This window comes from Pezoporus occidentalis, unplaced genomic scaffold, assembly GCF_034315485.1.
Source record: "Pezoporus occidentalis ecotype Australia unplaced genomic scaffold, CSIRO_AGI_Poc_V1 ctg117, whole genome shotgun sequence".
NCBI lineage: Eukaryota > Metazoa > Chordata > Aves > Psittaciformes > Psittacidae > Pezoporus > Pezoporus occidentalis.
Window position 1 is genome coordinate 5036906 of NW_026912961.1, and position 144179 is coordinate 5181084.

Below are 144179 nucleotides of genomic sequence, written 5' to 3' on the forward strand. Positions count from 1 at the left end.
CTATTGAGGAAAATGGTCTGTCCTCTTCTACACACTTCTGAGAAGACCCTGGCCCGGATTTTGACTCATTTTGATCGTCTGTCACAATTTGTCTTACCTGGGCTTTCAGAAATTCTGTATCATCCTTCCCCAGTTCCTTTAAATTAATTTGCAAATCTGAATTATGTTTCAAAATGCATCTGCCCTAATCATTGGTCTCATTAAGTATTTTCTCAAATCTCTTCACAAACTCTGCATCTACAGCATTTCCCTGTACCTCCAAATATTAACTCCTACTTACATTTCTGCACAACTTTTTTCCCTTTAGAACATCTCATTCTCACACATCTCTGCTACTACATGTCTTCTGTTACTTCCCTGGGTCCTGAGAGCTTACAGCAACCTGGAGTAGCCAATTTATAGCCAGTTTAACACATGGAGCTCTAATCATTGATGGCTGAGGAGCTGCTCCATGTGCAGCTAAGCCATCCCTGCTAAGAGCTGCAACACCTTGAAAACCGCTAAGGGAAACACCAAAGTATTAGCCACTTCAGCTCTTCTTAGCAAGAGTTCATATTGGTAAGTCACCAATATTAGCTTGCTATTCGGGTCACCAGCTCTTCAAAAGTGTTGTAGACTATGTAATGCACTACTCAATTCCATATGTATACATTGTGAAAAAATGGACATTTTTTAAAGCTGCAGGAGACGTTTAGCTAATCAGCTGCCTTAGTATTGAAATTAATTCATGTAAGGTGTGTACATCTGGCTTCAGAAAGTTTGGCTAAAAGACCTGCCAAGAGTTTGTTTCTCTTTGAAACAGGAATAAATCCATTTATTCTAAAAGATTAAGTAGAGATACTAGTCAGCTAGCTGTCAAAAGTACTTCACAGCAGATATGCCCTGAAATAAGATCATTCACCTCTCTGAGGATTTTAGCTATGACAGCCTGGACCAGGGGAGAAAACTAAATCATAAGTGTGTATGGCTTTGACTAGATAAATCATAGGTAAAGTCTTCTTTGGCTATAGCAATAGAATGCTGTTAAAATGAAAATATGTATTTTAAACATTACTGTATGTCACAAGTCAGATCTGGCAAGTACGCTGTGTCTGCAGCCTGGATAAACAGCTAATGCAGAATTTCAGTATTTGCACTGTAACAAATGAAGTGATCCTGATTTCTTTGTTATTTCTTACTGTTTGTGTTACCATAGCAATTAGCAACCACAGTACCTCTATTAAACTGGACCCAGTACAAAAACATAAATAAAACTAATCCTTGACTCTCCCAAAAAATTTCTCCCTATGAAAAGGGGCAGAGGATAAAAAGACCCAGCCAGTAAATGCAGGGAAACAACCCTGCATGACTTATGTTTGACACAGCATACTCTGTTGTCAATCATCTTTTACAGGTCTTACAGGAAAAACAAACAAACAAACAGAACCCCACAAAACCTTTTAAGGAGGAACCTGAACTAGAACAAGAAATCATGTGGATGATTATGGAGAGGATCAAAGGGGGTACAAGTTCATGCCAGTGCTGAGGAAGAGCCAGCGAAAGAGGTGGAAGTTCATGAAAGGCTTTGAAAGTGAAAGCAAGCAGCTTGGGTTTAACATGGTGGGAGAGGAGAACTAATGGAGGGATGGCAAGAGAGGTGTCTGATGATCAGATCTAGGGAACTGATCTTCTCCGTATCAATTGAAGTAGTTATCGCTGTGAGATGCATTAAGTCTTAACTGACCAATCAAAGGAAACTTGAGGCAACAGTACTGGAACAATGGAAGAAGAAATTAAAATAGTTTTAGGAGAAAGCAAAGTGTTTCCTTTTGGTTGTCCTACTTCAAATCTGCAGTTATTGTATATATCATTCAAAGATTTACTTTTAATCTGTCACTGCATTAGAACAAAACGTAATGGCATGGAGTGTGTCAGATTTTGTTTATTTCTTCAACAGTAGTCTGCTTCCATCATCTCAAGAGAAACACGATTATTACGCAACTGGCAGCCGTAACAGAGAGTAAATACCTAAAAAGACTAAAACAAAATGGTACTTCCATCAAAAAGGGGAAAACATCTTTAGCTGATTCTTTTTTTTCTGTGCCATATTTCTGAGCAAGCAACCATTTTACTGTATTCCAACAGATTTGATTGCAAAGCAGATTCTGATGAGAACCCACCTAGTTTTGCTAGCCAGCTGGAAAAGGTCATAATGTACTTCCTTTTATTTTTCTTTCCTCTTCTTTCTTTTCTTTTTCTTTTTCTAATCTAAAACTTCCTTGACTTTAAGTTTGTGTATTTGTGTGGTCTTTGTTCACACTGCAACAGAAATGGGAAGGCAGGGCAGACAGAGGCACAGCTGCAAAATTAAGGTGAAGATGCTACATAGGCACCGTTTCAACTTTTTTGGAGGTAACTTACTGCAAAAGCTGGCAGCTTCAGGCCTTTCTATATCTGGGCTCCTTTTTAGACAAAGAATCTAATTCACAGAAGGCTGAAGGCATGCGACCATAAGGAGATTTTGCATTCTACCAGGATCTTTCATCTAGAATATCAGGAATAAATTAAATTAAGAAGTGGAGATGGGACCAGGTAGGAGCCATAGGGAAGGCAGTCACTCACTGAAAACATAGACAAGTGTTAACTGTGCACACATGAGAAACAGGACCCTGCAAAAAAAAAGGGAAGCTCACCTTATTTCTGAAGAAACTGGTTCTGAATCAATTAATGTCTGTAAACAAGCTGTGATTTTGCATACCATAAAAGAATGAATTATGGGAATCCTATGTTTCTAAACACAGAATGTAAAGTAAGTTAAAAACCTGTGGCTAAAGGGTCAGTTTTGCATTTTGGGCTTAGTCAAATCCATGAGAATAGCTCAGCTAGTAACTGGAGTCTGATGCAGAACACTCTACAGGAAACTACTCAAGGAGTCTGTGATATATAAGAGTATACACTGCGTTAAAAATGAGCCAAGTCCTGGATCTCATCAGGGCAGCACATTCCTTGGAGGAGAGGGAAAGGGGCATCCACGCAGTAGGGGAAGATTTTGAGAGCTTTGTCAAAGTGATAATGCATCTTCCGACAGAGTTCAGAGCAGAGCTGAGGGAGCCCTCTCTTCTTGGGTGCTGATACTCCTCTACTTTCTTCGGAGCAGAAACTCAAAGAGGGGCTGGCAGGCTCCTTGTTCTGGAAACCACAGGTCAAACTGAAGAAAACAAAAAACAAAATGAGACTGCTTGTGCTGGGCAAGACCACCAGTTTCATTAAAGACCCATATAAACTGAATGAGTTTTTAGGGGGTGAAGTTTTGCCACTAGCTGAGAAGAAACATTCTGGCAGGAGGCAGTGACAGATATTTTTGCCACTTAATTTCTTTGTCTGACATATCCAGAGAGGCATGGCTTTTGTCCTTTGGGAAGGCAGAGGGTATGTTTGTTGACATTCAGAAACTGTTTCTGGATGCACCAGTTCCACAGGCTGCATGTGGGAAGTGATTCAGTGGAAAATATAACAGTTTCCTGATTTTATTGCGGGTGCTAAGGTTTGCTTACACGCTGTTTTCATCCAGCTGGAATGCCAGAGGAGTATAACCAAAGGTTTAGAAAGCATTCGACGTTATCCTGCAAGTCATCCTTGTTTCTAAATTGCAGAGGCATGAGTTTGATGGATGGACCATTCGGTGGATAAGGAATTGGCTGGAAGGTCACACTCACAGGGTTGCAGTCAATAGCTCAATGTCCAACTGAAGATCAGTGATAAGTGGTGTTCCTCAGGCATCAGTACTGGGACTGGCACTGTTCAAAATCTTTGTCAGTGACTTGGACAGTGGGATTGAGTGCGCCCTCAGCAAGTTTGCCGATGACACCAAGCTCTGTGGTTCGGTTGGTACACTGTAGGGAAGGAATGCCATCCAGAGGGACCTTGACACACTTGTGAGGTGGGCTGATGCCAGCCTCATGAAGTTTAACCATGATAAGTGCAAGGTCCTACACCTGGTTCAGGGCAAGAGCAAGCACAGCTATAGGCTGGGCAGAGAAGAGATTCAGAGCAGCCCTGAGGAGAAGGACTTGGGGGTGTTGGTCGATGAGAAACTGACCATGGCCCAGCAGTGTGCACTCGCAGCCCAGAAACCAAGCGTATCCTGGGCTGCATCAAAAGGAGTGTGACCAGCAGGTTGAAGGAGGTGATCCTGCCCCTCTACTCTGCTCTCATGAGACCCCACCTGCAGTACTGTGTTAAGCTCTGGGGCCCCCAACACAAGAGGGTCAGGGACCTCCTCAAGCAAATCCAGAGGAGGCCGTGAAGATGCTCAGAGGGTTGGAGTACCTCTGTTATGGAGACAGGCTGAGAGAGCTGGGCTTGCTCAGCCTGGAGAAAAGAAGACTCAGGGGATACCTTAGAGCAGCTTCCAGTACCTAAAAGGGGCCTACAAGGAATCTGGGGTGAGGCATTTTACAAGGGCATGTAGTGACAGGACAAAGAGGAATGGATTTAAGCAGACAGGGGAGACTGATATCAGATATTAAGAAGAAGTTTTCACTATGAGGGTGCTGAGTCACTGGAGCAGATTGCTCTGAGAAGTTGTGGCTGCCCCATCCTTGGCAGCATTCAAGGCCAGGTTGGACAGGACTTTGAGCAACCTGGTCTAGTAGAAGGTGTCCCTGCCCATGGCGGGGGGGTTGGAACTGGATGATCTTTAAGGTGCCTTCCAACTCAAACTGTCCTATGGTTCTATGATTTTGGCTCTGAAACAAAAGCTAAACAAACAGTTGTAAATTTTGTAAAGAGTGCAGGCAAATGACAGAGCAGAGTTCAGGGCACCGCCAGTATAGTAGCCCCTGTGGAAAAGGGGACAAGGAATTTTTGGAAGGTGAACTGTGCAGACAATATTGTGTAAACTACTCTCAGAGCAAGAAACCTGAGACTGTTGCTCTGGAAACCCATGAATGAGGAATCTCAATATTAGTATGTCTGGGGGAAAACTGAAGGAATTGCAAAGCAAACCTTAAATTGCCGGTGGGCTTCTCTAAGGTAAGTGCTACTCTAACCATCCTAGAATGGATTGGCTGAAAGTAAGGATCTGCTGTTTATGCACAAGGAACTCTTTGGTAGGAGAAGGGTGGAGAGAGGGGAAACGTAGTTAAAAACTTTATGCAGGTTACAAGACTTTCCATAAACCTTTCACTGTTGTTTCCCAAAGCTAGTAAGCATGTCTTCCCCATAAGAATACAGAGTCTGTTCTTCTAGGTACAAAACTAATGTCTTCTGAACCAAACACATTTGGGAATCATGTATTAAAGAGGCAGATTATGTACATGGATTATCTTCCCTCCAAAACATAACAAAGACTGTTGGCCAAAAATCTTTATGGGCAAAACCTGAACTAGGCAAGGGCTGGAGTGATCATGCAAGGTATTACCAGGGCCATTAGCAGAGCTGACTAGAAGCAGTATCTAAGTCCATTTAAGGGGAAAAGCCCTAGGGGATTCAGAAAGGGTAATGTGTGTGAAGTAGTTACATCAAAGTTACTCAGGATTTTAAAAACTCTGTGAGTGCAAAGTGAAGCCACTTGTCTTCTGCAGGTGGGCACGAGTGGGCCCCTTACTGAGGTGTGTGCAAACACCTGGCAGTGGATTACATCAGAAGGCACCAGGCTTTCTTAGTGGTGCCCAGCGGTGGCAGCCAGGCCGTGGGCACAAGCTGGAACACAGGAAAGCCTACTGACACCTAAGACAGCAAGTTGCTGTGTGGGGTGATGCACTGCAAGCAGGTTGCCCGGGGAGGCGGCGGTCCCCTATCCTCGATGGCGCTCCAGCTCCAGCCGACCCGACCCTGCTCCGCGCCGGGGGTGGGAGGAGCGGCCCACCCGGGGTGCCCGCGGGTCCTCCCCGCCTCTGCCCTCCCCTCCCGCGGCAGCGGCTCGGCTCCCTGCGCCCCTACGGGGTGCCGAGGGGCCGCGCTCATACCCGCTATCGCTGCCGCCGCCTGCCCCGGTTAGGCGCGGCCGCGCCCCGCGCTCGCGGCCGCCGTGCCCGCCCGCCACACCGCGCCAGCCCCGGCTCCCCCAGCGCGGAAGATGCTGCGGCTCTTCCTCCTCGCCGCGCACGGTAAACGGCGGCTTGGGGCACGGGGTGGGCGCTGCTCCGGGCTCGGCGAGGGCTCCCGACCCGCGGCCCCTAGGGCGGCAGGGCTGTGACCGGGACTCGCTTTGTCGTTGCAGCTCTGAAGCTCGCCGGGGCGGCGTTGCTCTCTCCCGGGTCGTGCAGCTTCGAGGACAGTGCCTGCGGCTACGAGTGGGACTACGCGCATCTGCCCTGGGCGCTGCATGGGGAAGGTAAGAGCGCTGCCGATCCCCGGGCGCACATCCCCGCTGGGGCGTACAGACCACCTCACTCGCGCAGCTCCCCCACGGGCGCTAGTGTCGCCCCCCGGTCGGTGCCGTCTCCCCGGTTTGCACTGCTGGAGCACGGTGCCGCGCTGCTCAGCTATCCCAGGCAAACTGAGGCCGTCTGATCCGTCCCGTCTGCAGTTTCCTTTGTCTGGGTGACAGTGCCCTGACAACTGATCTGCCGTTGCTGCGGGTAGGCGACTGTCCGTATCTGCATCCGTCTGTCCATGGCCCAGAACAAGTCTCTACTCAGGCTTCTGCAGAATGCCTCCAAAACCTCCTTCCTATTTCTTTAATGCTGGGAAAAGGTGTCTCATCAAATGGGCTGTAGGTAACTTACACTCTTCCTGTCAAATTCCTATGAAGCTGCATTATTGTTTTTCTAAACATACTTTGAGTTCTACAGAGCAAGCGGCTGCATTCTCAGAGCAGGAGACAATCTTTGTGAAGAGTATCTTTACAACATGTTCAGTTAAGACTTTTTGTCTATTTTATGGTAGCTATAGTTCAATAGGAAAAAGATAAGCATTAGTGTCTCAGTAATTTTTCTTAGACTTTACAAAGACTGTTGGAAGAGAGAACAAAACCCAGTCACTGTACAGAGCTTCCATGCAACTGTAACTCTCACTTGGTAAGCTCTTCATGTAGGCTCTTGGTTTGACAGAATCAATGGGAGCAAACCAAAGACTGAACAAAAATAAATACAACATGATTATAACTTGGCTAAAAAAAAACACCAAATAGTCTTGCTTACAGTGTGTTGGTGACAATGTCATTCATACAAAGAAAGCTGTGCTCACACAGTAAAAGGAACTATGTGTTTTCAAAGTTTTTAAACTCTAGAGCAGGTGGCAAGAATAATGAAGAGGTGAGTACAGATACAAAGAGATGGACTCCCCTTATTCCCCCTCATTGGTTCCCTGTTCAAAACTGACTGGTCCAGTTTTGTCATTCCACTTGTTACTCAATTGGTAATGAAGCTTTTTAAAATTCTTTTGTTTCTAATTTGTATCCAGATTTGTACCAAAGTAATTCACCTTAATTGTTTATTCTTAGGTTAATCATTAGGGTTTGCGAATGACTCAGAACACTGAATTAGAAGAGGCTGTGAGGATGTAATGAGTAAAATAATCGCTTTTTCTCTTCGTTTTTGTTATTTAAGTACACATAGATTTTCCTGTATTTTTTGAAGGTGTACTCTTGTAAATCTAGTAAAATTTAGTAGATTTAGAAATCTCAGCTTTCATAGATGGGCCTGTTAACATCATGCCCTCTTAAGCCACCTATCTGGGAAACCATGCGTCCTCCTTGTGATTAACAGGGAGCCGGGTGGTAGTAGTATTGATTCAGCTCCAAGGGACTGTGAGATGCTGAGAGGAGTACCTGCAGAAATGGATGTGCCTCATGTTGTGCATATCCATGCTGCTGTGTTTCAAGAATCAGGGAAATTTGACCAGAGATTTGGATCAGCACTAGCTGGTCTACTTTTATGTGGCTCACAGAGCCCTATTTCAGTTGTTGTTTGACTTTTCTATGTGAGCATAAGCATACCAGTGGCTAGATAGCTTCTGTCATCTTGTTTTTCAGAGATATACAACTGAACTGTTATACTCTGGGAGCATATGTGGTATACCAGCTCTCTTAATAGGCATAGTTCTGTCTGCATTTCCATTATGAACCTTTTTTCTTCAGTCTAATTTAATGATAGTAAGTTGTTCTGTGCAAACATTTGGCACACAAGGGATTAGCCTCTTCAAAAATATATTCATGGAATCATCACAAAATCTAGTTGAAAATAGTTAATCCAAGTCTATGTAGCAGCTGTGCAAAACTAGTCTTCCTTCGATGCTCTTTTACTCTTTTATCTTGTAAAACAGTCCTCCATTTGGCAGCACTGAGCCCTGGTATTTGCAAGTCAGTGTATGTACATGTGGTAATGTACTGTGGCAACAGAGGAAGTTGAGGATGGGAGTGGCAGCTTAGCTATGAATTGTTGCACTTCTCCTTGTGTGGCTTCAGAATTGTTTTATAGTTTTAAGATACTACTTGTAATATAGAGTTATATACAGCAAATCTCTTATAGGGATTATCTGACTTGCAGTGCAAGTTCTTTCCTCTTTCAAATCGCTCCATAGTGTGGTCTTGTGCCAAACTATCATGATGATGTAAATATAACTAAAATCCTGCCCAGAAATTTCCACTCCATACTTGAAAGTTTTTTGCCCAGTTGCCAAAGAAGCCAGTATCTTCTGAAGGGACAGAAACAGAAAGGAAGTGTGAAGTTAAATTCTGCTTTTGTTTACAGCTATGCATTCACACTTAAATGAGTAGGTTTCTAAGGTTCAACTGTTTTTTTAAATGTCTCTGGCTTCTCTTAGTTATGCTGGTATTTCTGGGATAAGAGGGGTTTCTGGCATTTACTTTTGGAATTATTGGTTTATTTGATTTATTTTTTATTTTTTTTTTAGCTGAAGTTTTTATACCTATAGTTGGCTGGCATTTTAAGGCCCATTTGAATCAAGTGCAAAAGGAAAATAAAATCAAAATAGTCAGTGCTAAAATGGATAGCTATTTCACTCTTTACTGCTTCATTCAAGACTGGCAGATCAGGCCCTAATGAAGTGGGTGTTTGTAGGATAATAGCTACACAAGAAATAACTCAGGCCTTTTACTGTGATACCTACCTAGTGGACCTGTGCTGCCATAAAATTCTGCTTCGCTCAAGCCCTCTGTAAGCCTCAAGCTCTTACATGGCTCTGAATTCAGGAATAGGACCTTCAAGTGTTAACATCAAGGTGCTCTTTTAACTGTCAGATTTTTGAGTCAGTCATTTGCTAACTCGGTGCTTGTATTTTAGAATTATAAAGATTTTTAGCAGACAATCACTGTGCAAAGAAAAATATAAAATATAGAAACAGCTGAGGATATATATTACTTGCAAGCTTACCTATGGCTGAGAAGCACACCCAGCTGAGGTCACTGCCCAGGTTGGGTAAATATAACATCATACTGGAGGCAGCATGTTTCCTAATGTGCCAGTTCTCTTTTGGTGTAATTTGGGAAATCCCATGCAAACATGATGTGCTTCATGAAGTGGGTGATTGTAGGATACCAGCTACACAAGAAACACAGTAATGTTGTTGCTCAGGAAAAGGGCATCATCACGTAATCCTGGTTCTGAAATCTGATGAGCAACAGATAAATTTGTGTGTGATCAGTGAACCAGTGATACAATCTGCAAGCTTGAAGTGATTTGCTTGTACACATAAACCAAGGTGTCAGTGGTCCATTTTAACTTCAGAGGTGTAGCCATGCTCCCATAAATATTCTGCTTCCATTACACCTCTGAACAGATGATTTATTTTTACAAATCCAGATACAGAATGTAAGACAAAGATCAGACTGCTTGGACCCAACTAATAGATGAGAAATTCAGAAACCAGTTCTATATCCATCATTACTGTGTTATTTAGAGATAGCTGAGAAGCTCGAATACCATGCTGCTTACCACTAACACCTACAGGTATATTTCACATGAGTTCATGTCCAGTTGCATTGGAGCATAAAGCTTTGCAGGTGCATAGCAGGTGGTTTCCACAGGAATTTACTTCTGTGTAAGCAGTGTATGTATTGCAAGGGGAAGACCTGCTTCATTCTAACACTTACTGTCAAACTTTGTATGATAGTATTTCATCAAATACTCTTGAGACTTTGTTTAAGCAAATCGTGCATTTATTTCAGAGAACACATGTGCTTTGTAAGTGTAAAACAAATGAAGATGCTGTACCTAATAGGAAGAAATCCTGAGTAGAGTAAAAAGTGAAGCCATGTAGACTCACTTGAAGCGTCAATAGGAAACACAGCCTTATACCTGCTGCAGCCATTCTGCAGGGTTGGATTTTGGCATTTTTTGCTTTCCTCCCAGCCCCCTCCAGCACAGACCCAGCTCCTAGCATTATACAGACAAGTTTCATTAGACACAATAACTATGCCATGTCTTTTCTGTGACTCTGGACAATGTTTTTTGCCAAGAATATCTGTACAGCATTTGGTGTTCCTGTATCTATGGGCATGTTTTGTTCTCAATTTTCCCTCATTTTAACAAAACCAGTTTTACAGAACTACAAATAATGTGCATTTGGGCTTTCAGCTTGAACTTGCATTAATAGATTTTGCTGTGCTGCATCTGCTTGCCTGGATTTAAACATAAGGTGATAAATTTGTCTACAACCACTACAAGCCATGAGGAAGGTAGTTTTTTCATACTAGCAATGTGCTTCAAAACACAAGTGATCATAGTTAAATGTTCCCATGCATTGCTGGTTGCCCTGGACTTGGGGCTATTTTAGTAGTAGGAGCAACAGATTTTGTACGGTTGTCTCCTTATCATCTTGACTCTTCTGTGGGGTGTTCTTGAGTGACTTTTGATATTGACATTCTATAATGAGCTAGGTGGCACTCAACTGCTAAAGCTGTAACTGGTAGTGGATACTGCCGTGTGCATCTGGTTCTCATATGATCATAGAGAGCTCTAAATGTATAGTTTTGTGTCTGTTCCTTTCCTTCTAAAATTTTGGGAGTGTGTATTACTTCAAATGGATATATTTTAATTGAGTGCATTTCAGAGTTGTTTAATAATGTTTTCTCTTTCTGCAGTATTCCAAAGGAGAATACCCTTTAAAAAGAGATAGGTTTCATTCAGAAGAGTGATGTAGTAAATTGTGATATATATATATAAAAATAGCCTTATTTTCTTTTCCCTTAAACATGTCTACTTTTTGCTGCATTAGTCCAAGTCTGTTTCTGTGATACACTCAAAATGGGCATCCACCAGGGAACAGTTTATGGTAAGTGAGTAAGCAAGCAACATCACTAACAACAGCGTCAGGAAACCAAACTTGTCCTTCGGGACATACTTATCATATACCTACACTTCAACTACACTTTAAGATGGAAAATAATGTCAAGAGGCAAGGACAGCCATCCCAGGGCATCAGATAAGTCAGGCATGAGAGCAGCAGCATAAGGAATCTCAAATCTAAACACTCCCTGCATAGCATTTAAATAGCTTGTATTTACAGCTGTGCTATATGACTTAAAACTGACCTCCTTTGACTTAATCGCTCTTGTTTGGAATGCAACATCATTCAGTTGTAATATGCAAAGTTAATGAAACAGGTAACCACTGGTGACGCTAGCTTTTGTTGCACAGCAAGCACGATTTATATCTGATGTGTTCTGCATTGTGCTCAATTACAAACAGGTAGACTGGGACGTCTGTAGTCTCATGTTTTTTTCCAGCTCGCTGCAGTACTTTCCTGTACATAGGCAAGGAAGCAATTTGAAAATATTAAAAAGGTGTAACACTGCTGGCTTTGTACAACCCTAAGGTTAGACGAGTGGTCTCACATGTTCACATGTGATAACTGTAATAGGGAGCAAAGTAGAGGGTAATTGAGGGAGACTTGCACCAGCTTGTACCTAGCTGGAACCGAACCAAGCTGGCATTCCACAATGCTTGCTTGCTGGCAAGGTTTTCAGCTAATAAATCCACCCTGCTACGGGAATTTATTGGTTTGGGTCTTCCAGACTTGTAACCTGGGTATCTCTGCTCTAAATGCCATGTGATAGAGTGGAGAAGCTGTTAGAACTGGAACACAGTCTGTTTTGCTTTGAGTTATACTTAAAATGTTTGTCTTCCTGGCCAAAATAATTGCAGTTAGAGTGACAACTCTTCTTCCTAGTCACTCCCAAGGAGGAAAAAAAGAGCTGACTCTCACATACTTCTGGTACACTTAGACCCTTGTGCTTTTATTTCTCCTTCACCTCTTTAGTGACATTTCTCCTGTACACTCCTCTTTGACTACTCAGCCACTACTCTTGTTTTAGCAACTCATTTCTTCTTGCTATTTTCTTGTTCAGCTTGTCACCAGCAGCTTAACAGGCCTTGCCACAGCCTATCCATTGTCTTGCTGACACCAGCAGGAAACCAGACATTTTGCTTGCCCAGGTATTATCTTCTATTGTAGGCCTCTGGACAACAGTGTTTTTGTGGAACTATGCCCGAATTACAGGTATTAGCATACTTTCTGATCATTGTCAGAGGCGTGTCTTGTGCAAAAAAAGATGGCTGAGAGCTCTTTATGTTCATGGAGGGCTTCAGCAGCACCTGCCTGTGCGTGACACTTTCAATATTTCAATATGGCTTTCCATTTGCAGTAGGAGAGCAAACTAAACCTAAATTGTTATCAGTGAGTCACTGCATGAGAGATGAGTTTCAAAGCATTCCTCTCTTCCACAGCATAGTAATGTTTTCTGAAGTGTATTTTCACATACAGATGTTAATGATTCAGTGCTTAGAGAGTCAACAAGCCATTTTAGTGCATTTTATGCTGAGCTGTGGTGGCTGGCCATGAGGAAGGATAAACATAAAATTAGCGATTACTGAATATACCTGCAACTCCCAACAACAGTCTGGGCTTTGTTTTGCATGAAAACAACTGAAAATAAGTAATTTACCGTTAGAATCTGGGGAAAAAGAAACCAACCTGTAGGATAGCAAAACAGTTTTTGGAAGTTGTGATGGAGGCCAAATAACCTCAGTCAAACAAACCATTTGTATGTAACCCCAGGTAAAAACTGATTCCCTCCACATAACAGGTTTCTAACTCATGAGTAGGGTGGAGCAACTTGTACAATTCTCTGCCACTGACACAGCACTGTAAACCACACTTACTAAAAACTGACCTGCAGCTTCATGTTTCAAAATGCTGCATGTTTACAGGAAAAACATCTGTGCACCTGTGTAGCAGCTACTCAGTATGAACCTTCAGCTCATTTAGACACAACCTGGGCTAGCTTTAATTCGTAATGCAACAGCGCATACTGGTAGCACAGCCTACCCAGATAGACTGCAGTCACACCACTGCAGCTTGCACACGTGTGCAAGGTGGCTATACCCTCAGTTTCCTTGAAAGGCTGTAGGTATGTGAGCACGTCTCAGACAGATGCTGGAGGGTGAGATACAGCTTCCTGGCTGAGATCACAGCTGTTACAGCTGGCTCTGATGGAGATGGATAGGGCCCAGGATTAGGAAATCAGTCTAGATTTGTATGGTTATCTTCTCCATTAATAGGAAGTTGAATAGTGTGTTTTCAGCTTCTGTTATAAACAGGATGGATACTGACCTTGCAAATATTGTTGAAATTTGATGAAAACAAGTACAAACATGCAAAATCACTTGCTGAAAACAGCTAGAAATGTTTTCAATTTTCTTAAAAAAATAAAAATTTCAATGAATTGACCTAAAGTTTCTTTTTAGGAATTTCAGGGTGCCTGCATGGAGTAAGTTTTTATATCAGTAAAACTGGTAACGGGCAGTTCTTTGTGATCACTGTGGGGGTCATGTGTTACACTACATAGTTATTTTCAGCACTGTCAATTTTCAGTATAAATTTTGGTCAATTTCTAATGTGGGTCAGGATCTGTAGTGAGGAAAGGTAAGCTTGTACTTGTGCTGAAGGGTGACCACAAACATTTAAGAAACATTTCTACTAATAAAAAAGACCTTGTATATGGTACAGACTGTTCAGAGTTGTAATACTATCAGCCTGAAAATACACTAATAGTCTGATTATATAGGGTGCTATCAAGTGGAAATCTTTGAAAGCTTATTGAAAAAAAATAGCTAAAACCAGTTGGAACTAGTTGTGTGTGTTCCCTCTTGTTCTGTAGTTTTCCCATTATATTAGCTTCTGAGATTTTTTTATCTGCTGCCACCGTGTGCAATAGTGTTAGTCAATGCTATGGTTTGTTGACTGACTAAACTCATCAAAGGAAGTAATTCTCCAGATTTCAGTAGAAATGCTGAAAAGCATACTTCAAAAATGTTTTCAAAGGGAAAAAAAATAATTTGTCTCTTTGTTGTATAAAGGCACCTTAGCCAAGATCAGTTTAGAAATAGGAAGCCTATGCTTTCCTTCCTAGAGAAGTAACTGGAAACAGCTGCTGAGGCTGTAGCGTTGTAAGCAATGAGAAGAAGCTGAAGAAGAAGGGAAGAGGGCTTCCAGTCCTAACTTGAAACTTTTTCAATACTTTTTGCGCCTATATACATTTCACATACCTGGAAGTACTGGTTTGTTTTTTTTTTTGTTTGACTTTTTATATGTTTAAGAACCTCATAGAGAAGCTGATGAAGACTGAAAACTGGTTGAATGTTTGGGCCCAGCCCAAAGGGTGGTGATTACTGGATAGATGCCTGATTGGAGGCCAGTCACTACTGGTTTATTCCAGGGGTCAATACTGGGTTCTATCCTGTTCAACATCCTTATTAATGGTCTGGATGATAGGGTAGAGTATACCATTGGGAAATGTGATGATGACACAAAACTGAGAGGAGTGATTGGTGAATGGAGGGACATGCTTTCTTCCAGTGGTACCTCAACAGGCTGGAGGAATGGGCTGTCGGAAACCTCATGAAGTTCAACAAGGAGAAGTGCACCTGGGGAGGAGCAACCCTGTGACAGAACATATGCTGGGGGCTGCCTAGTCAGAAAGCAGCTTGGCAGAAAAGGACCTGCAGGTCCTGGTGGATACAAAGTTGAATGTGGGCCAGAAATGTGCCTTTGCGGCAAAGGCAACTAATGACGTCCTGGGCTTCATTAGGAGGAGTGTTGCCAGGAGGTCAAGTGAGGTGATCCTTCCCAGCTGTTCAGGACTGCAGAAATCCTGTCTGGAATATTGTTTCCAGTTCTGGCCTCCACAGGATTAGAAAGGTACAGACGTACTGGAGAGAGCTCAATGAAGGGTCATGAAGGTGGTGAAGAAACTGGAGCATCTCTCCTATGAGGAAAGTCATAGAGCTGGGACTGTTCAGCTCGGAGAAAAGAAGGCTCAAGGGTGATTTTGTATAAATAAATATAAATACCTGAAGGTTCTTGAAGATTCTTTGAAGGTTCAAAGAGGACACAGCCAGGCTCTTTTCAGTGGTACCCCATAACAAAACTGGAGGCAACAGGCATGGACTGAAATATAGAAGGCTCCCTCTGAACATCAGGAAACACTTTCACTGTGAGGGTGGCTGGAAGATAGTGCAATTTCCATCCTTGGAGATACTCAAAAGCCATTTGGACATGGTCCTGGGCAACTGGCTCTAGGTGTCTCTGCTCTAGGTGGCTCTTGAACCAGACAACCTCCAGAGTTCCCTTTCAACCTCAACCAGTCTGTGATTCTGTGGTAACTTCATAATTTTTTGACTGAAAGCTAACAAAAGCCCCACTGCAGTGGCCTTTCAGACAGACCTCCACCCACAATGGAGAACATAAGAATTTCTGGTACTTTGTACCGTAAGAATTAAAGAGAATATTGACATGTATGTGTATATCTGAATCCATTTATGTGTATGTATATATTGAAATCGCTGCATACTCATTTAAGAGAAGACATGATAGTTTGTTGTAGGTCCTGTTAGGTGAAGGATCTCTGAATTGTTGTTAATGGGATATGAAGAGCTTGTTCCTTACTGGTATTTTTGGGGCTTCATTATCATATAGCTAAAATTTTCTAATGCTCATGGCTGCAAGGTTTCATAGGAAACGGGTAAGTTAAGGTGCAGCGCACTCTAATGCATTTTGCAAAGGGGTCTGCTCATCATTTCCTACTTTTTTTTAGTAATTCACGTTTGAAGACTTACTGTCTTTGGTGTGTGCTGTTTTACACATAGTTGTTATCCTGAAGAGGCTTTAGCAAGGCAGTTCTGCTCCATCTAATCACTCTTGGCAGACCATTCTGCAAATGAACATCCTTGACTGAAAGTACCATCTCACTTTGGCTGTTTAGCCAAAGTGACTTGAGTTCATTTAAGGCCATACGACAGAGTTGACAGTAATTGGCATTACTGTTTAGTGGAGTCAGCAGGGAGGCAGAGTGTAGACTCTTGAGTTGCTCTCAGCTCATCAGAATAAGTTCAGGCAAGTGATGAAACAGACGTAGATGTCTACACTGTCTGCTTTGCATCTGTTTGGGAAATAAAGGCCTTAATTCTCCCAAGCCATATGTCCCCAAGATGACCTACAGTTCATTATCAGTATTTATTACGGTTGTCAGCTTTTTGCAGATCCCTTCTTCTCTCCTTCCCCATGTGCCAGGTGCCAGAGAAGTGTATTCTTTACTTTAAAGGTGTAAACTCTTGTGGCAAGCAGTCACAAAAATTTATAAGCTCTAAGTAGGGGCTAGAACTGCAAGACAAGGTACTTGAAGACACATTTCTGTGTATCATGCTATGCTTCACAATATTACTGAGACCTTTTTTATCCCATGAAAATCATATCTGAGTACCCAAGTGTAAGGTGATAGCCAATTTTGTCATGTATGGTTATGACAGAGCAACAGTAAGAATCTGTAGCAGAGCTGGGATAATGCCATTGTTTTTATATCTTGCCTATACAGTGAGTAATTTTACATTACAGAGCCCTACAGTTTGGTGCCTTCCTTAAGTGTTCAGTAGAAAATTGACTCAATACAGGCAGCAAAAAAATGAGCTTTTAGTACTGCTCATGCTTTGAGCCGTTACTTAAGCAGTATACTCCTATGGCTGCAAACAAATTTGGAGCCTTCCCAGTAATCAGGAGATAAATGGTTATGGTTTTCATGAATGTAAACTAATTTGTGCTAGTTTAAATTCCTAAGTTCTTGTAAAATGAAGTAGAGGCTACCTTAAGTGCTAGAAATGTAATGAAAACTGTAAATACAAGCATCCTGGTACCCAGATTTTTAAAGTGTGCCCAATATGGCAAAAACAAATATGTTTAAGAAAACCGGATTTATCTGACTTATTTTTTTGTCCCTTGGATATATGCCTTGGAGATATGATAAGGTCCAGGGACAAATAATGATAAAATCTGTCAGTATCCAGGACAAAGTCTGTGTCAGTATACTGGTTTGCTTAGCATCTACATCTGCAGTTACAGATTCAGCTTCAAAGTACTGACAGCAAACCAGTAGTAAACAGCTTCATGTATATCCTAGAAAACTTACATGTAGCTTTATGAATGCTTAATTTTAAGCTGTTGCTTACAGCATTTCAAGCAGTGTGAGCTGCAGAATTTCAAATATGTATACATACAGTTAGGCAATGCTAATCTAAGATGTTGCTTTGTATAAGATTAGTTGAAGTTTAGTTATTACAAGCAGGAGGAGTTCAAACACATGATTTTTTACTAGTTCCTATATAGCCGTTGCTTTGCAGTTTAATTCTTGCAAGGCCTTTTGCAGAGGGATTTCTTTCCTGGCCAAGAATATTCTTGTGTGCTTAAGTGGAAACATGAGAAGATTTATACCAACACCAGATTGCTCTCTAAATATAGCCTCTTCCAGTATCTATTTTAAACTGAAAGTGTCAAACTGGAGAGTTATTAGGGCACTAACTGTAGTTTGTTTGAAAAAAATGAGAGAACTTTGTACAGTGAAGTTGTCACATATGGAAATAAGATGAGTGGTATGTGTAGTTTGATTACCACATGTAGGTAGAAACCAAAGAGCTGTAATCTGTATTTGTTCTTATGTAAAAAAGCACTCATGAATTTGGAGAAGACTTTACAGCTGGTGGGTGTTCTGGCCAAAAACAGAGTTACATGATCAGTCATGCCTTACTAGCAGAAGACTCCAATCTTTTCCTGTGCTGGGTCATCTAGATCTTTTTCTGTTAGCTACCCTTTCCATTGTCACTTAGCTTTTGTGCTGTTTCTTTTTGATATGCCGTTCTGTGGTTTTTGTTAATTCTGCACTTAGAAAGGGACTTCACTGCTATGCCTTTACTCAACCTGCAAGTTAGTCCACTATTTTTAAAAGAAATGACCTAGCTACTTACTGCAAGATTGCATGTGGCACCCACTTGTCAGTTGAGGTATCTCTGTTTGCTACTGAAGAGAGAAAGTGAGAAGAAAGGAAGAGCTCTAGGCGAAACCCTGAGCAGTAGAAGTTTCAGAATAAGTCCATGGTTTGAAAATGTTCAAATGATTCTGTAGAAGGAGAGGAAAAAAAAAACCAACAAACTTCATTTTGAAACTTGCTGGAAAATTAAATTGTTGCCTGCTGGACATCTGCACTGGCTGAACCTCCCTCTTTGAGGCCTTTTTCAGTTTGGTTTCTAATTTCTAGTTTCTTCAGTGTGTATGACAGGTATCATACTGCAGTAAACTCCCTGAGAGGAAGGGTGACAGTCTGAAGGGTCTTCATAGTAACGCATTGCTCTGACCCGTTAGAAGAAGGCAACCTCTAAGATCTTTTGGAGGGAGATGTTTGCACTGTACCTGCACAGTGGGTCTGTACATTTCGATGGTTACTCTTCTGACATGTTGCTGAGGAGGCTGCAGGATGTGCACAGGAAATCTGCTGCAGGGTTTCCATTATTACTCCTATTACCCATTGAGCTACAGAGCTGCATGGGCATGGGTGAGTCTAGAGTGACAGAGATTGTCTCAAGTCATGAAGGCATTAGATCACAGTGAATCTCTTGAGAGAGGGGTGCTGAAGGAGTCCAGGTCAAGAAGGAATTGATATGCACCATGGAATTTTTATACTTAACCTGAAGTTATGGCTCTGCTTTTTAACCACCTTAGCTTTTCCAGCATTTTATGAAGATGAATTGTCAAACAACAAATCTTAAAATTTTCCCAGAAAGCCACAAGAATTATAAAAATTATTAAATCCTGAGGCCTCTATCCCAGCTGTTTCTGCTGCCCATCACCTGTAGCTGATAGTAACAGCCTTGTGTCAGCAACATGTCTGCAAGCACCCATAACCAAAGAGCAATAACCTGTGAGGGAGGATGAATCCTTTTATGTATTGAAAAGCTGCAGTAACGTTGCTCTGGGACCTTCTCTTCTTCAGGCTGAACAAGCCCAACTCTCTCAGTCTGTCTTCGTAGGAGAGGTGCTCCAGCCCTCTGATCATCTTTGGGGCGCTCCTCTGGATCCACTCCAACAGGTCTACGTCTTCCATGTTCTGGGAACTTCAGCTTTCTGGGCTTTCTGGGGTGTGAGCGCACACTGTGGGCTCATGTGTGACTTTTCCTCCACCAGTACCTTCCCAAGTCCTTCTTTGCAGGGCTGCTCTTGATCCAATCATCCAGCAACCCCCCATTCTGCATTGATACTGGGGATTGCCCCAGCTTGGGTGCAGGACCTCACACTTGGCCTTGTTGAACTTAATGAGGTTCACACGGGAGCAGTCCCTGAGTGTGCTAAGGTCTGTCTAGATGGCTTCCTTTCCCTCAAGCAAATTAATGCCACACCACTCAGCTTGGTGTCATCCGCAGACTTGCTGAAGGTGCACTCAGTCCCTCTGTCTATGTCACTCATGAAGATATTAACCAGTATTGATCCCGGTATGGACCCTTGAGGGACGCCACTCTACTGGTTTCCATTAGGACATTGAGCTTTCAATTATAAGTCTTTGGATGTGGCCATCCAGCCATTTTTTTATCCATCAAGTAGTCCACCTATTGAATCCATATTTCTCTGCATCAAAGATTGTTCCCAGTATCTGAGAATTTCCTGAGGTTAACAAATGACTGCTATTTTTTAATGTAATAATTAATACCTGACTCATCTTGTGCAGGCCTTGAAATTTATTGAACCTCATTTTTATGTTCAGCTATGCTACCAAGTTTCTTTCATAGTGGCACAGAAATTACTGCAACAGGTCTATTTGATGAGTACAGACCTGTCGTAGTATATTTGTAGTATATGTAATTTGGTTGCAGTGGAATTTTCTGTTTGTTTACACACTACATTATTATGATTACGTCTGTTCGCATGATCTGTTGCCCGGTTTTCCGTATGTTGTGATTCTATGGCAACATTGTACTAATACACAGTATGACCATGTAGGCAAACTAAAAGTAAAGTTTCAGCTCTCCTGGAGTAGAAAGTATGCTTCTCCTTTACAGTTAATGTTTATTAAAAGGTCTCCCTGAGGCTAAATTCTAGCACTTAAGTCTGAGCTGTTGTGGAAGGGCATTCAAAAAGGTGAGGTGTGATTTTATTTGAAAATTCATGCTGTGATGCTACAATGGGAATCTCCATCATTGCTGCTGCTGCAGAAGTAAATGATGTTAACCAGCCACTCTCAAAGTATGACTAGTTTGGTTTAACTCGTTTGTTTTGATACAACCAGGAAGTCCCACAAGAAGGGCAAGTATCTTTAAAAAGTGGCCCACAGTCGCTTTTCAATGAGAAAGACTTGCTAAACAATTTCATTGTCCTGTCAAATGTCTATGTACACTTTTTCCCTGAAAGGAAAGGATATAAAATGTTCCCAGGAGGAAATGTTGATGTTAGGGATTTTGGATGTCCTGGAGATTTAGCAGAGGGGTAAAGAACGCAATGAGCCTGACAGAAGACACTGTATTTATGCATTGTGCTGGTCACACCAGCTATAGCAAGACTGCACACTGTGTTCTGTAGGTGAGTGCTTGGTGGGGAATGTCTTCATCAGTTTTAACCATGAAAATTACTCAGTAGGGAATGGCAATGTCTGCCTCACATCCTGCAACAGAGGACTCCTTTCCTGTCTAAATGAAGTTACTTGATGCTTCTTGTGACACATTTCCTCCATGCCAAAGAGCAACTGTTAAATGCCAAGAGGTCTACACAAAGGTGCAGCGGGTTTTGGCAGCTGCCAGCCGTCTGCCTGTCACTGATTTGCCTGTCTGCAGGCTTCTTTGCTGTATAGTTATTTTGCATTATCTGGTGGCAGCCACAGGGCTTGCTTAATATAAAAGGTAGCTTGTGCTTTGAGTTTCTTTCCAGTGATCCACTGGCAATTCCTCGGGCCATGATTAAACAAAGTTTTCAGTTGGTACCGTTTGTTTTCCACTTCTGCAGCTGATGCAGAAGTTAAGTCTTTGCATAATACTAAATTACTTATGGAAGGAGACACAAAAGTAACTACAGGTTTATTCTCCCATTAAGTAGCTAACCAGAGGTTGAGCCACTCAGTTAGATCAGTTTTCGGTAAGGCTCTGCGGGTTTAATTTTCTCCTGACTGGTCTTCATGTGGCACAGAGATGTAGAGGAAGAAAGCAGGTGTGACATTTGTTGTATGCTTCCCCTCCTGGACTCAGTGTATATTCTCCTGAAACAGCTTGGCTCATGAGTCTGAGAACAGCAGGGAAGCAGAGCCACGTTCCTCCCCGGAGGGTTGCAAGAACAACCACGGGCATTTCTTGAGGCCAGTTTCCTGACTTTAATACTCTATACTTTGCCTCAAGAGTCAGAAGCATAACAAAGAAACAATTCCTTTATGTGTAAATATAAAAGATATAGCAGACTTTGATTTTTCTTTTAAAAAGGATTTCTAAAAAGCCGGGGGGGGGGGGGGGGGGGATAAATTCCTGTAGAAAAGGAAATAGAGCACTTTTAAAAGAAAGGAAACAACCATGCATATGAATATCTCATTGGTTGCTTTCCTTGTGTTACATGCTTGTATCCCTTGCTCAAAAACACATTGATTTTTTTTTGATTCTTAAAAATTTGCAGAAAATGTAGTTACCTGTTTGCATGGTGTACTATATTGACACACACCCATCATTATAATTTTCCTTTTTAAAAGTGAAAAAAACCCAAACCAAATAGCGAAGTTTTGGTTGCAGAGATCTTGTGAATTTACTTTTTTGCTAAATTATGAATGTGAATATTTTTATCCTTAGATGATTACTGTATACTACATCAGCTTGAATCAGCTTCTTGGTAGTGTCAGAGACCAGACTTTTGACGGCTGGTGTGTGAGACCTTGTGTTTTCCTCCCTCAGAGCACCTGCGGTTACAGGAATACTGGCTCAGTACTTTGGGTTATTTCAGTATCACACATTGAAAAGTTGTCTTTTTTTTTCCCCAACGGTCATAAATATTTCCCTTGTTTTCCAAGATGAAACTTGGCAAGCATCTATTCTTCTGGCCTAGTTTAATGTCAGCTTTTGAGGTGGGGAGGAGGAACAGCAGCTCTGGGATTTTCAACCTCTCTGTGCTGTGGAAATGGGTCTTTCTCCTGCTCCACATTAAGGGGAGAGGCTGAGGACCATGTCAGAATGCTGCGCTGATAACACATTCCATGGCAAATGTGTCTTGTGTATGACTTCCAGTGCAGCTGTCAATGTTGTTTGGTTTATAGCTTGGAGAGAGGCTGCAAAAGACAATCCTATACTTTCACTTCTAAGAGAATGGCAGCATATGTGTGATATTTGAACCTACAATAAAGGTTATGGAGCCAGCCTAATCACTTGTTAACATGTAATAAGGAGTTAATTGCCTCTGTAATCCCAGAGATGTTCATTGATACATCTTGGGGAGTACAACTGCAAGTTTATTCTGTAAACAGTGAGCTTTCTCTGTGGGCAGGCAGCACAAGTTCCTGTCTCTGCAGGGTAACAGGCAAAACTGGTGGGATCAGCTGCTAGGACAAGTTTCTTGACACCAGAAAAGCAGTGAGTCACTGCCAGTGACTAGCCAGGCACGCAAAGGTTTCAGCCAGCACTGTCAAGTGCAGAGAGCAGTGTATGGGAGCACTTGCATGCACACAGAGTGAGCTCCTGATGCCAATTCCCCCCTATAGGCTGCGTGTTTGCAGAAAATACTCCAGCAGAGAATTCAGTGTTCCTGGGGAAACTGTAAACATGCAGAAAATGTACTGGGACCAGTACTGAATGTGTTCATTGACTCTGTTTAAACCTTGGTTGCACCTTCAAGTGTTCCAGCATTTGCTTTGTCTCAAATAACTTCTGAACTACACTTTATGGCACACACAGCACTAAAAGGCTTTCTCAGAAAAACTGGACTGTTTTTAGAAAGACCACACAAAGCTTAGTAGATGGTAGAGCAAATTTGTTTCTGCAGGGTTTATTTTTGGCGTGGTTGCTTTTTATTCAGGATAAATACATGCTGCTCATCTGCTGTTACAGCCAATACGAAAACCACCTCAGGCAGTCCTGCACACTGAAAAATGGCAGCAGGGGCTGGGAGGGCATGGGGCGAGTGTCTTCATGTGCTCATTTTGCACTTAATTCTTCCCTGCTCATCCATCTGGGATCACTGTTGGGTACTAATAGCCAGCTGGGAGGATGTTGGGATGGATCTGCTAGGCCTTTTGGGGTTCTTTGATTACATTGTGAACAATAAATCAGGGTGCACATTTGCAAGGGAACTGTGCCATGTGGGTAGTTTTAAGTGCCCAGTGAGATTTGGCAGCCCAAGTGCGCAAAGGTAAATTACTCTAAATGGTCTCTTATGGATCTGTCTAAAGTTCATTAACATCTGGGTGATAACCTTAAACTATTTAGGATGTAAAGTAACTAGAAAGAGGCCTAATAGACAATAATCCAGTAGGGAAAACCAAATAATAATAATAAAAAAAATAATAAGGGCCTGTAAACTCTAATACTTTGGAAAGCAAGTAAGCTTTTACTTACTTTGGCAGCAAAACTGGAGTCAGTGGGGATATCCTGTAGGAAACAGTGTCATGAACTGGCAGGGTCAGATTGATAATGACCAGTTTATATCTCAAGTGCTATTTCTATCTTGATAAATTTGTCTTATATAGATCAAATATAATCTTATAAATACCCTTGCAAGTGAATGCCTGAGGTTATTACTAAATATTCACTGGAATGACATTACAGTAAGTGCTGAAATATGCCAAAACTTTCACTTCTGAAGTCATCTTGGAAAAAAAAGCAAACAAACAGAAATATCTGGGGCCTGTCTGATCATCTGCGATGACAAGTGCCCCTGGCAGCTGGAGAGCGTGTGAAGTGGCTGCCTGGAGGAATTTATTTATTGACCATTGCCTAGTGAGGGGAAACAGAGAGGCCACCACAACGTGACAAACATGTGAACAGTGGACTGAGCCAGACAGATGGCAGAGCCCTGTGCATATTCAGGGTGACATCCAATGGCCTGAGAAGAATTCAGATGTGTAAGGTGGTTCACTGACTTGGACTCACTCTCAAAGAAGAATTTGACTGGCTGTTTTAATTAAAAAAAAAGCCCAGCAAAGCTAAAATTATAAGAACTCTGTTGATTAGAGTCAGCAGTTAGATACCTTGTGGAAAGCAAAATACTGGTTTCTAAATCTCCTAAATGCCTAAACATTCACAACATTCATTGGCATCTGTTTCATACTGTCCCCTTAGACTGGAGTTTGCACAAGGAGGTGTTTTTTGCTTTTGATACAAAGTCATCCTTACAAACATAATTCTGGGTAGTCCAAATGTCTTTCTTGGAGCAAAAGCTCCACAACTGAATCTCCTTTCAGTACTAGAGACTGCAGCTATTGAGGCAGAGGGGAGGGAGTCATAGGGCTCCTCCCCACGGCATTCTGTAGAATGCTTTGTGAGCTTTTGAGTTTTGAGACCGACTCTGAATGTATCAATGCCCAGTTTTCTGCAATCCTTGTAGAAACTATAAGGTCCTTATGGGATCAATGAATACAAGCAAGGTTTTTTTTGGGGGGAAAAAAAACCCAAACCAAAACAAACAACAAAAAACCCAAACAACCCAGAGCAAACTTTCATTCCTGCCTTTTGATTTGTATCATTCCATATTTTTAAGATTATCCACTCAGCAAAGAGTGATAGAGAGTAATAATTGAAGAATTAAAAACAAAATCTCAGAATAGCCTCGATAGGTTGAATTCTAGGCTTCCTGGGCCGCAAAATTAGCTTCTTACTTAATTTTGCCAGTTTAAAGAGTTTCTGTGTAAGGGTACGCAGCCAAATGTTATCATTCATGTTTTTTGACTGAAGCGCCTTTCAAGGAGTAGGGTTATGACTACAGCCCCATGCTCAGCTATCAATGGATGTACTCTACTACTGAGTAAGAATATGTATCATTCAAAGCGTACTTTCTGCTTGAAGGGAAGAGGCAGGAAGATGGGTCTGTTATACTTGAATGAAAAATCCTTTGGCAGACACCTCTGGACACAAGGGATTTGATACCTAGGGAATGTGGTGGTACAACAGGTTATACTTAAAGCACAAATGGCAAATGTAGATTTCAAGATTTAGGAGAATGGAAAGTACAACTACTTTCCATTCTCCTAAAATGTGCATGAGATGTTTTAGAGATTACAGTTATCTAATGTGGGGCTGTTTCGATAAACCCTTGAAAAACCCCATTCTCCAGTTCTGTGGATTTTGGCACGCTCTGCATTATACACACTCACACATGTCTTCAGTTGCTACCACCTGCCTGCCAGGCAGGAACGATGTGCAGGACTGCAAGCCTAGAAGCATCCCTGGTAAACTGAAGCTGGCAATGTTGATCTCTGAAGTGGTAACTGATGGGTGCAGTTTTGCAGAGCTCCAGGAAATACTAGCCGTGGTCCTGGTGGTTGCGATGTTCAACATCAGCAGATGTATTCCTTGGCTGCAGGTTTAGTGGTTGCAGATGCTGAATCTTCACCATTCCGTGTTTGTGGTCCAGGATGAAGCTTGCTAGGCAGAAGATGAGTCACTGAGGCTGCTTTCTTGCTTACAGTGGATTACTTGAGAGTGGCCATTGAGTAAACACAGCAGCAGCTAAGGGGCTGCCACAGCAGCAGTGGTGATAAACTAGTTACAAGACAGAAACCTCCAGCAGGTTTTGGAAACTGATGGTGTGGCTAGGCTGGTTCCCTCAGGTGACCTTCTACCAGGTTGCTGCTAGCACCCATCAGGGTCTGATTAGCTCACCTGCAAGCACACTGTAGCCAGCTATTTCAGGACATGGATATAAATATGTACCTCATCTGTTAGCAGCTCTGTATTTTGTGACATGAGATCCCCGAAGAGCCCACAATGATCCTAACGATTCTGGTATAAAAAAAAGGAGTATAAACCAAAAATGGTTTATGGAAAGCAGGAAACTGAACTCAGGACTTTTGAAGCCAGTGAAACCAGGTAACTATTTCAATTATTCTTTCAGTCTGTGTAGGACTTAGCGCTCAGGTGAGTATGAGAGCAAATATAATTTATATCGGAAATCACATTTGCAACTTTCCTTGGAGGAATAAGACTTGTGTGGAAAGGCTACATTTTATTACTTAATCTGGTGTAGCTGAGAAAGATAGACAAGCATTTAGGTAGATGAGCTGTTCTTTAGGGTAGTGCGGTAGGCCAAATGATTTGACAGACACAGAGCGAGCAGATCCATACAGTAGAAAGTTTTGCTTTTATAGTGTTTCACTGAGTGAGTCCCTGTGGTTGCAGACGCACACCAGAAGTTTACTGGTTGAGGGGGTTTCATTCTCCATGGGCAGTGTTGCAGCCTGGCTCAGGACCCCCCCTGCATGCTGAGATCTCATGCATGCTCTCTCATGCACCTAAGCCAAGTCATGCTGGGCAGATTTCTGTTCCTGCTCACCCTAGCTCCAAGGCTGTCTTGTCCTCTCCCTCCTGGGCCACTGCTTGCTGTGACAAGAGTGTTTCTGCTTCCCTGGCTGAGGGCAGGTTTGCTTCAGGGTTTTGCTTAGATGTGAGCACCATGGGCTTTTAGTTTAACCCTTTTGGAACATACCAAGGAAGTTTATCAACCATGAATTCTTTGCTTTTGAAGCAGAAAAGCATGATCTTCCAGATTAGTGTAAATTCTGACAACAACCAAATCAGGGTTGCTGGGGTTGGAGTATGTCTTCCTTACCTCTCTCAAACTCTTACTGCCATGACTGTGCTTATCAGTCTGGTCTGAGGAGAAGAATAGCCCCAGAAACCCCCCTTCTTAAAACAAAAGGAGATGTCCCTTGTCTCATGGTCTGACTCTCCAGCTTCCTCCTGTTGGTTCCCATATGTGATGTGGGCCAGCATTTGGTCTGGTTGCAAATCTGACAGGTTTTTCTTCAGAAAAGTGCCATTGTTGTGTGAACTATGGGTGTGTAGGTTTGCCTTCTGCAGGCTGAGACATGTTCAGCACATAATACACAGCAGAGCTCATACTACATACTCGTACTCATACTAAATGACAGCATAAAGTAAGGGAATACTATAGGAGTGAAACTACATACTCTTTGCTGAAGGCTGGCAGCCCAGTGATGCACTCTGCCAGGACAAGCAGCTGTGCTGGAAGAGCCATCACAGTTCTTTCTCCTGTGTGCTTGATCCTGGTGGAAACATGATTTAGCAAAGGAATGGAGCTAGTAATAAAAGAGATGAGTACTGTGAAAATATAGATGCATGACAATTTCAACTTTATCTTGGTTTTATCTTTAATATTCCTTGTTCACTGGGAACAACAGAAACTGATTTAGGAGGCCAAAGAATAAAGAAAAAGCTTTTCTGAGTTACTTCCAATTCAGAAATTCACAGCAGAGTCTTGTGCCTCCAAATCTCACCTACATCCTGCTCAAGTGTACTAGCTAAAAGAAATCATGGAGAAGGCTTTTTGAAAAATTTGATGCAAGGGAAACTGGAGATAGCAGAGAAGTACCTGGTAGCCTTTGTGTCAGCAGATAGAAAGTTGTCAAAATTATGTAATGAACAGCATGAAAAGGAGAATCAAGTGATGTGAGCAGTAGCTGATGTGTCAGTTGGAACACGCAGAAAGAAAACTTGAAAAGGATATAAAAATCCATGAGGTCATTGTGAAAGAAAACAAACCCACATGGCTATGTTCAGAACAAACAGAAGACCTGATAAAATGTGTGCATGATGTCTCAAGAGGGAGGGCAAGAAGAGGACCCAGCTGTTGCCAGCAAGCTCTCACAAGTTCAAGCATCCCCTGCAGTGAAGCAACCCTCTAAATCAGCAACAGAAAGAGGCAATAGAAGCTGGACTTGTGCCAGATGTTCATAGTCATCCTGACAGATGGAGGCTGGAATGTTTTGCCAGTATGGTGGTAGCTGTGATCAGATGCCACAGTCACAGAGTGTTTCAGGGCTGATTGTATTGCTTTTATGGTTTCTAACAGGCTTGCTAACAGCTGTATTTCTGAACTTTCTGGTGAGCAAAGGACAGGGCAGGAGCTGGAGCTGGTAGTTAAGCCCTCCTCTGGGAAGGAATAGGATCCTTTGAAGATTCATTCCTCTTGGCTGGGAAACACGACCTCTCTTGCCTGGTCGGGTGGCAGTGGCAAGCAAAGTGTCAAATGATAAATCTCCGTGGGAAGTAAAGTAAAGTAAGGTGAGCTGGAGAGAAAGCTGCTGGGGAGCTCCAGTTGCCAGGGCTGTCAATCCTGCAGGAGGAAGGTGTGTGAGTGCTGCAGTGTTCATCACTGGAGGCTGTGCTTTTGTACAGAATGCCTTTGTTTTACATAAATACTTCTCAGCTCTGTGGAAGTTGTGTGGAATCACTGTTCTTGGCCCTGAAGAAGCTGAGCAGTGCAGGGGCAGATTTAGTGGGATTCGCAGGTGCCCTCCCTGGCTGGGAGAGATAGGGGTTCAGGCAGCTGGCAGCAGCCTGGCAGGATCATGAGCTTTTGCTGCAGAAGGGTGACAGCTTTAGGCTTGGGGTGCCCCTGTAGACACAGAAGAGAGGGAAGAGCTTCACAGTAGCAGTGTATATCAGCCGCTGCGGACAACAAACACAGAGCACCTCCTGCTTCTCCATGCCTCAGCTATTTTCACGGAGCTGCTTTTAAGAAACTGCAGAAGAGACAAGGAGGTTTCCTGTGATGACAACAGTAATTGGTCCCAGCATATACCATGCAGTTCTTCTGGTGTGAATCTGTGGCTTGAAGGGAATGAAAATTCCAGTTATGCCCTACAGAGTCAAGTAGCTTTAACCATGGCACCACCCTGGACTGAGCCTCTACGTTCACGAGCCAGGCTTTGCTGCACTGTGCCCCATATGCATCTGTCTGTCCCAGGGAGAAACTGCTGCCACAAGTCTCCTGAGGGCCAGGGAGAACTGGTTAAACACCGACTCCCACAGGAGTGGACCACTGCTGCAGCACTTCCCCGTCTGCCAGATCCGGCTGGGGAGATGCTACTGGGAGACCCTCTGGGGGCCGGGGGGTGGACAGACCTCCTAGGGTCCAGCACCACTGGTGAGAGGTGATGCTTTGTCCAGTTGCCTGGGATGCACTGCTGGTACCGTGACAAGAGGTCTTGGTGGGTTTTGATGCACCAGGTTTGGTGACACGGTGGCCAAGGCTGCCCAGGGGGGATGTACCCCCCAGAACAACATTGTAGGCCCTGGTTAGCTGTTTGTGCAGGCTTTTGTCCATTTGATCGGTTTCAGGATTTCTTTTACTTTACTGTAATTGTAGCACAAATCCTTTCCTTCCAACTGAAAAGTCACTTGTTAATGCAATTATTTGCTTCCCAAAGCACTGCCTAAAAAATATTGAAAAAAAAATTGCACCTCACCCCCCAACTGTCCCTCTTCACTCCAAAAAGCCTTAACAAAATGCATGGTGACTGTTCCTGATTAGAGAGAGGATTTTCTTCAGAAAATCTCAGCTTTTCATAGATGGACAAATTTAACATTGACCCACACAGTACTGTTTTCCAGGACAAATTATCAGCAAAAAATGTCCACTTTAGTTGAAAAGTTTGCTTTCTACTGGAAAGAAATTGAATGAAAAGCAGAGTGTTGATTCTGAAGCTTTCCTATTCAGTGCCACCAGCCTTCTCCTAAGTTCACCCAAAATCTCATGAGAAGTAGCTGGTAAAATTTCTGTGCTCTTACTCAAACTCTGAAGCTCCATCTAAACCTCATATGTACCCAAGGATAGTCTCCATGTGCAAACACTTGCAAAATTACGTGTGCCTATCTGTATCAGTAATAGTTTTAACTAACTTTTCCTGGAGATTTAAGGTTTAATAGGTCCTAAAAAATTTACTGTTTTTTTTAGCCTGTACAAAATAAAGCCATGGCCCAAAAAATCCAGGCACTGAGATTCCAGAGAAGTGGTTTAGATTAATTTTTGTCTTAAGAAACTCTGATAATATTCTTTCCTGTTTCTGCATGGGAAGTACAGAGAAAACCCAAACATGACTGGCAACTTTAAGTCACTTCCTGAAACTTTTCTGTATAAATGAGTGCCTAACCAAATGTAAATTCCCAGACTTTTCCTGCTTCATATTTCCTTAATACTGTTTCTCTTGTAGCTCACTGCTTATATGCAGTTTTTCTTACAAAGCTGCACTGTTGCTGAACTAAGAAAACAGCTGTGTCAGATATAAACCCCATGAAGGGCCTAACACATCTGTGGTTACCCTCCCAAATTTTTAGAGGAAATATATCATTTAAAAGCTAACTGGTAATTTTAGTTATCCCAGCTGGGTTTTTTTCATTTGTCAGTGGAATTGGGTTTAGTTTATTAGCCACTGTCTGGCATTTTGTGTTTGTGTTATTTACAAAGAAAGCAATCAGTGTAGTTTCTGCACTGTTCTGAGGAAGAAGTAGTGTTGCTGGTCTCAACCCCTCTTGACCTCCTAAGCCATTGGTGCAATCACTGTTGACTGATGTATTGATGCTTATTTAGTAAGTAAATTTAAATATATATATATGGAAAACCTGGGTGGATGACTCATGATATATCATCAGCAGTAACTGAGGGAGACTCTCTATGGAACTGCTTATTAGAGCAGTTAGATGAGAGACATGCATACAGACGGATTTTAAAGGTTTCGTTTTGTGAGTCTTACCGCTGCAGTGCATAGTTCTATTGCGGAGGGGTAGGTTGGAAACACTGGGTCCTAATCCCCCCTGGGCTATATATTTTGCTAGGACATGGAGGAATGTAAATTGAACACATGCTTGGTCCTGTGTAGCTTGATTCAACTGTCAAGTAGAAGAGAATGAAGTTACACTGTAAGTAAAAAGTCATTGCAGAATGTTGGTAAAAAGTGCATTACACACCAAGCCTGAGTAGTGAGTGGTAAGGGAAATACATCCAAGAGTTCCCTTTCTCTTCTGGTTGTGTTTGCATTCACCAAGGAGCTGCTGCCTGTTAACAAAAGGTCCCTAGCTTTTCTCATCTGTGAAGGAGCTTGTATGGTATCTTCACCATAATGGCAAGGTCCCCATGCCATTCCCTAAAAATGGAAACAAAGTGCAGCTTTCCTGTACTTGCACAGCCCCTTATACTGCTTCAGGCTGCATCTACCCACTAAGAAAGTAATTGTGAGAAACTGTATGCTTGTGTTTCTGTGTGTTTCATCAGGCTTTTTCTAGCATTTTGTGACTACCCCCTTTTGCTTTCCTGTGATTTTGAAGAGAAGCCCTCTTTTGCTATCTCCTGAATGATGGCTATATATTAAGTGCTATGGGCATTTGGAGGAGGAAGATTTTGAGGAAAAAATGATGATGTGGCATACTGCAAAATGAATCATAGAATCATAGAATGGTTTGGGTTGGAAAGGGCCTTAAGATCATCTAGTTCCAACTCCCCTGCCATAGGCAGGGACACCTTACACTACACCAGGTTGCTCCAATCTTGGCCTTGAATACTCTCAGGGGTGGGGCATCCACAGCTTCTCTGGGCAACCTGTGTCAGTGCCTCACCACCCTCAAAGGGCAGAGCTTCTTCCTAAGGTCTAATCTAAATCTCTCCTGCTTAAGTTTGAACCCGTTACCCTTTGTCCTGTCACTACAGACCCTGATGAAGAGTCCCTCTCCGGTACCCTTGTAGGCCCCCTTCAGATACAGAAAGGCTGCTGGAAATGAAGCTGCACGTTACATTTTTAATGAGAGATTTCAGGCGATAGCACTGTGCATTCATCAGTTTCTCCACAGACTGCTAAATATCCTTCTGTTACTCCCACAAACACATGTGGAAAGTTAACTGCTTCTTTACTCCAAGGATCCCTCTCTTTGCATTGATTTGCTCTCACAATTGCTCTGTGTCAGCCCTTGACGTCTGCATTGTGAGGCCTTCCTTTCTGCAGCAATGGCACATGTCATTACTATTAATGAAATACAGTTTAATATAAAGGTCATTCAGTCAATGCCAGCATTCATTTGGAAGAAGTTTAGCCTTAGTATTTTCTATGCTTGATACTGTGGAGTGCCAGGCTTCCTGATCCTGATTAGCAAAGCATTTAAACTTGCACATGAAGATCCCTATCTGTGCTCCCTTTGATTTCAGTAGAGCCAATCACACATTTAAACTTCCAGAAGATGCTAAAATTATTAGCAGGTCAGGAATGAGACCACTTCATTTCTGGGCTTAATGAATGGGTCAAATTAATCTTTGTTAAAAAAGCAGCCCTCACCCCCCTGATTAAAAAGAGAATTCACAATCTTTGCTCACATATCAGTGGGGAATCAGACCAAGTGAAAGCAAGTGTACAGCAGACAGAAAACATAGAGGCGATCATCCCAACTGGAAACTCATAAAAGGTTTTCTTTTTCTTTTAAATCACTGTTTTTGTAGAAGAACCTTAGTCTACTTATAATCAAGTCTTAAAGCCAGGCAGCCATTTAAGCCTTATAGCTGGTAATTTGAGGTCTTCATGTGAATGTGTTTTCCTGTGTCAACACTAACTTATTTCTGGGGGAAAAAAAAAAGATGAGTATTATAAGAAGGCTGTTTCCTATGGGTTTTCTCATGAAGTGCAGACAAAAATAGGGCTGAAATCTAAACTGAAATTGCCAGGCATGGATTTCGAATTGTAGGTTTCTTTGTAAGCAAAATTATCCAAATTCAGACTAGCCTGAAAACATAGATTCTTTATCTGTACTAGATATTGCCACTTATATCAATTAAAAACAAATGTGTGAGAAGAATTTGACTTCTGATATAGCCTTGGTGATTTCCCTTCAACCTCTGTGCATGAGAAAAAAACATGCGTATCTTCGGAGTAGCACATGCCAGCAAATAAATGCTCTGCGTACCAACTCTTGTGAACTAACTGAATGTCTGTATGCAAGTGGATATTTTATGCACTCACATTTTGTGTAGTGGCAGATTAAGTATTTGGCAGGCACATTAGGTGCCTATTTTAAAATATTTATTCCTGTGTTTATTTTTCTTTCATATGCTCCTGCAGTAACAAGTTACTTGTACTTAACCAGTGATTTGTGTATTTCTCCAAGAGACTGAAACCAGACACGTTAGATGCAAAGAGAAGGCAAAGAGGCAAAAAAGATTCCATTCCCTAAATAGGGAAAGAAAATGCAGCTTTTCTGTATTTACACAACCCCTTATACTGCTTAGGGCTCCATCTGCCCCCTAAGTAAGTAGCAATCATTTATCTTACATCTGTTAAACAAAAATGTACTGTACAAATAGGTTGCTCTGCAGTGAGAAAGGGAGTGGATGCAGGGGGATGCAGTAACATGCATTACCCAAGGAATCAGACGTTGTTGATTCAGGAATCAGATCTGGTACCTGCTTCTGGCATCTTCCTGGAGGTGCATGAGAGAGGACTTTAGGATCCTCGTAGACCAGATGTACCTGCTCTTTGCCGTGGAAAGGTGGGGGGGGGGTGGGGGTGTGACTGTCCACGCAGATGATTTTTTTCACATTGGAGAGAATACTTTTGTAAAGGCAATAGGGGAGCTCTAGGAAGCAGCCCTGGGGTGGCTTGGTAGAGTTGGAGGGTTCAGACAGGATTTGGGATGGGAGGGTGTGCCTCAAGGGCAAGCAATATATATTTAACATCAGTCAGGCTGCTGATGTGTCCAAGTTACGCAAGTGTTTACATATGTATGGAAACAGACAAGCTCTGAGGTCAAGTGAAATGAGATTAAAGAAGAAATATGTGGTCTGAGGGAGACCAGCGAAGATAAGTGTGATGTTCTTCTGCATGAAGGACTGACTCAACACAGTCCCTGACAGCTCTTAGGACTCTTACTTGAGCCTGGCTGCTGAGAATTAATATCAGGAATGGGATTTGTCTGATATGCATTGCATTCCAGGTTTCTGTGACTCCTGCATTGTGTTTTACCCTCCTGGTCTTGGTTTTGGTGTGTTAGTAAAGTCACCAGGGCCAGGCTTATATTTCACTGAGATTTATTTACTTTTGCCTCCTTTTCCTGCATGTTGTTTCTTTGGCATTTTTTTGGCTGCCTTGTGCATTTTTAGCTTGTCATCACATCCTTTTTTCTTGTTTGTTCTTATGAGGAAGGCTATGTTTTATGCCCTGCTCCTAAAATATCCCCACAGAGAGTAATTTTAGAATAATCCCATTGAGACTCTGATATGTTTAAATGGAATTTTACATTTAGCATTTTACAAATCAGCAGACATATTAATTTTAGTACTTGAGAGTATCCTTCTAGTTTTCTTCTTTGAAAACAGAAAAGGTTAGGGGGTTTTGGCTGCAATGTATTTTTTATGTGTTGGTTTAACATATAAATTATAAAAATGGAATTTAAAAGTTTTGATGTGTAAAACAACTAAATATTCCCGCAGTATATTTCTGCTTGTGTAAATTATCTTGTCAATCAAATCGCCTGTCTAAAGATACCAGGTCTGGAGAGCAGTGTTTACTTAATAATCTACTTTACACTGATATCTTTCTGTGAAGATTTCCAGTAATTTTTGGATTGCAATTAAAAATGCTTCATGCACATGAAGTGATGTTTATGAGAGTACAGTGGGATATCAAGAGGTTAAATGACTTGCTTAACAAATGAGTAGTAGTCTCAATCTCCTGACATAGCCCCAGAACAATTCCTTTATAAGTAAGTACTTCTGTCCAGGGATGCAAAAGCAAAACTTCTGACATTTATTATTCTGATGTGTGTCTGTTCCAAGGACATTACATTTCTGTGGATACATCTTACGAGGGTGAGAAAGCAGTGCTGTCCAGCCCTGAGCTGTACTCTGAGGAGTGGAGCTGTGTCAGACTGATTTATCAGATAGCAATGACTTCAGAGGCATCACCTGATCCCGCCAGGCTCAACCTGTACCTGCGGCAGGAAGGAGAGAGCTTTGATCGCTTGCTGTGGTCAGCCAATGAGCCTTCAGATAGCTGGCTCATAGCTAGCTTGGATTTAATGAACAGCACAAAGAAGTACAAGGTAAGCCTGGTTTTAGAAAGTACCACAGGCTTTCTGGTACACGCGTTGGGGTGTATAAACTGCTTCTTGAACATTTCCACCCTGGGCCCTGTTCTGGGCTTTCACTTCTACTGTTGGCAGCATGTGAGCCAGTTGACCCCTCTGTCCCTAAAATCAGTGAGCAGAGCTGGCAAGAGCCAGGCAGTGGATGCCATTCCAGTGAGTGTGTGGCATGTCTCATGGGAATTCACAGCCAGCTGAGCCATGGGGTGAGGATGCCTCACCTCACGGCACCCCTGCGAACCTCCTGGCATCCTGTAGCACATAAAGAATCTCCCACATCTTGGTCTGCAGCTGCACTTACTCCTGTCCTCTGTGCACATGTGGGAGGATTCAGAAGCTGAGAGGACAGTATTTCTACCCCAAACCCATCAAATCATATCTCTCACAATAACATCCTGTATAGCCACACCTGAGGAATCTGGAGTCCTATACTCGTATATGAAGTGTGGGACATTTTGGCCTTGTCTCCTTGTCCTTCACTAGGCCCTCTGTCCTCAAGGAAGGGCACTGACTCCATCTTTCTTGGCAGCTTTCTGCCAAGCTCTTCCAGGAAAGGCACCTTTTCTGACTTCAGAGATGGTGAACCTCCCACTACATTTAATTTGTTCTCCTGTTTATCCCATTTAAATGCTCAGGGTGGTAAAGGAAATACCGAATCCCTAAATTTACGGTTTGGTTTGTATTGTGCAGATTGTACTGGAAGGTGAAATGGGACAAGACAAATCTGCCAGCATAGCAGTTTTTGAAATTAAAATAACTCCTGGATATTGTATTGGTAAGTACTGGCTGTTCAGCTCCCACAGTATTTGCATAGAAAAAGAAAAAAAAAAAAAAAGCCTTGTTGGCAGTTTTAAATCTGAATTAAAGGCCTAAGTTTAGGAAAAAGGCAATGGCTTTTTCCTTACTGAAAAGCAAGCTGCCATATATATAGACATTTTTTAAGCTAAGGTTGAACACACTAATACGGGGTTTTCTTCACCCATCTTTGTGATATATATAGACCTTTCACATACAAGAATTCATTCTAAAGCTATTTATTGCTCAAGCAGGAACAAGTGGTACATTTTCACAAAACTAGACTGCTGCAAATATCAGGCGTAACAGCTGTGACATTAATTTTTGCTGTCTGCCTGCTTGTGCTTCCTTACAGTGGCATCCTGCAGGCTGCAGAGTGAAAACTCTGTTGATACTTACTGCTATTTCCTTATGACATCTGCCAAAACCACTAAAGAAGTTCAGTATCTAGGAGGCTGGGAGACCTTTGCATTTCTGAGGAGCTCTGGTGGACTCCAACCAAATTGTCACAATTCTTCCAGTCTGTGAAGGAAACAAAGCAATCTCATTACTGCTATTAGTCCTGCTTTGTTTCTAGCCATCCCTGATTTACAAGGGGAAGTTCTGCCCACACCATTTAATACTATGAGTGGTGTATTTGGTTCTAAAGTACAGCAGTCCCGTATTGCCAGATAATGAAAAGTTAGATCAGACTGAACAGGATGGAAATGAGAATTTTGCCTATTACTGGTCAAAATCTATTGGCAAAGTTTTCTTCCTTTTTCATAAGCTGTTCATTGCTGTGTCTAGTTTTATAAATATAGGTGTCATTTGCCCTGCCATATGTAAAGTGAGGCCAGTGATTAGCAATAGTCTCTCTTCCAATTTCTGTAATGAAAATGTGTGCACTTAGCTGGTGATGTCTGTAATTGCAGAATGTGACTTTGAAGAAAATCATCTCTGTGGCTTTGTGAATCGCTGGAACCCCAATGTCAACTGGTTTGTTGGTGGAGGGAACATTCGTAATTCTCAGTCCATCCTGCCCAAAGACCACACACTTAACAGTGAACTGGGTAAGCAACAAATGTAGAACAGAGTATAGTGGAAAATTTGAGTCTGAGATCCATGTCTGACTCTTCAAATTATTATATGAAGTCTTCCTTTTCTCTTGGCATGGGGGGTGGAGGGTAAGAATGACTTATGTGAAAAAGGGGATTAGAACAAGATGGGGGGAATTTGCAGAAGTTTACACAAACTTTCTTGTAAGCTTTATAATAAGGTTGCTATGCCCTTTGCTAGGCTTCAGAATTACTTAAATAAGGATAAAATTTTGGGTGGAGTGGGGGGAAATTCTGTGGATTCTAAAAGTACAGGCCACGGTAAATTTTAAGATCTTGTACCACTGATCTGTACATAGAATCATAGAATAGTTAGGGTTGGAAAGGACCTTAAGATCATCTAGTTCCAACCCCCCTGCTATTGGCAGGAACACCTCACACTAAACCATCTCACCCAAGGCTTCATCCAACCTGGCCTTGAACACTGCCAGAGATGGAGCATTCACAACCTCCCTGGGCAACCCATTCCAGTGCCTCACCACCCTAACAGTTTAAACTTCCCCTGTTTAAGTTTTAACCCGTTACCCCTTGTCCTATCACTACAGTCCCTAATGAAGAGTCCCTCCCCAGCATCCCTACAGGCCCCCTTCAGATACTGGAAGGCTGCTATGAGGTCTCCACGCAGCCTTCTCTTCTCCACGTTGAACAGCCCCACCTTTCTCAGCCTGTCTTCACACAGGAGGTGCTCCAGTCCCCTGATCATCCTCGTGGCCCTCCTCTGGACTTGTTCCATCAGTTCAATGTCCTTTTTATGTTGCTCCCACCCAGGTGTAGGACCTTGCACTTGGCATAGTTAAACTTCATGAGGTTGGCATCAGCCCACCTCACAAGTGTGTCAAGGTCTCTCTGGATGGCATTCCTTCCCTCCAGCATATCAACCAAACCACACAGCTTGGTGTCATCAGCAAACTTGCTTAGGGCGCACTCAATCCCACTGTCCATGTCAGCAACAAAGATGTTGAACAAAATCTGGAAGGGCTTTTCTTTCCAGTGATTTTGGGAAAGTTGACCAGGAAAGCTAAGGTATTGAAACATGTTTGAAGAATCTAGGGTTAAATTGCGTGGTTCATGGGTTTTGTTTCTTTCATTTAAATGTGGTGCTGTTAATACAGCTCATTGGAGGCAGAATTTTGTGAAGACTTAAAGGATTTTCGCCGCTTGCCCTGTATGAAGTACTTGTCCCAGGCACCTCTTTGAGAGGAAAACATTTTACATAGTCACAGAGAAGGGCTGGGGGTTTTCTTAGCCTTTGACGTAGTGCATGAAGAACCACAGCAGGTAACAGTCAGAAGATCTGGCTGCTGCAGGACACTGTGCATCCTGTAACAATGTGACATCCTTGTTCAAGGAATCACATCATGTAGAGCAGGGCTGATCCTCTTTCCTTAACTCATGCCGCTGTGCCTTTTCTTATTTATTTCACAATTGTGTGAGTTGAGTACAGAGTGTCAACCCAGCCCAGTATCACCCTGCAGCAGCTACATGCTGGTAAAATTTTCATGGAAGCTTAATTCACTGCAACTTCAGCAGCAGACAGTGGCTCTACCTATTAAATAAAGTACTTCATGTGATAGGAAACACTGCCAAATTGGAATGATCTGTTTTCTTGTAGCCACAGTGTTTGTTTTTCACACCAAACCCCCACTGCTGACTATGGACTGAGAAAAGCCCAAGAAGCCAATAGTCACAGAAGAGCCTTGTTTTTGCAAGGCTTGTACTATGAAGGTACATCAGTGATGGAGATCATAATTAAGCTACAAAATGTGGTAAAACTGCAGAGCAAAAGTGAAGCGCAGAACTTCTCAGGCAAGTCCCACTGAAGTGTCACCAGTCCCGTGGCAGTGGGCAGGGTGGTGGAGCCAAGCAAGACCTTTTCCTTCCTTCCACTGGAATGAAGCAAGAAGTGACATCTCCAGGTTTGAGAACACTATTAGCTGATTAACATAGAGGTGTAGATACAAACCTAATGGCACAGCTTGCAGTGTCCATGCTGAAGTACCCTGTCAGTTTGACATTTGTGAAGAACCATTTTTCCATTCATCAATTGGTACTGTTTGATGCTGTGCTTCTGGGGGTGTAGAAGAAGATAAACTACAGAAGCACGTTACATCCATCCACATGTATGTGTCTTATTTGAATTGAGATAGTTCTCCTGAAATCAACGTCTGAGAAGCTGTACCCTTCGAAAATCCTGCAAGTCATATTGGCGGTTGAGGGGGAAGCAGTCTACTAACCCATAAAGATTTTTTCTGTTTATTAACATGTCCCAAAAGATAAAACAATTAGAAACCAAATCTTAGATAGACCAAGCAGAATTATACAAGCAGTGAATTGTATAGAATAAAGGTTATTTGTCAAATTCTTTGATATATATTAAATGAACTGCTGAGTAAAACATGTGAAGAAACACATGGCTTGTGGTCTTGTTCATTCACCTGGGTTGCCTCAGTAAAAACTGCACTTGGAAAAACACTAAATACTATAATGAGCTGTTGGGAGACAGAGAATTTACTCAGTTGTTTTTTTTTTTCCCTTTATGAACAGTTCTCAAAATTCAGAGACTTTATTACTTTCTTTAATATAAATGTCATTTTTCCCTTTATGAATTAATTTTTCCACTTGTGAACTCAATTTTTCCTTTACAAATGGCTCCCAAAATTCAGAGAGTTTATTACTTTCTTTAATATAAATGTCTCAAATAAAGACTTAAGAAAGAGCTGAGACTGACTTTTGTCAGTGGTATCTTGCCAAACAACTTTGGGCTGTACATAGGAGGAAAGTAAAAAAAAAAAATCTCTTGAGAACTACTAAAATTTCCTAGGAACCACCCATTGCTGTCCAGGTTGTAGAAATACATGTCTAGTTCCTGCTTATCTCCTGATACTTCTTGTTAGTGTTATCCTCTAAAAAGTGTCCTCATAGCAAGTTTCTTTTGTACTTCTAGGTCACTACATGTATGTGGACTCTGTTTACGTGAAACTTTTTCAGGAAGTGGCACAGCTAATCTCACCAAAGACCGTGGCCCCAATGTCTGGCTGCTTATCTTTCTATTATCAACTTAAGCAGGAGAGTAGCATTGTTTTTACTGTTTACTTGAGAGACACAACTGGCTTTTATGAAGAGATCTGGAAAACAGACAGTGCACCAAGTGTGGACTGGGCACTAGCGGAAGTTGACTTCAATGCGCCATACCCCATGGAGGTAAAGCAGTCATTCCTGTACAGTCCAGCTACAACTTCCAGGTTGCATCAGACAACAGTGCTGACTCAGGCCAAATCATGGACATGGCGGTGGTTGCTGAGAGATGGTTATAAAGATGTTGGTGATCTGTTGTTTTCTTTGTCCACTGCATAAGGGCCAAGGATGAATCGATTTCCACATGGGTGCTTGATTTTCAGTGTAGATGAAGTCAAGTGGTAAAGTGCTTAAAAAGAATTGCTCGATAGGTTGTAGAGTCCTACTAATATGAGGTCTTTCAGTTCCTACTACATAATGTCACATAAACAGGACCCTAATAGTAGAGTAGTCGTTAGATGTGAAAGTCAGCTCTCTGAGGTTATTTTAATTAATTTCAAGAATATCAGAAAGAAACTGCATTTTTTCTTCCCTCTGTTTACTAAAAACATCCAAACCTCAGGAGACTGGAATAAACATTCACATATATATGTATAAATATATATATACACATACACGTATATATCATAAAAATCTATGGGTACTATATATAGAGTCACATATATAGACTGTATCTTTATATATGTAAAATATAAATTCTTCTAACACACATGTAAATACCTTAGAAGACTGCAATAACAGTGTATATGTGTTATCTATACACATATATATTTACACATTTATAAACATATATACAATATACATATATGTAATTTATATGTCTATACTCTCTCCCAGTAAGTATACTTCTAAATCTAGGATTACAGCTAAATTGGCTTACATTATAGTTGCTTTAACTCTACATAAGTTATTTGTTATTTGATGGTAAGCCTGCAGATTTTCAGAAATCATTAGTGGTAAAGTTAATTTTTGCTAGATGTTAAATAGTCCTTTTATACTCTGCAAAGTCAGTGACTCCATATGATATGGGAAAGAGATTAGATCCAATAAGGTCTCATAATAGTGAATGGTACGTAAATTGTGAATTCAGTAAACATAAAGTAACATGCAAGGAGAAAAACAGTCCTAGCACTATAGATGGAAATTAATTAATGATTGCTTAGACCTTGACATTACGGTGGTTAGCTCTGTGAAAATATCTTCTCCGTTCTTAGTCGCATTCATAAAACCATCTGGAATGTTGGAAACTATCTATATGGAAATAAAGAGCAACAGAGGATGTCATACCACGGGCTGAATGCAGAGAGTTCAGCAGAGATGCAGCCCCAACCTTCTCAATTAAAAAAGAGTACCCTAGAACTACAAGAGGAATATAGAGATAATCAAAAGTATGGAGAAGTTACATTAATAAAATAACAGTTTTCAGGCTGTAAAAATTACTTTAGTAGAATATGGTTAGAGGTTCATAAAAATAACAACACAGAAAAGATTAACTGTTCCCTTTTTCTCATAATTTATGCTGCTGTTCCAAATTCTTAATCACCAGGTAACAGTTTTAAAAGAAACCAAAGTGAGGATTTTTTCCTACATTGTATAACTGTAGAACTCATTTTCATAGCATACTATGGATACAATTAATCTGATCCATTTGAATACTGATTAGACAAATTAATGGGAAAGAAAGAGTCCATGCGGAATGCAATGTGAGGGAAGAACTGAAAACTTGCCATTGTCTTCAGTTCTTTATGTATGTGACCTCTGCTGGAAACAAGACTAGATGGGCCTTTATTCTGCTCAAGGAATTTTTATGTAATCCAACACAGTCAATATTTTAGAGGTCACTTTAGAAGTAAGATTATAGAAGTAAGATTAGACCTTGTATATCATTTCTTCAGTTGCTTCAAAAAGGTCTTCCTCTTTGTTTCATGAGGCTAAAGGATATCATCGAGGATTCTTTCACAGCTATATTTGTTTGGCTCCCATCCCTAGACAAGACATCACAAGCATTTTTACTGGACAGGATCTCACTCTGGAAGCATTTATTATTATATCACTGTTTGGTCTCTGGAGTTGCCGTAAGATTCAGGCCTTTTCTACATGCTTTTCCATAGCTCAGAAATTTTAAGACAAGAATTATGGATTGTCTTCCACTTACTTGAGGAAATGATGTCGCTTGGCAACAGCTAAGTACAAACATTGTTTGACTTGGTAGCAGTGATATGTTTTCTAGCTTTTCTGGTTCTTAATAAGTTTTTTAAAGCAACTCTTCTCTGCCAGCTTATGCCAGGACATGGGTTTCAGTGTGTGATGATGTTTAGGGAAAACAATAAAACTTGATATTGTAACAGCAGAATAATCCACACAGTCTCATTTTAGCTCATGATCCAAATAGATTCTAGATATAGTAATAATTGGGCAGCTTTGGAGTACTAGTTGTTACAGACTGGATGACCCTGAATACTAGCTTTGTATGGTATCATGACAGTAGCCTTACTGCACATTTAAAACTATTGCTTCATAAAACAGCAGAAGAGCTATGTTGCCCTTGATCTTTCCTTGACCTTGAGTGCATAAAGATCTGGTGCCAGGATCAGGCTCTGATTTATATCCCTAATAAGTGATATGATTTTATTTGTGCCAATACCTCAGTGCTGTTTGAGATACCCTGAAATCTGTCTGCGACTTCTGATAAGAATTCTGTAATACAAAGATGTGTACCAAAATTATTGTTGTGTATATGGTAGATGAATAACAAAAGATTGTCATTTCCAGCTAATATTTGAAGTTGCTTTCAATAGCGCCAAGGGAGGTTACGTTGCCCTTGATGACATTTCTTTCTCTCCGGTTTACTGCAGCAATCACACAGGTATGACTTCTTATTGCTATTTACCTTCTTTGTTTTCCCCTTTTGCTTTGCCCTTCTGAACTGCCTGTAAGTACTTGCAGTATTTGGTAGTCATATGCAGATAACACCTTCTCAACTGACCAGCACCACTGGGCTACTCTTCCTCCTGGTGACAAAACAGCAGATAAACACTGATACCATTCATTTGATGCAGAAACCAGACCTTGCTTCAAGCATCTGCAATTGAAGTGCAGGACTGAATGCTGTATTTGCATACCCCCAGCTTTTGAACAAATTACCTCTTGTAGGCATGTCACAGAAAGAGAGGGGTATTTTCCTAGGTGTGATGGTATCAGGAAGAAAATGTCCTATGCTTTTCATTATTGCCAATGTAGGGAATATTTTCTTCAATGCCGTGTGCCCTGAGGTGTTTTTCAGAGCCAAAACAGGAGCCTTGCCTTCCTGTCTTCACTTTTCCAGGAGGTATTATTTATCTCAGACAGTGGTGTGTCTGTCAGATTTTCATTAAGCTTTCACAGCAGCAGAAGTCAGCTGAATCCATGTGATCTCTGCTGTAGAGACACTTGGGATGAAGGACTTTGTCATTTCTGAATACAGCCTCTTAAGTAGCTGTGTACTGGTTCTTTGCATCTTACTGTAGCACTGAGCAGTAGTCAAAAGTAGATTAGTAGTTTCCCACTAAGCACATCCATTCTTTTGGTAACAAGCTTGAATTTTGGGTTAATGTTTTGAAGTGATCAAGGAGAAAAAGATTTGTTACCTGTCTTTAACTTCTTGAAGTCTCTGCTGCACTGTTGAAGTATCAATAGCAGGTAGATTCCAGTTACGTTATTAATCCACAACTCTTGGCTGAGTAAATCTAGTTGTTTCATTAACTCCTCAATGCCTATTCTGTTTTTGCTTTGGTTTGCAACAAAAATAATGGTTTATATTTTTAGTATGCCAAGGATTGGAGCTGTTTGCTCATGGTGTTTTCCATTTTAATTTTCAGATGGCTTATATGTTCTGAAGTATATGATAAATTTTGTAGTAATTTCTGCCCCAATCTTAATTTAATCACACTATCACAGCTCAAGTTCAGATCTTCTCTAACTGGGAAACTTGATAGGGTCAGTTAGAGCTTTCCCTACTAACTCTGATTTTGATGTTTTGTGGTGGTTTTTGTTTTTTTGGTTGTTTTTGGTTTTGTTTTGTTTTGTTTTTTTCTATTTGAGAAATGAATGTCAATCATTTGTTTTATATTTTGTTGGAATACGACAAAGCTGGTTAATCTTGCAGACTCATCTCCTATTTCCATCTTCAACTGTTTTAATTAGAGATGTTAAAAAGCAAGAGATCTTTATTCTTCTTATCATAGCAGTTTGTATAAAAGCATCAAGTTTTTTCTGTACTCTTCTGGAAGTTTTGGTCAACAAAGGTCTCAGTGTTAAATAAATGGGAAAAAAAAGGTACCAGAGTATTAAGCTTGCTCACCAAAGGATGAATCAAAAGATGGGTTTAAAATGCTGCATGGACCTGTCAGGGCTCCAACTGTGTTTTCTTTATCTAGGAAAGCCATGGGGAAAGGCCAGGCTGCCTCCTTTTTCTCTGTAGTCAGAGAAAGACACATGGGCAGTGCTTAAATTTGTCTTATTCGAGGCTGAAAAGACCACAGGCATCTCTCCAAAGCCAAAATCTCGCTTCTCCTGAAGCCGATCGATCACCTATGTCTCTGCCAGTGCCAGGAAGTCCCTCTTGGCCTCCATGCAGAAGGGTGGTATGTGTGCTGCCATAGGCTGATGCTCACAGGGTCCTGACTCCTGATATAGCCAAACCCATGACTGCTTTGGGTTGCACCCCTGCTTCTCCAAGCATCTGATGCAAGTGACTGATGAGGCTTTCAAAGAAGTACAAATGTTATATTTAAAAGCATCCATTCACCAAGGGGATTTCTTCAGGCTAAAGCACATCCTGACCCATGAATTCCACACTGCAGATCAAGGTGGAGCCATAGGCAGGGCTGGGGGGCTTCACTTAGCTGCAGTGCTAAAACATGCGAGGCATAGTTCCAGATGTCAGTAGTTATGAGATGAAGCAAATACATGAAGCAAAATATTACATACTTACGGCATGCATATGCACACACATTATGCATTACTACAAAAGTTTTTTTAAAAGTGCTCTTTAAAAGACTATTGAATGTTTATGTAAGAAAGTGATCCCCTTGAAAACTGAAATATGCGTCACCCATGAACAGACATTAGCACAGTCATGCTTATTTTGTCCAAACATCTTTTGGATGAAGGAGCAGGATAGAGACAAATGGTCTGAATGCCTTTGTGCCTTATGTCCTGAAGGAAGAATCTTCTCTTAATATCTGTATTTTTTTTATATTTTATAAAGTCTGTGAAGGAGGTTACACCCCATCTCCAGCATAAAATATAAGAAAATAACACCCCCTTGCAATACAAATTTGGTTGTCTGATATCACTGTGACTGTGCACTCATTTTCCATAATACAAAAAAAGATGAAACAGTATACTTTGGCATCCTTGTGCTTCAAATACCTATGCTTATAATAATGTGCTCTTCCTAACAGGACATACGTGTCTTATCTTTTAGGAACTCCTTTCAATCCTGCTGCAGCAGGCTGCAATTTTGAGGAAGGTCTATGTAATTTTTACCAGGATCACAAAGATGGCCCAGGATGGAGCAGAGTGAAAGTGAAGCGTAATGTGTATAGAGCAGGAGATCACACTACAGGGTTTGGTAAATCAAAACTCGTTTCCACTAGAAAGTCAAACTGGATTTAAAGGTTAACCTGTTGTATCACTGTTCCCTCTCTTAAACCATGTCATCTGGTTAGATTGCCTCACTGCAACTCCCTGCCATTAAAAATCTGTGTACACCCCTCTGTCCCAGCTGGGCCTCTGGCTGTGTTTCCCCACATGTATCACCCATTGAAGAGTCCCACAGGGCCATAAATCAGAGTATCTTCACTGTACTAATCTCTAGTCACTGAAGGGATGATTCCACAAACATATGCAAACAAATATAATACTAGCTTAATGCATTGCTTTTGATATAGAGGAATGGTGGGTTCTTAGTTCTTCCAGGCTTAGGACTGTTGGCATTTTTAAGGGAAAACTGTGAAATGTTGTGTAGGGAAGCCATGTAGTGAAAGGCCTGATAGCAAGTTCTGAAACTCACACATCTTTTTGTGTAGAGTATTCATGTTTCTTAATCAAATGTGCTGAAGCCTCACCTCTTTATACTTGCTGGAGGGAATACAAGGCCTCGTGCCCTATCCTTCATTCTTTGGTCTCAGAGTGGTACCCTTGAAACAGACAGGTTTCCAGAATGGCCAGAGAATTTTTCATTGTAAATTTGAGAAGTGCTTATTTCGGGTAACTTAGCCATGTGCCAGTTTAGCTTGAAGCATCTGGGATGCTTTTAGAGAAATACTTCCTTTCAAACAGAATGTGATAATCTGTTTCCTGCCAGTAGAAACTGTTTTTATAACCAAAGTCTGATGCAATAATGGAAGCTGCTTTAATACCAAATCAGCTCTGCTAATTGTGTATTAGAAATACTCAATAACTGAACTGTCTTGCAGGCTATTACTTGTTGGCGAACACAAAGTTTACATCACAGCCTGGGTACATTGGACGTCTGTATGGGCCAATCCTGCCAGGAAATTTACAGTTTTGTCTGCGTTTTTATTATGCCTTATATGGGTTTTTCAAAATGAGTGGCACTCTTGCTGTTTATATCTTTGAGGAGAATCATGTGGTTCAAGAGAAAATCTGGTCTGTCTTGGACTCTCCAAAGGGAGTTTGGACTCAAGCTGAAATCTCCTTCAAAAAGCCTATGCCTTGCAAGGTAAGAGTCAGCTCTTCAAATCTGCCAAATTCTGGATGGAGATTTTCCTTGCCTTCTCATCTGAGGGCCATTTGTTATCTAGGGATTAATCCTAAGTGAGCTATACCTGCAAAGTGAAATACTGTTCCTAGGCAGTACAGCAGGACTTAAGAGTATTTCTTTGCAGCCTGACTCCCATGGGAACCCTGATACAGGATATCCTGACACCAGGAATGGAGCAGTGCTGCCCTGCTGTCCTCAGCTGTAATCACAGTATTTGTGGAGATTTTACCAGAGGAGCTCTAATGAAAGCTAGTTGTGTCTTGGTTTCTCTATAGGCTCCAGGTTCACTCATTTTTGTTTGTTTGTTTCCTATGTGACTCGGATCAAAGTACTTGATTACAGATTTTAGTCCATCTAAAAAGTCAGTACTGACGAGTTCTGGTCAAAATGGGGAACTGATCCTACTATTCCAAGCTCAACCACTGGGTTAAAATATGGAATCAGAAGTCCGTGTAATTTAGAGCAATGGACTTGAAGGATTGAACATCTGGTTGGAGAGGTCACTTTGTTATCTCAGCAACTTGATAAAAATAACATAGTATTTCATATCACCTCCTGAATAAGTCCTCAAGCTGCTGTTATTCCTCATCTGCACTTTGTTAGTCAATCAAAAAAGATTGACTTTTACACAAATTTGTGTAAGTGCTACTTGTGATTTCTGTAATAGGTTTTCACTATCTGTGAGTCATCTAAGGAGGACCAGATGGATAACTACATGGTAACACTGAGATAAATCCAGCTTTTTTTCCATTGTGATAGTACTGTGAATATATGACTGAAAGCCTGTCTTACAACTTAAGTATTTCTAAAATACAGTCAACCATCCTAGGCATCTTCCCCACTATAAAACTAATTTTTGAAGTGGCAGGCAGTAGTTACTGAGTTTAACTTTTCTTGGGAAAAAAAAAAGAAGAAAAAAAGAGTGTTTTTCTTTGAAGTAAACACACTATAAAAGAAAAAGTTCACAAAAAAAGGTGTGTAACTGTATTGAAAGGGAAGTTTAAGCTGGAAATTCAAGTCCTAATTGCTGATTAGTGTTTTCTGTCAGGCATTTGATATCTTAAAAATTTGATGGGATTTTATGTACGTTTTTAATGTATAAAATTTAATAGAATTTCTAATTTGCTTCTATTGATATAGGAAAAAAAAAATCTGCCAAGCAAATGCATGATAGAAAAGTTTCTCATAGTACCACCCCAAAATATTAACTGAAAAGTATTTTTCTCTATTTTTAAAATCATGAAAAGGTATTGGTTAAAAAGGCAAGCTTATAGCCTGCTTTTGCCACCTCCTGTTTATGTATTTCTTTATTATTTCTAAGAAGGTTTGGTAGCTTGTGTAATGCAGTACATTGTGTGAGTACTGATGACAGCTGAGCATGACTTAAAAATGGTTTATAGCCTTGGAGGTGGCAGTGTTTTTACCATCTGACATTTACATGGAAAGACTTTTCCAATATGAATTTATGAAGAACTATTTTTATGTTTTCCTAGAAATTGGTATATCTAAAACACTTGTGAAGAAGTTTGCCTAGGATGGAAAGCTTTTCATGAATTGCAGCTTTCAGGACTGTAGTTACCAGTCTGCCTGTAGGCAGTAACAGATAGGGAGCATCACAGAGGATAATAAGGAAGTCAGGCAAATACCCTCGCTGCTTCTGAGCCCCAGGGATGAAAAACTGGTGTAGTTACAGGTTGTCTGATTGAAATATTCACAAACAGGCTTGAGTGAAGTTGCACAATGGGCCAGATTCTGGATTTTCCTTGCAGTATCATGCCCAGATCGTCAACCTTAATACTTATTTTGTTTGTTTCTTCTTTTCCAAGCCAACAGAAAGAAATGAAGGAGCACTGTATGGCATTGTATAAATACGTAGCTTAGCTCTCTGTAAAGCTGTGTCTGCCTAGCACCTAGTAAAATAGCTGTTAAGAAACAGTCATTTCAATGGGCATTTTCAATACAGACCAAAGTGGAGGTGGATCAGAGCAGTTTTGCTCGACAGCAGGGAGAGGTGGGAACCAGCAAGTCAAGGTTCAGGTTCTGGAGGGAGAAACAGTATACAGAAACATGAGAGAAACTAGCTCACCAAAGCTTGACTTCTCTTGTTCTCTTTCCTCCAACCTGTCCTTGTGTCTCTTGCCTTCTCACTGATGCACATTTGTCTTGTCTAGCCTGCCCCACAAGCAGCAACACTCCCCTGCTTCCATTCCCCATCTTACTCCTGGCACCTCAGCTTCAGGTAGTCCAAGTTTTTGTCTCTAATCCTTCCCATGTTACAGTCTGTTTGCCCTGCTTAGCCCAGTTCTTACAAATTTTAGTTTTTAAAAAACTAATGACTTGGCAGAAAGCACAGTTCTGGCACAAAAAACAAATCCTGACACATTTCATGCTCCTACTCCAAAACCTAGGAGTGCTCAAGCTTTTCAGAGAATTTTTAAATAGGGGTAAAATAAAACCTTTTCCATTTCCGAGACTTGTTCTCGGAAATCATGGAACTGTTTTGGACTAAATCTTCCAAAACAAGCCTGAAGGAAGGACCCAGCATGGAAAATCTGAGCTGAAATCATTGTGCCTTGGCAATGTTATAAACAAGTTTAAAACATTCTTTTAATGGAGTGAGGGTGGTCTCAAAATAAGATAGAGATACTACCTTTCCTCTAATGCAGATGTGATGGCCTTCCATCCCTGGTGGTGTTCAAGGCCAGGTTGGACAGAGCCTTGAGTGACATGGCTTAGTGTGAGGTGTCCCTTCCCATGGCAGGGTTGGAACTGTATGATCTTAAGGTCCTTTCCAGCCCTAACTATTCTATGATTCTACGGCTGATGTGCCTGTTGCATTGTTTTCTGAGATGCATCATGACTAGACTTGGATGATAAGATGTTGTAGGCATGCACAGTAGTTTGGCTGATCAATTTGTTGGTTACTGGGTGTGACTTGTAGGTTGGGTCAGTGCCTGTGGAAACAGTAAACAGTCTCCTGTCAGTTCCTTAGCAGACAGTAAAGTCAGTGAGGCAGCTGTTACGCTGCTTTGCCAGGGAGTCCGGAAGGTCGTTGAAGATTTAGCAGCCAATTGATCTAAAATACCTGGTTACCTATGTCCTTTATCTTTCTTCCACTGCAAATACTGCTCCCAAGGCATTGAAAACAATATAATATCCGTTTGATGTGTTTTAATTTTGTTAATAAATTTGTTTGCATCTGGACAATAAGAAAGCTCAGATTTTCATCTCTTGGTTCCTGTCATGGTTTTTGAAAGTTCTTTTTGAATTAGCTAACTGCAGTCTGGCACAGATTGCTGGCTTGAGTTGTGTGAACAGGAAATGTGAAGCTGACCAACAGGCTTTAATGCAACACTTTGAAAATATCATGTTGAAAAAGGTTAGGTGGGTATGAGCCAGCTAAGCAAGTCATAAATGTTTATATACACTCATATATATATATGTATATATATGTATATGTGTACATACTGCAAATATGTAAACTATGTAATAGTAAGAAGGCAGGAAATTTTAAATCCTGATTTCTCAATTTGTACTTGAGCAACTCTCTTTTTTAGTCAGTGTAAGTTCCTATGACCCTATACACATACAGTATTGTTTTCATACTCTGCCGTGCTCAGGGAATAAATGTGAGAAGGAAGAATTAAAAAAAAAAAAAAAAAAAGAAAAGAAAATAATTTCCTAACCTCTTTTTTAAACAAATGGAGCCCTTCATTCGTTGTTGTATAAGCCTCTTAAAGGGCAGTGTAAAAATCTAAGTCTGAAATATGTAGATTCTTTTGATCTGATTGAACATACTGAAACTGATCTAATACATGTCAGGAGAATGTCAGAGCCAATTGAAAGAAAAATTCACGTACGGTATATGTAACCTGGAGATGCTCACATGCACTGTGGAACAAAAATCTGTATTTTAATATTGTGTCTGTGTATTTGTGTGTATATGTCACCATGAAAAGATAATTATTTTATGCAACTTCACATCAAAGTCTAAATGCCTAGATTAAAATGACTCGGTTTGAGTGCAGCTGGGTCTGCTTTTATCAGTTCTGTTCATTTCTGCTAGATTTGGCTCAGCATTCTGAAGCTCAGGTTTTCAAAAGCAAACATCTCATGTCGTTTATCCATCCATGCAAGTTACATAGCACTGTAGTGATTGAATACCTTCCACAGAGTTTAAAAACATACCCTCACAAAGACAGCTGGCATTTTAACAGTCCACCCTACATCATCAGAGTGGTTGTGGCAGCATTTCCTGGGTTTTCATTCTTTTATTCTGCTTTTTCTTCCTCTTTTTTTTTTTTTCCCTGCTCACTCTCCTTGAGTTCCTCTGTTTGTTTTCACTTGTCTTCTGTAGCTAATTTTAGTTGAAGTTTTGAGAAAGCAAAGTCAAGTGACTGAAAGTTGCACTTCAATATTTACATGTTTTAAAACAAGCAAAAGGGAGGACTTTCTCAGAAATGGCTAAGCACTGAAACCCTTTGCTGTGCGATGCTGTGGAGGCCAATAGCATTTATGCATTTAAAAAGGGATTAGGTAAATTCATGGAAAATGGACCTCACAGTGACTGCAAACATAGTGGTAATGAATGACCCCCAGTTCAAGTTCTTCAGCTCTCTGGGGGGTTGAACACAATATAACTCTGTACTCTTTTCCCTAAATATGTTACCACACTCCACCTTCCGAGGGCTTGATATGAGGGTTTTCAGACCTTTGTTCTCATATCATAACTGTGATGATGCTCAATATTAAATCCTACAATTTTCCAAGCATTTCTCTTTTTCTGCTGAGAAATTTGTGTCTCCTGCTTGTCCACCAAAGCCATAAGTAAGTAACTAAAGCAAACTTGAACACAGGATGAAGTCCTAGGTCCCTGTAATCAAGTCACTAGTATAAAGGACACAGTTATCCAGTCTGGCACCAAGTAGAGAAGAGCTGACATCCTAGTCTTCATCTCCTCCTCCTCTGGAAAACCCCCACTTGTGTCAAATAAAGGAGCATTTTGGTACTGTTCTGATGCAGCCCTTGATCAGTCATTCCACAATAAGGTATGCAACCTAAAGAGGCTGAAATGACCTGCAGTTTTATAGTATGGCTCTTCTGCCCTTCCTTCTCTCACCTCTAAACCAAGAAACTTGTTAAAGAACAGTCACCAGAAATGCCTGTTTAAAATAAGAACATTGGGGTCTTTAACAGTAGGATTAGTGCTTGCAAAATGTGAATCCCACTGTCTGTGGTGTTTGACTTGGTTGTGGAAACGACATACTAAAAACTGTAAAAATTATTCAGGCTAGAAAGTGCTGTCTAAGTGGCTTGCATTTCACAGTAGCTAAGCAAGGAGATATCTTGCATGAAATATTTATTACATACCTCCTTTTGGTATCTGTGATATGTAACTGACATTTCCTTTTTTTTGCTCCATTCTGGGTACTTAATATTGTGATATTACCATGCCACATCATCTGACAAGACTCCTCAGTTTAAAGGCAAGAATCTTCCCCTCTTATAAAAAGAGCCAAAGAAAACTGTTTCACTGAAAAGAGGATAGAGCCCATAATAACAGATATCTGGAAATCCAGGAGAGGCCTGTCAGGCAGCTGAGGACACCATTTCTGTGCAGGCAGTATTCTCTACTAGATAGTGCAATCCAGTGAACATAGATGTAGCATTAAAAGCCTCTTGTCCTAGGTAGTTCTGTTAATGTTTTTCTTTCATTGTTTGTTTCTGCAACTCATTTATTTGCCCTTGGACAGGAAAGATTTTTTAAAATATTTGTTTCAACGTCACAAGCTTATTACCAGTATTATCCAATTATTTACGTAGAAGCTTTCACAATCCGTTGTTTTCCTGCAGAAGCTTATTGTATTTACTTGGCAAGAAATTGAACTTGCATGGTGAATGCCATTTTAAATCAATACATTTTTAAATGACAGATGCTTGCAGACATTCTAATTTTAGCATAATAGCTTACTTGCATTCTTGATAAATGAGATTCTGACTGTTTAAGACAAAGAAAAACAAGCCATTTATAATCTGTTTTAATTAAGCTTGCTAAAAGTAATTTGGATTACACTGATAATGCTTATATTGAACAGCCCTGGGACAATCAGAATGGTTCTTCCATTCTCCTGTGCTGGCTTACACCCTTGTACAGCTGTGCACTAGTGTGACTGACTGGAAAGTCAGGCTCACTCTTTTGTGAAAATATCTTGACTGCTTCTTTGTGTCATGTCACACTTTTGTTTCTGGTGCTTGAATTATTTTTGGATTTCATAATACTGAGCTTTTCGTTGCTGTATGGAAGTTACAATAGTTGATTCTCACAAAAACCCACCTCAGACTCCACTGTAACTGCCTTTCTCCCTTAAGAAATTGACCATAGATATGTGTATAAGCAACAGAGTTTTGGGTCTACACTAGTATAAAGTATGTAGCTTAGTAATATTCACTAGGCAGAACCAGGTAAATTACTTTGCTGAAGAGGAAGAGCTTGCTCTTAAGTCACCACATTTGGCTGCTGTCACAGTTTTTCTTCCATTTGGCTGCTCTGGCTCTCTAATTGAGCAAGAGCTACACTCCCTGGGATAAACAAGTAGGAAAGAAAATACACAGAACCCATAGGGGTCTAGGGGCATCTTCTTTTATCCTGTTCTCAATCCAGCTCCTTTTACAAGCTTCCCCATTAGTCCTTCCTTATACTGGAGTTACCATACTGCATGTCCTACTCTTTCTTCTCCTCCAAAAGAAGGTAAAAGTTACATGCATATGTTTTAACTTGCACCTTCTTGTAGAGATGCAGAGTGCTCAGGATGAGAAGTCCCTTCTACCTCACTCAGTACCTGCAGCACAACTCAGCAACATGCCATGGGAAAAGTGAAAATCTGCTTGCTCTACCAGCTGTTCTCATCGAGCATTGCTCATTTCTGATATAATACAGAACAAGAAGAACTGGTTATCGATACTTTGAGGCTACATGGCAAGGGAACATTAATTGAGTACTGGAAAATAAACAAACCAGCTTCCAAGAGCAAGGGCAATGATTTGGAAGGAAACTAATGCCCTGGCTGTGTCCTGTTACTGGAACAAAAAGAGGCATGAGAAGAAAGTGTGTTTTATTTTCCAGTAACATAGGCAACAACTGAACTTTGATAATGTTTTTAATTTAGCCTCCAAGATAGCATGCAAGTCCAGGAGTTACCTAGTTTGAAACAATTAGTATGTTGTTCATCTGTTATGGTTTATGAACAAAGTGTGAGCTGAGCACAAAGATCCCCCTATTCTCTTCTCCAAGGCATGAGATAACTTCTTAAAAATTTACTTTGGAAGAACTGACCTAGGAAATATTTTAATTCAGACCAAGAACAAATGTAAAGCTTCATGAGATTAGTCCTATCAAGACTGTAGAAAGGATTCAGAGATCTGATGCAGGGTGAAATTGAGCAGCTGAGTAAATCCAAATCGACACAATTTTGGTAGGTAAAGTTCAAATAGTCAAAAATGTTTCTTTATGAAAAAAGAAAAAGAGTGACCTGTAAATAAAAATATCTTCTACCTCATTACTTAAAACTAAATCAAGAATATAACAATAGTAAGCCAAGGGGACAATGAACAATTCCAGTCCATTTGCTGTAGCTAATACTGGAAACCACATTCCCAAGCAAAATTCCCCCATCCCTTTGCAATTATAAAGTCTGCCCATGGCAGCATGTCACTCAACACCACAAAAAGCAAGTGGAGAATTGGTAACACCAAAGCTACAGATGACAAAGCTGTACAAGTTTACAAGTGTCACTGAAACGGATCAACACTTTGATTGTACAAAAGCTACTGGGTTAATGGCCTTTGAGAGACCAACAGTTACTGTTGCAGTGCTTTTGAAATAGAGGGCTTTCTGCAGATCCAATGGGTAATTATGTACCTTGTATGGAACAAATTATTGCAATTTAAGAATAAAGAGCTTGATCCTGCTCCCAGTGATGTCAATAGGAAAACATCACTTAAAACATGATTCCACAGTGTGGAAATGTTTCACAAACAAGGACTGACTGATCTCACCCTTTCATGTGTGGTTTTCTGAAGATTCTTGGGTTTAGGACTATAATATGTCTTTAGTTTATTACAAATGTTCACCAGAATGCTTTCATTAAAAGCCTGGTGAATGACGTCTACCCAATGTCTGTATTTATTGTATGCTTAATACCAAGAGATGCCACCATTTTTAATAGATCGTTCCTGTTTCTTGAGAATGAACATTGAAGGTAGGAAAGTTTTTGTCCTGTTAAACTTAAAGTTTAAGACAGCAAAAAAAGAAGGCAGGATTTAGGCTACTATACACTCAGCAGTTCTGCATGCTGTGCAGGAGCACTCCTCAAAGTCCCGTAACACTTTACAAGACAGATAATCACTATTACTGGGATTGGTAGCATTGAATGGAAAATGGTTTTAAAAATTGCTCCATCCTGGGCAGCATAATCCATACATGCCTCAAAGGTTTAAGTGTAGTTATGTCCCAGGCTGTTTCCTAAGCAGATAGGTAAATAAATACTACAGAGCAAAGCAGTCTTGCAAAATCAGGAATAATGACCACATTGAAGATGTTACCAAGCCTGCTAAAAAAGGACATATTATAAATATACTTGACTTTATAATGACATGAATGACTTTATAACCTTTTTGTGTCCACATGAAACTGTGTATTTCTCATCCAACAGCATTTAACCGCAAATATGTAACTGAGGTGTTTATGGTTATTCCAGAATACTAAAATGTTAGAAGTCTAACAGTCTCCAGTCACTAGCTCAGACCTCATCACAAAGGAATTGTTTTGGAAAGCTCCTCCCAGATTATGGTCATAACTTTAAGGGTCAGACAGATGGTTTGCAGTGGTTAGGCAAAGAAAACTGCCAGCAGTGTTTTCACAAAACAAACCTTATTGTGTCTTCTGCAATTTGAACAGACTTTGGTCAACCTTGGGAGAAGGGCAGATGGGAATCTTACAGTCTCTTTAGATTTTATTTTGTCATCTCATGGATGACATATTTTTCATGGCAGAATTAATGTGTAGACAAATAAAACATCTTGGACACTATTTTTAATCTTCACAAACCCAGATAAACACTGTGAATGATGCTTAGCATTTCCACCCTACTGCTTTATGATATGTCCTTGTGTCATTTATGAATAATCCCAATTTATGCAATAGTTTCATCTCTATTGTTCTTTGTATTTTTGCCATGGCCATTTCTTTTGGCCATTGCTCTGCATTACTCTTTCAGATGTATTTTTCCATGAATAAAACCTCCTAGTTGTAAGGATAAGATAGCCGAGGACATTTTTTTAGCTGTTCACGTTGGTTGTGCGGGGGGCAAAAAAACTCAACAATCTCAGTGAATCATGTTTTGTCATACACTGAGAAACACACACTCCCCTAATAAAATGTTAGCTACATATAGACATATATCATTTGCCCATAAAGTGAGAAAACACTCTCGAATGAAAACACACATCTAAATCCCACTGGATTTGAAATTTAAGTCATTGCCTGTATTAGTATGTGCCAAAAAAAAAGGGGGCTCAAAATTTCTGTTCTGTAGATGTGAAATTATTAGCACATTTGGAAAAATCTAAAATTTCAGACTCTTAATCCCAGCTTTTGTTGGATACCTGAAACTTTCTTCATGTATTGCAGGTTGTCTTTGTCAGCTGGTGTAAAAGCTTCTGGGACTGTGGACTTGTGGCCCTGGATGATGTATCATTGAGCCTGGGAAGCTGCCAGGCTGCTGGTAAGACCATGTATAAAGACCATGTCCATTTGTCATCCAACAGCTGCTACCCTTTTTACTAAGAGTTCATCGCATACCTTCATTTTCCAAGCCTATCCTACAGCTGCCTTCATCTCACTGTGGTTTCTTTTCCTTTTCCAAAAAGTACTGCATAAACCCTATTTTTGCAGTAGCAAAGACCAGTTTTTGTTCACAGGCGTGCCACCTAAAACCTAATCAGCATCACATAACTGACTCTGGAGCAGGGTATATATATATGAGCATCCTTTGAGGCACTACAATATAAACCAAAACAAGCAAGCAAACAAAAAAAACCCCAAACAACAGAAAACCAAAACCAATAGTCCAAATGAGGGGAAAGGAGTTTTCAGATGGCTTTTAGGAAACCAGGAATGGACCCAAAAGAAATATTTTCAAAACAGTGTCATTCTTTTAGTCCAGAAGTACAGTTGTGCCAGGCCAATACATAGTCCCTTATCTGAACTACAGTTCTCTAATGAAGACAGACGAGTCTAAGTCTCTCTTTTGTAGTGGGAGGAACTGAATGTTTTTGGGCAAGACTTCACCCTCAGAAATGCACAGGCTAACTTCTCTGAATCCACCCAAACTCCCTCTTCTGGGGCTCTTTAAGGCTTGACAATGCAACGATTGTATTCTAATTTGGAAACCATTCTCATGAGACAGGCATCAATCTATAATCCCATTCTTCTTCAGAATAAAGCCATGTCTTTGAAATGGTGATGAGGGCATGCCATTTATACTCCCATGTAAGAATAACTTTTTAATGACCTCTTTTGACTGTATTTCATGCATTCAGGCATCTAACCATTACAGAACCGAGAGAAATTACATGTATAAAACAAGGTGCTATTTTTCTAAAGTATTTTCAATAGCAGTCTGTTACCTTTCTGTAATTACTAAGTAATTTGAAAAGGAACCAAAGGTGCAGAACTGATACTTGGATGTACAGTCATACTGGATCTTGTCACTGATGGCAGCAGAAACATGTCCCAACAATGCCCCATGAGGGCATACATAAAGTTATCAAGGTTTCCTTCTTTGCAAAAGGTGAAAACAGCTCAGAGTGTCTGCTCGTGAACTACAGATTGAGATCACAGTAGAAGAGCTGACAGAAGCTTCCTGGCAAGCACCTGAATTGTCAAGTTACTGTCTTCTGCATAATCTAGTAGAATTGAAGTAATGAAAATAATCTAGTAATTGCAGCTCTGTGGTCTGTTGTATGTGGTATTTGAATCTGGTGCCATGGCAACATAGGAGAGCTAAATGTGGTGTTTGATTTCAGATAGAAACTCCAGTCTTTGGCAAGACTCATTTAAAATGCATGTTATACACACTGGAGCTCATTAAACTGCTTGGGGTGCCACAATAGTGAAGAAAACTACACTGGTATAGCCCATTGCGGAATAAGAGTTAGAATGAGGTAATAAACTCTATAAGATGTTTTACAGAATACTAGTACATGTTAGTGAGCCAGACACGGGTACAGATTTCCCCAACCCTGTGAAGAAGATGAAATTACATTTCACAAATCAGTTTGAGGCTAGCTTTTTTAAGCTTGTGACTACTGGAAATATCGCTAGGTAGATATGAGTGATTTCAGCAGCTGAGTGAATGCAATACATTACTAGTACAATTTCTCCATATATCTGTCTAATACATTTGCAGTTTTCAACAATGTCTTCTCCTTATAGATCCACTGCTGCCCAGTCCTGGAGAGTGTAATTTTGAAAAAGATGAGTGTGTGTTTACCCAGAAGAAGAGAGGTCGTGGGAGCTGGCATAGGAGGAGGGGTCCAACTCCCACTTCTTACACCGGACCAAAAGGAGACCACACTACTGGGGTAGGTGAGTTAAGCCCCACATTGAACTTTCAGAACAGAGATCGGTAGTTAAGCAAAAATTCTTTGAAATTATAACCTAGAATACAAATAAAGTTCTTACTGTTCTGTTCAGAACAGTTATCAATGAAATGAAGTAGGGACATTCTTAGGGACATGAAAACGATTTTGAGAATGTGACATTTAATCTGAATTATCCACAAGCCAACTGGATAATTTAGGCTTCATGTTTTAAAGTAGCCCTTTCCTTTGCAAGAAAAGAAGACAGGATGACTTTCTAGACTCTGCAGAAATGTCTGCTTCCGAATCCCTAGTTTATATGTGAATATTTAGTGAATATTTAGTGAATATTCACTACAACAGGCAAACAAGTGGCTGGGATCTCTTCTACCTGAACACCTTGCTGTTCAAACTTAGAAGAAAACATGAATAAGAAAAGAAGTCCCATAGACTCTTTGTCTTGAAAATCTGCTCCATAACCTCACCTGTGTAATTTAAGGTATTTAGGCAAGTGGGGCCCTATTAGCATGAGCGAGCACACAGAAAACTACAGCAGAATTGCCCCCATACTTGAGGCAGTACTGATGACTTTTGGTAGTGATGAACTGCACTGGGTGCTGGTGTTCCTCCAGAGCAGGACCTCAGTAACAACTCCACTTACCTTAGCATAATGGGGGAAATATAACCCCTAATTTTAAGAAGAGTAAAATGGATGACCCAGGGGCCTACAGACCAGTCAATCTCACCTCTGTGCCTGGCAAAATCTTGGAGCTGATTCTCCTAGAAGGCATGTGAAGGCACATGAAAAACAACAAGGTGCTTGGTGACAGCCAGCATGGCTTCACTTAGGGGGAATCCTGCCTGACCAATTTGGTGGCCTTCTATGATGGGGCTACAGAACTGATGGACAGGGGTAGAGCAGTTGATGTCATCTACCTGGACTTGTGCAAAGCATTCGACACTGTCCCGCACAACATCCTTGTCTCTAAATTGGAGAGACATCAATTTGATAGGTGGACTACTCGGTGGATAAAGAACTGGCTGGATGGCTGCATGCAAAGAGGTGTGGTCAATGGTTCAATGTCCAACTGGAGACCAGTAATGTGTGGTGTCCTTCAGGGATCGGTGTTGGGACCAGCCTTGTTCAACATCTTTGTTGGTGACATGGACAGTGGGATTGAGTGCGCCCTCAGCAAGTTTGCTGATGACACCAAGCTGTGTGGTTTGGTTGATACACTGGAGGGAATGGATGGCATCCAGAGGGACCTCAACACGCTTGTGAGGGAGGCTGATGCCAACCTGATGAAGTTTAACCATGCCAAGTGCAAGGTCCTACACCTGGGTCAAAGCAATCCCAGGCACAGCTACAGAGAGAAGAGATTCAGAGCAGCCCTGTGGAGAAGGACTGCGGAGTGTTGGTCAATGAGAAAATGAACGAGCCACCAGTGTGCATTTGCAGCCCAGAAAGCCAACCGTATCCCAGGCTGCATCAAAAGCAGCGTGACCAGCAGGTCAAAGGAGGTGATCCTGCGCCTCTACTCTGCTCTTGTGAGACCTCACCTGGAGTATTGTGTGCAGTTCTGGTGTCCTCAACATAAAAAGGACATGGAACTGTTGGAACAAGTCCAGAGGAGGGCTACGAGGATGATCAGGGACTGGAGCACCTCCTGTATGAAGATAGGCAGAGAAAGTTGGAGCTGTTCAGCCTGGAGAAGAGAAGGCTGCATGGAGACCTCATAGCAGCCTTCCAGTAGCTGAAGGGGGCCTATAGAGGTGCTGGGGAGGGACTCTTCATCAGGGACTGTAGTGATAGGACAAGAGGTAATGGGTTCAAACTTAAACAGGGGAAGTTTAGGTTGGATATAAGGAAGAAGTTCTTCCCTGTTAGGGTGGTGAGGCACTGGAATGGGTTGCCCAAGGAAGTTGTGAATGCTCCATCCCTGGTGGTGTTCAAGTCCAGTTTGACAGAGCCTTGGGTGTCATGGTTTATTGTAAGGTGTCCCTGTCCATGGCAGGGGGGTTGGAACTAGGTGATCCTAAGCTCCTTTCCAACCCTAACTATTCTATGATTCTATAATAATGGATGCAACTGCCCATAGGCTTGTGAACTTCAAATGCTTACATAAGCTTAAAAAGGCTTTGGGGGGCTTTGGATTTGCCCTCTTTCACATTGGTTAGCATTCATTCAATAAGTTATAAAGTCAGTTGCAGACAAGCTGGTTCATTCACAGTAGCTATCTATCTATCCAGTCTGTTAAAAATTTTAGCCAGATTACAAAAGCAGTTGGACTGCCTAAAAGGCTCACCAAAAGCTATTATTATTCTGTCAACTGTGATCGAGTGTAAACCATGTTAAGCATTATCAAGAATTGTTATTTCAGCTGTGCATCTGAAGTTTCACTCTATGAAACCTCAATTCAAATTACTCTGGAAAACTAGTTTCGTTTTAGCTAACAAAATATCAAATACTCCTAGTTAACAAAGTAACAAATGTTTTATCTTGTTTCAGATATCTTTATCTAAAAAGATGGCTTTGTGCATATTCAGCAAAATCTCCATTTCCCATCTCCTGGTAAAATTTCTGTAACAGCTGCATCCTGCAGATTGTATGGCCAAAATTCTACATGTGGAATTGAGAATTCATATGGGAATATTTCTTTTTGGCTTGTAATATCAGATCACCAGCTAACTATGTTCTTCCATTGTTAATTCTACATAGTACTGACTCTGGCATAAAAATCTTTATCAAAACAGTTTCAATAATAGTTTTTTACATACTGAGCTTGTTGAGCATAGTGAACATGCTGATAGAATGTATTCTACTTTGCTAATATTTGCTTGTGTATCTTTTTAAGGATATTACATGTACATAGAGGCATCTGACATGGTCTATGGACAGAGAGCATACCTAGTTTCAAGATCACTAAGAGGAGTCTCTGGAAAACAGTGCTTGACATTTTTCTATAATATGTATGGAGCTGGGACTGGATTATTAAGTGTTTATCTAAAAAAGGAAGGTGATGAAGACGAGATTCCTTTGTGGAGGAGGACAGGGGAACAAAGCATCTCATGGCTAAGGGGACTGATAGAATATGAAAGTGATAGAAATTACCAGGTAAGAAAAAAAACCCAACCCCACCCAACCCACAAAACAAAAACAAAACAAAATCAAACGAACAAAAAACAGTCAAAACAGAATATTGAACTGAACAATGTGCTAAAATCCAAGTTTTGGATTGTATTAAGAAAAAAAAAAGTTAAATGTAGATAGCATTGAATGGACACCTGAACAAGCTGAAGTAACATGTGATTTCTTACAAATGAAGGTAGGGAAGGAATTACTGAAGACATTAATAGGCTTCAAGTATGAAAATAGTTCATTAATTAAAAAAAAAGTATTTAAATGCTGTTTTCCCATTATTTCTTGTCAGCAGTAATATATTCTTATTTATATCACTTGCAGAATTTCTTTTCCTTTAGCTGTCTAAAGTCCTGTCTAGATCTGACATAACCACTACGCTGTGATAAAACGGCTGCTTCTTGCAGGACAGTCTTTTTGAGGTGGCACCTGTCCTGGATTCAGCAGTAGCAGTCATGACTGCTACTGCTGAACCCAGGACACACCAAAGGCAAGGGAAGTTACCAAGCCAGAGCTCTGCCTTTGGTTTCAAGAGTGCTATCATTTCAGTAGTGCCAGAGACAAAGCTTGCTTCAGTTTCTCTGTCAAAGAGGAAGCTGAAATTACTGGCCTGATCATTAACCAAAGATGTTGCCTGTGTATTTTTATTCACTTTGCCTTAAGAGTCTGGAAATTAATTAGGAAACAAACAATGAAATCAAAACAAACAAAACCAACAACAAACCCCACACATATGACAAAAAGAAACCTTTTTGAAGAAAAGAAACAAGTTTACCCTCATCAGTAAGACCACAACAATATTGTCATGCTTTTTCTCCCCTCCAAGTTTTGCTTACCTACAGAACACACACAGCTACACACTTGGGCTGAAAAGCAACACAGAAATGCCACATTGCTAGAGACAAATTATGAGTGGTCTATAACACACAGCCATTTCCTAACAAACTGTGCAAACAGATTTGCTTCCTTTAGCACACCACACACCCAAATTCTCTGACCAGGGCAATCAGTCCACTGACGGAGCATAGAGGTCTCCTTCCAAGAAGCAGGCTTTCCAGACACACTAGATCATTGAACAGACTGCTTGGGTACTATTTTTTTTTTTTAGTCCTTCCTCTCCTGTGGGATTCATGAAAAGCTGTGTTTTACCTTTACAGATTATTTTTGAGGCGATCCGCGGTGTGTCAATAAGAAGTGACACTGCTATTGATGATATTCTGTTTCAGGCAGGACCCTGTTTAGGTAAGTTTAAACAGATTGTTTATCTTAGGAGACACCCAGCAATTCACAGTGCATCTTGTAATTAGAGAAGTGATACTTCTTCCCTTGAACCACCCTGAATGGATCTGAATTTAGTATTGTGCTGCTGGATTAGTGAAGAATTTTTATTTTCTAATAAGATGAGAGACAATCCTCAGAATCTGCACTAGTAGAGATGCTGTAGACTTCAAAAAACATATGGCAGTCTCACTTTAATACAGCATGGTAATTACATTCTGTCTTATACATTCTTATGTATGATAAAAATACAAATAATTACAGTATTTTCCCCTTCTTTGTATTCTAGAAGTGGAAGAAATTCAATTCTCATCAGGCTATCCTGACAGCTTAAATGAAATTGAGTATTAAATACAGTCCGCTGAAAGGAATGAAGTGCACAGAAGACCCATATGTGAGAAACTGCACAAATTGCTTATTTTAAAACATGTTTTAAGTAAATACTGGTTTGAGTATGCACCAATGTATAAGAACACAGAGCACTTATGTTCCTCGCCTTTGAAATGAAATTACTGACTCAGGGCTTCTTAGACTGTTGGGGGATTTTTTTATATTTTTTCTCTTTTGCATGAGTTTTGCATCAGTTATTACGTAAACGCTTCCCATTTTGCACAGATCATTCATTTTAATGCACCTTTTAAAAAAATAAACAACAACCCACCTTTCTGGTACATAGGTAAAAAGAGAAAAGAAAAGGTGCACAACTAGGATCCAATATTGTGTCATCTTAAATCTGCATTCAGTGAATGTTTTGTGTTGCGTACAGAATGGATTTTTGTTAAGGAAATTATAAATATTTTGAAATAATAAAGAAAATAGTATTACCTATAGCTATTGCTATAGGTAATACTACACCTATAGCAATACTAATACCTATAGCAATAACTATTACCTGTAGCAATAGCCTACAGGTTAAGTGCTATTACTCATGATGACAAATCTCTCTGGGAAACTCTTAACACTCTGCTAGCAATTTTTTGTGGTTTTGTATTCTTTAACAAATATATTTGTATTCCTTACCAATAACAAACTCACTTTTAGTGTTCCAGTATAATTCAGTGTAAGCTGCTGACATTTTGAACTATATGAAATGAAACCCTTTGAAGCCATGCTTTCTGGCATACAAGTCTTGTTTGGGTTTTTTTTTTTCAATTGTACACTCACAGCGAATGTACTTACACTTTACCCAACCACAGATGCCTTGCACTGTATTAGTAGGAAACTGAATTCACACAACTTACTAATTTTTAAAATTTTATGTGTTTGTGTACAAAGTTTTGTTTTGAAATTATAACTTCCTAATAAAATGTAACTTTGAAAATCATCTTATTGCTCTGCTCTAGACTTTATAGTTATCAATGCAATGAGAAAAAACTGAAGCTAACAGCCTGAATTCACTATTTTGAATATATGTGGGTCACGTCACCTAAGACATCTGACAGAAAGCAATCTGATCTGCTACAGGAAGTTCTTGTATTAAGCCATTGAAACAGTTCTTACAATCACCAAATTCAAGTTGTTGCCACAAAACGTGAGCTCTGAATAGTGGGAATAACCTTTTCTTTCAGAACAAAGCATATTTTTCCAAACAGCCTGTAAGGGTAAACAGCACCCAGGACAATCTAGCTCCTTGCATCTGCAGTCAGTTTTCATGTTGGTGACACAAACAGTTGAAGAAATTGTTCAGTTGAATACATTCAGTATTAATGTGTTTATTTGACCACACAGATTGAAGCAGTTTATTATTTCCTAAAGACTAAGGAAGAGCCAAAAGTAACTGACAACTACCTATCCTAGCTATCTACAGTCCCCATTGGCAGCTGATTATGAACACATCACTTTTAACATTATTCTCAAAATTAAAACAATCAGAAACAATGAACTGTTTCTTAAGAGTCAGTGTTGTTCTGTAAAGCATATGCCTTTGGGATCGACATTCAGATCAAATTATTTAAGCAGAAAATAAGTGAAAATGAAGTGGTTAAATTCATCAGGCTTGCTGGTTTTCCATAATTCTGATGGGACTTTTCTGTAAACAAAATGAAGCACAAAATATAACTACTGGATTCCTGTCTCTAACAATTAATGCAGCTCTGCATAATGCCATCCAAGTAATCAGATTTAGGCTGACAAGAATAAGAACATAAGCAAAGTACTCCATCCTGCTCTCCATTGAGTGTCCTCTAGAAACCTCACTGATAAGATGATTTTGTTGATATCACCGAGGGTAGTTTATCCACAGGGTGTGAAGCACTGTCCTGACTGCAAAAAAAAAGCGTAAATTCTTCCTTCAGTGGGGAACAACAGCAACCTTCCACACATTTCTGCTGAAAGCACTAAAGAATAGATGGAAAATTTCCACAATTACTTTAAATTACTTCAGTGCCTGCTGAATATCAGTCTATAGAATAGGAAATTCGGAGACTAATGAAAGAATGGCTGCAAAACATCTGAAAACTAAGGAAGGTGCATTTACATTTACCCCCCATCAAACTTCAGTTTTATGCTGATACAGAAAACATTCCTTCAGCTCTGTCTAAATAAGAAACTCCCCATGCAACTGATTTCTGCTCTGGATCCATTTATATTTATTCTCGGATCCCTTCTTACTGCGGCAGTAGCCATACAGGGACCAGAGCAAGGCAAAGAACAGTCCTGAGTTGTGCTATAATAGGCTTGTTTACTGTCTGAAAATTTCTTCAAAAGCTACTGAGGAACCTACAAGTAACTGATTTGATTCAAAAGGAGCTGTAAAATCCCAGACACTAACAAGCTTGTATGTGATGGCTCTAAATGTAGCTTTGTGCAGAGTGGAACCGAATTTGTCTGAGATAGAGAAAAAGCCCTTTTACTGCCCTCTTGTTTAATCCTGTCTTTATTATTTAAATATCTTCCATTGGTTAACCTTTTTTTCTTCACTATCCTTATTAGTTATCAAAAAGAGAGCCCAATTTAGATCTTAGTTATGCCAAATAAAACACAAAATAACACAATATATAACTGTCATTCTAGCTTTACACTGACATAAATGAAACCATATTCTGGCTGGCTATTGTATCACAGAAAAATAAGCCTAACATAAATCCAACTCCACATGACGTCATGAAGCTTCACTAGAACAGCTCAAGCTGAGCACTAAAAGACCTAGCATTTTATTTACCTGGGTCTGAACACAGGTTACAAGTGTGACTGCCCACACTTCAAGAGACCCACTGCTCCATTTGGACCACTGTGTAAAGTAAAAGGCTCAAGAAAACACGCTTTTCCTGAAACATGACACACTGGGTCAAAAGGTTCTACCCTTCATATTTTTTGAAAAAGAGAAAACATGAGTCTTGTCCTGCCCCAAAAACCCCACGAGGTGTCAGATGGCAAATTTGTTTAACATTTCCTTTGGAAAAACATTTCAATTTATGATACCAAGTTTCTCAGTTGCTTGAGCATGAATGAATGAATAAACTTTCAATATCCATTACATTACTTTGCTCGATATTCATCTTCTTGCTGTTTTCTTCTAATACTTCCTCTGTTGTTTTCCTGTCCACCTCCCTCACCTTTCTGTTTTTCCCACCTGCATATGGTTTTCTTAAATATAAGCATTTTGGTCTCTTAGCCATGTTCTGCTATGTTCCTTTGCTCACTGCTAAATACTGTAATTACATCCCGCTGCTCTTACATTCTGTATTGGCTTTTACATCCTCCCTCCATTCTTTCAAGAACTCCTCTGGGTCTAAGAACTGCCTACTTGGCAGCCTCTGGCATCTCCTTTTTCCAGCTCTCACTGGCACTCATACCCATCAGATCCTGGAAAATGCTCCCTGACAAGCTCTAGTAAAACCAGATCTCTTCAGCAATCTTTAGTGGGAATATCTTGAAATGGCTCCTTAATCTACCTCCTCCTTCTCTTTTGGCTTGAAGTCACTGTTTATAAGTCCAGCTCTACCCTTTTGGTCTGCAAGCGTGAGACATAACTGATTTAGGAGACTATATTAACTAAGTGAAACATTGCTTACTCATAAATCAGCTAATACTTTAATTAGCTAGACACACTGTCACGGTTTATGCCCAGCCGGTAACGCAGAACCATGTAGCTGCTCACTCACTCTCCCTTTTGCCCCCACCCCTACCCTCAGCGGGACGGAGAGGAGAATCAAAAGAATGCAAAACCCATGGGTTGAGATACAAACAGTCCAATAACTAAAGTATAATACAAAACTACTACTACTAGTAATAACAATAAGGGAAATAACAAGTGGAGAGAATATAAAACTAAAAAGGGAAGGAACACCACCCCCCACCAAACCAACAATAAATACAAGTGATGCACAATGCAATTGCTCACCACCCACTGACCAACACCCAGCCTGACCTGAGCAGCAATCTTGGCCTTCTGGGTTACTCCCCCCAGTTTATATGCTGGGCATGATGTGCTGTGGTATGCAATACCCCTTTGGCTAGTTTGGGTCAGGTGTCCTGTCTCTGCTTCCTCCCGGCTTCATGTACTCCTCCTCACTGGCAGAGCATGAGACCATATTTGAAGCGTGGCTACAAAGAGAATGGAGACTCCCTTTTTACAAGCAGTCACATAGAGAAGACAAGGGGTAATGGGCACAAGTTAGTCCTAGGAGATTCTCATTTGACACAAGGTGAAAATTTTTCACAATGAGAACAAACAGCCATTGGAATAATCTCCCCACGGAAGTGCTGAACTCCCCAGCACTGGACACATTCAGGGTGCTGGGACATCTAGTCTAGGTCATGATCTGCCAAGAAAGGTTGGATCAGACAGCCCTTGAGGTCCCTTTCAACATGGTATTCTACAATTCTATGATTTGCAAGATACTATAGACACAGTTCCTTAGGTACAGGCAAGCCTCTGCCAAGTATGTGGTTGATATTGGAAAAACACTGTTTTCCTTGTAAAATTACTAGGACAAAAACCAAATACACTCTAGTTACGTGTTGATTCCTTTACCTAGTTCCACTTAAGCAAAGCAGTTTCTTATGTCTTTGCTTTAGCAGTCTTATCAGCCTCCATATCCCTCATAGAAAATTTGGCTATTTAAAAGGTCTTGTGCTCCATCAGGAACTCTTGCTCTGGGAGGAAAAGTAAAGCATGTGGGAAAAGTAACGTAACTCCAGGAGTCCGAGTACCACTGGTGATCGTCCAGCTGTCAAGGTGCCAAAATCTCACACACAAGCATTCGTCTAGGATCTATAGGACCTGTCCTTTGTGCGGACTTTCTGAAGGAACAGATACTTTTCCTACTGTTTCGTTAAAAACGAAGAAAAAGCAAACAAACTCAGACAGGTGCTGGAATATGAAAACGAGGAGAGCTCGCTCGCCCGAAGCCCACGCAGGACTCGTGAAGGACGGGGGGTACCAAGAAGGTGCCCACGCCTGCAGCACCGGCCGCCCGACTTCTCGGCTGTGCTGCCACCTCGTGGGAACGCCGTTACACTACTCCCTCCACGGGGTCTGCCGCCAGCCCCCGCAGAAAGGCGGCTACCGGGCAGAGATATTCGAGAGGCCGGGTCGCCAGCCCGCTCCCGCTCCAGCCTTGGGCCTCCGAGAAGGCCGCTAAAGGCGGGCTCCGGTGATGGTCGCTCCTCTTCTGAGGGAAAGCACTGGGCCGAGGCCGTGGTCGCCGGCACCAGCACAGTCCCTCCGCTCCACGGCACCCTAACGGAGGCGGGCCGGATAGACGCCGTCCTCCCTCCGCAATACCCACCGGGACGTACGGCCAGCGAAGCAAGGGGGGGATGCCTCCCGCCGGCCGGGACTGGCCCAGGCCCCGCCTCACGCCCGTTAGGCCGTGAGATGCCTCAGAGTAGGCACAGCACGTCCCTACTGCTACTGCTCCCGCCTCCGCGTGACCCGTGCCTGAAACCCATGGCAACACCCCAACCTCCTTCCAGGGCCCCATATCACCCCCCCCCCCCCTCCAGCCAATGGACATGAGGATGGCGTGCTGCAAGCCAATAAAAAGCTTCACTAGGGCTCAGTCCCTCCCTCTCAGCCAATGAGCGCGCTCTTCACCTGCCCGCCGTTTCTTGCCTGCTAGTGAGAGCGAGGCGCGGCGTCGCGGCCGGAGCGGGGAAAATGGCGGTGCCGGAGAAGCGGAATCAGGATGCCTGTCATTTTGGCGCCAGCGGTAGCCAGGAGACCGCGGGGAACGCTAAGGAATGCCACCGCTTCGTCGAGGGCTCCATCGTCAGGATCTTCATGGAGAACTTCCTGTGAGTGTGCGGCGGACGGTTTTCCCTCCTGGCTGGCGGCGGCCGAGTGGCCGCCATTGGCCCCAGCGCGCCTGTGAGCGCTGGCGTACGGACTTTAGCCGTTCCAGAGGTCGGTGGCTAGTTTGGGCGACCTCGGCTTCTCTCCCGCTCCTCCGCCCCGCTGTAAAGCGGGTGCGGGGCCCAGGAGCTGGCGGTTAAGAGAGCAGCAGGGCCAGACCGGGCGTAGCAGGCTGGCGGGGCAGCAGCGCGCTCGCTGCTGCCGGTTTCTGCCGTGGTGCACGGAGCACGGTGTCACCCTCCGTTAACTGCGGGGCTTGATAAGGCCTTAGGTACCGAGGGGAGGGGGGGCTGGAAGAGGGAATAAGCGAAACGTGTGTTCCCGGGAAGGTGATGCCTTGCTCAGAGCTGTCTGGATTGCTGGCCTCATGTAGGCTCTTAGTGTAGTGTCGCCGCTGCGGGGGTGCTTTTCCCGCTGGTGGTCGTGTCGGCCATTCTTCCCCAAAGGTGTTGGTTCTTATTTGTATTAGCCTCTGCAAGCATTTTTTTCTCCCAGTTACGTGATTGTCAAGCAGTGAAGAAGGGAAGAGTGCAGAAGATGTTCATAAGGCAGTAGTTTCCAGCAGGTCCTGGGAACCATTAGAATAAAACGTGGTATTACTTTTTGTGTATGCTTTCTTCAGCTTCGTTGTTAGTAAGAATACCATTCTATTTAGAGCTGTTATACTTCTTAGTAGAAGCCTTCAGGTTCTTACTTGTGGCTGGTGTGCTGACAGAATCATTAAATCATAGAGTGATTTGGGTTGGAAAGGACCTTGGAAACGATTTAACCCCAACCCTCCTGCCACGGGCAGGGACATCTCATACTAGATCAGTTTGCTCAAAGCCCTGTCCAGCCTGGCCTGAAGGGCTTAGAGGGATGAGGCCATGCGGCATAACGCTGTAACTTAACATATAACTTCCAGGCATGGGGCATAAATAGCTATATGTCAGCCTTGAAAGCAGTTCTGTGTAGTTAACGGGTCATGCTACAGATGTCAAATGAAGCTTCAAACATAGTAGTTTAAGCCTCGGCATTAAGGGTTCAAACACCTCTTCTAGAAGTACCTAGACTATGTTACTGTGTCAACCATTAACTACTTTTTCTTCTTTGGGGTTAGTGTCTCATTTTGTCTCTGTGTGTTTAGTCTAGTGCAGGAACACAATGGAATGATGGAGATCACTGTAAATTCAGGGTGTTACTATCGTACAAACATTAATAGTTTGAGTTTGTGTGCTGGGGCTTGCTGTCTTGTAGTTGCCGTAGGCATGCTGGATGCACGCAATGAAAGATGTGTAATATAATTTTTAGAAAATCACTGATAAAAGGCTAATTTTTTAGGTTCCTGTAACTCAAGAAAGCTATTGCATGATGTATCAAGATGGAGTTCCACAGGATTCTTGCGGAGCTTAAGACCCAAGTGCATTGTATAGGCTAGATGAGTGGAATCTCCTGTGAACTGCAGTGCAGCAGGCAGCTGGAATTAAATGTAACAGACTTGACTGAATTAATTCCATTTTCAATTTTCTGTCTTTTTTTTTTTTTTACTTAACATGTAAAATAACATGATGTTGTAGTGAAGACAATAGAAATTGTCATTATGTGGCTGGGTTTCATCCTTCATAATAATTCATTTTGAAGAAAGTTGTTGTAAGTACTCTTGTCTGGTAGGAATGTATTCCACAGTGTTTCATTGTAGCATTAGTTTTCACTCTGGGATTTTATTACAAAACAGTATTTGATAAAATTACCTGTCAGATATCTTTAATATAATCATAAAGTGTTTTTAAGCAAGCAGATATTTTTTGTTTTCTTTTTTGTGTTGGTTATTGTGTTTTTTTGTTGTTGACGGTGGTTGTGGGTTTTTGGTGTTTTTTTTTGTTTGTTTGTTTATTTTTCTTTCTAACGTGACATAGTGTTTGTAATGTTCAAGAAATTATTGTGCTTTCCAGAACATACGACACCTGTGAAGTACATCCAGGACCCAATCTGAACTTGATTGTAGGGGCTAATGGAACAGGAAAGTCAAGCATTGTTTGTGCCATCTGTCTGGGACTGGCTGGAAAGCCTTCTTTCATAGGGCGAGCTGATAAGGTAGCTATGAATTTATGTAATTTTCATGTTTAATCTGAATTTCATTAAGAGTCCTCTCCGGCAGAGGAGGGGGAAAGGACTGTCTTCCTTCATTTGCTTTATTTTTATAAAAAGTGGGGTGTTTAAACTATAGCATAACCTGCTCCAGAGAGGTTTGGGAAGGCTTTTCCAAAGGGGTTTTCGCTTACTTAACTGCTTGTTCTCTTGACTGAATTATGAAGTGGAAACGCCAAAATTGTACTGGGGCCTGAGTAAACTGGAGGTTGTATTTGAAGATATCTTAAGCACCCACAGTTGGGTGCAAAAAAGCCATCTAATGCATAAATGACATTTTATCCAAAATACTAACTAAAGGAGAAATAATTTAAAAAAAAGAAAAAGTCTAACTTAAATTTCCAAGTAAATAGAACCTGTAGAAATAACGTATTCTTAACTTGTCTTAGAGTTTATCTGAAATCACGAAGCTGCTGATCTTTGATTTAAATGGAAGTTGGATTATTTTGAGTTGTCCTACTATTATTTTAAATTTTATTTTTTTTTTTTTTTGCTCCCAAGAGATCATGTGTTGACTTTACAGTAGGAAGCTTTTATTTGTCAATTTTGTAAGTTTTGTTTCTTGCTTTCTTGGCTGTTCTGGTTGGATATAATATATTTCAGTAGATCTTTGGAGCACCAAATCTGGGTACCTAAATATCTCTGCATATTTTGGTTACGGCTTAGTTTTGAGCAAATGTAGATATGGATATTCACTGCGTGGCAGCACTGTGTACTGGCATTTTTATTGTCATATTTACATATTTTTAAACTGTTAGAATGGGCAGTTCTCTTAATGCGGATGTTTGGCAATTTCTTTCATTTGTATTTCTTTGATCCTTGAATTCATAAGAACTTCTTCCTCTCCGTGGATCTGTTGATTACAATTTGTTCAGTTTTAGAGGTTGAAATAGATCAGAAATTGTAAACCTTTGAGGAAGATTTTGTTTGTAAATTTTCAATAAAATATCCTACTACAGCAACTCAGTTATACAAATATGTATTTTTGTAAGAGATTACTTTGTAATATACTTACTTTGCAATAATAACTTCTGTAATTAACTTTGTAGGTTGGTCTCTTTGTAAAGCAGGGATGCTTGAAAGGTGTAGTAGAAATTGAACTGTAAGTAGTAAAACTGTATTTCCTCATGTATTTTTAATGAGATTATTTCCTCACATAGGCATTCAAAAAGTTGTGAAAAAGAACCTGACGTTCAGAGGTCTGTCTTTAAGTCCGTGATTTACTTTTTTATGCAGACTTCAGTATTTTAGGGTTAAATAATTGTCGAACAATAAACAAGCAGTGGTGACTGGTCTTAATTTCACTTTCTAAAGCATTTTACCATGTCTTGATGTACAAAGAATATATCTCTAAAGATGGATGTATGTGGTGTGTTTAGCTTTTGCTTACATTTAATGTTTGGATGATTCAGATGATGTAGTGGTTAGAAATTATGTTTGAAGAGGAAAAAAACAGTCTAAATTTTAAAAACAAATGTTCTGCCTTTCGTATACTGCTACTGCTGGTATGTGGGACTCCTCTTCATTCTTACTGAAAACATCACAACTGAAATAAGAGAAAAATTCCTTAATTTGATAAAAGAAATGAGTATGGTCTTTTGAAGGAAGTCTGGAATATTAAAATAAGGTAGTAAGCACTTATGAGGAAATAATCATAGAGTCTTCAAGAAGCAGGCTCATATCCCTGTGGTACTTATTGCAAACACTGGAAGTTGTTGAATTACTTCTACTTTGACTGCTGTCCTTAAGTCTCCTAAGGTACATGGCTGCCAAACTGTTACAAGCCCTTATCCTCCATTTTTAACAATATGCTGATTGAACAGGTACTAGACGATTTCTAAATCAAAATAGTGGCCAAAATTCTCAAGAGTTGGCTGTCTCACTGCTCATTTGTTATTGATGTATCTTAACCAGACAATTTTTGAAGGTGACTATTGAGCTAGAGAATTAAGTGTACAACTGATGCATGTTTGCTGTTCTTGAAAAGCAGAAAATGAAAACAAATTAGTATTTTTCATACTGTATGATACTACTTTTATTCTCAAATGGAGGCTGTTGATATAGTTCTGTGCACTAATATGTAAATGTCTAGCTTCAATATGCACCTCCTGCATCCCAATTTTAGAACTTCATCACATAGAAAAAAGTACGCTCTTACATAAACTATGCACATCTGTAACAGTGGCTCGTACTTTCAGCAGGAGTATGTAATTTATATAAATAACTTCCTCTGAGTTAAGATGTGCAGATACTCTTGATGTTTTGTGTGTGAGATTAGTTTACCACTGAAGAACTGGACATTTTCCAAGGCACAAAGTGTGAATCTGCTGTTATTGTCCAGTTAACTTATATTAAATATTTAGCTATCTAAAAGTTTTAATACTGTAAGTCTGACATGCTTTGACAGTAACTTTTGTGTATTCTCAAAAGTGTAAGCACTCCTTTTTATTAATCAGGTCTAAGACACCTGAAAATATCGTCATCACACGAGAGATTCATGTGGTGAACAATGCATCAGCATGGTTTATCAACAGAAAGCCAACAACCCTGAAAACAGTAGAAGAGCAGATTGCAGCCTTAAACATCCAGGTGGACAATTTGTGCCAGTTTCTTCCTCAGGTATGAATGACTTCTGAAAGATGGTGCAAATGGAGCGCTGTGTTTTGAGAAGGTTTTGGTGCTTCTTAGGTTTTGTAGCACTTCAGCAATTTTATGGGACAGCACAAAGAATGGAAGTGATGAGGTAGACATACTGATGTGATGGTGAAAGAAAGGAGAAGTATGTGACCTTTAAGGCTCACTAGTTGAGCAGGTTTTGTAACTGTTGTTGACAGTGAAAGGAAAACTGCTGATGTTTCCCATGTTAGTGTTTGAGTATCAGCACTGACCGTGGTATCTCTCTGTCCTGTCTGTGCTGCCCTAGGGATATTCTTAAGTAGCTGATCTGCAAGGAAATTTTTAAGATGTCTTGAGGTCTAGCACTCTCTTGTACCTTTCCCTGCATGGTTCCTATAGTCCTGCATCCCTGACTTTCCCAGTCAATCCCTGCTTGCACTTTTCTCTCATTATCTCCAGTCAGTTCCTCAGGCTTGGATTCTGAAGTGGAAGAGTTGTCTGAATGTCTTTCTCCATAAAACAGAAGGTAGTCCTACTAGATGACTCTATAGCTGCAACAGAGGCCGTAGCAAAGCTTCTTGGTACCCTTGGCTTCCAGCCTTAATGTTAACTTCTTTATGGTTTAACTTTTGTGTTAATCATAGCATTCATAGTGGGAAGGTGGAGCCTGAGAACCAATTTTAAAAATACAGTTGAATAAAACCTTTAATTGTCTGTACTAGATTGACTTGTTCAGAAGAATGATAGCCAATTCAAAAATAATGAGCTAACCCATGTTCTCCACAGCTACCCTCCAAAGCTGCCAAAGAGCCAGCGTAGCTAAGGTTCAAGCTTGAATCATTCCAGAACAGCTCCAAAAACTCTTACTAATGTTGAGGAGGTTTTGGTTGCTAGTCTATGAGAGGATCATCCTATGTCAGAGCTGTCTGGTGCAGAGCTATAACTGAGGTTATTTTCATAAGTAAACTGAAATATTTAAATCCAGTATTATTGTATTGCACTGTCTTAACTAGTACTATATTTTTTGCTACTGTTTTTTTTTTTGTGGGTTTTGTTTTTTGTTTGTGGTTTGTTTTTCTAGGACAGAGTTGGAGAATTTGCAAAACTGAGTAAGGTTGAGTTGCTTGAAGCCACTGAAAAATCCATTGGCCCTCCAGAAATGTACCAATTTCACTGTGAACTGAAAAACTTCAGAGAAAAAGAAAGAGAACTAGAGGTAAACATGTATATTAGAGAGCAATGACTAGGAAAATTAGCATCATAAATTGTAACAGGGTGTCTTACAGAATTAGAAGGTAGTCCTTATTTACAAAGTCTGTGGAAAGCTTATTTTATCAAATCATGCTCATCTTTTTAATTCATTCACTCCAACATTCACATGCTCATAAGCATGAAGACATATGTGTGCAAGTGGTCTGGGCACAGATGACAAGGGATGCCTGTTATCAAGTACTGATCACTTCTCTGTGATTCTTGACTGGCAACAGCTTTTCTGGACAGATCTTTTATGGCTTTTCAGAATCACCAGTTCTTATACTGTGATCCTTTGCTTTAATCTTGCTAACTTCAACTTCCATAAATTACAGACAAAATTGTTACCTGTTTTTCCTAGTTTGGATTATTAACAGATAAAGAGGATAAGGGAGAAGGAATGCAGTGAGCTGCAACCTTGTTGCCATCCTGGTTTTAGGATGCAGGCTCTTTCCCTGACAGTTACTTGTACTGTGATCTTAACTGAGTGCTGGCTTAATGGTCTTTGCAGAATTTATGTGTTCCATGCTGTTACTCCTGGGAATGGTGTCTGTTGTTAGCCATACAGGCCATTCTTGTAATCCTTTGTTTTGCTGTTTTTTCTTGTGCTAGTGTCCACGCATGCATTTGCACTCTACATACACATTCTCATAACAACCTTAATGTTTCTGTACAAATTTCTGCAAGATCTTTCACAAGCCTGTTTGCTACTTATATATATCAGAAACACTTATGATGCTTTAGAAACTAGTAGATTAATGGCGGCTGTAGGGAGTAACTTCCTGAGAAAATTAAAAACAAACAAACTTCAACTTAAAATTTCTGTTCAAATTAGATTTGTTTTCACAGAAACTATGTGCTAAATGCACTTGCAAAAGCTGGGCAACTATTCCAAGTTGGGTTGTTCCCCTCTGATTACTGATTTGCAAAAATGTTCTCTCTATTGTTAAATTTTTGCTTTAACATACATGTGAGGTGTAGACTATTTCTGAAAAGTGTTTTCACAAAGTAGATGTTTTAAAACATGAAAACATACATTCTTACAGAACTTGTGCAGAGACAAAGCTAACTCTTTGGAGAAGATGAAACAGAGGGTTGAACGATACAAGCAAGATGTTGAGAGATACCATGAGCGCAAGCGCCATCTAGACTTAATTGAGATGCTTGAGAGGAAAAGGCCTTGGGTGGTAAGTTGTTGTTTTTTTGTTTTGCTTTTTTTTCTTTTCAGAACTTTTCGTATAAAAACCGTTTTTCCTAATACTGCAATGTTGGAAATTTGAACATCGTTACAATTGCTTGGTGCAAATAGGTCAAGTCTTGAAATACTGTTCTTAGCCTAACTTTTATTATTTGCTTACATAGAATCATAGAATCGTTAGGCTTGGAAAGGACTTTAAGATCATCTAGTTCGAACCCCCCTGCCATGGGCAGGGACACCTTACAATAAATCATATCACCCAAGGCCTCGTCCAGCCTGGCCTTGAACACTGCCAGGGATGGAGCATTCACAACCTCCCTGGGCAACCTATTCCAGTGCCTCACCACCCTAATGGGAAAGAATTTCCTCCTTATATCCAACCTAAACTTCCCCTGTTTAAGTTTTAACCCGTTACCCCTTGTCCTGTCACTACAGTCTCTAATGAAGAGTCCCTCTCCAGCATCCCTATAGGCCCCCTTCAGCTACTGGAAGGCTGCTATGAGGTCTCCACGAAGCCTTCTCTTCTCCAGGCTGAACAGCCCCAACTTTCTCAGCCTGTCTTCATACGGGAGGTGCTCCAGTCCCCTGATCATCCTCGTGGCCCTCCTCTGGACTTGTTCCAACAGTTCCATGTCCTTTTTATGTTGAGGACACCAGAACTGCACACAATACTCCAGGTGAGGTCTCACAAGAGCAGAGTAGAGGCGCAGGATCACCTCCTTTGACCTGCTGGTCACGCTCCTTTTGATGCAGCCCAGGATACGGTTGGCTTTCTGGGCTGCAAGCGCACACTGTCTGCTCATGTTCATTTTCTCATCAACCAACACCCCAAGTCCTTCTCTGCAGGGCTGCACTGCATCTCTTCTCTGCCCAACCTGTAGCTGTGCCTGGGTTTGCTCCGACCCAGGTGCAGGACCTTGCACTTGTCATGGTTAAACTTCATGAGGCTGACTTCAGCCCCCCTCACAAGCGTATCAAGGTCCCTCTGGATGGCATTCCTTCCCTCCAGTGTATCAACCGAACTACACAGCTTGGTGTCATCGGCAAAATTGCTGAGGGCGCACTCAATCCCACTGTCCATGTCAGCGACAAAGATGTTAAACAAGACCGGTCCCAACACCAGTCCCTCAGGGTCACCACTCATTACTGGTCTCCAGCTGGACATTGACCCATTGACCACAACTCTGTGTGCGGCCATCCAGCCAGTTCTTTATCCACACAGTGGTTCACCTATCAAATTGATGTCTCTCCAATTTAGAGACAAGGATGTTGTGCGGGACAGTGTCGAATGCTTTACACAAGTCCAGCTGGATGACATCAACTGCTCTACCCCTGTCAATCAGTTCTGTAGCCCCATCATAGAAGGCCACCAAAGTGGTCAGGCAGGATTTCCCCTTAGTGAAGCCATGCTGGCTGTCACGAAGCACCTTGTTGATTTTCATGTGCCTTAGCATGCCGTCCAGGAGAATCAGCTCCAAGATTTTGCCAGGCACAGAGGTGAGATTGACTGGTCTGTAGTTCCCCAGGTCATCCATTTTCCCCTTCTTGAAAATGGGGGTTATATTTCCCTTTTTCCAGTCATCGGGAACTTCACCTGACTGCCATGATTTCTCAAATATGATGGCCAGCGGCTTTGCAACTTCATTTGCCAGCTCCTTCAGGACCCGCGGATCTCATCAGGTCCCATGGACTTGTGCACATCCAGATTTTTAAGATGGTCTGGAACCAGATCCTCTCCTACAGTGGTCCCAAGGTCTTCATTCTCACAGTCCCTGCATCTGCCTTCCAAGACTTTGCTTTGGTCAGAGCCTTTGCCAGTGAAGACCGAGGCAAAGAAGTCATTCAGAGCCTCAGCCTTCTCCAAATCCTGTGTAGCTAGTTCTCCCGAGGGCTTCCTGAGGGGGCTTACATTCTCCCTAGTCTGTTTTTTATTTGCTATGTACCTGTAGAATCCCTTCCTGTTATCTTTAATGCCTCTAGCTAAGTTTAATTCTAACTGGGCCTTAGCTTTCCTAACCTTGTCCCTAGCTTCGCAGACAACATCCCTGTACTCTTCCCATGCCACTTGTCCTTGCTTCCACTTATTATAAGCCTCTTTTTTTCAATTGAATTTTCCTCAGGAGCTCCTTATCCATCCAAGGAGGTCTCCTGGCCCTCCTGCTGCACTTCCTTCTGGTTGGGATGCAACACTCCTGAGCTTGCAGCATTCAAGGTGATCCTTAAATATCAACCAACAGTCTTGGGCCCCTCTGCCCTCTAGGGCTGTATCCCATGGAACCTTACTAAGCAGGTTCCTGAAGAGGCCAAAGTCTGCTCTTTTGAAGTCCAGGGCAGTGAGCTTGCTGCACGCTCTTCTCACTGTCCTGAGGATCTCAAATTTGAGCATCTCATGATCGCTGCATCCAAGGCTGCCCTGGAGTGTCACATTTCCAACGAGACCTTCCCTGTTGGTGAGCACAAGGTCAAGCACGGTACCTCTCCTTGTCGGCTCCTCTGTTACTTGCAGAAGGAAGTTGTCTTCTACACAATCGAGGAACCTCCTGGATTGCTTGTTCTGGGCCATACCATCCTTCCAACAGATGTCAGGGTTGAGAACAAGGGCCTGAGAGCATGAGGCTTTTCCTGTCTGTCTATGGAGTGCTTCATCCGCAGGTTCTCCTTGATCAGGCGGTCTGTAACAGATCCCCACAGTAATGTCTCCCATAGCTATATTCCCTTTAACCCTGACCCACAAACTCTCTGTTGACTGCTCACGTGTCCCCAGACAGAGTTCCATACTCTCCAGCCTATCCCTAGCATAAAGGGCAACTCCCCCTCCCCGCCTGCCAGGTCTGTGTTTTCTAAAGAGCCTGTAACCTTCCATTCCAACACCCCAGTCATAGGAGCCATCTCACCATGTTTCTGTGATGCCTATTATATCATACCCCCATAGACGTGCACACATCTCTAATTCTTCTTGTTTGTTCCCCATGCTACGGGCATTTGTATAGAGGCATCTGAGCCGAGCTCCAGCTGAAGCTGGCTCATTGGCTGGAGAGGCTGGGATATCTCTACATTGCTCCAAGCATTTATTATAGGTTCTGGCAACTGACTGGGTGTGTTGGAATGGAATGATGCCCCCCTCCCCCAACACATCTAGTTTAAAGCCTCCTTGACCAGTCTGTCAAGCCTCCTACCAAAACTGCTCTTTCCCTTCTTTATCAGGCCAGCTCCACCAGACCCCACTAGGCCTGACCTACAAGCCTGGGTCCCGTGTTCAAGACACCCAAACCCCTGACTATGACACCACCCTTTTAACCAGTTATTAACCTGGCTAATTCTCCTAGCTTTTTTTAGGTCCTCCCCTGTATCCTGGAGAATTGACGAAAAGACCACCTGAGCTCGAGAGCCCCTAACCACCTCCCCGAGGGCTCTGTAGTCCTTCTTTATGTTCCCCAGGCTACTACTATCTATATTCCTAGCACCCACATGTATCTCCAGAAGTGGGTAATAGTCCATGGGACTTACTAGAGCAGGCAGCCTCTCTGCTACATCCCTGATCCTTGCCCCTGGTAGGCAATACACCTCCCTTGAGACAGGGTCAGGCCGACAGACGAGTGCTTCTGTCCCTTTCAGTGTAGAGTCCCCTACTACTACGACCCGCCGCTTTTTCCTAGCAGCACCAGTAGATAGACTTTTAAGAAGTTGTTTAAGACATAACTTAAGTACTTACTGCCCGTTTGGCCATTTAGGAGAGCCAGCAGTACGGGCCAAGAGCAGTATTCCTTATGCTCCTTGCAGACACAACTGGCTTAATTTAAGTGCCGTGCCTAGGTGGTTCCACTTGCTTCTTCCAGAATGCAGAAAACTTTTGTAAGTTATCTTGTTGAAGTTTTGCACATAACTGAAGTCTCACATGAGTGTACAAAGAACTTTGTCCCTTGTATCTTGAAAAGCAGCTGGATTCAGGGGGTTGTACCTTCCCTGTTTTCAAGCCTCTGTGGTAATGACCGAGGGATGTAGGAGCAGCAATAGGAATAGGTGAATGTTGGTAGGTGCTAAGAAGGTGGGCTGTGCACTCTGTGTCTTTAGGGTTGGACTTCCACACTTCCTGAATGATGTGGGTTTTTCCTACTACACGTGCATTAGCCTGGCTTAGTTAACAAGAGAGTGTTATTTTACTAGGAGAGATACAAGTCTTGTATATTTAATGTAGGCTGATACTGATCTCTAGTGTAAGGTACTTGCAGATAGACAACTCTGACTGGTCATCTGAAACTAGTGGGGGTGAACTCTCTGCTCTCAGTTAAACTGCCTTCGGTAAGTTTGAGAACAATGCTGTTAATTACATGTTTCTTAAGCAAATTTAGACAGACTTCTTCACACCTTACTCTTTCATAGCTGTCTTCTGGATTTGCTGATGTATATTAAATGCTGATGTATACAGTTTGCTGATGTATATTAAATGCTTTTGATGGTTGCACTCAATTAGGAGAAATTCAACTTTCTGGCCACTGAATCTCTAGAAGCAATAGTGTTCTGACAAAAATGTCAGAACAAGTATGCTTTGACACCTATGTGAAGATCAGATTTGTAGTACAGAATCAGTAGTGTGTACCAGATTGTTTACCAGAAGTCACTTGCCTGTGGGTAATTTACAGTTCAAATCAAGGGTCATCAGGATAATTGTTTTACTAGAAAGAAGATATTTGAGCTACAGGCTGCAACAAAAATTTGCATTCCATTGTGATCTTCAGTGTACAGAATTGTTGCTCTTTTGTGTTTGTCAAATCCTTCTGATGAATCACTCGGAGTTCATCTGTATTGCAAAATACCAAGCTCTCTAAAGTAAATGCATTCTTTTAGAACGGGATATTTCTTTTTCATCTGACCTAAACTGTTTGATCCTAAGAAAAAAGGGGTTTTTATGTCTTAAAATTGGATTCACTAGAGTTGAGAGTACCACAAAAGTTTATTCTTCTTACTGTGGATCTTCCCTCTCCTTTATCCTCCCTGTAAGGTTGGTTTATACTTGTACACCAGGCTTGCATAGGTGTTTAGAATTGCCTCTGTAACAAAACAGAATAGCTGGGTGGGCCTCCGAATCAGCCAGGAGACAGATGCATAAACACTACACTATGTTACGAAATGGAGAAGAGGCAGCTTGAATACCAGTCAGCTGAAATACTGCATTAGGTTATATCTTGGGTCATAGTGGAAAAGAGGAAGCCTAGTGCTGTACTTATTTTACTATTTGACCACTGTAGAACTGTGGTTTTATTCTGAAGACTACTATCCTTCACCTAAGGAGTACTTTTATAGTCAGTTCACCTGCTTCTGTATATGAAGACTTATACACAATTTTATATATATCTAGTAGGTTTCTGAGCATCTGCTTTATATTCCGTAAATCGGACCCTAGGGGTACAATGTTAAATATTTGGGCTCAAGGAGTTAAGGGATGTTTTATGCTTTTTTGTGTACTGTAATGGGGCTTCCATCAGATGATAGTGTCATCTACAGTTGGTGAACAAATTTAAGGAGCTGTAGTTTTTCTAGCATAGATAGGACTTGTAGGTCCTTAAAGAAAAGGTGTTTCTTTTCCTTCCAAGCTTAAGTTTAAGGTAGTACTTTATACCATAAGGTATATTGTTTAAAGGTAGTATGGCAGCAGGAGGTGCTGTTCTGCCTGCTGTAAATGCCCTGGGCACATGTAGTTCTGAAACCAAGCTGCGTCCATTCTTCTTTTCCTCCTGTTCTGTTCACAATTGAGAAGCTTTGTTACATAGCCGAGGTGCAAATATCTATATGGAGGGCTGAAATCCTATGGAGGTTTTGCAGCTGTTTAGCTAAGTGCATAATTACAAGCATCAATGATATAAAAATACAGAAGTCTGGTGAAAGTCAGTTTTTTTTTTTTAAGTGTTTAATGGATTTGCTGAATTAGAACCATGTCACTTCAATTTCTAAAGAAACCTATGTGTAGTTTATATCTGAAGAAATGAGGTGTAATTGTATGTGGGTGCATTTGCTTTGACCTTGAAGTGTAATACCTTATTTAGAGCAGAGCTAAATTTTTAGCTTATTCTATCAGCTAAATGGAAGTATAATTGCTTTGCCTCTAGCTTTGTAATGGTGGCTACTGAGTGCACTCCACATGACGGAATTACAGCAGCTTATTTCAAATACTTTAGTATTTTTATGCCAAAGAAACTCTGCAGAAAGAATTTGGGTTTAATAGCCAAAGTTCATTTATTTGCAATTAATTATGTGTGTTTACAATCAGGGTCATTAAATAACTGGGAAAAAATGGTAGCAGAAAAAGCAAAGTTAGCTGTCACAGATAGATAGAGCTGGCATGCTATCCTTATTTATTATCTTTTCAATGCTCCAAAGCTTGGAATAATCAAGACATATGCTCTAAACTAGGGGCTTTCTCTAGTGCTTTGCCAAATCCGACAGCCTTCCCTTCCTCTGTACCACTACATTCATGTACCTGCTTCTCCTCCCTCTGGTCCTCTGAGTATCTTTTTTTTCTCGTGAATGCTTAATGGTCATTGAGTGTCGTATTCTTTTCTTTTTTTTTTTGTTTGATTTATTTTTTTAGTGGTTTTTTTTTTTTCTCAGTTGGTTGCTTCTTTGTTTGTTTTGTTTTTAATTTCTTCTTCCAGAGATCATGACATGAAAAAAAAAGCATGACAAATGACTCCTTCAGCCTAAACTACTTTTTTTTCCCCGAATTCACCCTGCCTTGAAGTGGAGGTTCTTAGGAATGCACCTCCAGTTAAACTCCCTAGATAGTGACTTCTCTGGTATTTATGGTGTATGGTGGAGTTTTAGTTTTGTTTCCTGAAGTTATGTTCCACTCCATTTGTCTCCTTGGTTTACTTCAGTTTGACATCTGTTACTGGCGCTGATAGATCTGTCCAACCCCTTCCTTTTCTTTTTCCTGGAGTTTTCTATGGTTATTTGCTCCTTAGCTTGAGGACTTCTGCCTAAACTAGTGCTCAAACTATAGGCAGAAGAGGCTAAGGAATTACTTTTTCCACACAGACCCAGATGGATTTAGAGACAAGGTAAAGCAGACAAATCGGTCATTTCTTCTCCTACTTGAATTGCATATTACTGAAAAACCATTATATGTGTGTGTTCTTTTACTAGGGACTGAATGATCCCTACATTCCCTAGTCATAAGACTAGTAACAGTAGCCTCTGAATGAGATTTTTCTTATAAAACTTGTGTACAATTAAATAAAATGTTAGAGCAGTATGAAGCAGTGGAACAGAGTACAAAAGTATGTAATTGTTTTACTTTCAACTCCTGCAAGGAATATGAAAATGTTCGTGAGCAGCATGAGGTAGTGAAACAAATGCGAGAACAAGCCAAGGAGGAGCTGAAGAATCTAAAAGAACAGCAGTCCCCACTGACAAAAAAAATCCAAGAAACTGAAGAATCTTTTAAGAGTCTGGATATGAAAATAAGACATAAGGTAGGTATTTTAAGTCCTCAGTTAACATATGTAATATTTCATGTGTTCTGTGTTCAGTTTTTAAACTGTAAAGCTATAACCTCTTTATTGTGACATAATTACAGAATCAACTAGGTTGAAACAGACCTTTCAGATTGAGTCAAACTGTTATCCCAGGACTGCCAAGGCCACCTCTAAACCATGTCACTAAGGGCCTCATTTTCATGAATTTTGAACACTTCCCAGGATGGTGATTCCACCACTTGTCTAGGAAGCCTGTTCCAGTGCCTGACCACCATTTCAGTGAAGAACTTTTTCCTAATATCCAGCCTAAACCTCCCCTGGCACAGCTTGTGGCCGTTACTTCTTTAATGGCATTTGGACAGAGTGGACTCTGTGGTGCAATTCTTTTAACAGTACTTGACAGTGTAAAGCAGTGTATTGTGGTTGTAACTTGAAAACCATGAAGACTATTACAGTTGTTAATTGTTCTGTAAGGGTGGTATAGCTAAATATAATTGAGAATATAATGATTATTTAAAAATTTAATTTAAAACGCTTCCTTACAAGTGTCCTCATTTTGAGGGCTTTCAGGATTGTTTTCTGAATATTTTGCACCAGTTTCCTGAGAAAAAGCTTTCTCTTCAAAATGCCTGCCCAAGGTCTTTGGAGAGAGCAGCACAGAATCGGTACTGCATAGCATTCAGCTGCAAGATCAAGATCTATTGTTCCATGTTGCCTTCATGCAAATAGCTGTAGTGAGGGTCTGAATTTTTTGTGCATCTTTGAGGCTATGGGAGGAAAAAGTTCCACATTTTTAATTCTTGATGCATCTTAGCACTTTCAGTATGACTCAGTTTGTAGAAAGACATTTCTTCCAGCAAGAGTGCTGTGTGTGTTTATTTCCGTGTCTGCACTGGCATTTGCTTACAGTCCTTCCATTCTTTTGCAGCATTCCAGTATTATGCTTGCACTGTTTTCAGCCTTGAGGGATCAGGGAAAGAGGAATTAAGTTCATAGAGAAATCATAGTACACTTCCACTGTGTTCAGGACTCAGCTGTACAAGTGTGTAGGCAACCTGACAGAAGACCGCTTTGAGCAAGGGATGGGACTGGGTGATGCTCAGAAGTCCTTTCTGACCTTTATTATTCTACAACTCTGTAGAAGCTGAGAAGGATAAAGAAAGAGTAGAGACATGGGTGCCTAGGTGTGAGCCAACAAGCTGTCAGGCTTTGCAGCATAGGATATACCTTTAGCACAAGGCATTTCAGAACTAGTATGGTTTGACAAGTTGTTTTGGCTGTCCTGTGCCTAAGAATTTGTGCCTTTCTTGCTCTGCTCTTTCCTGGTAAAGCTGGTTTTGGCAAAAGAACATTTTGTAAGTGTTATGATCTAAATGTATCATTTTTATTAAAATTGAGAATGGAGTTATTTTACTCCATGGAAGTTAGGTTAGCAGACTTCAAGTATCTGTCATGCCTGAATTTGCAGATCTGTAGTTAAATGGCTGTGAACAGTTCATAAGCCGTTATTCAGTTCGTCATGTTATAGGTACAAGTAAGAATAAGAAGAAACTGGAAAGTATGACTTTGTCAGTAATAAAATGTGGAATAAATGCTTAGTTATGCATATGCAGAATGTCCTGTAAAATATGACTGCATTTTACAAATATAATTGAATCTATGACTATCTAATTTAAATATCTCATCGTATGCAGGCTGCTGAAATCAAAGACATTTCTCAAAAATGTAAACAGAAACAAGATGCTTTGGACCTGAAAGATAAACAAGTAAGAGCCTTTATATTTTTTACTTTTTTGGTGTTTCTTTACTAATGTATTAATTCAGTACTAGGTATAGCTGCATTCAGGTGGAATGTTACTTCTTGAACTCTGCAGTAAAACACAGATATGTGAGGAGTTTGTCAGCTCTTCTGTTAACAGAGTGGGAAATCCCTCCGAACAGGCTGCAAGTGCTTGCACGCTTCACTCCCTCCAGTACACAATGAATCTTTAAAACAGCTGTTAGTCAAATAGGTAAGGGACAGGTGTATACTACATAATATGAGTTGCCTTGATGCCACAAACTTAGGACAGACAGTGTGTGTATGAATATTATGTATTTATATATATACATATATATGTAGGTTTCTTTGAAAACCTACAGCCCGTACAGTACAGTATTGTACTCAGTATTAAACATGTTTCCAGGTGTTCTAAGAGGCTGAGGTTATTGCTTCTGTTAAGTGTATAAGTCCAGCATTTCAGCATTTTTGAAAAAGAAAATGCAAAGGTATGTTCTGAAACAGTTACAGCACTTCTGAGCACTCGGTCAAAAAAATGTATAAATTAAATGTGTACATGTGCAGAGTCATGCTGCACACTGTATTTGTGCTATAAATTTTATGCAGTCTTTAGCTTTCAAGCATGTTAAGCAAGATCTTGAGCTTAAAACTTATGCTTTTGTAAAAATATGAGAAATTCAAAAATTACTTTAAAGGCTTGATTGTTTTTTGCTTAAGTGCTCATAAGAAATCCTGCCAGTTCTTCAACTGTCAGGGGCTGTTAGAACTGTAATATACTCTTAACAGTTTTAGTGCATGGCTACATTAGATTTTAATACCAGTCGCACAGATATGACAGATACCTTAAACCATGACAGTTATTTGTCACAGGTTTGTATACCAAACTTCTGTAATGTTGGAAATAACTCAAAATTCTTAGATTGAAGAAATTCATCAATGTCTGAGAATGAAAAAGGATGAAGAAATGGACAGAAAGAAGAAAATACAGAACACTCACAAGATGATAGAGGAGTGGAAGAATGAGCTCAATACAATGGCAGGCTGTGAGAATCTTCAGCCACAAACTGATGCAATTAATAATGACCTGAAAAAGTTACAAGAAGAAAGGGCAGTTATTGATAGTGATATCACCGATCTAACAGCAGATAAAATGAACCAAGAGAGGGAAAAGAAGAGTAAGTTATTTGGAATTTTTGTTTGTTTGTTTTTTTGTTTGTTTTTTTGTGACTGTACAGTCTACTTGTCTTGCCGTAGTGAAATAATTTGGGGCATTTACCTAAAGTACAGCTGTCCTCTTGTCTGTTATCAATTTTACTAAAAGTAACAAAAACTGCTTTCAAAATAGGGTAAGAGGATGGCAATTGTGGCAATTGACCTTAAAACTACCCTTCTGAACATTAATTTCTTCTGGATAAGGATACTGCTTTGCCAGTTTGATCTTTTTTTTGTTATTAAGTGAAAGTGTCTGTGGTTAGTACAAAAAAACGTATTTATCCCAAACCTGAAGCAAAAAGGGCAATTTGCTTTGAAGATGTAGTGTTTAAAATTGTCTCTCTGCATTCTAGTAGCTACTGATGCCGCTTTTATCCTTTCTATATTAACTTGAACTAACTTTAATTGTAGCAAATTGCTTTATACTAGCCTAGGATTTGCGATCAGTTCTTTCTAAGAAACAAAAGTTAAAAATTGTAGCCTTGCAGGTAGGCGGTGTATATGTATTCTTGGTGAGTATAGTACATTTGCACATACTGATGTGTATGGCACTTAATGTCATAGAATCCAAGCAGAAGCTGAGGCACTGAGAGACCAAGTCACCAAGGGAAGGAGACATATTTTGAGAAGCACAGAAAGTATCCAATATGTGTTTCTTCTGAATAGCAAATGTTTTCTCAAGTGTTCTGTTGTCACACATCGTGTTCTCTGCAAGTATCAAATAACATTCAGAGACTTCATGTTGCTAGTCACTCTCCCTCTTTAGTCTTGAGGCGTTTCTGGTTTTAAATATAAAGCTAGAACAAGTTTTTGATATTTTTAGGACTGAATTCATGCATTTTTAGTGTGCTACACATTTCATTATCTTTCAGGTAAGTCTTCATTATATTTTAGATTTTAAGCTTTAAATAATTCTTAAGATTTCTTTAGAATAAACAAAAACTTGATTGGGAAAAGAAACTCTGAATTCTTAGGCTCCCCTAACCAGCTTACTGCTGGAGTAACAGAGTCAGTAAACACTGGAAAATGCTTGTTAGAAAGTGTGCTTGCTGTGGACTCAAGAAACTGCCTTAAATTACAGGAATAATTGATCGCCTTGGACAACTTAATAATGTAATGAATATGAAGGAAGAGAATCTTAAAGGGAAATTCAGAGACACACATTCTGCTCTTATGTGGCTAAGAGAGAATAAAGACAAGTTTCAAAAAAGAGTTTGTGAACCCATGATGCTTGAAGTAAGAAACTTTATTTGCATATCACTCTAACCAGTTAATATTTAGGTTTTTTATGCCTTGCAAGAGTTCAAGAATGACTTCAAGACTTTCAAGACACATCTTGAAGCGAGCTGCTGATTACATGCAGGATACATTAGCATGGCAAACTGTTTGTAATTTCAATTACATAGGTAGTAATACTCAACATTGAGTTCCTCCCTCCCTAAGGAGCAGTCCTTTATTAAGGTGCCTATTGCAGATTTCCACTAAGGTGCATCCAGTCATTTAGACTTAAGTAATTCTTATTTACTGCTTAAATGAAGCAGGAGTACTTACATTTTAATATCTCCTGCAATAACACAACCTTCTCGGCAATGGTTACAATGTGTCACTGTGGTTCTCAGGTGTGTTTGTGGTTTGCTTTGTACAGCCAGCTATGAACACAGAAATACGTGACCTATTGCTAGTTTTGTGTTTTGGTTCAACAGATGCTGTAGTAGCTGGGAATAGCATGGCTAAATTTTCAGAGAGGCTGTTGGCTTTCTAGGGCATTCTTCCACCATTATCTCAGCCACTTGCAGTGGCCCTCCAGGCAATGTGAAGAGGGTGAGAAACTCCAGCACACTCCTCCTCTTCCTCAGAATTGCAAGTTTAAGAGTATATTGCTACAATTTAAATTAAATTGAATGTTGAATATTTTTATGCCAATTCTTATACTTTGTGCATGTGCTAGAACTATTCCAGATTACTTTTCTTGATTATAAAATGCCAAGTATTTCCTGTTATTACCAGAACTTCCAGTTCTTCCTGGAAGACCACATTGAATTAATTTTACAAATGCCTTGATAGGCTGCCTTTGCTTTTACTTTAAGGCCTCATTAACCTCTGTGTCATCTGCTAATGCCCAGCTTTTGTTTGAGATGTTGTAAGTTGGTCTCAGGTACATACAAACTGTAGCTTTAAAATTGCTAGTAAAGTGTACATAGACTTTGATTAACTTCAGCGTATTAAATTGTGTAGTTCTGTGTAATTTTGCCTCTGTCATGTATAGTGACATAATGTCTAATTACTAGTGAGAGATACTAAAGAATTGTAACATTTAATTCCGATATGAAAAACTTCATCTTAAAAGTGGAATTTTTTAAATTTATTTATTAAGAATTCAAAGATAATCCATCTGTGAATCTGCCTTTTTAGGACTTCGTAATTCTGTAGTTGTATTTGGTGATGTTGACTATGTCCAAATGAAAGGGAACTGCATATAAATGATTTGTGGAGTGTGGTATTTTCTGGGTTTTTTTCATTCCTTAGGTTAATTGTTTCTAAACAGTGAGATATACCTTCACTAGTACTGGTGCTGAACCACTAGAGAAGGTTGAGATGAGATGGTTGTGGCTGCAATTGTAAGGTAAGGGCAGTGCAGAAGAGGGAGAGATGGTATGCTGGAAACAGTGATAGCTCCAGGAATGCTGAAAAAGTACACAGATGGCTAAGAAACAAACACAGTGATGTATGAGTTACTGTAGGTTTCCTCCCAGTAGAACTGGATGCAGAAGGACAGGGAATAATGTCTTTTAAAACATTAAACGTTGTGTTTGGTTTTGTTAAACATAGGCTTGGATATCATCTGACTGCTTAAAATGTTTTGAGGGGGGTGTTAAGTCCAATTGTATTAAATCATTTTCTCATTAACTTTCTTTAACAGATCAATATGAAAGACAACAAACATGCTAAATATGTTGAAAATCATATTTCGGCCAATGACATGAGGGCTTTTGTTTTTGAGAATCAACAAGATATGGAAATGTTTCTTGTGGAGGCAAGTAGGCACCAATTTTAAAAACTGATTAAGTACTGATGCAGGAGCCCTAAGCTTTGGAGTCTACCAATTAAGTCTGTACTTACTAAGTTTTGATTGGCAAGGTGAACATAATAGCTAATACATAGTATTCAAAAGCTTTCTTCTGGAGTAAGATTTTTTTCAATTATTATTTATTTAAAGCCTAGACCAACTGGGGGAAGCAGGAATATTAAGAACATACTTTTAGAAATAACTTCTGTCTTCCTTGACAAGGCAATAATCACTTTTGTACAAGAAAATGACAAAAGCAGAAAGATACACATTTGGTACGAAGCTTTTCCAATGCCTCCTAAGTTAGGAGGTGAGGGGACGTCTTTTGTGAGACTGCAGTGGTCCAAGCAGCAAATCAAGCTTTTATTTTCTTAATACTGCTGTTTCTTGAAGCGATAAGGAGCTAGTTCCCTTTGAGATCCAGGCAGATGGTGCAGAAATAAAAAGCCACAAGATACGATATTAGCTGTCATATTACTTCCCAGCTGTTGTCTACAGCATTGTGTGATTAATGAGTCATGCGATTTTTGTAGACCTGTCTGCTCTTCAAAGAGGCTAGCCATTTTTATATATGTGAACAGTAGTGGTGATATCTGAGAACTTGCCTTTCCTCCATGGTTGTGGAACACAGTGCAAGGCGGCTTTAGGCAGCTAAACTGGTCTTTCTGTATCCTCAGTCTTTTCTACCCTGTGAGGACCAGGGTTTTCAGAGCCTCTGTACCCAGTGGTCTGCCATTGTCTCTGCAAAATGGCCACACAGCCTGAAAGAGGGGGCATCCCTTATTACATACAGCTTGACATTTAGACTGAGCACCTGGCTGTGGATTTGTTTGATTGCTTTTGTTTTCTCCTGTGTGTGGTATGTTCATGGAGAAACATTAACTGCACTTGGCTTTTAGAGAACTCAGCCATGCCTGAATGAGAGTGAATTTTTGTGAGCTTTTCAGCAGGTGGTCAGTTTAAAATAATTCCAGTTCTGTAATCAAGAAACAATACTTGATTTTCATATAGTGATTTTTTCTAGTCTGTTTTACCAAATAATTAAATGTAATCTATATTTAGATGCGTGATCATCAGAAACTAAGAGTGAATGCTGTATGTGCACCTGCTGAATCATGTGCTGAAAACTTACCTTCGAGACCTATTGAAGAATTGCAGTATGTATCAGTCTATATCAGTGGGGAGAGGTCTTAAATACAGTGTTTTGGGGTTGTTACTATATATTAGAATTATCTATGCAAATAAGTTTTTCACCAGTTCAGTTCTGGGTTAGCAGGACTTCTTTCTTGACCCTTCAATAACTTAAGCTTGCTTATCTGCCAACTTTTATTTCTGATGTATGTTGGGTTTTTTCTCCCTTTCAGCCGCTACGGATTTTTCTCATATTTACGAGAGTTATTTGATGCTCCTCATCCTGTGATGAGTTATCTTTGCTCCCAGTACCGTGTTCATGATGTCCCTGTGGGAACAGAGAAGACCAGAAGCATGATTGACAGGGTGAGATGTCCTAATTAGCACAAACATGCCTGTGGTCTAGAGTTTTTCTTTCAAAAATTCTCTTGCAAATTAATGTGGAGAAAGCAGAAAATTGCTTTAGCCTTTTATCTGGCCTTTAGAGGTGAGAACAGTTCATCATACTCAAACATTGCAAGGCTTTTTTAACAAATCCAGTCCGTCTGATGCAGTACTTCATAAAAAGTTAAATGTATCTTTTTATTTGCAAGTTCAAATAAACTGTTCCAAGTCAGTTACGTGAAATTGTTTTATTGTAACTTCCACTTTAAGTGCCTGAGATTCTGGGCAAATTTTAATCCGACAGTTATTTGTACATGACAGTTCTGATCTGTTGTGTTTAACAAACCAATTAGAAGCTGCCTGGTTTTGATGGGTTTTTGGTATGGGTTTTTGGTTTTGTTTTTTTTTTTATTAATGCATTATGATGTTCCTTCTCTGCAAATACAGTTGTATAGCTTCAGTCAGAGTTGCTGTAATAAGTAGTATATAAACTTTTTGGATTCACAGAAACAGGGTAGGAGCTCTGACCAGGAGCAATCTCTACATTAGTCTTTTATGGATTATTGCAAGCTGATCATTGCCGGATTATAATGGAGTAACACACATGACAATTTTCAGCTTAAATCCTCATTCACTTCTTTGTCTATGCTGGCCATCTGTTGTCTATCTTGTACAGAAAGTGAACTCTTCTTTGAACACAGAAATGCTTTGGGATCGCTGAGAGCAGCAAGAGTTGCTTTTTTGAGAAGCTCAGAGAACAGGCTTTATGAACAGAGAACAGTTCCTGTTTTACTGGGAAAGCTGTTCCTCCTTCCTATATGCTGTGTTTCTGAGGCTCTAAGAATGAGAAAGAGGGAAGTAAAAGTAAAGGGAGTCCTACACGAAAAGCTCTTAACGTTTTTCTTTTCTAAGCGTTTTTCTCTTTAAACTGCAGTTTTCATGGATTAAAATTATCATGATATATTAAATTTAGCATCTTTTTTTTTTTTTTTTGCAAATGCTTGTTAACAAGTCTTGATAACCTGAAGTTCTTTACTGTGGATTTTACCTAGTTAATTTCTTGTTCTGAACGAGCATTGCCACAAATAATGCTTGTAACAAATTAATATTTTTGTATGTTTCTTTTAGGTTATACAAGAAACCAAACTTAGGCAGATATACACAGCAGAAGAAAAATATGTTGTTAAAATATCTGCTTATACAAACCTACCCCTCTCTACCAACACATTTGTGAGGGCAGCACAGTTTCTCACTAGTTCAGTGGATACAGATGAAAGGAGACAGTTGGAAAAGCAGCTACAGGTAGGGATTTCTTTGTGTGTTGTACATGATGTGAAGTACTATCCATTTTATTGTACAGTAAACATAGTCTAGTTGAATGTGTTAATATGGTATGTTTATAGTAAGAATGCTAGTGGTGTCCTTTTATTTCAGGATATCAATAATACATTAAAGACATTGGATGTGCGTTTGACTAAATCACTGGAGAAACAGAAGCATCTGGAACACAAAGACAATGAGCTCAGGCAGCAGAAGAAGGAAATCTTAGAGAAAGGAAACAGGAGGAGACAGCTGGAATCAAAAATTAGTGTGAAACATGATAGGTAAGAAACAAGCCATATTATCTGTGAAACATTAACAATTTTAATAACAAAGGTATTTGGCTTCCTCTTATTGCAGTGTGCTTTTATCTTTACAAAGTAACCAGTAGTTCAGCATCAGATACAGGTGGTAATCAAGACAAAAGGTGTTTAGAAGTGGAGATTAAGACAGTATTTGAGAAACCATGTAATAATGTTCCAAATGGTTTCCTGTAATAAAATCAAAGAAGTCCAGTAAGAGAGCATTTACATAAATATTGTCATAGTCTTGATGGCACATGTCAAGATAATACTATAATGGACATAAATGATACTAAGTAAGCATGTCAGGGATTGAGTTGGACCCTGACCGCATTATTTGTCTAAACGTATTTTCTGGTTTTGTGGGCCTCTGCAATTAGTTCTTCTTTTACTGTTTTGTCATAAGTGAGAACCTGGGCATGGTTCAAGATGTATTCCACTTAAGCTCACACTCCCAGAAGGCAGTGAAGGTGAGATTGCCTTAGGTTTTGCGCCCTCCCCTCCTTAACCCAGTCCCAGCAGACCTTGTAACCTCAAATACTCTATGTTTTTAGGCCACACTATTTTTCTGGAAGTTGGTGCTGATGCTTGTGTGCACAGCTCTTGCATTACTTACAGTGCATTAAACTGAAGAAGGGCTTTTCTTCCGTGAAGAGGGACCAGACTCAACTGCTGTATAGTCAGCAGTGTCCAGGTTGCTGTGGAAAAAAACCATCTTGAAACAGTGTGAATGTGAGTGCAGCTGCAAAGCCAAGTACTGCTTTCAGGTTTCTTACTAGGGATACATGTATTGTCATGGTGTTTAACTAGAATACAAAATATGGTTTGGAGGCAGGAGGTGGACCCTTTGACTTAACGAACATCAGTTAAATCCTTCCCTTTGAAAAGAATAATTGCACTCTTTTAATTTTGAATCAGGGTAAGAATCGTGGCACAATTACAGACAAGGCTGTTACACATTTTCTTCTATAATGTGGATGTTTTTCTGTAGAAATTATTTAAATAATCCGTACACTGAGCATAACTATTTTCAAATACTCATGTTTCTAATTGATATGATATCTGAATAAAGCTGGATATAATTTTGAAAGTAACACACAATGACAGAATCACTTAGTTTGGAAGGGACTTCATATAGTCTGTAGTCTCAAAACAATGCAACATTGAATTCAGGCCAGGTTTTCAGGGCTGTATCCGACTGCATCTTGAAAGTCTCCATGGAGATTGTACAACCTGTTTGGACATCCTGTTTGGCTGTTTGGTTGTCCTTATGGGGAAGAAGTTTCTGCTGGCATTGTCTGGATTTTTCTTATTTCAGTTTATGTCCACTGTCTGCCATCCTTCCACTGCACACCTCTTATAAGAGCCTGATTCTATCCTGTGAGTGGCTTCCTGGTGGGAAGGAGAGTGGGAGGCTGCTATTAGATGTTCTGAAGCTGTCTCTTGTCCAGGGAGAACAAGCTGAGTGCTCTCATCCTTTTCTTGCAGGGCATGTGCTGTAGACCTTGACCATATTGGTTGCTTTCCAAATTTGTTCCAGTTGGTTGCGGTTTGGGCAGGGGGATAAACTAGGTGCAGTGCTGAACAGGGAAGAAACATCGCTCTTCTCCTGCCTGTGTTTCTGTTCATACAGCCAGGGATGCTGGGGTACCTGGCTGCTCCCAGGGTGCACTCCTGGCTTAGGCTCAGTTCATTGGCTACCAATACCTCAAGTGTTTCCCTGCAGAGCTTCTCCACAGCCAGTCTGTCCTGAGCCTGTATCACTGCCAGACCCATTTCCTTCCCAGGGGCAGGACTCAGCGTTTGTCCTTGCTGAATCTCATGAGCCTTTGGTGAACCCCCTTGCTCCAGCCTCAGCAGGCCCTTCTGAAAGGCAGGCCTACTGCTCCCCCCATTTTAGTGTTGTCTGAAAACTTGACCAGAATGTTGCTTCTTCATCACTGCCAGTGAAGTTAAACAGGACAGGTCCGAGGACTTAATGCTGTGGCATCCTACTTGATGCTGGACTCCAGACAGAATATGACAGACTAACCATGACCCTCTGAGCCTGACCATCCAACCACTTTTTTTTCTTTTTAAACCTCTATAGTCTTCTATCTACCCAGACTGAATTTTTCTAACTGGAATACAACAATATTGTGGGAGGTAGCATTGAAAAAGTAAGGGGAATGAGTGGATCCAACAGCCTGAGACAAAAGTGGATCCAAGGCCACTTAATGCTCCCAGGTGCCGCCACTACTGAGGCTTCCCAGTAGACACAGTCACACAAAACACATCTAAACAGCAGCTACGTACATACTTACACATGGCCAGCCACACAGCACAGATGGACTCATAAGGAAATCAGACAAACACAGCACCACTGGACTCATCATGTTCCTATTCTGTCTGAACAGGACAGGACTCCCCTAGTGAGGGTACCACACACACATACACAGGCAGTGTGGATCGCATCAGCAGCTGGGTCCAGACACACTGAATCTGCACAGTACTTGTCCCTGGACCTCAGCTTCCTCAGTTGTTGGTACCTGGACATGCAAACTCCCAAGGCTGCAGCCCTGTTTCTGTTGGTTGTATGAGCTGTGCTGGTCACCCATGTGCAAATGCATGCAGAACTGGTTGGGACTCCCTGGTTTCCCAGTAGTTGACTCCCTGGTCACATAGTCATACAAATGAGCAGATGTAAGCATGGCTCCCATAATGCCTCCCAATAACCAGTACCCCTGTCATCTTACTTTTAAATACGTACACATGCCAGCAGGTTTTGCCTCTAGAGACAGCAGATCTTATGGTTTCTGGCAGCAAGGCTGGACTTTGCTTGGCCCCTTCCCGGATTTCTTCCTGGGGCCTCACCCTTTGGCTCTCAGGCTACTTCACCTAATAGCTAGTCTGGCCTGCTTTTCACTAGGCATCAGACATTAACTTGCACATCTGCACTTGTACTAGGTGCTGACACCATGGACACATGGGCCTCTGAACTGTGGTCCCACTCCAGCGACTGTCACTGGCCTTTCCAGTTGCTGGCATCACAGACAAGCAAGCCTTCTCCTCTGGTTTATGATCTGACTAGTTGCTTGTACACTGAATAGAGAACCACTCACCCCGGACAAGAGTGAAAAACACAGTTGACTAAAAGGGAATGTGCTAATTGGGCATGGCTGGACCAGCCAGGTATTTACATGCTTTTCTTCTATATTCTATAGTGCTTCCTATACCCCCAGGAAACAACCATCCTCAGTCCAGAGGATGCTGTGGTGTTGACTTTCCTTGTTGAGTACCACACCTTAACACTGGAGCTTAGGCTGTCCTAGGACAGGGTGTTCCTTCCCTTGGAGTCCTTAATTTGGAGTCCTGCCTGATAAGGTGCCCGTGTGCTCCTCTGGGCTTTCAGAGATGGGCCTGTGGTTTCCCCCCCCTCCCCTGCTGCTCCCGGATAGAGGGAGATAATTGAAAGAATGTAAATACCACAGGTTGAGATAAGAACAATCCAATAACTAAAGTATAGTACAGAACCACTACTACTACTACCACCAATAATAATGATAAGGGAAATAACAAGGGGAGAGAATATAAAACTGAAGGGGGAAAACAAAAAGAAAACAATAAACACAAGTGATGCACAATACAATTGCTCACCAGCTGCCAACTGATACCCATCTTGACCTGAGTAGTGATCTGGGCCTTCTGGGTAACTCCCTGCAGTTTATATACTGGGTGTGTGATGTGCTGGGGTATGCAATACCCCTTTGGCTAGTTTGGGTCAGGTGTCCTGTCTTTGCTTCCTCGGGACTTCCTGTGCCCCTCCTCACTGGCAGAGCATGAGACTGAAAAGGTCCTTGATCAGAGTAAACATTACTTAGCAACAACTGAAAACATGGCTGTTTATCAGTGTGTTATCAGTGTGTTATCAGCATAGTTTTCAGACTAAAGCCAAAAACACAGCACTGCACCAGCTACTAAGAAGGAGAAAAACAGCTGTTAAAGCTGAACCCCCGGGACATAATTTCACAGGCTGATGGTTCCTGTGATGGGCCTGGGGGTAACCAGGGTAGGGTTTTATTTGGGCTTCCCCACCTGCTATTGTCTGTTTCTCCTTTTTGGGTGTGTAGATGAGCTTTTATCAGACAACCTAACAGAAAGCCTTGGTAAAGCTTAAGTAAATGGCAACCACTTGATCTCTCATTATCTGGTTGTTTTACAATTGCATTCATTAGGTATGTTGATTACCTTTGGTATATGCTTGTTGTTTCTTCCTGATCACCTTCTCCCTTATGCCCCTACAATTGTTTTCCAAGGGGGTCAAAGAATGATTATTTTGTAGTTTTCAGGATCATCCTCTTGATCTGTTTGGCCATTTTTTAAAGATCTTCAAATGCTGTGCAGCTCATTAAGCGTTATTATTTCATATGAAGTTCTTCAGAATTTTCACTCATTTTAAACTGTGTTTCTCTGCAGTAACCTAAGGACATGGGAGGGTTTTTTTGGTAGCGTATATAACAAGAATTAAGCAAACCTCCTGAACTCTGCTAAGTTGTATCATTGCAAGGAGCTAGCAGTAGAAGAAAAATGTTATTCTTACATAGTTTTTTTTTTAAGTGTTTTTAAGCTGAAATCTACAGAAGTAAAGAATTGTGGTTGGTGAGTGATAGCCTTAGTAGCTAAAGTCAGTTTCTTTATGATTTTTTTTTTGTCTTTTGAATTTCTTAGGTTTAAAGTGCATAGATTGGGGATGTCTTTAATGGGTTTGGAATATTTAGGTATCAGATACATGTTGTTGCTGACTGTTGTTTCATCACCAAGATAAAGAATTTTTTTTGTATTTGTGTACAGTTTATTTTTAATCAGGATTAATCAAATATTGATTCCTCCCATAGTTTAAGACAGCTGGAACAAGATGCTATCGACTTAGAGGAGCAATCTAAACAGGCAGATGTAAAGGTCAAAGAAATAAATAACCAAAAAGCAAGACTTGTTACTGAATTAATGCAACTCATAAAGGTATGGATTTTTAACTTTGTATGTGTTCCACTATTAAGTCCAATTATTGTAACTCAGGGAGGAGGTACACAATATTTGCATGTGTTACTGTAAATGTTTACAAGCCAACTTGCTTCAAGATAACATCTTTCAAAGATTTTATGAACTTGAACTTGTTCATCTGTTGTTGATTTGATTTGTAGATAATTTGCTTGTGTTGATTTACACTCTCAAGGGCTGAAGTCTTACAGTCCATGGTCTGATTCAGTAGATACAGGCATGAACTAGGAATGAACCATTCACCTGTTTTGGCCTGTACATTTTCAGAATGTTCATAATTCCGTGAACTCTTCATTGCACCCTAGTCCATAATACTTTTTTTTCTTTTTATAGAATAAAAAAGTGTAGCATTAGTCATGTGAAAAACTGGCCAGAAGCTGTAAGGATCCATAATTGTGGAAGAGGGTGGGGATGTGGAAAGTATTTGAATCTCAGGCTCCAACGTCATAAGGTTTTCTTTAATTCCAAAAAAAAAGAAAACATTCTGAACTTAATTGTTGCTTTCATTTAGCCTGTAAACTCTAGTAATAGGAGCTGCCAGGAAGTGAATTTTCTCAACTAAGAGCTTTTCTTAACTAAGGAACAAGAAACAGTTACTTTTAGTTCCAAGGGAATCTGTTTATGTGTTCCCACTGGGCAGAAAAAATACTGCCATTTTTGCAGCCTCTTTGAGCATGTATGTTTTAACTTTACCAAGCCTTACTAATGGTGAAATGTGTTCTTGCTTACCCTTCAAGAGTTTAGTATTACCTTTGAAGTGAGGGTGATTTCAGTACATGTATTGTTGGTATTTACATGATAAAAAAGGAAGTAAATGTTCCAAGTCGGTGGGCTCTTTCTGTTTGTTGATAAGCATGGACTGCAACAATTGGAGTGTTTCAGAATCACCTTTGGTCAGCTAGCCGAAGCAGTTTTGAAATGCCAAATGGCAAAACACCTGCCATGTTGAAAGGGTTGCTTAGATTCTAGATTATGTTACAGAACTTGTACAGGTAATAACAAACAGTACTGAAAAGTAACACTCTTCAAAACGTGTGCAAATGCTTTAAAAGAAATTTCTAGAACATACTTTTGATTTTTTTTTTCTTTAATTTGATGTGCATTTCCCAGCACATAATCTGTCCCAGTGTGTTGCTTTTGTAAAGTGCACCTGGAGTTGTTTACTGACTGCTGTATGACATGCCTGAAGGAATGTCTTCATCTCTTTATCACCTAGTGTAGAAAACCAGATTTGATACATACTGGGTATTTCTCAGTATACCAGGGGTGTAGGGGAACAAAGATGGTATTTGCTTGAGATAATTTTTGATTATCAAAGGGATTTATTTCAGTGATGTGTCAGCTTAATTTTTATATTTGGCATACTGTAGGAAATACATGCTAGTACATATGAAGAGGAGAAAATGTTTTGATACAAGAAAGATGTTTTATTATATGTTTTATCAAAATTGTTGAAATCCATACATTTCTGGTCATCCCCAAACGAAACTTCATGGAGGCTTCTGAGTTTGTGTGTCTTTGTGCTTTTCCAGTAAGTTTTGTAGTTATGCTAACTGTAGGCTAGTAAAATGATAAAAAATTTACACAAAGATGTGCCAGACTGCACCTGGAACATATCTAATACTTCACAACCAGTAGACAGAAACAGCCTTGTTCCACTGTTTCAGATTCTGCGCCGGGTTTGCGTGTAGTTCTCTTTGTGGTGTTGTATTTGAGTAGCCTTTTTCCATTTTTCATATCCTTTTGTCATGACTTTACTCAGTTTACTTTCCTTACAATGACTGGAAACAGATAAATAGTAAAGATCTCAGACCTTGGCTCACTATTGTGGTCAGGAGCTAACACTGAAAACTTCATCCTACAGGTCCCTTGCAGTTGGAACAGACCAACAGCTGGAACCTTGTTCTCCTTTTCATTAAGAGAGAAGATTTTTTTTTTTTGGGGGGGGGGGGGGGGGTGTTGGTGTTTGTTTGTTTGTGTTTTTTTATGGTGGGGGTTGTGTTTGTTTGTTTGTTTTTTATAATTGGCATATTATAAACTGGTGTTCTCAGTGCCCCATAATTTGAGGTTTAAAGCTGCCCTTCACACAGTCAAGATTATGTTGCTAATTCCTGTGGCTGCCTCATTTAAATAAGCAACCATTTAATGTCAAAGATGTTAGACCAGGTTCTGGGGATCCCTAAAGTCTGTCAATAAACTTCCAAAATAGAGCATCCTTCTGTTGTCTGTTCCAGTTAAGATGCAAGACACTAGAGTCACTGTCAGTCATCTCATCAGTGAGAGAGACATCTTATGTGTTTATTTTTTGACCTTTTTCCATTTTTGTGTGTGACTTACAAAGACCACCAAAATCCACCTGTTTTATTCTGTCTCAGAGAGAGAATTGAGGTGGCTTAGTCTTTTCTTGCATTTCATATGTGAGTATCTGGCATAAGGAAAGTGAATGTGCCTTTTTGATGTAAAATGCTTTGGTTGCATCTTGAAGAGCTTGTGTCACCAGTAAGGCACCTTCCTTTTTTCGTTGAATTTGTTGAAGAGCTGAACAGTGTATGAGATTGTATGGTATGACTAAAAAATTAATCCGTTCTAAAGCTTGATAGTAATTGTATCAGTTTTGAGTCTTTTGTGGAAAAAAAAGATATCTACTGTTTTTCTGCGTAGAACTGTGTATCACTGAACATCCTCAAGGCAGATTTGATTCTTCAGAGCACTGCAGTGGCTACTGAGAAGATCAGACTAGAAACCGAGTATAAAACAGCAAGTGGACAGCTAAAAGCCGCAGAGGTAACTATTCCTATGAATACTGGGATATCTGATATGAAAGCATCTTCTGTGGAAGCCCTTGTATAAAGAAGGATGCTTCTGTGTCTGTGTTAGTACTGCTAAATATTTAGCCTTGATTTCTGTAGTTTGACTTCAGCATCTTCATTTAAAACTGAATAGGAGCTTTGTCTTCCTCAACTAAGCCCACTAAGCTTCTGTGAAAATATTCTGAAAGTCATCATGTCCTGGATTTTTTTATTATAATGCATGGTGTGCGTAAAAACACTAGCTGTCATTTGGAAGTATTTTTCTTCCAAGTTTGTCATAGGCAAGTAACCCCAATGCATACGGGACACGCGAGCTCAAGATGAGCCAGAAAGTACCATATCAGAGTAAGGCAGATGTGTTTTACCTTTCTTTCATAGCTCATTTTATCATACTGCAATTAAATGCCTTCTTTGGAGGGAAAGAGAAAGAGGACAATAAATGGTCATTGTATTGATCGTATTAGGAAGCTATGTTGTGTTCAGGGAAAAAGACAAGTGTGAGAAATTACTTCCACACACATGCTGTTTTTGAAGAGCATAGGATGCTGTGGTGTCTCCTGGATTGGTGCACAGAGGTCAGTTTTTGTATTTGTGTAATAATAGTACAGTCTTTCAGTCTACGGGAGGAAAAAACTCAAAGTACAGGATCTAAGTTTTTTCCTTATCTGAGTATTCAGCTGCATTGTAAGTTTTCAGTTGCGTGGAACTCCGAAGTCACGCTTCTCCATATACTGCATTTTGAGTCTTTGAATTAAGTCTTTAGTCCCTTTTTTTTTGGAAGTTCTCCTTCCTGTATTGTCCTGTGAATCCTGTATGTTGTATACTCTGTGGTTTATTTCTTATTTTCTGCCTGAGGACATGAATGTTGATGGGGAAAACTCAGTAGTTCTTAGTTTCCTCTGAAATTCATTTATGGAAATTGTGTGTTTAAATTGGGCCTTCTCTCCAGCTTCTAAGTGGCTTTGGCTGTTGGTTTTTTTTCCTACAGCAGTAGAAAGCTGCTGGGAGGATGCCTTTGCCGCACCTCAAGGAAGTCTTGAAAACAGCTGGTACAAGGTTTTATAAAATAAATAAACCTGCAAAAAGAGGAAGCCAACCAGAAATAAGTATATTGTACAAAAGTTGTATAGTGAAGTAAATTGGAACCTAAATGTTACAGTTATGGGACCATTAATTCTGCATTTAAACTTCAGACATTTTTGTAGGTCATATGCTGGTCATGATGCCTTCATTGAAAATTGGGGTGGTGGGTATCGGCCAAAGAAGCCATGAAGCTTTGTTAATACTTAGCACTCATTTATGGTCTTCCTCTCCCAAGCAGTCTTGAGTCTTTATGGTACTAAAGTAAATACTGATTAAGATTTGAAGCAAACACAAACCCCACTTGGTCCATCGAAGATATTGCATATGTTCCTTTTGTGAGGTGTTGGCGCTGGGATACTGTGAAGAGAGCATCGTGTTTGTTGCTTTATAGTGGGGGTTTTTAACCATTTATGTTAAGGCCAACTTGTTCAATGGTTTTGAACAAGTCAAGTTAGCTAGCAGCAACAGATTTCTGGGGTTTGTATTATATCATTGCAGTTCAAGTGGGAACCTTGGTGTTATTTTAACAACTCCTTGTTTTTAATTTATTTAGTGAGCCTAAGAAGGAAATCTGTGTTTGTGACCCATACTGAATATTAGGGAGGATTGTTAGCCCCATCTGCTCATTAAATAATTGGCAGAGTTTGCATGCATGTTTATGATGGTTGTTTGAAAGAGTCTTGCTAATTGTCTTGCTTTGATAGCTTGTTAATTTTCAGGTTCATTTGATAATAATTTGTTTAAATAATTGGCATTAGTACTCAGTATGTATATTGCAGCATTTGCTCCTTAAGCCAAGTTTTAAGAAAATGCAGATTCTGTTTTTGTATGGTTAAATTTTCAAACTTCAGATAATTAAATGCTGTCACCAGGCATGTGTTTAAACACAAATTCATGAGAAAACGTTGGCTACCGGTAACTGTATTTTCTTTAACCACCTTATTTTGCACAAAACTGGTTGTGGTATTGGTGAGCACAACAGAATGCCAATTATTCGTGCACAGAGTATAGCTGGTTTCTGCTGTTTGGTAGGTGCGTTTCAGGAAACTGTAGTCATAGCCCCGCACTAGTACAGAGCTTTCCTGAAGTACCTAGATGTAGCTCTTTCCAAGGTGGTGGTGGTGGTGTTCTTATGGTGTTGGTTGAAACAAATGTAAAGCTCTTGCCTAGACTGTGATTTTTCATGTAGCATCTCTGTTCAGAATGGTAACTTGTTCTATTTAGAGGTTTTTTTTAACTAGATTGTTCTATTGAGTCACTGTAAGGAAATCAACAGAAACTTTAACATTGCTATGCATTTTTTAATATGTAGGAGGGAGAAGAAATCAAAACTAGTGTATTTTTATTTATTTATATTTATCTATGTTTTATTTGGTGTATGGCCATGACAGTCAGCTGGCAAAGCTGGATGACAGCTGAAACCTTGTTGAACTTTCAGTGCGTTTATTCTAGTACTTTCTTCATAACCACATCAAATATCTATTGCTTCCCAGTCTTGTTGAATGCTGAGGTTTTTCTCTCCCCACACGTTTTCCTTTTTACATTCTGAAGAATTTTGCTTGCCTTAGGCTTGGTCAGGCATATTCAATGTTGAATCCATGTCAGGTTTTCAGTGTGTAGAGAGAAACTCGGAATCTTACTCTGTGCAGCTTTGCAGGGTTTCACATGAGAGCTGTATGTAGAATTGTGAGCTGACATTCCCCACTTCAGATGATTCAAAGTTGCCTTTGGCTCTGGAGTGGTCAAACACATAAGAATAAATTCACGTTTCTTGTATGAAGAAAGTATGGGTGTGATGTGTTTCACTGGATCCTTTGCTTTTGTTAGCATGAGGTCAAACACATTTTAGATGAAGCCAGTTGGTTTTGCAATTTCTGGGATCCAAAATACAGTTCAGTTTTAATTTAGAACTTTCTAAGATTTCCCTAAAAATGTTATTGAATGCATTATAGGCATATGCAAATATATAGTGGAACATAAGTGTTGTGCTGGACAGTTTTATTTGTGTTAATTCAGAATGGTGTGAGATCTTTCCTGTAACCAAAAGGATGGTATCTTCCACTTACTGCACTTTTAGGTGTATAAGTCTAATGCCAGTCCTTTTTGCCCTGCCTTGCGACATTTACCTCCTTCTCTACTGTAGACCTAGGGAGGGGGTGTAAAATCTGAAAAAAAGCTTTTATTTTAATTCTTTTTTATTATTTTTCACTTCTGAAAACATCAACACAGTGTAGAAAAATACCTTCATAGTGTTGTAGTTTGTGAAGATTCTGAATTGTTTACATCTAATGCAAAATCTGTTTCCTCATGTTTGGTGAAGGAAAGGAAAAACAGGGTTTTTGAGTTCATACATACTGTAGAGATCAGCAGCCCTAATTTTTGAGTGAAGGAAAGAACTTTATGGATGACCACTCATGATAGTATCTGTTACTACTGCATCTGTTGCATTTAGTAAATAAAGATTAAATTGTCAGAAAGTGATGTGATTTGCTGTCGGTGTCTGTGTCCTGTGTTTTAAAAATGTGGAATAAGCCTTTAGCTAACTGTATGCTCTCCAAATGAAAGCTTCAGGTTTGCTGTTTTGTTTTTTGCTTTTTTTTTTTTGCCACTGGAGGGCTCCCATATTTAACTGAAGTTCACAACAAAAAAATTGGGAAGATAAAGCTCTCCCAGGTATAGGAACATAACTAAACTTTCCAAACTGTCAGAAGAAAGTTCTGAAGCAAAGTATTGTGCTTACGGAGTATAAGTTAGAATTTTGTACCTCTGAAAACTGTATTCCTGTGGTGTAACTACTACAAAGATGGATTGCATGTGTAATCACTGAGTAAATGTATAGTAAAATAACTTGCATTAAAAGTTCTGGTATCTTAGTATGTATTGGTATATGCACCTTTTTACTTCTAAGTGGCTGGAGCTCCCAGCTGTCTGCAGCTATGTGCTCACCTGAGCTGGGAGACAGCAGCAAACCATTGCTCCCAAGCACTGTCAGCTTGGCATTTGAAAGCAGCAGACCTGCAGGAGGGATGATGTGTATAGAGATATGTGATTGAGATTTCTGGGGCAGAGGTGAAGAGATACTTTTGTCCAAGGTTTTTGCCTGAATACTGCTTGAGATAACCTTTAGCTTGGTGTTTCATGAAGGTACTGTATTTTGTGTGTTGTATTTTAACTACTGCTGTGATAACACTGCATTATTAAAGTCATTGAGCAGGGCTGGCCACTTACCTGTCGAAAATTCCAGACAGTTTAGCTTTGAGACTGCTGTTGAAAATCAGAAACTAACTGTGTTTTACTTATGTTTCAGCACTATCTTGAAAACTATGTGTGTTTCCATTTTGTATTTTGATGGCTGTATTATAGAGATGGAATATGAAACAGCAAAGGAAGTACTTCTGATTGTGTAATTATGGGGTTTACTCTGTAAAATTTCAGCTAAAATATGTCATTCAGTGTACATCATATCCATTGTGTTTTCCCAAGCAGATAAATACAGTTGAATGAGAGCTAATAAAAAAATAAGGCTCACAGTAGTTGTGTTTTGGTGTATAGGGAATTTCCTTTAAAATAGTCTATTTTGAGACATCTATTGGATCTACATGCGCAGTGTTCTAATTGAGGGACAATAAATTTGGCTGTATTACAAGAATGCTTTTGATCAGTCTACCTTGGCATCTGTTGACTTCAAGCAGAGAGGCAGAATGAGTTCTGTGTGTTGAAACAAAGATTTTCTGTCTTTAAGCAGTCTGATTTCACCTGCATTCTCTGATTTAGATGTTTGTTGCCAGTGTGCTAGTGTCACCTCTAGAAATTTATAATAAAGTAGAAAAATGGGGTTTCATATCTTCAATGTCTTCTCTGACAGCAACGATTTCGTGAACTGGATGATAAGAAGCGAGTTCTTGTAGAGAACTGCAAGGAATTGCTGAAAAAAGCTCAGCAGGTCTGCAGACTGGGTCTGGATGAGCATCTTCCAAAAGAATTTCAAACTGTATGTACAAAACAAGATCTCTGCATACCTCTTAGATTTTGGATGCTGTACACCAGCTTGACTTCTCCAGCCAAGAATACTGTGTCTTTATATTAGAAGGCTACCACTAAAGGATCATGAGTACTTTTGTTAGTTTTGCTTCATACATTGTCACTTAACCTTTTAAAGCACCTTTAAACAGTGCTTTAAATAGATATCTGGGGATATCTTCTATCACTTTGTTCTGTGCACAAGGGACAGAAAATTTGATCTGAAATTTCAGTTAAAATCCGTAGTCTTGAGTTCACACAAATAATTAGAGGCCATATTTTTCTACCTTCTTGCTCTAACGGAGCAACAAAAAAGAACTGAAGTTTGGGCCCACCTTCTTACCTGGAAGTCTTCCTAGCCCCTAGAAGTATTTGTATGGCTTAACTAGCGTAGCCACTGGCTTATACCAAATCTGTGAGCATCTGTACCTGCACAGGATGGGCAACTAAGGAGTAATTAATTGTGTATTTGTTATGTAGTAGCACTTCAAGCCTTCTTTTTCTGTCCTGAACAGTTTGTGGGGGAATCTTGCTATGTTAAATTTTGAATATGTGACATCCTAGTTAAAACTAATAGAATACTTTATGGCTTATTCAATTTCTTTTTAGCAAAATTGAGTTCTTCATTAGCATTGCTGTGTAACACATACATCCTCTCTCTTGTAGGCTTTTCAGGCGCTTCCGGCCACACTGGAGGAAATTGATGCTTTCCTGAATGAAGAGAAAACTAGGGCCTCCTGTTTCACAGGCCTGAATGCTTCAGTATGTTCACTGCTTTCTCCATGCTCTCCCTTCCTCCCCCTCCACCCATATTGTACTTGCTTCCCACTCTTGTGTTAGATCTCTTGGTATAATAAGCTAGATAGCAGGAACAATGTGCTGTAAATGCCAGATTCTGCATCTATTAGAATTTTAAGTAGATTCTTCCAAAAGAACAGTGTGTTCTTTGCCTTTTAAGAAAAAAAAGTTGCAGTAACCTGAAAGAAGCAATGCTTTACAGTTTCTTTGCTTTAAAGCTAGAAATGCATCTTGTTCAGTGTGCAGTGCAATAGTCTGTAATGGTGCTGAATTGAATCACTATAGTGTGATATTTTTATAGTCAAGGTTAGAACTGGCAAACATTTTGTTGACTGCTTGGGGTTTTTTATTTTGGCAGGTTGTTGAAGAATATGTTAAGCAGACACAAGAAATAGAGCAGTTGACAGTGTATCTAGAGGAAAAGAAAAAAGAATTGGAAAACTATAGGCAAAACATTTCACAGGTAATGGCTGAAATTATCACTTATGTGTCAGTATGTCTGTTTGAATAGAATATATATGCAGAAATAAAGGGTAACATTTCAAGTAGTCTTGAGTGTAAACTGAGATGGTGGCTTCTGTAATTAGGATTATTTTTTTTAATTTATTTAAATGCTATCTCTAAATGAAAATTCAGTTATTGAGAATTGTTTTACGTGGATATGTGTCCTTCTAGGTGAAAGAAAGGTGGCTAAATCCTCTGAAAAAGCTGATTGAGCAGATTAATGAGAAGTTCAGTAACTTCTTTAGTGCTATGCAATGTGTTGGTGAAGTTGATCTTCATGTGGAAAATGAGGTATGATTTATTTTCATATGGAAGAATAATGTTCTATTTTCATGCCTTGAATGTCTCCAGGCATGGGGCATCCACCACCTCTCTGGCAACCTGTGCCACTTTACTACCCTCACTGTAAAGAATTTTCTTCTCACATCCAGCCTGAATCTCAACGTCTTTTAGTTTAAAACCATCACCTCTCATCCTATTGCAAAAGGCTCTGCTGCAAAAGTCTCTCCCCATCTTTCTTATAGGCCCTTTTTTAGAATCAAAATGCTACAATAAGGTCTCCCTGGAGTCTTTTGTTCTCCAGGCTGAAAAACCCCAACTCTGTCAGCCTTCCTTACAGGAGAGGTACTCCACCCTTCTGATCATTTTTTGTGCCTTCCTCTGGACCCTTTCTAACAGGTCCCTGTCTTTCCGGTACTGAGGGCTCCAGAGCTGGACACAGTACTCCAGGTGGGGTCTCACCAGAGCAGGATAGCCTCTTGTGCCCTCAGTACATTTACAGGCATGGTTTACCTGTGATGAGGAGTTCAAAGCATCTGCAGTACCTTGGGGAGAAATGTTCAGAGAAGTGGGCTGAAGAGAAATCGGGTATTTTGTTTTAAATTGGTCTCTGTAATGACAATTTTAAGACTCGTGTATACAATGCATAGACTCCAGAATAGTGAAAGTTTTTTTTTGCTGTTGTAAATTACTTGAGCAGCTTTTCTTAAAATTTTTTAGGTGGTAGTTATTATTGGAGGGAGAACAGTGAGTGGCTGACAAGGCTGTTTACATGAACTGCATAAAAAATGTTTACATAGAAACTAATATTCTGAAACAGTAAGACATTAAAACATGGACTTTTCAGTTCTTTTGGTAGTTAGAGAGTCAGATCCATATCACACCGATATCATCTTCTATGTAAAAGTAAGCTGGGAGAGGGTACATAGAAAAATAGTAAAGCAGTTTAAAAGCAAAGGGAGTGTGGACTGTCGTTCTGAATACCTTCTTAAAAAAATTTTGCTTTTCTCTTGCAAAGATGTCACAAATATTTTAAGAGGTTAGTTAGTGTTACTGTGCCAATGACTAAAACTTTCCTCAAGGGATCAGTGCCTCTAATACAGAAGGATGGATAATCTGTTCTAGAGCTTGGATTACTTCTTTATACTGCTTCTCTGCAGATAGCTCTTTTGCCTTGATCTGTCAATATCAAGAGAGAGATGTTTGAGGCATCTTTACTAGAAATATTCTTGTGACACTGACTTTCAAACCTCTGGGAACCTTGTGGTCTGATGTTGTCCTTGGTGATAGTACATACTGTGTGAAGCACTTCACTAGGTTCTTCCTTGATTTCATAGCAGAAACCTTAAGTGAATGTTTTGACTTTCCTGGTAGCACTTGGTAGTGCTATTCAGAGTAATTCAAAGTAATAACCCTCACCTTCCTCGGTTCCCCACAGGGAGTTTTGAACATCAGTCTTGACAGCTCCTGGAATATCTGTCAGTTACATGAACTGCCACTCCCAGTAGTCTGGAAAGAAAGGCCTTACTTTCTGATGCTATTGCAGCTGTGCCAAAGGGTGGATCTTCTTTACTGGAAGTTTTGCCAGCCTGTACCTTGTACGCTTCTCCAAGCCTAGTTTCAATCAGTTCCAATGCAGCTGAAAGTCCAGTGGGCCTATAGAGACCTTGGATCTTGTATTTTATTTCTGCTTACAGGAAGCTGTTGTGTGATGTCCCTCAAAGATTCACAGTTCCTTGTTTCTGTTAACACTGGTACACCAAGAACACCAGAGGTTTGTAGTACATGAAAGTAAATACCAGGATCAGACCTTCCGGTTTCCAGTCCTGAGGATGTTTGTCTACCTGCAGGTGTAGTAAAACACCACAAGATAGCTTGATTTTCTGATTTAGCAGATGAGCTCATCTGAGAGGATTTAATAGGTCCTCTCCAATGTTGAATGCTATCTGGTATATACATTACTCATCCCAAAGCAAGACCTGAAGGTATCAAGCTGAAAATTATTCCTATAGACTTGGAAGTTCTTTAAGGGAGTTTTAAATCTTGTAAGGTATGACTTACTTACTTTGTGGTAAGTAGAAGACCATTTTAGACCTGTTCATCATAAACCCCAGCCCTAAAATGACTCAGCTCTTCCAGGTCACCCAGGTTCATATGCCTGTTGACTGTGGTATGTGGCAATTTGAATCAAACTGGAATGTGCCAGCTTCTGTGGGCTGGGGGTCTCAGTGTTCCTTTGTCAGGACTGTCCTTTCTGAGTCTAGTATTCCAAGAGTAGCCATTAGGAATCGCCTCTGCTCCTTTCTTCTACTCTAGGCATTACAACTGTTACAAAAAGATTATGAGTTAGTTACCTTCAAGTGCAGGATAATAGGCATCCATAGTGAATATAGACAGTTCTCTTGGAACTCATATTTCTGAAACTTTTGAATCTTTCCTGTAAGTCTCATTAACTTGATTAGGTGCATATAAAGATTGCAGTCAGTATGGGTTTTCAGCCCTGGGGATTGCATTCTCATTCCTGCACTGAGTTTACCTGAACTTCAGAAATACCAACAAGTACTTGGAAAATTTCTTCCTCTAATTATGAATGTATTTCCTTGTGTGGGTTGTCTTTTGAACCACATGGGTTATCCTCATACCTATGCATCATTGACTAAAACTGCTGCTAAGTGTCTTGTTTTCTGTTAAAAAGAAAAGGCTGGGGTCGGAATCCACGTGTAGTTTTCCTGACTGAGCATGAAGTGAAATTGCTGTCATGGTGGATTTTGTATGAGCTTTGTATCTCAATCTACTAGTGGAGGAAAAGTGAAGAATTTAATTAGACTGCTTGCACTTTTAAGAGTTTCAGATGGGATTTTAACCTCCACACTCACACCACCACCCCCATCACCTCACTGTTCAAGTTGATAGGATCATGTACCCTAATGCATTTTTTCCAGTGAATTTATAGGGGTATGGTTTGTCCTTTTTCTAGTCAAGAATATTTCTTCTTGTTGCTGTTCTTAATATTTATTAAAGTCTTCCTTATGAGGAATTAGAATTTAACAAATCACTCTCACCGGGAGAGAGTGGTGTTGAAAATTCTCTATCTAAGAAGAACAGATCAAGAGTTAAGAAAAATATATGAAACAGAATTAATATATTGATACCAAGTTGAACCTGACTAGCTCGTATACCCCTGTAGAACACTTGACATAAATTTCCTTTAATTTGCATGTCATTATCAAATAAGCTGTAGTATAAGAAACTGAGTTTAATGGGTATTGGTTGTTATAGGAGGAGTACGACAAGTATGGGGTTCGCATTAGAGTCAAATTCCACAGTAGCAGTGAACTTCATGAGCTGACTCCGTATCATCAGAGTGGAGGTGAGAAGAGTGTTTCCACTATTTTGTACCTGATGGCTCTACAGGAACTCAACAGATGTCCTTTCAGGGTTGTAGATGAAATAAATCAGGTGAGGATCAATATTGCAGTATCTACCTCTTACTGTACAGATGCTTATAACATAGTGGAGAGAGCAGACTTCTTTTTTTTTTTTTTTTCTTTTTTTAGGGAATGGATCCAGTAAATGAGAGAAGAGTTTTTGAAATGGTAGTGAACACTGCTTGTAAAGAAAGCACGTCTCAGTACTTCTTTATTACACCAAAGGTGCGTAGCAGAAAATGAAAGTTTAATATGTAGAAGAGTTTTGTGTTATATCACCCCTGTAAACAATGCAAAACTTACCTCTGTTTTACTGAAGAATTTCATATTAAAAGTTAACTGTAAGGGAATTTGTCCATTTTAAGGACAGTCCTGGCAAGAATTCAGACAACTTACACCAAGGCTCACCTGATCATAAACACGTTATGTAATTGTGGCCTGTATGGAAGTATTACAAGTTAACCATCAGTGGACAGGGTACCATGTTACAAGGCTGTCAAATGGAATGCCTCTAGCTCACACAGAATTGGGATTGTATCAGAGACCAGCTTCCAAACAACTCAGATAATGATATTGGAACAGGCTGGTGCTGCTGACATCGAAAGAACTAGGGAAGTCCCACAGTAATAGAGGAAAAGTATTCAAGAAATAATCTGAAATTTACAAGCTCAGATATGGTCAGTGCTATGCTCTGTGGAGAGTGGCTTGAAGAGGACTTTACAGTCAAGAGTGACCAGTGCTTAATTGTGCTCTTCTGCTAAAGTAAATATATATAATTGGCTTACTAGATGATGCAGCGATAGATGCTGTGGCTTAAAAAGACTAAAAAGTAGGGTGGCTGTTCACCTGAAGAGTTAACAGAGGCTAATGTTACATGCAACTTGATCCAAAACAGATTGAACTAGTAAAGGTTACTTGTACACCACGGAGGTAGCGTTCAGTAATGGGCTGTATGCTTTTTATTAAGATACCAATTCTCCTGCATCCTGTATTTCACTGTGTATTAGAAAATCTGGCTGGTACATGCTATTCTTACCTGTAAACAGCGGTTGAAGGGCCTGAGAAAAGCCTCCTTCCTACAGCAGGTACTTGACTGAAAGTAGAAGGAAGGTGACGTTTTTTGTTCCTTTTGATCTTGGAGTATACTTACCTCCACACAGTTTGGTCATTTCCTGTCCATACTACTTCTTTCTTGTTTTGTGTGTTACCTATCCTGTCATCTTGCTATTTCTGTCATTATTGGATTTGCTTTTCTGTGCTCTCTTCTACTTTGAGGAGTGAGAGAGTGGTTTGGTTATTAATAGGATAGGAATAGCTCTACTAACTGTAATGCTTCCCACATATAAGCACCTGTAGAACATGACTGACTAAGGTTCAGAGTCTGTTTCAAAAGTTGTGCTCATTGTCAAATTACTATGAATAGAGAAGGGGGAAAACTGAATGTGAAGAGCTAACCGGAAAGATTAGAGTAAAACTGAGAAAGCAGAAGTAAAAAAATTCAGATGCTAAAAAAAAAATCCATTTAACATATAGTAAGAGGAAGATCAAGGAATGTGCTACGTTACTATTCAGCAGCAAGAGATGCATTTATAAAGGTGACTGAAGGTATTTGTATTTCTTCTTTCCTCTCCCTCCCTCTCTTCTGCAAGTCGGTGATCACCACAGTTAATACGGTGAAGTTGCAATGGCCTACCACAAAGACCATTATTGAGATAGCATTTCATGTAAAGGTTTTAGCTGATGATATGTTTTGAGTGGGCTGCATCAGAGGATAATTACAAGGCTGTACAGAGCCGGCCGAGGAGAAAGCCAGACTGCTCTTCGAGTGACTTACCTGCAGTTCCTGAGGCTATGCTATATGTCATCATATACTAGAAAGCATGGCAAATTGTCATGCTAAGCTAAATTCTGTGTATGTTTCCAGTGGATACAGGGAAAAATGTTATCATGGTTTTGTTCAGTATGTCGACACTTACCCCAGGTATATTTTTAAGCAAGCTACAGAGTGGAAGAGGTACAGATTTAATATGCAGTAGAGTTGATTCAGAAAATTGCATTCTGAATCATGATTTAGTGTCAGAATAAGTAGATGAACTGATTGTGTTCTTTAGGAGTGAGTGGTGGGTTTGAAAATCAATATTTTTAATCAATATTAAAATCAGTTTTTTAATACCAATCTATGCTGAAACAGATTACATATGTTAGACATGCAAATAATCACGAATGCTTCTTTGCAGTAGAACAAAATTAGAATTCAAAACAATCTGAGTTGAGGTAACTTATTTTGAAAATGGAATGCATTTTAGAGTGGACAAGCAAATAATAGGGTATTTGAGTGGAAAAAGTTAACAGCATTAGTTCTAAGGCATACATGCCTAAAAGACACGAGAGAAGTTACTGTGGATAACAAGCTGAGCATCAGTTACAAGGCGATTGCTGAAAGTCATCTCCAGAGCACTGCAGATAACCCCACACCTTGCCTGAAAAATCTGTTGGGGTTGTGCCTGAGAAGATCTAGACTGTGATGTGTTGAGTTTTGGCTGTTATACTTCAGAGAAGAAGTGCAGTGCCTGGAGTTACTCCAGAAGACAGCAAGATTCCAGAATCCAACAGTGCAACTTTCAGAAGTTTTGAAAGTTTTGATTTTCCAGTAGTGGAAATTGCTTGGTTTAGAGGAGCACAAGCACAAGAGAGAATTGTACCCAAGTAACTCTACATCCTGCCCTGCCCTGCCCTGCCCTGCCCTGCCCTGCCCTGCCCTGCCCTGCCCTGCCCTGGAAAAAACAGCCAGTATTCTCTGCCTATTGTGGATACAGCAAAAAAGTAATGATTTCATTTGCACATGAAGGTACAGGTACAAAGGTTTTTAAATACCAAGATTTTTCTGTAGTAAGAACAGTGAAGTATTGAAATGGCATGAAGAATGAGTGGAGTCATTTGGGGCATTTCTAGGAACAAATGTGCGGCATCTGTCAGAAAAGCTGTAATCCTGCTGTATTGATCCTTTGAGCTCTAAGGCTTTATGTAGACCTCCTTCACCTTTTGTAAGTAACATGGAACATTCTGACATCAGTTATTTTGACTTTGGCTTTTGTGTTTTTCACCAGCTCCTGCAGAATCTCACTTACAATGACAAGATGACGGTGTTGTTTGTCTACAATGGACCTTTTATGTTGGAGTCAATCAAATGGAACTTCAAGGCTTTCTCTAGGCGGCGGCGGCGACTTGGAAAGATAGCTCAACAGTGATACAGATATACATATAAATATATATGTAAATATATAAAAATGTATTCTGGGTTTGTAGAACTTTTTGGAACATCTGGCTTTCAAGACTTCAGATATTGAGAAAGATGAGAACTGCAAAGAGCTAATTAAGAACTCTGATTCTTAAAACTTGTGTAACTGATTTGAAGTACCTATTTTTTTTCCCCAAAATCTTTCGTAGTGGCCTCTTTTTCCAAAGAACCTACTTTTTCTCAATAATAGGTTTAAATAAAAAGGAAGTTTCTTGTATTTTGCTCCTTTATCAGTAGTGTAGAATCAGAAGTGCAGTTAATTTTTATAGATTACACTGGACTAGTTCTGTGTCTGAGTTTTGTTTTTCTTTTTTTGTTTTGGAATTTTAAAAAAAAAATTGCTTTTGATAATAGTGTTTCCTTAACACAGTAAAGTATATTCTCTGAAATTTTCCTATTGAAATAGAAACTTTGAATGAAGAACATATTTGTAGGAAGATAATAGTTTGTAAGTAGATGTGTATTAATTTTTGTTTTGTTTTGTGAAAACATACCTAAAGTTAGTATAAAGAATGTATTATTTTTAGAGTAATCTACTATATTATTGTTATTTATTATTTTTGCACTAATATTCTATTTTGTATTCCTGGAAAGAGATGGTCTTTATTTTTCTATCACATCTCTCAGCAAGAAGATTGACAAAGAGACAGGTGTTTTTGAAGTAATGAGCTGGTTAACTTGCAAAAGTAAAACTAAGCAATATGTAACTTTTTTATTGCTTTTATAAAGTAAAACTTGATATGTTTTTATGATAGATGGTGAAAATAGTCCTCCTGATTTCACATGTAAGTTAAAACCAGGAGGTTTTCTACAAAGGTTCAGCTGCATTGAAGTAGTTGTGTATGCAATGGCTTTTCAACAGATAGCCATAAAATTCATGAGTGGAGTTTTGGCAATTTTTAAGCATTTGAAAATAGGTATTATGAGAAGAATGTTGATTACCAAAAAAACCCCACAACACTTTATACCGAATTGTGAAGGGCATGATTTTTAAAGAAATGGAAACTACAATTGGTATGTAAAATGTATGAAAAAAATGATTGAGTCCCAGGACACCATCTGAAAATATGCAGCATCCTTGTTTCCACAGGGGAAGTAGCCTTCAATAGAACTTTATGCAGAATCTGGTAGGCAGCTCATTTTGAGTGGTAGTTTTCATAACAGTATCCTGTCAATGAACTTTGCCAGTGGAATTCATACATTAGAACATTATAATGAGAGAAACAAAATAGCCTTTCTGCAAAATATAAGATAGGATTTAGAAGGTTTTGGTATTACAAGTTATGTACTGCAATTCTTGTGCTGAATAGATTTGTGTCAAGGAAACAGAACTACACATTCTTCTGTTGCAGACCACTGTTGATCAATGGAGCTCTGTCTGTGAAACAAGTTCCTGCAGTAAGTTCCGTAAGGATTAGTGTCCATACACAAATATTTGACAGAAGAACTAAGAGTGTGGAAACTTGGGCTGTAGTCCAGGGACTGAGTGGGCCAGCATAGTATCCTCAAATTAATTTAGGCTACATGCCTATGTATTCACTGTATTGCAAGATTAGGGTTTTAAATGTGTTCTTTCATCTTCAGAGTACTTGGCTTCTAACCCTGAACTTCTGAGGTGATTTTGGTTTTGGATTGTTTTGGGTTTGTTTTGGTTTTTTTTTTAATTCAGTGAAAATACAGACATTCTATTTGGTCTCTGAGGATCACTGTGTGAAAAGTGTAATTTGTTTTCAATGTCTAAATAAGTAAAACTACTTACATGACTATGTGTTAGAACTCATTTTTTCTATGGCTAGACAGCACTGTCTGTTCTTAATGCTGTCATCTTAGAGAACTTCATGGGATTTCTTCAGAGTTCAGTTCCATTCTCATATTTCAGACTGAGGTATGACATATAAGTCTGACTTATTTCAAGAGGATGGCACTTCAGATTCTGTCATAGAAATTGTCTTCTGAATGCATGCCTGCCATACCGCACAAGTGAAGAGAATTACGGGCTTGTGAGTGTTTGTTTTTTCCTTAGAGGTATGTCAGCTACTGACCAGAGGTCCTGATTTTGATGTATCTGGCCACAATCTTAGTATGACACTCTCATTCATATTAACTTACCCCAGAAGGTGTTGTCAGCTGCAAAACTGTGCCACTGTCATGCTAGTGACCAACAACGCTTCACTGTCCAGCAGCTCTGCTAGCTAAAGCCCTTAAAGAGCTGTAAAAACAACTGTGTGTATGAAAGCAGCCCTTGCTATTTACATGTCGGCTATACAACAGGACTGTAACCACCCATACCATGTTAGTAACCTGCTAGTTCATGTGACAGGTGCATCCTGTCCACATACAGAGACTGGCTTCAGAGGAAGTCTCTTTAACTGAATAGTATATTCAGCCATGAAAATCCCCAGAGTCACTTAGTGTAGTTACAGCATTACTTTTCACTCCTTACCTGTATATAGGGCCCTTCCAAGCTGCCAGCTTTCTTGCCGTTCCATGTGCTTTGCTACTGCTATTCAGCTCCTCAGGGACTCTTGCTATAAAACCTGTGGAGTTAATTTCAGTATAACTTGGTGGAGCAGGGATGAGTGGGAGCTTAGGTTAAATATACATGTAGGATCCAGCTTTTCCTGCTGACTAGACAGGACCTCTCAAAAATGCAGAAGTGGAAAGACCTCAAATAGTCCTGACAGCTGAAGCATAAATTGAGCTTTCTCCAAAAATAGGTACTTTTCCCTGTTGTTTAGACCAACTAAAGACTGGCAAAGATGCTCTTCCATCACCATCTGCAGTTCTGACAAACATCTGTGTCTGCTCATATATTGAGACACAAGCAGCATGGAAATTGTAACTTACTGAGAGAAATATAAAGATCTTGAGAAACCAAATACTGGAAAGCAGTTCTAATTCACCTTTTACTGTGTTTTGTGATTATGAATAGCACTCATGCATGAGTGTTATTGTTAGTTGGATTTTTAGTCAGATGAAATTGCAAACTAGAAGGAAGAGGGACCCTTGCACAACTGCAGTTCCTTTAACATGCTTATGTGAAGCTTAGGCTTTTACCGGAAAAAAATAGATGAGGCCTTTCAAATTTGTTGCTGGCTGGGAACATCTGTTCTGCAGGGTTTGGAGTTAGTGAGAGATGATGAGACACATGGAGCTGGTCTGGATTACAGGGTGCTTACTGAAGAGTGTGGTAGGTGCTCTTTAGGGAACAGGACAGGCACCTGCTCCAGGCCTGACAGCAAATTTGACTTAAGAGTTAACACTACTGGAAGGTTTTCTGTATGGTTTGTGCCATGTTGCCATCTGTTTTGTTACTAAACTCTCTGATTTATTCTTCCTTTCTAGAAGCTTCTGAACCATCTTCAAACACTGTGCTATGGATAGTGGAAACTGACGGGTTTCTTCTGTGAGCCCGCAGTTACCTGCTTGTTCCCTTAGCAAGGCCTCTTAGTTTTTTGAACATCACTTACTAAGAGGTTGCAATTTTCACCTTCCTTTCCCAATTCCCATGCCATTCCTTAATGTCCTCTTGAGAGTAAGTGTTAGAGGAAACGGATTAGTAAGATGTGGAGTTTTTCATTCTGTTTTACAAATACATGCGTAACATTTAAGATGTTTGGCACTGTCTACGCTGTCCATGCTTAGGCTTTGGATAGCAGGGTTTACCTGGGGGAGGGAACGAAATGTGAGGAGATCTGTAATTCAAGATGCTTGGTGTCTGCTAAGCTGGGCAAGGGTCCTGTGGCTGTCCCCAGGGGTTGGCTGAGGGGTGGTCACACACATTCTTTCTCTTGTCCCTGCACTGCACAGCCTTCAACACCACCTGTGCTGGGCAAGGAGCACCACACCAATGTGAAAAGCTGTGTTGGTTCAGCAATACCTAGTAACTGTACAGATAGATAGTAATTTTATGGAAGTTGTTTTGATGGTCAGTTCCTTTCCTCTCTCCTGTCTTTATTTGGCTGCTTATTGAAAGGTGCACAGTAGTTTCTTCAGATTTGATTTGCACAGTATCTGATGGGAGGTGTCTGACAGGAGAGCTACATCATGGGAAGTGGAGGAAACCTTGGCACTGTAGCTTCACTGTAAATAGCTCTGAGCCAGAATTACTCTCTTCAGTTCTGACTCACTGAAGCGCAACGTTCAAAGCACATTTTCCTAGAAATTTTTGTTACACAGGCATTTTTTTCCCCCAGTACCTTGATAATTAAGACTAAGCCCAGGTTTTACTGCATCAGATTTTGGAGAGGAAGGAGATGGGTAAGGGATTTAAATCTACCTCTGCTCCAAGAAAAATATTCCCCCTGCCCCAGGATGAAAATTGCAGGAATGTTTCTCTGCTGTTGCTCTTGCAGGCTAGGCTTGCCAAGAGCCATGCTTCTCCTGTGGGGCTCACTGATCCAGCTGCCCTTTGAATATTACAACAGCCTGGATGAAGGGCAGTGTTTGTATGTGGATGTAGTAGTTACTATACTTCATTTTACTTCGGTGCTAACTTTAGCCATTGACAAGTCTGAACGTTAAACAGGGAGAAGGGAGATGAGTGCAGGGCCAGGTGTGTTTACCCATCGGAAGCTTTTCAGGCATCACTGTGGCAGCGCTGAAAGCAGGGAAAACATGAAAAAATAAAGGCCAGGATCAACAGCCAAGGCAGAAGGTGCTAGAGGTGATAACCTGCACTATTGCAGCCTACCCTCCTGTGGCTCAGCTCTTTTGCAATGGCGCAATCCCCTGCCCAGCAATTCCCTTCTCTGGGCTTTCCACCACATCCCACCGTCTTTTCTCCACTACTCTTCTGCTCCCTGGTTGCTCTGTAAGTAAAACCTCCAGTTATTCAGTCTTTCTCCTGTTGACCTAATACCCCCCTAAACCAATGTTCATTGATAGTTGTATTGGTTTTTGCTGGGATAGAGGTAATTTTCATCACAACAGCTTCTTTGGGGCTGTGTTTTTAGGTTTGTGACTGGAACACTGTTCTTAAACTAGGGATGTTTAGCCATTGGTGAGCAGTCTTGCAAACCACCAAAGCCTTCCCTGTTTCTCATGCTGCCCCACCTGCACAAGAAGTTCACGAGAAGCTCAGAGGGGGCACAATGACCCCAAGCAGCCAGAGTGATATCCCATAGCACATGATGTTGTGCTCAGCAGTAAAAGCTGGGGAAAGAAGAAGGAAGGAAGGACATTTGTAGTTAAGTCTTCCCAAGTAGCCAGTCTGTGTGGTGGAATCCTGCTGTTCTGGAGAAATGCCTGAAGGCCTGCCTGCCCGCCCATGGGAAGTAGTGGCTGAATTCCTTATTTCACCTTGCTTGTGCACATGACTTTTGCTTTCCATATAACCTTCATCTCAACCCTGGAGTGTCCTCACTTCTTATTCTCTGACCCACTCCACTGCAGGGAAGTGAGCAAGTGGATGCCTAGGGCTGAGCTGCCACCCAGCATTAACCAACAACTATAATTTATGTTGTTCTCGAAACATGGCATTGTGCATGTTATTAGCTGGAGCTTAGTATTGCAAATGATTTATAACAATTATGCACCTGGGCTACATGAAGTCTTGGCAAATGTACCAAGTGTGCATTTGTAAAAGAGCAAAGCATATGCTCGCAGACGAAGCATGGAGATAAGAACACAGTAGGTAAGCTGGAAAGGAATGACAAAATTCACTTTGTTGGGGATAAGGAACCATGCATAGTAGTGGACACAGCTGGTTTTGCTAGGAGCAAGAAGGGGAGAGTAGATGGTAACTGAGAGGATGGTGATAGAGGATAAGGAGGAACCGTGAAAGAACAGAGAGCAGAAGGTGGCCAGAGAGCAGAAGGTGGCACAGGTAACATGCAACACGGGTGGTTTAAAGTGAATATATGCTTTAAGGTAATTGGGATCATGTAATTTAAAGAAGAAAAGTCTCAGATTCCCCCCTCCCTAGTTTCTAACCAAAAATGTAGACCATGAACATTATGCTGCTTGATCTTGACTGCAATCCACTAACAATGATTCTCCTATGTTTGGGTCATGTAGTAGCTTTTTCATTGACAACCAAGGGGGTTTTAGTTGTTTGTTGTTCGGTTGGGGGGTGTTGGTTTGGGTTTCCTGAAGAGTTACAAATGGAGAGTAAATCCAAAGCAGATGACCAGCACAAGAAGAGCAAATGGGCTTGCTCTCAGACACCACCATCAGTATCAGCCCCACACTGTGCTGCTGCTACAGTGATGCTTAAAGGTCTGTTCAGGTGAAAAGCCACAGATGTTATAGTTTTATTTGTGGCTGAGGAATCTGGATCCACTTTATGTTTGCTTCTGAAACCAACTGTGCTGTTCATAAAGGACTTTTTTTTTTAATCAGAACTTTTGTAGTATTTATTACACTTTGCTGAATAAAATGTACTGGTTTGATGCCAATATAATTAAAGTGGCGCAGCCTCCAGGGTGTATGCAAGCACAGAAATCAGTATGCTCATGAATCAGACACCACTCTGAAGGCATATAACTGGACTTTTGTGGCATTTTATGGCACATTTCCTTTCTTCCATCGTTAGCAGAGAGGAAAAATTAAAATTCACCTTATAGAAGCTGTGCTTTCTGCAGGAGTTGGTCTGTGTTCAGGGCTGTGTCACCCCATGCCACTGCCAAAGTCTGACAGCATCCACAGGGGTGCACCCAGCCTTTGCATGTCACACGTGTTCCAGACAAAAGTTACATCACTCCTGGCAAGACTTTGCTGCAGTGTATTAGAGCTTGAAACATCTCCTAAGGCTCAGGTCTTCTCTCCACTAGGAAGGTTTTGGTAGCTGTTTCAGTTACATCACTAAAGACAAATATTAAAGGGTGTAAGGTGAAGAATAATAACTTTAGGGCAAGTCTTTTAGGATGGGATGGCAGGAGAATAAGGCCAATGCCACAGCCCTGCGTGCCTCATTCCTAAAATCCATGACAAGCTAAAAACCAGAAAACCCTGTGGTGAATGTATTTATCTGTATTTTGGCCACCAAGTCTGAGGACAGAAAACTCCTCCTCGGCATCTGGTCAAACCTGGAGGTTGCCTACCAGTTTTGTTCCAGATGCAGGTGGCATGCTTCCACCCCTCTGTCTCTGCCTGTGTTGCTGGAGGGCTACATGTTCCCCTGGGCCCAGGGTTCCACCTTGCAGTCACACCCTAGCACGGTTCCCACATACCAGGTTAAGTCAGGTTGTATGAGTAGTTGTTTTTAGCAACCACAATGTCAGCGACCACAAACGTCAGCAAGCTTTTTGGCACAGGGTTTCTTGCCTTCCCCTCCTTCAGCAGCTGAGCGCGTGGTTTGTTATTCCTCACACCAGAAACCCCTCCAAACCATGGCAATCATCTCAAGGCAGCAGTGTGGCTGCGCAGGCTGAAGCATCGTTGTCTCATGGAACAGCTGCATGGTGTGAGGGACAGTGCCCGTCTGAGCTCAAAAGCCACTGAGCAATGGGACAGGGCCTTCCTAGAGTATGCTGGTGAGGGGACACTCCCCCAGTGCAAGTTGTGCTTGTGCCTCCCTGCAGTAGCAGAGAAGGAATACCTGTGAGAACACCTGAGGAGCAGAGAAACAAGCTAAGCAGTGGCTAGGCACACCATGACCACTGCCTGACTCCAATCATGCAAAACATGCTTGGGTGTTTTTATTCCTTTTTCTTTATTTGGACAATATATATACACATATGTACAAAAACATCTATGCCTACTTTTTTTTTTTCCTTTTCTTTTTTTTACAATTTCATGTGATTTACAAAACAGGACAGCAAAATAACTTATAAAGGTTACGAATACTGTACAAAAATAAAACTGATTAAACTGCTGGAAGTTGGTATTTTACAGTGTTACAGATCGCCAGTCTGTAAAACAGCATTTTGAAGTTGTGTGTTCAGTCTGGTGTATGCTGGGCTAAGTCCCTCTGCAAACAGACCTGTAATACAGGTCATGAAAAACTGTCGAAGAAAGAAGTTATGTTGTATAGCTGTACCTTTAAAGACATGATCTCTCTACAGTGATGGGTTTTCTTAATCAAAAAGAGAAGCTGTTCTAACTTCAGCACTATCAAGCACTTCCAAAGCAGTACAAGCACATAGAGTATTAGAGAACCTCATTTTCCTTTTCTTTTCTGACACTTGCAATGCTCTTCAAAACTTCATCTTCAGGATGCAAAGAACTAGCCCACAGTTTGTTTTATGTGTTAGAGCCATTGTCTGCTTTTATTTAAAGAAAAACCCCAGAGCCCCCAAATGAAGACAACAATAAAACGAAATCTCCAAACCTGATTATCCCCATGTATTCTGTTAGTGGTTGATGAATTGCATTAATCCCGTCTGTCCAACGCTGAAATACAGCAAACGTTACACTGTTACAGCAAATGGGTTACCGTTTAGAAAGGCTTTTTTTCAGAAACAAGATGTCACACTATCACACACTATGAACCCCCTCCTCCCCCCCGCCGCCTGTTCAGTCCTTCAGACTTTGTAGGAACGACCACGTTTCTTTAAATGTGCATTCTACCCCAAATACACAAGGTGGAAACCATAGATCTGGCCAATTACTTCTATGTATCCGTTAATCCTGGTAGCTAAGTGACCAATACATGTATGTACTGATTTAGGAGCTGCTTATCAGCTGTGGCTTCCCATCGTGGGTGATAAAATGTGAGGGTGTCTTGTATTTCACAGGATCAGACCTGAACTTTTCCAGGTGCTGCATCCATCCCACAAAATGGCAGGAATCCAGACTGCAGGATGGACTCAGAATGAATCTCACTGGGCTACACGTGGCCCTGACCCCACTCAACAAGGCAGCATTAACAGTGCTGGTAAGCAAAACACTTTCTGTATTTCTCAATCAGCAGAAATACAGCAGAAATACAAAGGCTACCTCTTTTTATCAGGAAGAATGGTTGTCCTTCTGACTCGATTTGGACACCAGAAATTAAAGTTTGGTTTCTAAAAGAAATGTTTCAAAAAGCTGAAACGGAGGTAGAAAGTGTGCTTGGTTTCCTGAAGTTTTCACTGAAGAAAACACATCCCTTTTTACTCCACACACTGTTCAATATCCCCAATGCCTTAAAAGCAGTTCTCTTCACATAGACGGAATTTATCATGAACTACACAGATTAAAAACACTATATGCAAACTGATTTCTAATGCCGAAAGCCTTATACAACAGTAGAAGAAAACACTCTACTCTCCGAGTTCATTTTTTTATGTTTGTTTCTAAGAAGCAAGCTTTTTATCAGGTAAAACAGTAGGATGCTGTAGTTGCAGGTGTACTAGCAAGATTGTTTATGTACAGAATTTTACAAGATGACCTAAATTCATCTGCAGTGGAAACGTGATTACTCACGAGATGAATCTGGCCCCAAGTCTCTATAGTAGGGCTGCACCTCCCCTTCCCCTTTGGTAAAAACCAAACAGGAAAAGAATGTTTCTGGAAAAAATGTGTAAACAGAAGTCTCCTCCCCCTTTTATGCAGCTGGGAGGGAAAAAGAGAAAACCACTGATAACCTCTTACAGTTAATGCTTTCAACATAAAAAAAAATAATGCAACAACCAGCTAAATGACCACAGCTGAAAATTCTCCTTCAGTGACCTTTCTGCTCCCCTTAAAGAGCAACAGATAGCTTTAAAATAAAAGTAATACTGCCATTATCAGTGTCTGACGTGCCATGCATGACACGGCTACCCAAGAGAAGCTTATGTCATAGGGAGTGTTACGACACACCTTGCATGCTGTATTTCCAGTCAGCTAATGGTTTTCACCCACACTCTATAGAAACAGCTATCAAGATATACAGGAGCCCTCCAGAAGTGCTCCTTACAACAATTCCAGGAGTTTCCATTAGCAGAGTGCTTTTAGGGAAAGGTCTATTCTCTCCATAAACACACACAACTCCCATAGGACTCCATGGGAGTTAGGCAAGGGTATGAAGAGAGTAAATCTTTAAGGCAAGCGTAGGAAGAGAAAAAACCTTCAAAAAAAGCGCAGCAGTTTATAAAGATGGTAACTGCTGTCATACATCCAAACAAAACACAGCAGAATAAAGCACTGTTAGTGGCATGTCTATAGTACAGTACTGTATTTATTGACAAATTAGAAGTATAGGATCAAAGGAGAGACGTGCTTCTGCTCCCATACCCCTGCCACCCCTGCCACATATCTAGGCTGACTTGTCTTCTTCCAGATAAATGAATAGCAGAACTAAATACACACATGGTCAGAAAATGACTGAACTGTTGTGGGGGGGAGGGTTCTGCTTTAAGTATCTTCTTGATGTCTTTACTGGAAAAGTGCAGCTCATATTCAAAAGTATAGTTAATACAAAGAAAAATTAAAAAGACCCATTTACTTTAATGGGCCTTCTTGAGTATAAATTCATCTTATCATCTCAGATGCTATTAGTAACATATGTAACATTTTTTCTTAACAGTCTCTTAAAATGCAGGATCATTCTGAGACAGAAGTAAACCCACTTCTACAATGTGCTATGGAGCTTTTATCTGAGTTATTTATGTGACTCGGAAAGTGTTTTTACTCAACAAACTCTAAATACAAGCAGCATTACACTGTTCAACAAAACATGTTCATGACACAGCAATCACAAAGACTTTGGGGTCTCACTACTGCAGGGGCACAGGCCAGACCATCCAGTCAGACATATATACACCAGCATCAGCGTTTACGTTGAGGAGATGGGTCACCTCCTCCGCTGGCCATCCCTTCCCTCCTCTCACCCTGCAGTCCACTTGCTCCAGATCGCTGTTCCCAGCGCAGGGTGGGGAGATGGAGGACGGGGCGAGGGGCATGGAGTACTTTTTGAATGTCAGCAACATATGCTTTCAGATGGCACGGGCGACCGGCGCCGCAGCTGATGCTCATACTCTGATGCCACTGCCTGCGTCCTCCGCTCTGCTCCCATCCCCGGGCTGGCCCTGCCTTCACAAGGAGCTACTGGAGCTGGACTTTTTGGATCGCTTGATCATGCTGGGGTGGAACTCGGTGTGGCGGCGGGCGTGCTTTGTCAGGTGGTCGCTCCGCATGAACCGCTTCTCACAAAGGGGGCATCGAAACTGCTTCTCACCGGTGTGGGTTCGGTAGTGCCGGGTGAGCTCGTCTGAGCGAGAGAACTTCTTAAGGCAGTCAGGCCACGTGCAGGGGAACGGTCGCTCACCTGCAGGGAGGAAAGGATGACAAAGAGATTTAGGGGACAGCAGTAATGCAGGCCAGCACATACCAGCTTCACCGAGGAGCCAGAGAACACACTGAGGAGGGGAAAACAACACTTGTTTCTTGCCACGGTGGCAGCGTCTGTGGAGTTGCTGATAACTCGCTTCATCAGGTTTCAGTCTCACCTCCATCAGAAACCAAAAACCCCTCTAACAGCATGGAATTCGCATTCTGGTGCAGAACCTTACGTGACCCTGAAGACTGTCAAAACAACAGATGAGCTCTGCCTGAGCCTGTGCGTTTTTCATGTCAGGCTCCCTCTAACACTCCCATTCTGCTGAATAATTTGTACAGTTAGAAAGGAAGCCAAAAAAACCTCTCACCTGGAACAAGCCATTCCAGCATTGGGAGAACTGACTGGGGAGGGTCTGGGGAGAGCAGTGCAGTCTTCTGCCTGCAAACACATACAGCAGAGCTGCTGTGGCTGCAGGGAGAATTCCTATGTCCCCTACACTCCCTTCTCCCAGAAACCCAAGCTGCTCCACAGGGTATCAGTCTCTTAGATGGCTGATTTGAGGACAGGAAAACTACTTCATCATTCACAGCTTTATCAGCATAAATGTTTGCTACAATGGTGAAGTACCAAACCAAATGCCCCACACCACCCCTCTGCTTTCAAAAACAAGGGTCTAAGTATTGAATAGCACTCACTGTAATCTTCCTGGCACCCCACATCCTTGCAGTTCACCTCTGCGGGTTGCACAGCCTTTGCCTACTGCATAGACCCATTGCCTCCCAACCAGCAAGGCTGACCTTAGTCGACGGCACAGATGGAAATCAAAGATATTTTAAGTTCACACAAAAGCTTTCAGTCACAGACATCATGCACCACTGCAGTTTGATGACTTAATTCCCTTTCTTAAGAGTCTCCTGAAGGGAATATAAATGACAGCGAGTGACAGCTATTTTTAGCCAACCATGAAACATAAAAACTATCCCAGGAGTTTTTTTAGCTTGGAAGAGTTAGAAAGAAACACAGGGACTCCAATATTTCTTGGTACTCTGAAGTCTGGCACAACAGGCAAGCTTGCTTTACATTTACAGATCACAATAAAGAGAGTAATTTACAAGAAAGCATGCCTTGTAGTCCTCCCCAGACACAATAGCAGCCACAAAAGGCTAAAGGCTTGAACGAACAGCCCAAGTGCCAGGAGGACAATCAGCAGTAGAAAGTACTGCAGAGCTGTAGGGAGAAGGAAGGGGGCTGGGGAGAGTGACTGACAGCATTCAGGAGGATGACTGACAGCATCCAGCGAGGAGGATAAGAACAGACAAGGTAAGTTGAGGTGTAGCTACACCAGGGGTTTACACAGTGATGCAGCCATGTTCACAGTTCAGGCTCCCAGTGTACGGTGCCCCCTGACAGGCAGCTGCCCCATCCCAGACAGACCAGGGTGAAGCTGGGCAAGCAGAATCACATACCTTATGGATGCCCCTCGGGCATCCTGTCATACTGCTTCCCCTGAACCTCCTTCCCTCACTTGGCAGCGTTACTGGTCCCTGGTCAGGAGAGAAGGGTGCAGAGGGAGTAAAGGGAGCCAAGCCAGCCTGGTACCCAAGCCCAAAGGAGGCACAGCTGCCAGCCGTCCTGACCTGGGGCTATGTTTCGTATGAACAGGTTTCTTGACTCCCTGCTGTATGCTGCTGACATGGCTGGAAGCCTTTCCGGACACCCGCTGCTTGATGAAAGGAATTAATTAAAGCAGTACACAGGCTCACACGTGCGTGAAGGCCACAACCGCAGCCAGGCGGCCCAGCAGCAGAAGCAGGAGCTGTACAGAGCACTTCCATCACCATGCTTCCCTGGCTTTCCCAGCCCTGCCCAGGATCCAAGGCGAGTGTTTCACTTGTGCTGCTCTTTTGCTATCTATCTCACGGTTTCTGTCACAGCTCCTGGAAGCAGGCAGCAGTGGGAGGCGTGGAACAGCTTTCCAGCTCCCCCCGGGAATGTGGGAGAAGTGCTATACATCTTGCATGTGTGGAGCCATCTAGTACAGCTCTGTGTCAGGCACTTACACCCCAGAGCAGTGGGAGCAGAGCAGGCATCCTGCACCATCCCTAGAAGCCGTATTTCCAACCATCTACCTCAGGACAGCTCTTCAGCCTGTGAAAGTGCCTAACTGTGCTACAGGGAGACCTGGTGCCCAGGCTAGATAGCAAGGATCATAGCCTTTGGGGTGCAGCATCTACATTTTAGGTATGGCAGGAACTAACCTGGTGTCTATAGTGTTCCAACACTTGCCCCATGCAGCCCTTGCAAAACTGAGCCTCCAAACCCTGCTCCTGGAGCTGCAGGTGGAAAGACAAAACAGAGGCTGGTTACTAGAATCCCCTCTGAAACGTGAAACATGACCTCCACTGCTGCAACCCTGCACACCCATTTTGTGTTCCAGAGAGAAGCACTTTCAGGTTATGCAGAGTGAACACAAAGCCTTAGGGAAAGACAGGGCTCACTCAGGATCCCCTGTGTGCACCTGGCACCGCACTTCCCAGGGAATCGGCCTGAGCTTGGCGGGGGGAGCACAAGGAGGCCATGAAACGCTTCGCACAGTGGGGACAGGCTCTGCTGAGGTAGGAGAGCAGCAAACAGCAGAGACCCCCTGCCCAGGCGAGTGGCTGTGCTCCCTCACACACAAGAGCTTCCACTGGGACCCATGCTGAGCCCCCAGGTAGGGTCGTGGTGAACAGCTTCACCACCTCAGCAATACAAGCCCAGGGAGGCTGTCACGGCCACTCTGGAAGCGCACATATGAAAGTAGGCCAGGCATAATCCCCAGCATCAGGATGCATTAAAATCCAGACTTCTCAGAGCAGAGACACAAAGGGGAGGGAGGCTTTTCCAGGCCCACAGGGATTGCCTCTGAGCCTCAAGATCTGCTGCTCCCCTGGTCAGAAAGCTGTGACATCAGGCTGGAGGGATGGTGCTTCAGTGATGGACTTTGTAGGTGCAGAGCAGGAGTGGATCATTCATCCAGGAGGCTTTTAAGGCAAGGTAAAGGTGCCTGATGACAGGTGATGACTGTCCACTCAGCAAAGCTCATCGCTGCATTTGGCACACTATTTTTGTGTGAGATGTTCGAGGAAAAGTCCAGTGAGTAAACACATCTTGCAACTCACATGCAGCAGGGCAGACAATGGCCTGCAGAGATACAATACAAAGCTGTGACGCAATGCTGCCTCCATCTGGAGATACACGGATTTCTGTGTCATGTCTCAAACAAGAAATACCTGTTCCATATGTTTTTTATCCGTTTAGTTTTGGGAGTAGTAATGCTTGAGCTTGAAAAAAGCAGAATTAACCATCAAACCGGGGTGCTGTTACATACCATTTCCTGGTAGCAGTATGCTACTCACATTTTAAGATATGCCTTAGAAGGGATTCCCATCAAGAGATGAAGGAATGGCCAACGGTGTTATCACCATACCTTAGAATTATTTGTGACAGGATATTAACACAAGAGATACAAGATGTAAATTACTTTATAAAAAAAAAAAACAAAAACAAACAACAAACATATATCCAGGGCAGCTTACAGAAATAACAAGTGAAACAGAAACTGATTTACAGGTCATAGGAATAGGTATATCTGCAGAACTCCCATTCTCTGTCCTGTGTGTCCCAGGAATGTAGTAGGAGACATAGTTCATGCTGAGCACAAGCTGGTGGTGGCTCTTCACAGGTTGCCTCTGGAGTCTAAAGAACTACTCTCTGCACCCTTGGCTTGCTTTAAATGCCATATGGATATAAAGGCTACTGCAGATCCTTTCGGTCTTTGCTTTCTTGCTTCACCTGACTTGCTCCTTCTTCCCACCCTCCACTGGGTACTACTACTGATTAGTTTCTTCTTTCTCTTTGAGTTCAAACTCTGTATCCAAGTTACAGTGTATGACCTGAAGCAGGCCCACTGTATTTTATTCCTTTCTATTCTGGATAGATGATAAATTATTTAGGTTTTTTTGACCTATCCTGGGACATTACAGATTTTCCCACATTGTAGTCTTGTACAGGAAGGGTTTCTGAAAAAGAACACAGAATGGGCATTAGTTGACTCATTGACAGCGCAAGTAGTACTGGTATCCTGAGTAATCTTCTGCCTTCTCACGACAAAATGCTCCTTTATAAGTGGATGACTGAGGTCAGGAGCTGCAGTTCATGGTGGCTTTAACAAAGATGAATTAATTTGGACAAACAAGGGGCAGAGAAGTTTTTTTTTGGGAAGGGGGATGCCGTGTTTGAAAAAGCTGAAGACAAAGTTGCTGATCAGACACTTGGTCAATTCTCTTAGTATATGTAGTACATGCACTAGGACTGAGCACACTGAGCCTCTGTGGTGGAACAAAGTACTGATTTTATGTGAGTTACTAAAATTGCTTGAGCAATGGCTTTACAGAAGACATTCTGCCCACACCATGCTGCTGGTGTGGACTGAAGTCTGGTAAAGATGAATCGTTTGCTATGCTCACACTGTCTTCCTCAGTGACAGAAGTGAACACAGCCATGAGTCCAGAGCCTGGCATCAGTACTAGCTAGCACAGAATAGTTGTCAAATAATGCCAACAAGAAAACCAGATGGACTGTAGCTACAGCTGCATGAATGGATACCTAACAAGACACCTTGACTGACTTAGGTTATTAGAGATGAGATGATGGTAGGTACATGGTAGGACCATGTTGCCAGGTATTCATAGCAGCAACTCTTTCAAGTATCAGAACTGAAGAAGGGTTCAGAGTGCTCATGATGCAGTGTTTGGGATGCATGGTTCCTACTATCCACCAGGCTGCTGACTGGACACAGCTAGCCAGTACCTCCTGCTGCAGGAACGCCCTGCCTGCCCCAAGGCACAGACCCACCAACTGCAGCCAGAGGTGGCAGATGGAAAACAGGGAAAAGGGGAAGCACAAGAATATGGGAACCCAAACAGCGACGTCTCTTGCCACCAGGGGAGAGCAAAACTACTTGGCAAAACAGAACTGGCATAATCAGCTTTGCATGGTTCAAATGAGAGAATCTGATCCCCACCATCATCTTCCAAGATCCTCCTGTACCTCTGTGGCTGCTGGAGCTCAAAATTTCCAAAGGAATCCTGATACCCTATGCATATTCCTATTTTCTTTTCTTCCCCCCCCACCCCCCATGATCCCACTAAGCCACCACTCCTCTGTGTCACAGTGTCTCCCAAAATACATTCTGTAGGTGAATGTCAAGAACACAGTCCCGCTTATTGCAAGAGATATAAAAAAAACAAACACTCAGGCTATCTTCTCTGCTGTAGAACAGCTACTGTCTCAGGTCTCTTTCCTTTTTTTCTCCACCAATGTGCTGTTTGGCCCACACACCCTGAGTGAGCAATTTCCTGTGGGACACTGGATTATGACTGAGTGATATTCCGGTGAAGATGGATCTTGGGCATCCATGCATCCACTTCAGAGCGCAAGCCTTTTGAACAGCCTTTTTCTTCTGAGCTATTCCAAAATCAGGTCACTAAAGCATGTGGCAGCCACACGATTCACTGGTGCGAAACAGCACAGAGCGAGATCAGCAGTGAGGATGAGATACTGTATGCCTAAAACAAGGGTTTCTGTAACATCTAAACTGCGGCCACTCAGTCTGGCAATACATCAAACAGTCACTGCCTTCAAAATAGACAATGCATGGATGGGTTGCAGCAAGTGGTTTATTCTGCCAGCAGACAGGACTAAAAAACACAAGACTATTCAGGTGTTAAAACTGAGCAGTTTTATATTTTTTATATATTTTATATACCTCTCCTTCCAGCAAGTATTTAGACTGCCCTGACATCCTCAAAACCACCACTCAACAGCTGCTTGCACATGCAGGTGTTTTGAGTCTCTTTCAAAAGACCAGATGCAAACCCACCTGCTAGAAGCCACCGCTGCTGAGGCACTGGGAGCCCAAATCCCAGTGAGACTCAATTTTGCTGTTATCCCCATGTGACACAGCAAGGGAAATCCTTACAGCTTTTCTGCAAGATAACAGCCCTCCCTGGCTTACAAAAGCCTTTCTTGAGGGACTGTGCCTCCTCACATATATGTATATAGATACATTTATACATATATGTATAGAATCATAGACTAGTAGTTAGGGTTGGAAAGGACCTTAAGATCATCAAGTTCCAACCCCCCTGCCATGGGCAGGGACACCTCACACTAAACCACGACACCCAAGGCTCTGTCCAACCTGGCCTTGAACATCGCCAGGGACGGAGCATTCACAACTTCCTCAGGCAACCCATTCCAGTGCCTCACCACCCTTACAGTAAAGAACTTCTTCCCTATATCCAATCTAAACTTCCCCTGTTTAAGTTTGAACCCATTACCCCTTGTCCTATCACTACAGTTCCTAATGAAGAGTCCCTCCCCAGAATCCTTATAGGTCTTCTTCAGATACTGGAAGGCTGCTATGAGGTCTCCATGCAGCCTTCTCTTCTTCAGGCTGAGTAGCCCCAACTTTCTCAGCCTGTCTTCATACCGGAGGTGCTCCAGTCCCCTGATCATCCTTGTGGCCCTCCTCTGGACTTGTTCCAACAGTTCCACGTCCTTTTTATGTTGAGGACACCAGAACTGCACACAGTACTGCAGGTGAAGTCTCACGAGAGCAGAGTAGAGGCGCAGGATCACCTCCTTCGACCTACTGGTTACGCTCCGTTTGATGCACCCCAGGATACGGTTGGCTTTCTGGGCTGCGAGCACACACTGAAGCCCGCTCGTGTTCAGTTCCTCATCGACCAACACCCCCAGGTCCTTCTCCGCAGGTCAGCTCTGAATCTCTTCTCTGCCCAACCTGTAGCTGTGCCTGGGATTGCTTTGACCCAGGTGCAGGACCTTGCACTTGGCATGGTTAAAATTTCATGTGGCTGGCATGAGCCCACCTCACAAGTGTGTCAAGATCCCTCTGGATGGCATCCCTTCCCTACAACGTATCAACCAAACCACACAGCTTGGTGTCATCGGCAAACTTGCTGAGGGCAAGTATATAGATAGATCTCAGTTAGGGAAGCTACATGGGAGAGACCTCTCCAAACCTCACCAGAGAGTCATCTCTACATTTTCATAGCTGAGGAGTGCCTTCTTGGTGTATGGGAGAAGTTCTTACCTCTTCTTTCCCACCTTACCTCCATTTGAACTTCCTCTGTTTTGCAGTAGTGTTTAAATATTAACCGAAGAATGAAGACCAACTCCTAGCCTTGTGCTGAGGGCACCTACCTGGGATTGAGAAGCACTGGCTTTCAGGTCCTGCTCTGTCTGAATGCTTAAATGCTTGCTAAATGGAAACAGCTTTGACAGGGGAAGGAGGAATGCAGTTTTAGACATGCTCACAAGGATCATATAATTTCTGTTATTTCACCATGAATTTGTTAGCTAGTGTTTCAACAGACTCTTACCTCAAGTTCAAGGTATTTGTAGAGTGCTCTCAGGATATTCACAGTCATTATGACTTGAATGCAGACAATGAATTATGCTACCACAAAACAGCATCTGAAGTGTGCTTTACCATAACTACCCAAGATTGGCCATTTAGTCTTCACTTAGCCCTTCCTTGCTCTTTCACTGCAGGTCTGGGAGTTGTGTAAGGCTATGAGCAGCAGCCTGGTGCACAACAGCCAGTGAAGGGCAAGGACTGTTCCTGCAGGGATCCTAACACCTGGTTTGCAAGATACACATGCTAACAAGAGTGGGTGACACCCACCACACAGTCTTCAGTATCACAGCACAACAGCGTGCAGGAACTCAGTAAAGCTGCATTTTCAAGACATCTGTCTAGAAACAGGAGTCACACTCTTATAAGTGATGCCTATTCACTGCTTCCATTCTACACGTGCACTTCTTTACACTGACTCAATTAATATACAGACCTTTCTAGAGTGCTTTCTCACTGTGACACATACACCTGCTTAAAGCTTTTATTTTTTAGCAGGAAAAATATCCCCAAGCACACACAAAAAAAGAAAAATAAAAATCCATGCCCCCAACCTCCCCCACCTCCCAAACCAAACAAAAGCCATCTGGGAGTCAGGCAACACTGAACTTAATTTTGAGGAGTTTTGCCTACCTTACTCAGCTGGCAGGGTTTCCAGTCAATATGATTGTGTTTCTCCAAGACCTGGAAACATGCCGATTAGAACTCCAGCAATCTGCACATTTGCGTTAACCCTCAAGAATGGGAGTTTCAGATGGAGGTTTGAATTGAGCAAAAAATGTCTTGCTGACTCCACTTTCTGCTCTTCAGTCTTATTCTAAAGGATCTGGCAAAGTGACATTGCATAAGATGGATAAGAGGGGCTTAAAATACTAAATTTCAGATTACGCTCCCACAAAATACCCAAAAAAAGCTTCTAGCAAGCAGAGGATTGTCAACACAGTAGCATCTGTACAGTCTGCCCAGTTAGTGATAGTCCAGAACGCAAATAACAAAGGAGCACAGTGAAAACTGAACTGATACAGGGGCTGGGTGGAAGCCATGGTATCTAGACTGCAGTGTTAACTTTTCCTTTGTATCAGAAATGCTCCTCATCTTCACTGTGCAGGCTGCTGACCTTTGGGTCCACACCTCTGCCTACTGACCTGCTATCAAACATCACTGAGAGCCAGATGCTCAGGAGCGCTCAAGGGCGCATCAGCTGCCCAATGTAAAAAAGCTCTTGGTATTGTTTGGTCCTGATCTACATGATGATGTAATTGGCTGAAGAGTGTAAACTTTTCACATACTTTGTTTTTCTGTGCCTAACCTTGTACTTAAGGGTATCTGACGCAGATGTGAACTTCCCATCAATCTGCTGCACCACATACTGAGAAGCATCTGGGACTTGCCTCCCCAGGCAAGTGAACTCCTACAGATCCTGTATGAGGCGGCATCTGATAAACTAGCTTTATGGCAACTTCTCTGTCCCTCTCTCTTGACCAGAGAGCAGGATCTGCTCTCAGCAGCTGTGTGCCTTTTAACTGGCTTGTATTCATGCTATTATAGCAACCGTACATTCCTTAAAGTTCGCTTCTCTTGCCAGTTTCTCTCCCTCTCCTGCCCTTTGCTCCACACTCCTTGTCCAAGGCCTTCCAACTGAGATTGCTTGTTTACTCTCATACGCCTTTATTTTCCCTGGAAACCCTCTGGCCTGCCCATCACTCCCTGTTAAGCTCTCCTCCCTCCCCATCTTTGAGGCTAATAGTAACCCTACACATTACTGGCCATAATGAAACCTCTAAAACTACCTATTTAGAAAAGTCTGTGCATCTCCAAGGTAACTGCCTGCAAATCTGCTGCCGCTTGTCGTTTTCTTGGTCAGCCAAGTCCCTTGCTTGCTCCTGATAACTGCACAGCTTCCAGGACTTGGGTTTTGTGCAGGTCTTGCCAATGTGTCTGGGCCATTTTCTATGCTCTGAAGGGAAAGTCTGCAAGACTTGGTCACACCACCTCAGTGCTGAAGGCTCCCAAGCAGACAAACTGCTCACAATCCCTCCTGCCATCACCAAACTTCAGCAGAGTTCACGTGTCCTGTACTCCCACAACATTATGCCATAAGGGACCAAGAAACCTAAGGCATGGTCACACTGTGGAGCTATCCCTCTACCTGCCTTCCTGACAAAGGTCTTTTGGCTTGCAAGCCACCCTTTCTCTCCTACACCAAGTGCCACGTGCCTCAGAGATGCTACCAGCCTACACAGAACAACCTTACCTGTAATGTTCTTCCTGCTCAAGACACCAGAACTTAAATAATAAATCCCATCTCACTTTTGGATGGTACTGAAGGGACAGGGGAGGCAATAGCTCAGTTTCAGGGATACACTTGTCCTTGTATCCTCAGGCCTTTGTGAATTAATGTATTTTGAATGTAAGTACACATACATGACAGAATGAAGAAGTGTCTGATCGTACCGCAGAAACACCAGGGGCCTGGCAAGAAATGAAAGGAGCATCCCCCCGGGAAGGGGAAGAGCTCACACTTCTTGGATTCCCCCTACAAATCCTGCTCTACTAAGTCAGGCTGAGCTCAGCAGGATTGTGCAAACAGTCCCCCTGCTTGTGCCATCAAGTGAGATGTGCAGTGCCACCCGCTGACCTTGTTCTGTTAAGATCAATGCAGAGACAATTTCTGATGGATTGCTAATTCTGGTCTTCTGGAAATTGAACTAGAGTCATCATCAAAGGCCTGAACTTCAGGCAAACATTTACACAGACATTTTTAGTCTTTGAAGGAAGGAATGCCTTTGAACCAACAAGTTTATAGAATCATTATAAGACAAAGACCTCTAACCCCTCAGCACCAAGTCTTTGGTCCTCTACTCTTCTACCTTTATTTGGTACTTCATTTCTTGCCTTTGCCTTAGCTTGCCAAAGATGGCCTGCTGAGTTTTTAGATTCCCACAACACAGGGCAGTATCTAGAGCTTTCCAACATGCCACTTAGTATCCTTGAGTTCAGAGAACTGTGGCTATAAGTAAGCTTACAGGTGTGAAAGCAAATCCTAAAGACATTTTCCAAGACACAGAGACTGGAATTAAATATTAAAAATTTAAGACCTGGAAGATTGTACTGGTGGCTCTGTACCTATTTCCATTAAAGGCTGCACAGCAGCAAAAAACTTGCTTAGTGGCTGGATGAAAAATAGCAGGTAGGTGAATTCAATTCAAGAGGCTCAGATATACAGAAGAGAAATTGTTGGGGGAAAAAAAAAAAAAAAAGGAAAAAAAGGAAAGAAAGGAGGGAGCATTAATGCTCTGCAGTGCACAGTTATGAATAACTCCAGAGGTCCCATTGAATCTTACCGTTGCTAAGGAATTGTTCTGCCATCTATAAAAATAATTAGCAGTATCGTTTAGCATTTCAGTTAGCTACAATTAACTGCTCACATTAGGAAGCTCTGAAGGTTCATTACTGGTGGTATCTGTAGCAATTTGAGTCACACAGAACCACCGTGGTGGTATACCAGCGCATGTGAATCAAGTATCTAATACTTGGAGCTAAGGCAGCACACACTATACCTCACACTGCTTCAGGAGATACTTATTATAATGCTACTGCTTACAGTAAGCAGTGTGGGTTGTACAGTACATTAATTTACATGTCATCACCCAGAACACTAACCCAGTCATGTCTATTTTGGTTCCCATGTTGGGGTGGATATCTGAACACCGGGTAGTAAGTGCCGGGTAGTAAGTGCAAGTGAAGCTAACAAATTTTTTTTGTCACTTATGAGCCAATATTTTGCTGGGCATCAGCTACATTCAGCCTCCAAAAGAGCATCAGAACCGTGGTCTCTGAGCCAGTAACACACAATCCTTGGCACTGGTCCTGAGGTCAGTACACGGTCACCACTCACCATCCTCTTTCCCGGCTCATGGAGACAGCCTGAACTCCGCAGAGCTCACTGCTGAGCCACATCCAGTAATCCTCCTCCTCCTCCCCCTGATCTCCGGAGCTAAGCATCGGCAGATCTGCCAGCAGGGCTTAGGTAGGCAACCAGCACCGTGTCTCCACTGCAGCGCACATACACCTGGGCACACAAACAAGGCAGAGCAACCGAAGCATAGCTGGAGTTCAGATGCGACCGTGCCCTACCCAGGCTGTGTGAAATACTACAGCAGTGCCTCGCAGCATGTTCCTCGGGGGATAAACTGGTCGTGTACTTCACCATTTACCATTACTGCCAAGCAGACAAAATACAGAAAAGAACCTCCCACTAAAGGACAGATGTGAGGCACATGAAATAAGAGCCGGCAGCATTTGTCTCCTTTGATCCGCTCCTTTCCATACTCACACACAACCCTCTAATTTAGTGCAATTTTTAAGCAGCTTCGTGTACCACACTCTGTCCCCGTCCCTCCCTCCTTGCAATTCGGACATGTAACGGGGTTTATTCAGCCGCTCTCACTAAAGGGATTTAAAAAATCCTCAACAAACCAAAACAAACACACACACCCCACACCCCCCCCCCGACACAAGACCCTCACAATAAACGGAGGAACGGTGGGCCGCTGTCCCCTCGGCGCTGCGCAGAGCATGGGCACAGCGAACTGTGGCGGCAGAGGTGTTTCACCGGCAGGTTCCGACACCGCCACACCCTCTCGCCCCTCTGACCGGGCAATGAAGCCCCCGCGGGACGGAACACGCCACGGCCAGGTCGCGATAACCGGCACCGCGACGAGCCGCCGGGCGGAGCAGCCGCCGGTCCCCCCAGGGGGCCCAAACACTGGAGTGGCTCCCGGCTGTGGCCAGCTCCGGTTTGAGGCGATGTGCGGCTCGAGTGCCCTCGGCCCGCTGGAGGGGGCGTGCCCGCGGCCGCCGGAGCCGCTGCTCGGCAGCCCGCAGCCCGCTCGGCGAACGCGGCTCCGGACGGCAAGGGCAGCAGATGGGGCAGGCCGCCCAGCCCGAGGCGGCTTTAAGGAACGCCTTCGGGCCAGGTTCTGCCTGTTTTCGCAGCCCAGGAGACGTTCCCCGCCGCCGCCCCCCGAACCGCCTCGGGTTCACTCCGGCGGCTGCCGCCCGCCCCGCGCTGCCCGGGGTACACGTACGGGCTCCGGGCAGCGGCCGGCAGGCGGGGTGCAGCGGGAGGTGCTGCCGCAGCCCCACCCGGGGCGGCCGCCCGCTCCCGGGGGAGCCGGTCCGGCCCCGCGGCGGAAAAGGAGACAGGAAGGGAGAAGAGGGGAAAAACGGGGCCGTGGTGGAAGGGGGAAAAGAGAAAAGGAGACAAAAAGGAAAAAAAAAACCCGGCCGAAAACGGGGGCAGGGCGCAGGTGAGCCGAGCGCGCCGCCGGCAGGGTTCACGCGAGGACAAGCGCTCGTTCTCTGCTCGCTCCCCCTCCCCTCGCCCGCTCCCTCTCCCTCCCCTCGCCGCCGCCGCTGACCTGTGTGCACGCGGTAGTGCGCCTTGAGATGGGAGGACTTGCCGTAGACCTTGCCGCAGCCACTGTAGGGGCACTTGTGTCGCTTCTCGGCCGCCAGCTTCCCCTTGGGGGCGGCCCCGGCGGCGCGCAGGCGGGGGGACGGCCCCGGCGGCGGGCTGCGGGGAGGGCTGGAGCCCGGCTCCGTGGCCGCGTCGCTGTCGGAGCCAGCGTCCTCGTCGGGGCTCTCCACGCTGTCGCTGCAGACGGAGGGGGCGGGCAGCGGCCGGTACTTGTTCAGTTCCAGCAGGCTCTTGGCGATGGCTAGCAGGGCGCAATAGTCCTTCCAAGCATCGCGGGGGTCGCGCAGCTCCCGGGCCGCCTCCGCCTCGCCCGGCACCTTCAGCCGCGCTGCCTCGGGCACGGCCGAGCGGTTAGAGATCGAAACCAGGCACTGCGCCGCCACGAAGTCCACGTAGGCGACGGCCGACATGGTGCGGCCGCGCCCCGACGACCGGGGTGGGTGTGTGTGTGAGGGGTGTGTGTGTGTGTGTGGGGGGGGGGGGGGGGTGTAGCTTCGGGCTCTCCTCAGTGCGCGCCCGTCGGACCGGCAGCGCCAGCCATGGCTCGCCTGCGGCGCGAGGTCTTTGCAGCGCAAGGGAGAACGGGGCTGATAAATAGCGGGACGCCAGGCAGGGGTCTCAGCGCCCAGCCCCAGCGACGGCGCGCAGCCGGCAGGGAGGAGCGGCCGGCCCGGGTCCGGAGCGGCGGCCGGGGTAGAGGAGAACGCCCGCCGCGCCGCCGACCGCCCCGCGCCCCGCGCGCTCCTGCTCGGGGACGGCCGCGCCGAGTCCCATCACGTCAGGTTGGGAGCCCCCTCCCGCCCCGTGCCGTCCCGCCCCCCCGATTGGTCAGCGGGCAGGGCCGGCCGGCTCTGTTTACCTTCTCCCCGCACCACTCGCGGCTCCCCTTTTCTAGCAGGGGGTGTGTCCGCCGGGCGACAGCCCCGCCAATCATTGCGCTCCCTCCTCAGGCCGCGTGCTACTCTGGGCGCCCCGCCGCGCCCGCTTAAAAGGGCCACGTCTCGGGCCCGCCGGGCGGCGGTGGCAAGCGAAAGGACGAAAGCGCCGCGGCTCCCTCCCGCCCCGCCGGCCAAGGCCGCTGCCCAGCCGAGCCGGCGGCGGCGCCCGGCCGCGGTCGGCTCAGGGTTTGCGGGGTGAGGCCCGGCGAGGCCAGGCAGCCCGGCGCCGAGCGGGTTAAGTGTCTCCCTGGAAGCCCTACGGTCCCAGCAACGGGCCCGCCAATGGGAAGTGAGCCGGCTGATGTCACTGGCGAGGCCCCCGCCAATCAGCGCCACGCTCCGAGCAGTGCGCAGCACTTGTAAACCCGGCGGGCGCCCGCGCACCGCCCGACCCCGCCCACCTGGCCCAGGCAAGGCGCCGCCGAGCGGGGCTGCGGTGACCGGGGCTCCTAGTGGAACCAGCGCCGCGCCCCGCGGAAACCAGCTGTCGTTCCGGCCAAGCGACGGGGCTCCCCGGCTCTGTGCGGGGAGCCGGATCCCGGCGCGATGCCGTCACGCATATCACAAGCTCACCCGCGAGACGCGGTTCCCTTAGATGCAGCGGTGGCACGGGGAGAGGTCCCTGGGGTGCCGCTGCTCATGGCCGGGCGCGCATGTCTCCCGTCCGGAGCTTACCCCGGGACAACCACCAGGGAGGGAAGTCCCAGGGCCCGGCAGAGCGGCCGTGCCCGAGCAAACACGGCTGCAGAAGGGCGGCTCCCGCCCGGCATCAGCTCCAGTGGTCGCGGACCACTTGCCATCCCTACCCAGCAGTCTGCCCCGTTCCAGCCGGAGCGCAGGGCTCGGGGCGCGACGGCGGAGAAACGCCACCTTGGGAGAGCGCTGCTTAAAACCCGGGAGAGACCTGTCCGGCATCACACGGGAACCAGCAGCAGCCCGTGTGAAGTGTGTCCACCTGCGCGGTCTGTCAGGAGCGAGCGTAGCGAGGAAGGACCCTGCCTCCGAGACGCTGCACATAGGCCACTGCGCCCCGTCGGCCGGGGTAAAGCCGGCGTACCTCTGCAGGCGTTCTACAGCTGCCGGACCGCGGGGTTCTACCCTTCTGCTGCAAGCTGCGGCCCGACGACACCGGGCCACAGCAGCCCAGGGTCCCAAACTGAGCCCCACTGTCCTCAGCTGCAGCCCAGCCCTCCTCGCAGAAGCACAGAGGCCAAGAGGGCATAGCGCTCAGTGGATTGCTATTAATGTCATTAACCGAGCATGGAAATGATGAGGAAGCAGCTGCAGAAATGAGGCAGCGTTGCTTGCTTCCTGCAGGAAATAAAAACGAGTAGATGTCAGCCATTTTGTACGCCAGCACACTAAACCTCTTAAGTGCTACCTCAGGCAATAATAATAATCCTTTGTTGTGGATAATTGGCATAAGGCTGAAATCACGTTGCTATCATTGCTGGGAAAAAAAAAAAAACCAAAACAAAACAAACAAACCACAAACAAAACAAAAGAACTAGTGGCTACCTCTGCATCTGGATGATCTGTAGGGTGATGAAGATCAAATAGAAAACATGAATAGAGCAATTTATGTAACAGGGCAGTCATCAAGGGATGAGGTCGATTTTATCCCATTTTTGGAGCCTTTTTCCCACCTGATCCCGCATGGGTTGGCCTCTAGTGCTTACAAGGTACCAGGCAGAGTCCATGATCTCTGCTTCTGATGGGAAGGAGGAACACAGCTGGTTGTTGTTCCTCTACCGCTACCACTGTTGATACATATGTCCTTCTGTGTTTAGTACAGGTGACTAAAACCTTCTCTTTCCTTTAGAGGGGCAACAGGCTTTTTCATGGAAAGCTGCCCCCCGGCTTCATTACTCTGGATATCCAGAATGTAGGTTTGAATTGCCCATCTGCCAGCTTTCTTTCACAGCACTTTCAGAACTTCTATGGGTGACTGACGTCATCCAAAAGTTCCCGCTAAGAGACGTTGTCGTCCACCTTTCAGTGGCACAAGAGTCACTTCCCAAGAGATGACTCACCTAAACTGAGTCTGAGCATCAGTCACGTTAACAAATCCTCAGTTACGTACCTCTTATGTTAATTTTGACAGTTCAGAGAGAGAAGTGTGAATAACCAACAGACAAAATGCCAAACTGTTTTTGTTTGCTGGCTTGTTTTGTTTTAAGCTAACTCTTGGCATCTAGTTAAAATACTTTTAGTGTGCTTTCAAGGATACATTACCTATTAAAGACAAAAATAATGCCTTTCATTTTGATGTAGAAGCTCCAAGACTCCGAGCTAATTAGGTTTAAACAACACTTACGAAGTCATGCCAATGGAATTTTAGACTTAAGTTTCTGCTTTGACTTTTTCCATTCATCAGGGCCCTAGAATCTACATGTGATGTAAGCTTCATATGATTTGACAAGGTGCTGAGTTCTGATGGATGGTTAGAAATTGATGAAATTATACACTGAGTTGAATGGCCTGTTTGCTGGCCTGCGTTCTTAAAGCCTGTGACTGTGCTGAACATTTGTTAAGTGATTGATATTCCGGCAGCATTACAGAATGGTAATTCAGTGGTCATATAAACATGAACACGCTGTAAAGTATTTTACATGTCTGTGGTTCATACCAATGTGTTGCCCAGATTGCCTCCATATATTATCAGGGCAGTACGACAACCTCTTCCATCGGACATTGCAAAGCCTGGTGTGGTAGGAAGGAAGTGTTTTAAACTCTTGAAGAAATGTGTCTTGGTCTCTGAACACACAGAGCGGACAGCAAGTTGCTTTATAAGACATCTGAAGTAACAGAAGCCTTCAAATTCGACTTTTGTAGATCAGAGAGGAAAAACAAGAGTCAGCACAGCTGATTACTTTATGAAGGCTTCCAAGACAGAGTGAATATGCTGAAACTAGTGTTGACACTAGCAAACTGGTCTTCCATTTTAAGAGCAGCTACACAATAGAAGGCCACTGACAGAAGATGCCTCTAGCCTTAAAATCCAAGAGTATGAGGATTGGCGGTCTCAAACTCAACTTTCTTTAAAAACAAGCATTGTGGATATGGAGAGTGTGTTCATTTCCTGTTTACGACTCAGAATTAGTGTTTCTCTGTTCTTACCTTTAACTCCTTCTGCCCTATTTCCATCCATACTCTGCACGCTGGTAGTGATTGTAAGTCTCTGTCGGGAGTGCTTTGTAGTATCCCCTGAATTGCAGCTGGTGTCCTTAATGTCCTGTGACCAGCCCTGCTGATCCTGAGCCTCAGAATGAAGGACGGCTCCTGCCTCCTGGGGCTTACCTCTGCAGGTGGTGGGTACCCAAGGGATGTCTGTGCCTCAATGAAATTACAGCCCATGGGGGCATCAGAGATCTGGGTGTAAACCCGCTTTGGGTGCTTGCAGCGGTGTAGCCATGGCAGCATTGAGCTCAGCGTGGGCTAGCTGCTTGAGCACGCACCCAAGATCCCAGATGGATTTTACAGCCTGCATCAGACACCATCCTTCAGCATGAGCATGGGTGTGTGAGTCTCAAGTTCAAAAGTAGAAAGCCAGCCTAAAGTTAATTTGGGAACATCTACCTTCAACTGCAGCAAAGACACCCAATGGAAAATCAACTGGTGGCAGCAGGCACATAGCTTACATGGGGAGGAGGGTGGACTGGGTAGGGATCAGCCTCAGTTTACAGCTAGGTTTGAAGGATGTAATTCAATGTTCAGTGGTTGATTCCATGGTTCACACTGTTCATAAACTCTTTCAAACCCACTATGCCAGCCCCTGCTTTCTCGAGATTTGGACCATCATACCCCGTGAAAATAGCTTTCTGTCATTTCTGTCACGGAACGCTAGGTCAAAGCTCATCAGGTAAGTTTGTTGACTGGCCTTCGACACTTTCTGGTTAACACTGATTGGACAGCAAGAGTTCATGGTGGCTCTGCCCTTACACCTGAAAGCTGTCGTGGAGAAGGAGTGCCATGATACATGTGGTAAGTGATCATCGTCAGGCAACTCGCTCCCTGGACAAGGCGTTGTTATGTTTCATTACAGAAAAAGAAAAATAAGGATAGGGATGGAAACGCAACGAGCTTCCAGGGAGGCATGAGGTCTTGAAGGATGGAGGTGGATCTCAATGCAGGCAGGGGGTTGCTTGGAGAAGGAGGCCCTAGACCTCGCAGAGGAGCCACCTCCGTGAGGAGGCTCCGCCGGGCAGCGCTGCCAGCCGTTCCCGAGCTGCCCGCAGCCCCGCTCCGCACTGTGGGCTGCAGGCGTACGTGCGGCTTCCATAGGAGTGGGTCCCACTTCCTTGTTGGCATCGCCGCTTTAATTGACTGGAGCAGGCAGGGGGAAGCAAGCAGCCGGGTTCATCTGAGGACACAGCCCCAGTTCTCAGAAATCCCCGCGCTGCGGGAACATCGAGCTCCCGTTACCGCAGTTGAACAAACTGCCCTAGATCGGGGGTGCCGGGACCGCCCCCCCCCCCGCCCGCGACCGGCACACGTGAGCCGCATGGAAACAGCCCCCGCCCCCCCCC

The 144179-nt window shown here is 41.9% G+C and overlaps 3 protein-coding genes across 7 annotated transcripts; 2 read left to right on the plus strand and 1 right to left on the minus strand.

Moving 5' to 3' along the window:
* The first annotated feature begins 5816 nt into the window (after window positions 1–5816).
* MAMDC2 (MAM domain containing 2) lies at window positions 5817–63969 on the plus strand. 4 transcript variants are annotated; one of them, XM_062641043.1, is made up of 14 exons: window positions 5824–6089; window positions 6203–6316; window positions 35047–35312; window positions 36045–36129; window positions 37064–37201; window positions 40191–40447; window positions 43094–43187; window positions 45789–45935; window positions 46783–47048; window positions 56779–56872; window positions 58585–58737; window positions 61586–61845; window positions 63027–63111; window positions 63437–63969. In XM_062641043.1, exons 1-14 carry the CDS (start codon window positions 6059–6061, stop codon window positions 63496–63498), a joined length of 2052 nt encoding a protein of 683 aa, XP_062497027.1. In that variant the 5' UTR covers window positions 5824–6058; the 3' UTR covers window positions 63499–63969. The 4 variants fall into 4 exon arrangements, with proteins under 4 accessions (XP_062497036.1, XP_062497044.1, XP_062497052.1 ...); XM_062641052.1 differs by lacking the exons at window positions 61586–61845; window positions 63027–63111; window positions 63437–63969 and adding an exon at window positions 59363–59450 and having other exon boundaries at window positions 5817–6089; XM_062641060.1 differs by lacking the exons at window positions 61586–61845; window positions 63027–63111; window positions 63437–63969 and adding an exon at window positions 59363–59416 and having other exon boundaries at window positions 5817–6089; window positions 58585–58733.
* A 5263-nt stretch (window positions 63970–69232) lies between these two features.
* Window positions 69233–114779, plus strand: SMC5 (structural maintenance of chromosomes 5). 2 transcript variants are annotated; one of them, XM_062641356.1, is made up of 24 exons: window positions 69233–69387; window positions 71377–71518; window positions 72622–72674; window positions 74029–74191; window positions 75270–75404; window positions 76486–76626; window positions 83945–84106; window positions 85804–85875; window positions 86809–87064; window positions 88183–88337; window positions 90022–90135; window positions 91231–91325; window positions 91533–91665; window positions 92812–92985; window positions 93118–93287; window positions 98180–98303; window positions 101004–101126; window positions 106101–106226; window positions 106922–107017; window positions 107412–107516; window positions 107729–107848; window positions 111116–111295; window positions 111394–111489; window positions 114372–114779. In XM_062641356.1, exons 1-24 carry the CDS (start codon window positions 69251–69253, stop codon window positions 114510–114512), a joined length of 3213 nt encoding a protein of 1070 aa, XP_062497340.1. In that variant the 5' UTR covers window positions 69233–69250; the 3' UTR covers window positions 114513–114779. The 2 variants fall into 2 exon arrangements, with proteins under 2 accessions (XP_062497340.1, XP_062497348.1); XM_062641364.1 differs by lacking the exon at window positions 90022–90135.
* A 9849-nt stretch (window positions 114780–124628) lies between these two features.
* On the minus strand, window positions 124629–139541 carry KLF9 (KLF transcription factor 9). The gene is made up of 2 exons (XM_062641553.1): window positions 138654–139541; window positions 124629–125735 (listed from the first exon to the last, which is right to left on the minus strand). The coding sequence occupies exons 1-2, from the start codon at window positions 139120–139122 to the stop codon at window positions 125503–125505; spliced, it is 702 nt and encodes a 233-aa protein (XP_062497537.1). The 5' UTR covers window positions 139123–139541; the 3' UTR covers window positions 124629–125502.
* Between the last annotated feature and the right edge of the window lie 4638 nt (window positions 139542–144179).

Bases quoted from the DNA above. Each gene is read 5' to 3' on its own strand.
- KLF9 (XM_062641553.1), bottom strand. From the start codon at position 139,122: ATGTCGGCCGTCGCCTACGTGGACTTCGTGGCGGCGCAGTGCCTGGTT. The intron at 125,736-138,653 runs GTCAGCGGCGGC...TCCTCCCTGCAG, and splicing joins GCACTACCGCGTGCACACAG to GTGAGCGACCGTTCCCCTGC.
- MAMDC2 (XM_062641043.1), top strand. From the start codon at position 6,059: ATGCTGCGGCTCTTCCTCCTCGCCGCGCACG. The intron at 47,049-56,778 runs GTAAGAGTCAGC...CATGTATTGCAG, and splicing joins AAAAGCCTATGCCTTGCAAG to GTTGTCTTTGTCAGCTGGTG. The intron at 63,112-63,436 runs GTAAGTTTAAAC...TTTGTATTCTAG, and splicing joins TCAGGCAGGACCCTGTTTAG to AAGTGGAAGAAATTCAATTC.
- SMC5 (XM_062641356.1), top strand. From the start codon at position 69,251: ATGGCGGTGCCGGAGAAGCGGAATCAGGATGCCTGTCATTTTGGCGCC. The intron at 76,627-83,944 runs GTAAGTTGTTGT...AACTCCTGCAAG, and splicing joins AGAGGAAAAGGCCTTGGGTG to GAATATGAAAATGTTCGTGA. The intron at 91,666-92,811 runs GTGAGATGTCCT...TGTTTCTTTTAG, and splicing joins CCAGAAGCATGATTGACAGG to GTTATACAAGAAACCAAACT.